The sequence below is a fragment of the Macrosteles quadrilineatus genome, unplaced genomic scaffold (genome assembly GCF_028750875.1).
Source record: "Macrosteles quadrilineatus isolate MER2022 unplaced genomic scaffold, UCM_ALF_1.0 Scaffold_3__2_contigs__length_128488019, whole genome shotgun sequence".
Classification (NCBI taxonomy): Eukaryota; Metazoa; Arthropoda; class Insecta; order Hemiptera; family Cicadellidae; genus Macrosteles; species Macrosteles quadrilineatus.
This window is the reverse complement of record NW_026542596.1, coordinates 41126772-41270950: the sequence shown is the minus strand read 5'-3', so window position 1 is coordinate 41270950 and position 144179 is coordinate 41126772. Positions and strand designations below refer to the sequence as shown.

At 35.0% G+C, this 144179-nt stretch overlaps 6 protein-coding genes across 9 annotated transcripts in view; 4 read left to right on the top strand and 2 right to left on the bottom strand.

The window, feature by feature from the left end:
* The window catches only part of LOC128989845 (peptidyl-prolyl cis-trans isomerase NIMA-interacting 4), an 8277-nt gene extending 4946 nt beyond the window's left edge, over window positions 1-3331 (top strand). The window contains exons 3-4 of the mRNA XM_054411924.1: window positions 1616-1718; window positions 3046-3331. Of these exons, the coding sequence (XP_054267899.1) occupies window positions 1616-1718; window positions 3046-3204 (262 nt within the window). The 3' untranslated portion in view covers window positions 3205-3331. The remainder of the gene's footprint in view (window positions 1-1615; window positions 1719-3045) is intronic.
* A 73-nt stretch (window positions 3332-3404) lies between these two features.
* On the bottom strand, window positions 3405-6616 carry LOC128989844 (uncharacterized). Its single transcript, XM_054411923.1, has 4 exons — window positions 6486-6616; window positions 5381-5485; window positions 3942-3984; window positions 3405-3532 (listed from the first exon to the last, which is right to left on the bottom strand). The coding sequence occupies exons 1-4, from the start codon at window positions 6603-6605 to the stop codon at window positions 3450-3452; spliced, it is 351 nt and encodes a 116-aa protein (XP_054267898.1). The 5' UTR covers window positions 6606-6616; the 3' UTR covers window positions 3405-3449.
* Window positions 6617-13757: 7141 nt separating this feature from the next.
* LOC128990745 (gamma-aminobutyric acid receptor-associated protein) lies at window positions 13758-25873 on the top strand. The gene is made up of 3 exons (XM_054413293.1): window positions 13758-14000; window positions 23625-23822; window positions 25335-25873. Exons 1-3 carry the CDS (start codon window positions 13911-13913, stop codon window positions 25401-25403), a joined length of 357 nt encoding a protein of 118 aa, XP_054269268.1. The 5' UTR covers window positions 13758-13910; the 3' UTR covers window positions 25404-25873.
* Window positions 25874-32296: 6423 nt separating this feature from the next.
* Window positions 32297-87694, bottom strand: LOC128988582 (type-1 angiotensin II receptor-associated protein). Of its 2 annotated transcripts, none has more exons than XM_054409985.1 (7): window positions 87524-87694; window positions 69119-69172; window positions 66713-66747; window positions 56815-56926; window positions 52546-52615; window positions 50693-50836; window positions 32297-37135 (listed from the first exon to the last, which is right to left on the bottom strand). In XM_054409985.1, exons 2-7 carry the CDS (start codon window positions 69161-69163, stop codon window positions 37023-37025), a joined length of 519 nt encoding a protein of 172 aa, XP_054265960.1. In that variant the 5' UTR covers window positions 69164-69172; window positions 87524-87694; the 3' UTR covers window positions 32297-37022. The 2 variants fall into 2 exon arrangements, with proteins under 2 accessions (XP_054265960.1, XP_054265962.1); XM_054409987.1 differs by lacking the exon at window positions 32297-37135 and adding an exon at window positions 39530-39603.
* LOC128988581 (uncharacterized) lies at window positions 76418-77015 on the top strand. The gene has a single exon (XM_054409984.1). The coding sequence runs from the start codon at window positions 76460-76462 to the stop codon at window positions 77009-77011; it is 552 nt and encodes a 183-aa protein (XP_054265959.1). The 5' UTR covers window positions 76418-76459; the 3' UTR covers window positions 77012-77015.
* Window positions 87695-93922: 6228 nt separating the features above from the next.
* On the top strand, window positions 93923-138910 carry LOC128988972 (adenylate cyclase type 9). 3 transcript variants are annotated; one of them, XM_054410788.1, is made up of 17 exons: window positions 93923-94184; window positions 96499-96878; window positions 100387-100951; window positions 101546-101677; window positions 102024-102252; window positions 102948-103202; window positions 103592-103928; window positions 104649-104854; window positions 107255-107310; window positions 108850-108960; window positions 111591-111681; window positions 127531-127637; window positions 128938-129123; window positions 130414-131231; window positions 133168-133285; window positions 133790-134001; window positions 137772-138910. In XM_054410788.1, exons 2-17 carry the CDS (start codon window positions 96556-96558, stop codon window positions 138025-138027), a joined length of 4002 nt encoding a protein of 1333 aa, XP_054266763.1. In that variant the 5' UTR covers window positions 93923-94184; window positions 96499-96555; the 3' UTR covers window positions 138028-138910. The 3 variants fall into 3 exon arrangements, with proteins under 3 accessions (XP_054266763.1, XP_054266764.1, XP_054266765.1); XM_054410789.1 differs by having other exon boundaries at window positions 93923-94199; XM_054410790.1 differs by lacking the exon at window positions 108850-108960.
* The last annotated feature ends 5269 nt before the right edge of the window (window positions 138911-144179 follow it).

Genomic DNA, 144179 nt, shown 5'->3' with positions numbered 1-144179 from the left:
TAGGACTACAGCTTTACATAGGCATTATTTTTATAGGGCCTAAAATAGTAATAGGCTAAGCAACATGACAAGTGGATAACTCATTAAAGAAAAGATATTGTGTAAACTAATTTACTATTAAACTCAAAAACAGTAAATAACACACAAACATTGTTTATGGTATAATTATTAAGGACTGTAAAAAATGCATATCATGTCATACAGTAGTATAGACCTACTGCAAGAGTTTAAAATCCTAAAACAACTGATTTTGATAGCTAATGAATGAAAAGAATTAAAAATCCATAAAATAAAGCCAAACAATATCACAATTAATTAGGTACCCGAAAAGTAACTCTTAAATAATATTAAATCAAGAGATAAGAAAGTTAAATGCTAACTTCTAGTGCCCTTGGCAACACAGGTCAATGTTTTTAAACTACCCTCAATGTTTTTGGAACAGCAGGGTCTTTTTCTCTGAAGGAAGGGTAGTAGTTAGTAGTATGTCAACAAAAACAATGAACCACTCTCACCAGCCAGGCCCGACGATGTGTGCATTCAAGGTCATGACCCTCCCCCTCCCCTCTTACACAACCCGGTTGCTACCCAGTTGCTTCAATTGCTGACAAAATTCAAGTGATGAAACAAGGAAGTAGAGACAAAAAAATAAAAATATATTCCTTTATTCAAAAACACAAAACTGTTACAGATCATTTTCAAAGAAATTAATTCATTGTAATTTGTGAGTTGTAAATATTGTATTGGATCTTAGAAATATATTTTTTAAACCCCATCTAACCAAGATACAGATCTGTTCACTATATCAGATATTTCTTTTGTTTATAATTTATTATATAAAATACTAAAATATATTTTTTATTAGGTATGGAATAAACAATAAATGATTAAACTAGTATGTCTGGATAAATAGTCTTTCTATTCTTTTGACTTTGTTTTCTTTGCACTGTTAGTGTTGCGTCACGGCTTTTGTCTTGTCACTCTTGTCAGTACAGTAGACGACTAGACTGGCTCTGGCTAGTGGCAGTACGGCAATTGCTCCGTTGTGTCTTTATTCTTAAAGGTCGTGAGCCAACTTAATCTTTAATTCTCATTTGAACATTTTAATTCCTCTGTAATATTAGATATAATAATATAAGTGTGTTTCTTTGGAAATAAATTATTATTTTTTTTCTTTTGCCCGAACATTTGGGGACCGGCAGACCCCTAACAAAAATACCAAATGTATCAGTCTATAACATTAATTTTTCTAGTTAAGTATTAAGTAACAATTTTTCAGACTTATTTTAAAAATGATTTTGGAGTAACCTATCTTGTTTTGGCTAGGTTTACAGTAGTAAAATATTTTTCACACTGCTTACATCAAGACAAAAAAAGTTATATTTACTGCAAAGAATGTATTAAATAAGAACGCCTTCGTAAAGGAAATGCAACAGCAACGCGCTCCTGTATTGCGGGTATTGCATTGACTTTCTGCAGGCGTTTTTCGTATATGGATACTGACTCCCTCATGAATCGAATCGTTTTTTGACCACCACTGAATCGAATCGCGATTCGATGCATCGAATCGAATCGAATCGAAATTTCGATCCATTTTCGATGCATCGCACACCCCTAGTGAAAAACAGTCTAAGGCTTTAGAAGCATTAGAGAAAATAAAATCTGGAATGAAATTCAATGAAGTTGCTGCACAGTACAGTGAAGACAAAGCCAGACAAGGGGTAGGTTACTGATTAGACAGGTACAAGTAACAACCTTGATTGTTTCACTTATCGCCTTAGAAATATGGGAGTGCCCCTAAACGCCAGGTAAAATAAATATGTTCAGGAGCACTCCCATATTGCTAAATGTATGAGAGTGATAAGTAAGGGACGGTTTTGTGTTTAAAACGGTAGTTTGCTTGTATGCCGCAACGAGGCTCCTCACCACTTACTAGCATCACAAATAGTAGCCTCTGTTGCTTCCATGTACACTTTTCTGTGTGTTTTTATTTTATAACATTTTTTAAACCATCAAATCTCCTGCCTTGTCTGAGGTAAGGTCAGTAATATACGTTTGATTACAAGAAACATATCCGATGTTGACATTTATCGCCAGATGACTGGAGTTTATAACTTTGATGCAACTATACCACAGAAAATGCAGAAATAGATTAGGGAGTTTAAAAATGGCCGTGAAAATGTTCATTTCGGATGGAATTGTGTTTTTGATGGGTAGGGCCTACCCAGACACACAGAAGACCAAAAAGGTAAAAGGATTTAATTTTACACTCGCATCTATGGCCATTTTTACACATCACAACCCACTTCCGCACTGTACTCTCACTCATTGCATTAAGGCCAAAGCCTTCAGTCATCTGGCGATGAATGTCAGCATCGGATACGTTTCTTGTAAATGAAAAACGTATCACTGACCACTGACCTGGTTAAAAAATTTTTTTAAACACTGAAGAATACATAACAGGTACAAAGCTGCAATTTGTGTCATTCTGTTCACAAATAAATGTGGCCAGTATGTGGTGAGGAGCCTCGCTGGAACTTGACAAATGAACTACGGATTTAAATGCAAAACCTGCCCTTAAAAAAAAGCTGCCCTTGTATAATGTTAGTTCCACTAAACCAGTTATAAAATATCTACCACTATAACATGTAAAGTAGTAACATGTATGTTCTACTTTTAGTTGAAATGCAAAGCTATACACAATTTTAATCCGTTTCATATACTAGTGTAATATTGCTAGAATCAACATTGATGTCCCTACAGTAGCTACTTAAAAACAATTAAAATTAATTTTGGCTACGAATTTAATTTTTGTCTTGGATAATCCGAGGGCTCCCGGTAAATTTAGGTTTCCAAAGAAAATCACATGAAGTGATAAATTCAATACAATACCACAGAAGTATTTAAGTGGTTGCCTATTTTGTAACCCTGTAATCTCATACCTACGCTAGTATCATAAAAAAACTTTTACTAACAAAACACAAAATGAAAATATATAGGGCTACTAGGGTTAGTTGTTCTTGTTTAAAGTTGTGTTTAATGATGCAGGGAGACCTGGGCTGGATGACGAGAGGTTCAATGGTCGGGCCGTTCCAGGACGCTGCGTTTGATCTGCCAGTGTCATCCTTAGCGTCACCAGTCTACACAGATCCTCCAGTCAAAACAAAGTTCGGATATCACATTATAATGGTGGAAGGGAAGAAATGAAATATCTTAGTGTTTGTAAATAAAGTAATTTAATATCATGATTGTATTTTACAGATTCAAGGAGACAGTCCATTTATACCCTTAAAATATTTTAAATAAACTTTTTTCTAAATGTGGTTTTTAACAACTTTTGTTTCTGTATATCTTGAAACATCCACAGATAGTTTTACATTGTGTTTCCACGATATTCAGTTTTGAGTTCCTAGATAGTTGAAGGTTGATGATTTAAATTCTCTCTTCGAGTTTTAGTCCAAGGCCGGAGCAGTTTGTAAGGATGGATCTTTGTTCTTCTCGATTGGATTTTGCTTGTTCCGTTTTTGTTTTTTAGCTAAAAAAAATATCATAGGAAGAAATTTGAACTATCTGGATTTTTATAACTTGATGATTTTAAAAAGTAAAGCCAAATGAGTGGTTAGAAATTATTTTTAATATTTAATTCAGATAGCTTAACTGAGATTTTTTTAGTAAATGGGCTCATATATATAGATACATAAATAAAAGGTTCTTAATAAACCATTCTTATAAAAATATGATGCCTTGTATCAAAAATTGGTTTTATGTGTAGAATGTTTAGCCATAGAAAATTATTTCAGAAAGTAATTATAAACTAATTTGTACACAACCAACTAATATGATACATCTAATCTCACTGAGAGTTAAAATAATAGTGAGTTAGAGAAAAGCTTAATGTCCAAACAATCCTATACAATGTATCCACTTAAGCTAGGCCTACTAACCTTTTTCAAAATAAGCCCTCTTTATCAACTCCTCTTTTCTGTGCTGCAACAAAAAAATTATTGCTTAGAGTTTGTATTGCTAATAAGTCACTGGTAAGAAACAATTTGTGACTGACGAAAAAGGGTTAAAATGTGCAAATAAACACAAACAGATGCTTCAAAGCTACTAGTTCCCTCTTCAGTAGTGGAGTCTTTCTTTGTTCTTATCAAATAAAAGTCCAAGAACAAACAAAAACTAAAATTCTAGGTGTCCATGTGTTTATTCCCATCCTTTTTTGTTAGCAAGGTAAGCAAGCCTACTGTTAAACCAATCCACCATAGAATCCTTAAGCCATTACCAAAAACCGTTATAACCTTTTTTTGTCCTAGGACACTAGGCACGAGACCGCGATTGTTTTCACATTACTTCAGGCTAGACCTAGGGGTTGCGGCATGATCACTTAGATTAATATTATCAATTATGAATTATTTTAAGATGGGGATGCCACTAGGTGCGTATTTTAACCCAAATATGAGTGAAGAATGAGTGTAGGATGAATGGCGCCATTTTGTAGTCTTGTTAGTGAATAAGGCTGACATCTTCCTTAGGCAAAGTTGTTAATTAATAGCCCATACAACCAATGGCAACTAAGGGACCTACAGTTTATAGTGGAATCCGAAACACATTTTTGACCGTGTGTTTTGTTCGAGCAGGCCTGCATGTTTTAAAGCTTTACGTGTTGTAAATGTATATGTTCCGTGTCGTATTCGTGTTACGTGTTTATTTAATTGAACAATGACGAAACCATATGGTGAATAAAAACTTCACTAGTTAGTACTCAGCTGATGATGACAATGTGTCGAAACATGTACTGAAACATGAAGTGAAATTCACGATTCAATGAGCTATTGACGTAAGTAATCTAGTCTTACAATTATAGAGAACCTAATGCGGCTATGAGGGGGAAACATTTGTAGAAAACTCTAAAAAACAAGATCAGCTTTTGAAAAAAGATAAGATATTTACAAACAATTTTGATTATATCTAACTGTTGTGTACATCGTGAGTATTTCCATAATCTTTTGAGTCGACTTTTATAAAGTCATCGGAAATTATGACCGTTATTTGTTTTTAAATAACGCCTGTAATGCTTTCAATTGCTCGAATTCGAGCAACAGGTACACTAGTACCTTAATAAATTAAAATAGGCTAAAAAAATACACAAAAAGTTAATTTGAAATATGAAAAAATAACATGGGACTAATGGGTTGCCATGCTGGTGACGAAATAGTAACGAAATGTAAACAAAAAATCAAAACAAATGAAAGAAATTCTAAGCACATGTTTTATTTACAGCATGGGGTGAAAATAGAGAAGTACATTACATATTTTTGGTCGAGTTTTGAGTTTTCGACTACTGGACGACTTCTAGTAACTTAATATTGTATTACTTGATTACCTTTCTTTGGTAGTAAGCCTCAATGCTAGGATCCACAGTTACTCGAAGCCGTGGAAAAGGAGTCGTTCTACGAGTATAATACATAGCTAGGTCATCCACCTCCACCTGATAAAATAAAATGAACTTATTCAGAATTGAAACACAACATCCAAAAATTGCATTTAAGTGCACACAGTTTTCCATGGTTAGGACACGATAATGTTAATGATAATTGTCTGGATAGCCAATTAGAACTCTCCTTCAAATCTAAGGGTTGTGGGTTCAATCCCATACAGTTTGATTCTGGTCTAAGGCGTCATTGGACTATCGATTAATGATTCCAACAAAATGTTGATGTTGGATAGTAACAAGACTATTTTTGATTGCTCCCTTACAAAAAAGTACAAGATCCCAATAGTGTTAAATCACACAAAATAAAAAATTAATTTATTTTCATAAGTTCAGAAATGGGGCTTGCTTATTTTGCCAGCTTGGCTACCATAAAACAAAAGCAAAATATCACAATAAACAAAATCACCAAACAATATGAACCTATTTTAATATTTGTTCTATATTTTAAAACTTAAAGTGATTACTTTAAAGAAGTGAAGTGAAGTGATACTTTAAAGTGATTAAACAACCAAAATATTTAAGAATTAGAGTATTAAATCTTAGGTATTTTATAGTATATTTCCTTAGTATTTATTCCATTATAAGCTCACAAAGAATAAGAATATACAACACCTAAACGTGAAACTAGAGGGAAAAGTTTAAAATTTGCAGATCTGCATGCTTTTTACAATTCTAAACTAAGCATTCATAACTATATTTAACACCACATTATGGAAATAAATATAAGGAAATATCTTTATTTGCTTATCTGTGATCATTAAGTACTTTCTAAGAAAACAAATAAAAATGTTGTGAGTTTGAGGCTAAATAATAATTATTCTCATCAGAGACTATATCTTCACTGTTCCACATTAGAAGCTTAATCTGATTTAAATTTTTACATTACTTTTTGTTTTATTTATTCAAGTTATCAAATCTTAAGCTCTAGGCTAAACTGAAATTTATAATCACGCTCAAATTTTATATCCCTACTAAACACTTGTATCTTTGTTACCGTGTTGTTTTGCACATTCCGGAAGTTCTTACGTTTCCTAATTTTTCCAAATTGTCCTAGAAGAGCATTTGCTGTAAACAAAACTGAAATGATAAACACAAAATACACTTTGCCACTCATTGTTGCGTAACATTGTCCACATTGGGCTATCACCTCGATCTGATAACTAACACAATAGGCTTATGGACTTGGTTTATTCTTTTTTAAACCATCTTGTCTGTAAATTAATATACCCTGTGCTGCAGCAAACCAGCAGACTAAGTGAATTTTCATTAGCCAGATTGGGTTTTTACTCAAATATTTCCTTAAAAATGTCAGATTCATTACCTTTTAAATTAAATTAATTGAGTAATTAGGTCTGCAGCTACAGGGAATGTAATGAAGCACCGGCACGTGTTTTTGGTAAAATGTCAATAAACTTAGAAATCTATTCATACTACTAATTAGTATGAATAAAAAAAAAATCCAAATTTGATCTAAATTATATCCTCAAACAAGCAAAATACCGGTACAACAGTTGATATTTTACCCTCCATAAGAATAACCGGAATTGTAAATTTAAAGTTTTTTGGAATTTTCCCCATGACGATTCAACCTACAACAACGCTTCAATATTCTAAATTATTTGTTTATTACAACTTTTTTTAGAAATCAATTGCAAAGTTTTATGTTTTAAGGGTCAAAAGGGAAATATTCATTTTTACCTTAACACCCTGTTCCCGTTGTGCCCGTGATTCAATAATTGTACCAAATGTCATCAAAATCGGATAATTTTTACTTGAGTTGTGCTAGCAGACACATAAATAAATATATGAAATTGAACAGATTTAATGCCTCTGGGGACCTGAAAACGAAAAAATAAATTGGTCCTGTGGCTAGGGGGGATATAATACTAGTGAAATATCTTAATAACTTAAAAATAATGAATAAACGAGTACATTTACACAATTTTCTGCAGTATTTATGTTATTATGAAGTTTTGTCACAAGCTTCATTTACTAGACCAAAATGATAAGTGCTAGGTGATTAACTGTAGGGTATGGAATAGTTTACAACATAAGTATTTCCATTCCCTATACTGTATACCATTTCTCAGTTTATTGTAATCACATAAATAATGCATTTATAAGTCATCTTTAACAGATTAGACATACTTCTTGAGCTCCTTTTAATATTTGCTAGGTGTTATATTTATCTTCTCACAAATGCCAACCTTACAACCAAACACCAAATGAGCATTACAAGTTTCTAGTTGGCCTTTTTTTATATAAAAAAAAACTTCTAATTTGAATTTTAAGTTTAATTTTTCAATAAAAAATTTTTAAATATTCACTTTACTGTGGTGTCACTAATTTTCAAAATATTGTAGCCCCTTGAAATGCTTGTCAAACATCTACATAAACTACAATTTTAATTAAATAAATATTGTGTGCTCAGTACCGTAATAAAAAAATTTTTTTTGAATGCAGTATAAGTAATGTTTTTATTAGCGAATTTACCATGGGAAATAAGCAATTACCGTAGGTCTCATGGTAAGACCTGGACCCGGGGCCGATTTACTTGTTCGCTTTGATGTCTCCTGAGAGGCCAAAAATTCCATCCGTTTGATTCATATGTATATATGTGTCTGTTAGCACGATAACTAAAGCAAAAAACATCAGATTTTAATGAAACTTTGGTAAAAATGCTTAAAACCCACATATTTATTTAAACGAGTTTGCGAACCAGCATGATCGTACCATATAGGACCGAGGTATTGAGGGGGGTTTTATGTAGGGTAAAAAATTGGTTTTCTAATATACCCTCAAAACATAAACTTTTCTAATTTCTCTCTAAACTATTTTAAAGGGCTTGAAAAAACAAATAATTTAGTATGTTGAAGTGTATTTGTACGGTTATTGGTTACGGAGAAAATTCAAGAAAATTGATCATTTAAAATCCCAGTGTTATTCTTATGGAGATTAAACTGTTTTAGGTTGCTTGTTTTGGATATATTTAGATCAAACTTAGAAAATTAATTTAATTTACACTAAGCTATATTAATACTTTACTAAAAGGCAAACTTTATTACCTTCCCTGTAGCAGCAAACCTAGGCGTGACTGATACGCTATTATGGTTTCTCATGTTTCTCTACGCTATCTGGTGAGACAATACACCCTTTGCTACCCATCATATTATAAAACCACCTGTAGAAAAAAAAATCTTTTGTGTTTTTCTATTATAATGTGTTACATTTTCAAATAATTAAGGAACGCTAACACAGCTGCTGCAGTGTATATATACATGACGTGACAAAGTGGCTTTTTTACTCGTCTATAGCTCTGAAGAAACAAAAGCTATTAAAATAATTTTTCATCCACTGGATAGGAGCAATCATTCTTGGCAAAATAAAAAAAAGAATTTAAAAAAAGGTTGTGTTTGAGCCAAGAAAAACTAGTTTGAAAATTCACAAATTTTCCGTGTTCTCCTTCTTCTCCTTAAATGTTGACGGACCTACAGCCCAAACCACTGGCTCAATTTTAATGTTTTTTATGTTGTTTGAAAGCCCTTAGCGTGTAGATGTGCCTTTTGAGGGTCACAAGTCGGTGCGTTGACCCATAAACCCTTGGCAAGCCCTCAAAGTACGATTTTGGCCCATTTAAATAACATGGGATTAAAATCAAAACAAAAGAAGGATCAGCTGCGATTAAATCTCAATTAATTTAAAATGTTAGAGAAATTCATAGGATCAGCTGAAAAATTATTTTAAAACTTTTATAAAGTATTTTTTTCAGGTATACCGAATGATTTGAGCTACTTACTATATAAAATTACTTAGAGCAGTGATATTCCCCGATACTTTCCATTGAAAAATGCAGTGTACCGATGGTACACTGGTACAGCAGCTCGTCATTTTTAACAGTTTAATACTACTTATCAAAACATATGAAACCTAGGAACTTGAAACTTAGTACTAGTACTAAGGTTAGTTTTAACATTGTTTCTTCATAATATTGCCAAAATTTATTTAACTAAATAAGGTTAGTTTTATGTTTTGATACACTAAAACAAATAAAACAATCGGGAAAATCCGTCTACGTATGTTAAACAAGCAAAAAAGTGAATGTAAAAAGTGATATGTAAATTTAGGATAAAAATGAGTTTTTCAATATTTGTTTTGCCTTATGCTATTTCTAACAAACCTAATCTGTTTGATTACATTTTTACTTCTCTAATAAGGGCTCAATTTACACTAGTCTTTAGATATACGGGTTTAATTATCGGAACACTTATGTAACACCAATGCATTTTATGTGTAGTTGTGCCCTGGTCTATATATAAGAGAAAAGAGGATTTTTATTTTAACTGTTAATTTTCTACAAAAATAAATACAATCTAACAAAAAACCACTAAGTGGTAACACTTCCCCCGCCAAGTCAGCAACCCAAAAAAGACAATAAATCACCACTTTTCCGCCAAGTAAAACAATGTAATGTATGTAAGTTTGGCCACTTGGCGGCAGACTTTTGCTTGATCACTTTAAAAAATACCATAAAATTAGTTTCATTGAGCAAGTATCTCTCCCAATAGTACATTGCTAGATGAGAGCTTATTTTACAAAATTTGACCTTATTTGTGTCACATTTCATAAAATCATAATAGTGATGGTTTTATATTTACTGATTACCTCGAAATTATTATACTTAGTTGGACTAATTAATTAGAGAAGTTGATTTGTGAAATTATCCACCAACGTAACTTTAATGAAAAAAAAAACAAGCAAAAGTCTGCCGCCAAGTTGCCAAACTTACATACATTACATTGTTTTACTTGGCGGAAAAGTGGTGATTTATTGTCTTTTTTGGGTTGCTGACTTGGCGGGGGAAGTGTTACCACTTAGTGGTTTTTTGTTAGATAAGTAAATTAGTTCAGTTGAATCAAACTTATACTTTAATGTAAACAGAAAAACTAATACAAACAAAACAAATGCAAAATAACAGGTGATCATTAATTCACATACACATATGGTCTTAAGTCAGTACATCAGTTAAACACATCAATTCTCCCCTCTTAAATGTTTTGGTAACGTTATTTCGCATTTGAGTAGTTGGTCAACATGACGCCTCCAGACAGTTCCATCGTCCATTTGTACTTTATACAGAAGGTTGCTTTCCCTCTCCAATATTCTTCCAAAACTCCACTTGTCTTTTGAGTTTGAATAATTTCTCGCTTGTACTCTGTCTCCTCTTCCTTAAAATATCTTGTTGCTTGCTTCACATGTTCAGTTTCTTGTTTACGTGTAGGATGTAAAAGAGCTATGTGTGTTCAAATCTTCCTGCCAAACATCAAGGAGTATGCATCACAGCCAGATAAATTTGAGGTTTGACGTAACTGCATAAGCATTCTGTAGAGTTTGATGTCTAGTCTCCCTCCCTCGTCTTCCATTGCTCTTAGGGACTTCTTCGCACAGTCTGAACATAACGCTCAACCTGCCCGTTTGACGAAGGGTGGTGCAGGGCTACCGCCAGAACAGAGCCAAATAACACGTAATGTCACGACCAAAGTTTCACGACAATCGCGGGTTTTTTCACGACCAATCCAGCCTTATGGATTATACTGTGTTTGGTCATGACAATAACTTAAATATCATTGTAAATTGAACAGTTTAATTCAATTGAAACACATATTTTTATTATAACTAACAGTATAATTGAAGGACTGTTTAGAAATATTTAGATTATTCCAGACAATTCACGACCGTACCGCTTGTCCCTGACCATCAAGTTGATGATTTCTATCATAAAAATTTAAAAAATTAAAATATCATCATATTTAAATGTTTTATACACAAAAGAAGCACACCTCTATAAAAACATACCTAACGATTTTTTGGGTCTCAGATAAGTTTTTTCGTAGTTATACAAACTTAAAAGATTGTATTGGCTTTTATTCAATTTTTTTATTTTTTTCTAGAAAGACCAAATATACCAAAAGCTTAGTGAGCTGTTTATTGTATACATAAAGCTGTTTATAATGGCCATAAAAGTAAATTAATTTATAGCAAAACATAGTTATAAAAATTATATTAACTATTTTTAATATTCAGTTTTATGTCCGTGATGTACGTGACAAAAGTTTGTGTTTTTCCATCAAAGATGCTCTATTTATAAAAAATCACCAAAGATATTGCGTTACCATGGACATTTTATGAAACTTCAAATGTCAATGAAATAAAAAAGTTTCAAAAAACGGAACAAAAAATTTTAAATGATTTTCCTGAAAACGTACGTTTTTAAATTTTCACTCTGGCTGCCTGTAGTTGAAGCATGCTCAGTTGGGAACCGAGATAAAAAATCTACGTTAGCATGATCCGATGTTCTTCTGTATTTAATTTTGTAGTCTAATCCAGATAAAAAGTGTGTATAATTAAATAATCTAGTAGCAGATATTGATGGTAGTGTTTTTGTGGGGCTGAATATGGATACGAGTGGGTTGTGGACAGTAATCAGAGTAAATTTCCGTCCATAACAGTACGGGAAAAACTTCTTAAGCCCCCAGTAGATGCCAGTGGCTTCCTTGTTAATTTGGCTGTAGTGCTGTTCGCATTTTGTCAAACTGCGTGAGGCAAAACTTATCGGTCTCTCACTTCCATCACTGTAACGATGTGAAAGAATAGCACCAAGACCCACCGGAGAGGTATCCGTTGCTAGTACCAGATGCAAATCAGGATTATAATGTACAAGGACGCGATCACTTGCTAGTTCTGATTTGACCCTTTGAAAACTAATCTCGCATTTTGAGGTCCAATCGTGGCGTGCGTCTTTTTTGAGTAGTTGGTTGAGTGGGTGTAGGATTGTAGCTAAATCTTTTATGCATTTGTTGTAGTAGTTTATTAATCCAAGAAATTTGCCAAGTTCTGTTACGTTTTCTGGTCTTTTGCTGTTTAAGATGGAAGAGACATTTTCCTTTGTTTTATGAATACCTAGAGCATCAATTATATGTCCCAGATATTGTAGACTAGTTTGAAAAAACTTACACACTTTTCTATGTTCAATTTTAAGTTTTTACCTTTTAATCTTTCTAGAACAACCTTTCAATCTTTTCAAGAGTTCTTCAGATGTTCCCTTGTATGATAATGTCATGAAAAAAAGCATTGCACTCCGCAAATACCTTGTAAAGTTTTGTCCATGAACTGTTGCCAAAGTGAAGGATTAACTTTGACACCAAACATTAAACAGTTAACTTTGTACATACCTTTATGTGTACTCAATGTTTGCATGTGCTGTCCTCAACTTTTCCTCCGTTCATTTGAGAGTGGATTTCTTCAATTCTTGGAATAGTGAGGGTGGTTCTCATCTTTTATTACTCTGCTGTTCAGAGTTACTTTGTAATCGGCACAAATTCGCACTTGTCCGTTTGGCTTCACCACTGGTAACTGGTACTGGTACAATGGGAGCTAGTTCCCCAGTCAGTGGTTCCAGGCATAGGTCTTACCATGATGAATGTAATGATGCAGGCAGGGTAAGCTTAGAACTATAAAAATTCTAAGATCCAAAACCTATGGTGGAAGGAAAACCCCCAAACCAATTGTAATCTATATAAATATATAAAATCCAATGTATGTATGTATGTTTGTTTGTTTGTTTGTCCTTGTTTTTTTGGACTCCAAAACCGCTCGACAGATTGTTTTGAAACTTTCAGGCATTATTAAGCATTATTCAAGGATGGTTTTTGTGAAGTTTGGTGCAGATCCGTCAAAAGGGCTCCACCCCAGTGGCTCTGGAGTTTCCCATGTTAACCTTATATGTACTTATATTTAAATGGAATTAAAGAATCTTAACAGCTAGCTGGTTCAACTAAACAATTTGATTCAGTGATGTTCAATAGCATTAAAAAGTTAACAGGTTTACCAACAGGGTGCAGCACTATTATATAAAAAAAATGAAAACATCTAATTTGCACAAAAAACGTGAGTGAGCGTAGCGAACGAACTTCAAGCCTTAGGCGAGTTAGCGTAGCGAACGAGCTCCAACCTAATGTAAGTGAGCATAGCGAACGAAATTCAACCAGGAGCCATGCGAACGAGCTCATCCTGAAAATAAACGAGCATTTGATATAAATCCACATTAGGACAGGACGACGTCTGTCGGGCCAGCTAGTATTTTTATATAGTACTCGCCGTTGAAATGACAGTCAGCATTGAAAATCAACGCCAACAGCTGTTTGTGTGTGAAGAGCCATCTGATTACAGACAGAAACGAACAGAACAATCACAAAACTGCGCTGCGTCACTCAGTTGTTGTAACAAGAGGAGTCAGGGAACCAGTTATCGCAATTCCCAATATTAGTCAGCTCAGCTGCTGATTTAAGCTTTGTGTTTGTTGTAGGTCGTCATTGTGTCAGTCCAGTCAGTAATTTAGCTTTTCCCCAGCTTTATTGCAAAAATGAAGTTTCAGTACAAAGAAGAGCACCCCTTTGAGAAAAGGAAAGCCGAGGGCGAGAAAATTAGGAAGAAGTATCCAGACAGAGTACCAGTAAGAACAATTTCTATAGACATAAATCTGTCATTCTTATCAGCCATTGTTAAGAGTTATTTCAATTGTGCAATGTTTGGTTGAATTCTCATATTTCACTTGTTTATCTATCGCAGCAATTCACCACACACTTTTTGTATAGTTACTTCTTTCATTGGTTGAAAATAATAAGTAATCCTTCACTGCATTAGTTTAATAATCTATTTTTATTCAAGGCTACTGGCCAACCTAACAATAAACTTATTATTAGCCTTTGGACATATCTCCCTTTCATAATTGCATCGCTCTTAGGATTAGGATATTATAACATTGCAGTAGCATTAAAAGTTACTTCTGTTTAGCCCAAGAATTGCAAACTGTTTTGAAAAAAAAAATTTATTTCGCGTTATAATTACCTTAACTTAGACTAGGCCTAGGCTAAATTGAATGTTGATTAACTTATGTGGAAACCTTTGTAAGAAAAAGCATAGGCTTATGACTGCATTTCACTTGCAGCCTAGGTTTGGGTTGATATAAACTTGTCTAGCCTTGTTCTGCCTTAGGCCTACACACAACTTACATTAACTTAGGATAAGTTTAATGTTACTTAGGCTATCTCAGGCCTATTTTATCTCCTGAATCAAAAAATACCATTATTTTTCACTGCAAATGAATATTACAATTAATTTATTCTAGGGGGTACACTTCCGTATCTGTTGGTACAAACAACCGGAAATAAAAATATCGGTCGATAGGCTATACCTATCGAATTAAGTTAAACAATCGAATAATCAATATTACTGTGGGCCTACTCATTCGGTTGTTTGTTCCAACAGATAGTGTACCCATTCTAGGTGATATTACCATTCAATTATAGGCCTACACCATTTGAATAAACAAGGTAGAACGGTTGACATTTTACTAGTGGAATGAACTGTGGGTGAAATAACTTATAGCTTACCTACTTAAGTTTACTTACAGCTGGTTGTTATCAACCATACACTTACTTAAAGCAAATTGAAGTAGGCCTAGCCTAACAACTTCATTACTCTAACTTAACTCTGATTGGGCAATTTGAAAATCATCTTAAATTACACTTTTCACTAGCCTAAGTTAATTAACACGTTCGCTACTGAGCGTCGCATATATGCGACGCCACGGTCATTGCCACAGACCGAGGTATACATTTGAATCTTACACACAGACCGGCTGTCCAGGGGCAACAAATTTAAAAAAGTTAGATGCACATAACGTATTTTGGAAAGTTATGTATAACCACGAATACTACTTCTATTATTCGTGTGTGTAACTGAATGTTAAATATTACGTTGTATGCCTTTATTGAACAAATACATATTATTTGATACCAATCACCCAATCACTTTATAATTTGCAATGTTTTCCAAATTAAATATCAATATAGTATTGAATTAAATTTAGTAATAATAGCCTAAACAATCAACTCCACTGTGGAGTTGAAAGCTCTGTCCCAACTTAATTATCTTAATAATTGCAATGTCTTAATTATCTTAATATTGCAAAGTCGCGGTGTTGCTCTGTACACGTAGCTGCCGTATTCTATTTTTAATACACCCGACCCGCCGACGGTCGACCTTGGGAACCACCCCTACCCCAATCACTCCTTTCTCCTACGGCAGTCTCAGCTGAGCTGCCAGCTTAGTTTGATGAGAGTTATTTACACTTAATGTTTAGGATCTCAATATCTAAATGTGATAACGTGGGTTTCTTTTATTCTGTATAAAAATTCTATTCAGAGTAGGTTTGTATTGAGGTTTTGCATAATTGCATTAATTTCAATTTGCTCTGTATTAATTAATAACATATTCAGTATAGTACTTTTTATACATTTTAACATTTTCTTACATTAGTTGGGATTTGGTTATCATCAATTAAAACAGATTTTCATACAAAATTAAAGTAATTTATCCCTAATAATCAATCCCAGATTCCTGACTCTAGTATTTTTGTAAGGTGATTCAATCCCTTTAGGTGTCTGTTTTTGGGGATTAAAACAAATATAGCGACATGATCACTCATTCTGTGTTGGGGGGGGGGGGCCTGGCAACATCCCGCCCCGGGCGCCAAAAAACCACGCGACGGCCCTGCGGCTGTCACTTGGATATAAAAGCACACACAGACCACGGGCGTAAACCTGTAAAACAGTGATCATTTACATTGTAATACGCTACAATCGTGTTTGTAAATAATGTATTCTTGTTTTTTTGTATTATTAATAACCTTTTGTAATGTCGCATATTGCGACGCCCGGTCTACAGCTAAGACAATAGTGAAATTATCATAGTTTTCTTGAAATAGACCAAACGTCGCATATATGCGACAGTTCATTTTTTGTGTTTTGAGGTGAAAGTAAGTAAAATAAAAAAAACAGATTGATCAAGAACAGTTTATAACTGAACAAATATAAAAGCTACATAGGATAATTCAGCATACATACTGCATATACATACAAACAGTGATGCAGAAAAGTAAAGACCAGTTTTTCCAACTATCATATGACGTCACCAAATCATCATATCCACAGACCAAGCGACGCAGTTGTGCGTCAGACAACTCTGTAGACCACTGCAGGGAATTCAGTGCCTTCAAATAGACCGTTACAAAGATATAAGCATTTTAATAACATTAGAACCCCGACGCAAATATGCGACGGCAGTCTATTTTAATGTGACTATCCGACGCATATATGCGACGGCAGTCTATGGGTGGAACCCGGCCGACGCATATGTGCGTCGCTAGTTCACATGAATGAAAAATTTCGTACTATTGCAGTAGCGAACGTGTTAAAACGTAATCCATAAATAAATTAAGTTAGCCTATCAGTCTTAAGTTATGTGATGTGCATATTAAGTTAATGAGTCGAACAGTTAGGCCTAGTGGTTCCTTTTCTTGCCTTTTGTAAATTCGGCAGCTAGGCCTATTTTTATGTTATCTCCTTGTACTACGCCAAGCACCGCCCTTTAAAATATTTTATATTAAAGACCAATAAAACCATTCATAAATTAGGCGTAGGCCTATACATAATAAGATGGCCATGGGAATCTAGTAACTTATATATCACCAAAAACTAGATTTTTAGCTAAAAATAATGGTGCAAAAATTGCAGCGCAACAGATTACCTCTTTTTCTGAAAGATAAAAATATTGTCATAAATAAGTACAAATCACTTATTTATTGTCCTTAAATGCCAGACTATGGTTAGGAGCAGATAAAAGGTTTACCAGATGTTTGTTTAGTTTACATTTTCATTAATTTATTACGACTTGTGCAATAAAAAACCATTAGAAGCTCAAACCCATTAATATTTTATCACCACAATCAAGTGTCAAGTCAAGTACTTCCAAGAACCATTGTGAAAGTAGCTTAGGTCATAAATGTTTTATCACTTTTATTCCTTTACAACTTATTTACTTACTTATAACCATTATTTATTACTTGGGTAATTATTATGAGATCCCAAACCTATTTATTCATGGAAATAATAGTTTTATTATAATGCCTTAAATTTCACTTCTTACTTCCACTTTTATCTTCTTGAACATTGAAATTGCCATTGCCTGTATGTCATAAAACTGTTTATGGTTTCATATTGAACTTGTAACTAATCAACAGTATTATTTTGTAAGTTAAAATGTTTTTTATGGATACACTTGTTCTCAAATCATGTCATAATTTTGGCTGTTCAGGTTTCAATGTTTTTGTTTCCCATATTTATTTATTGTGTTTTATGCTTTAAGCAATCTAACGCCTCTTTCACACGACACGGCGCGCGCCTGCCGGATCCGGCATAGGGCTATGGGAGTATAATAGTCCTTTCACACTATGTCCGGCAACACAAATTAGAGTTACCGCCGGATGCACCTTCAGCCGGACAACAGCGCCGCGCGGCGTCCACGCCGGACAACTCAGTGAAGGGCTATTGGTTCTTGTGGGAGCTTTCACACGGTGCGGCACGCGCCGCACGGCCCAACCCCTACGCTGTCTCAATTTAGGCAAACTACCTGACCAAGAGGGTGCAACAGTTATTAAGAAATTATTATATTGTTGTATCAGAAAATAATATATTTAAAGTTATCACAAAACATATATTTTTTTGTTGATCCCATGCAAATCGGTCAACTTAAAGTATGAAAACAAACTTTTTGAGGAGAATATTAAATTACTAATTTACACGTAAGTTTAATGAAACTTTTTTTTACTTCTAGAATACAATATTTTTTTGATATGACGAATTAATTATATTTTAAATTAGCCTATTCATTTTATTTGTACTTTTTTTTAAGTCTTCACTGGCGTGGTTAATGAGATTTACTCGGAGCGTTGGTAAGTTGGGTTCGTATGTCGTAATAGACATACGAAAATAAGAAAAGAATCTTTCTTCGTCGTTGCGTAAAGAATCAAATAACACCCCGAATGCTCCAAACTCGTGCCGATTTATTAAGTATTGGGTGAACCCAAATTGCCTATTATTTCTTCTTCTTTTTCTTCGCCTCCATAAAACCTTCTTTTGCCATGGTGTTAACATCGAAACTATTGAGTGTAACTCGGTTTTATTATTGGTAGTGCCACAACTGAACAGAAAATAATAAATACTCAGGAGTGTCGTACGGCGCGCGCCGGACAAAACTGTACTATTGTGAAGACACACGCTTTCAAAGAATAAAAATACCAAGGCCTGGACCTAATTATTTAGGGGGGCCTATATCAACTGAGTAGGCCTAATAAATAATGAGGTTATAGTAGCAGCAAAGTCACTATCATTATTCTAGTTCATAAGATTAACGCCTCTTTCACACGATGCGCCGGACAATAGACAATTTCTTTATTACAATTTCATCAAGAAATGTTACAGCGTCAAATTTTACAGATATAAAGTGAAATGGAAAAGCCTCTTCAGTGTTGTGTGTGGTCTTGCCATGCAAAGAACTCATTTAGGGTGTAGAAAGCTTTGTCTACCAGCCATCTCCGTAGCTTCCTCTTCATCAGCAACGGGCCTCCAAGTGGTCTGGTAATTTGTTAAGCATCTTCACTCCTGCATACAGTGGTTTCTTTTCAAACATTGCTGTTCTGTGGCCAGGCAGCACGTAGTTTCCTGCATATCTGGTGTTGTATTCATGTATATCTCTTTGTTTAGGCGGGTCTTTGGTTACGCAGTAAAAAACAGTTCTAGGATGTAGATGGAAGTCACCGTCAGAATGTTCAGGTTTTTGAAGGCATCTCTACAGCTTTGTTCTTTACTTATGCCTGCTATTATTCTGATAGCCCTTTTTTGCATAACCAGGACCCGGTTAAGATTGTCCATAGTGTATCCACCCCTGACAGTGATACCATAGCGTATATGGCTTTCAAACAATGTATGGTATGCAGTCCTCGTTGCCTCAGGGGTACTAGTCTCTTTGATTCGTTTTATGGCAAAGCGAGCTGGCCCGAGTTTTTGGCAAAGACAAGCTACATGACGATCCCAGGATAAATTTTCATCAATTATTACACCTAGATGTTTAATTTCTTCAGCTGCTGTCAGGTTGGGCATTTCAGATACTGTACTTTTTATTTCCAAAAGTAATTTGCTTGGTCTTACTTTCATTGAGGACTAAGTCATTTTTCATACAGTAGTCCTGTGTCATATTGAAAGCTATATAGGTGTTTACTTCTAGTTGATCTATGTTTCTGTTTGCTGTAAGCAGCACAGTGTCGTCTGCATACATGACCATCTTGCTGTACTCCTCAAGGTGTTCTGGGAAGTCATAAATAAACAGGCCAAACAGAACTGGCCCTAGGACAGAGCCCTGGGGAACTCCTCTGTTAGTCGGTAGCAATTCAGATCTGACAGTATCTGTAACCCCTTTTGTTGTGTGTTTTATTACTACCATTTTTGGCTTCGCCCTTTTAGATAACTTGCAAACCATTTCAGAGCTGTTCGCTGGATTCCTAAATTTCGAAGTTTATTTAGAATAAGATCATGTCCCAAGGAATCAAAAGCCTTGCTTAAGTCAAGATGCAGGCTGGTGATAGTGTTGCCATTTTCTATGTTCTCAATGATATATTCAACAAGGTCTATCAGAGCAGTTGTGGTTGATTTTCCAGGAACAAACCCATGTTGGCTGTTTGTCAATGCTTGGTTTTGACTAAGATGCTCCTGGATTCTTACTTTTATAATCTTCTCTATGAGTTTGGAGACAGATGAGAGCAGCGAGATAGGTCTGTAGTTAGAGATGTTTTGTAGGTCCCCTTGTTTGTGTTTAGGAAAAACCAAGGCTGTTTTCAAGTTGGTTGAAAAAGTCCCCTCTGCCATCGACATGTTTACAATCTTCATTAGCGGCATTATTAATTCATCTGCACATGTTTTAAGGATTTTTGAAGAGATTTCATCAATGCCTGATGATGTAGAGTTCTTTAATGATTTTTTTTGGTCCTGCCTCTCTCGTCAGGTGTTGTTGGACGGAAGGAAGAGAGAGTGTTTAATGTGGTAGCTGGAGGATTTTGAGCTATTGGTGGTGTGTTGTATCTGCTGTTTTGTTTTAATGTCTCCTCAGCTATGTTTACAAAATAATAATTAAAGCGGTTTGCTACATCTTTAGGGTCAGTAAGTTTCTTTCCATTGTCATTTAGTTCTATTGTAGAATTGTTGTCAAGCTCTTTCCTCCCTTTCCTCTCACTATTGATGGTGTTCCATATGGCTTTGGCTTTGTTTTCTGCTTGTCCAATGTATGCAGCACTTGTTTCTTGCCTTGCCTTTTTTAATTTTTGGTCGTAAGATTTCTTCTTGTCTGTAGCTATCTTCTTGTCATCAGGATGACCAGTTAGGAGAAATTTGTCTTGTGCTATTAAAAATCCTTATTAAGTGTCATAGTTTCTTCGTCATACATCAGTCGTTTACCCCTTTTTTGTGTAGTACAAAATCTTTTTTTCGGACATGCATTATTAATTGCAAGCTGGAGCGTTTGTTTGAAATTAAAGTAGGCCTCTTCCACATTATTTGTTCTCAAAACAGGTTCCCACGTTACAGTGGAGAGCTCATTTTTTAAGATCAGCAGATTGTTGTGGTTAAGGTTCCGTCTTGATGTATATGTTGTTGCTGCTTTTGTTTTTGGAAGGTCCAGTGTGCAGTATTGTCCTGTGTGGTCTGATAGACCTGTGTGAGAGACCACAACTTTAATCATGTTGTGGATATTTGAACACACCATGTCAATTGAGGATGCTGAGGTCTTTGAGATTCTTGTGGCTGGGAGCTCTAGTCTTCTTATGTTATACCCATCCAATAGCGAATTTAGTGTAACAGATTCTCTAGAAGCCTCATCCAAACTGTCAATGTTAATGTCCCCCATGATAAGTGTGTCAGTTCTCTGAGTAGGAAGGCTGTCTAGTGCATCTGACAGAACTTGTAGTGACGTATCAAGGTCAACACAAGGTGGTCGATAGACTACAAGGAGAAAAAGGCTCTTCTTCCTGTTTATGTGTATTTTTATTGCTGTTATTTCACATACTATTTCCAAGCTGTATCCTTCTATCTCTAGACTTTCGGTTTTGTTGGTTATATTGTTATGCTTGTAAATAACAACCCCTCCTTTGATATGTTCTTTCCTTCCATATGCACTGATAAGTGTGTAGTCAGCCAATTTAGCATGGTGTATTGCATTACTTTTTAGTCCATGTTCTGTAAGAATTACAAAGTCCGGGTTAGTGCTGTGTAGAAGGTGTTCAAGTCTTTCAATTTTGTTTGTCATCCTGTCCATGTTTTGGTGAAAGAAGGTAAGTTGATTTGTATTTTTACTTATTGATTTTATTTGAACTTGCTGTCTTCTTTGTAGGTTAGCCCGTTTGCTGGGTGCATCGAGTTTACAAAGATTCTGGTTTTGAAATTTTGTTTGAATTTGCTTGTTTTTCTTGGGTAAAGGCCTAAAAAATTCTTGTTTTGGTGTGTTTGGCCATCCCTCTTTTGTTTTGAGGTGAATAGGCCTAGTCAATTGGGAAATGGACCTGTGCTTGTGTTATTATGTAATGACTATTATTGTGCGTAGGGGTGAAGAATGGTTGGTGGAGAAGGTTGGCTGGGTGGATTTACGTAGAGATCTTGTGGGTTGGTCTTGTGATGGTTTGGACGGTCTTGTGAAGGTTTTTGTGCCGGGGTTTGGCTGGCTCCCCCAGTATGCTTCACGAGAAAGTCATCCAAAGTTTCCTGGTCGTTTCGTATCCTTGCTGTCGTAGGTGGAAGCCTCTCTTTTTGAGTCAGTTTTTTAGAAGGAGTTTGGCTGTTTCTCCTTGTCATATCCGTGTTCAGTTTTTTAGAAGGAGTTTGGCTGTTTCTCCTGGTCATATCCGGGTTCAGTTTTTTGAAAGGAGTTTGGCTGTCTCTCCTTGTAGTTTCATGTCTCAAGATGTCAGCGTCGCATTTCTGTTCTACACCATCTACCTGTAAGCCTATTTCTACATTGGCAGGTTCTTCAAGCCGAGCTTTGTTTTTGGCAACTTGGAGAGATACACTGAAATGGTTCCTTTCCTTCCCAATTGGTTTTTTGCTCTTGCTTAGGTTGTGGTTTTTAGAACGAGGAAAAATCTCTTTAGTGGGTGTACTTTGTGTGACTGCTGATGGTGTAGCAGGGTTCGTTAGTTCACCTTGTTTGTGCAGTTCTTTTTGCCTAGTTTCCACAGAGCGTTCTAGTTGGTCTTGTCGAGTTTTCAGCTGAGCCAGCTCAGTAATTAAAGAGGCGCAGTAGTTGGGAACATAAAAATCTGAGTGATTTGTTTGTGTTTCTGAAGAGCCAGTAGGTTTTTGTGCCCGAGGTAGGTCCGTTTTGTCATCTTGGTTTAGTTTCAGCTTGTTTATCATTCCACCTAGTTGCTTAATCTCATTTGCTGAGTCGAGTATTTTATTTATTAGGCCTACTCAGTTGATATAGGCCGCCCTAAATAATTAGGTCTAGGCCTTGGTATTTTTATTCTTTGAAAGAGCTGTACTAAGAAAATGTAATTGATCCCAATATCTTTTCAAATGAAAAGGCAATAATCTTACTCTGTGCTTACTGGTAGCCGCCTACCATACCGATTTTGTATCGAGAACCGATATAATTAACTCTTGTCAATTATTATCGTACTTACTTTTCTCTCTGGTACAACAACAGTGAAGAACAAGATAAATACAGTTTGACAAATCAGGAAAATATATTCGGTACCGTAATCACACCGACAAAGGTTACGACAAAGTGTTCTTAAATGTACGGGAATTGTCCATGAATTTTTTACCCAGAATGTAGTAGACACCCTGATTCATTTACCTTACCTTTGATGTCTTCGCCACAATCCATAGATCGGGGAATCTTCATTGATCATCTGACGATAGGGATGGACCTACTAGCAGTTTTTAAAGATTTATTTTGGCAGTAAAACTTAATCCAACACTATAAACATTGATTTCCGTATCAGTTAGATAAGTTTTTATAGGCCTACAGGTTTAATTAATCCTATTCTTAAAGTTAGATTTAGATTAACCAATCTGTTTTATCAATGTAGATTTGATTTGATCTTAAGTGCACGGTTGGCCTAGTAAATAAAGCATAAGACTTCAGTTGTGTTTATAAAAGACAGAACTAACTTTGGCCTCTTTTTTAGGTGATTGTGGAAAAGGCCCCTAAGGCAAGGATTGGTGATCTGGACAAGAAGAAGTACTTGGTGCCATCAGACTTAACCGTTGGCCAGTTCTACTTCTTGATTCGCAAGCGAGTTCACCTCAGACCGGAAGATGCACTCTTTTTCTTCGTCAACAATGTTATTCCTCCAACCAGTGCCACTATGGGATCACTCTACCAGGTAAGTTCCTTTTGCTTTTTGATTATCTAAACAATTAAGCTACCTAGCATGTTGATTAATTACACTTGGAGCCGTCCTCGTTTGAAATTCTTATAATTATTTGATGATATGTTGGTTATAATCTGTTGTAAGAAAAATGAAACAGCTACGCAAATTGTACCTACCAAATTCAATAAGTCTTATTGGTAGCGACAGTAGAACCCCTCATATCTGACCTTGGAATAACCGACTCCTCGGGATATTCGACCTAGTGTCCGACTGTACTTGTTTCCTGTCTGGGGGAATTAACGCCAAATGCGATCGGTTAGCCGAAAGGCCGATCGCGGATGTTGCTGTAATCGTGGCAGACGATCACCACTTACTCCGATAACGGGTGTCGCCGCTGTCACGGGAGACGATTGCTGAAGTCGCTTTGACTGCAAGTTATGCTCATGGCTGTTGCCGCGGTCGCGGAAGAAGATTACTGATGTCGTGGGGACAGGTTTTGCTCCTCACAATATCCAACCTTTTCGCCTTCCCCACTATGCCCCGGTCCCGTCATGGTCGGATATGGCTCTACTCTACTGCACTCTGTATTTATTTTTTTCACTTGTAGTTTTTTGTTTTATACCCTTCAAATTCCAAAATACTGCTTGAATATTTTTAAATGTCACAATAATCATAATTGTATTTGTAGGCCTACCTAGTATTGTGATCAGCTATACATTCAAATAATATTTTGTATGTTACCGGTAAATAGTTTAATATCTAGGGTCTACGACAATAATCATAATTGTATTTGTAACTTGTATGGGTCAGCTATACATTCAAATAATATTTTGTATGTTACTGGCGCTGCCAGTCTGCTGTGCAAACAAACAGTTCAAACATGGTCTACGAACCATGAAAACAAAGAGGACCAAATATGAGCAATCCAAAAAGAATTCCATAGATTATAAAGCAATACTTATGTCATTACATTTTAGATTTTTTAGTGTGCTGCCAACTACTTTGTTTTAAGTTAAAGTGCCTGCCACAAACCGCCGTAGAAATATAGTACGGTATATTAAGAAAACTCTGTCAAAAAAAAGAGGAAAAAAATGTAAACTATTTGTTTGTTAGCCTTATATTGTATCAATTGGACCTCACCGACAAGTTTTTTAAACTTGGTGAGGCCAAGGGTTGTAATAAATGTATTTGAATTTGAATCTAGGGTCTACGTTTGACATTAATTGGATTACGAACTTAAACCTTGTAACAAGAGAAAATTTAACAAGTTACTTTTCACAAATTATGGTAGGCCTACCAATTTAGATGTCATATTTCAAATTGATGTCAAATGACAATAAAGAGATTCTGATTCTGTAAACTTAGTGGGTGGTGTCTAACAAATTAATTACTGTAACTTATTGTAGTTTTCCATCCATGATCATTTAGTTAGCTTTATTTCATTGGCTGTAGGAATATATGTTAAGGTTTGCAGACTGTTTTTATCACAGTATCCAATTTATTTAACAATGTTTCATGTTTCAGGAGCACCACGAAGAGGATTTCTTCCTGTACATTGCGTACAGTGATGAAAACGTCTACGGCGATGCCTAAACCCTCTCTGCAAGTTTGTGTTATCACGTGAGAAAATTATCAGTGTTTTGACAGAGATTTGATTTCACCATTGTAATCAAATGCATTTTTTATAGAAAATCCCTCTGTAAAATATTCTGTTCATTAAACTAGTTAATCTCTGTGATAATTTTGTTTCTTTTGAATCAGATTTTGATTATAGTTAGTTTACGATTATATAGTTCTTGTACAGGGATACAGTAAAATGCTGTGTTACTCAATCACATTTTAGGTTTAGTTTTTGTTTTATTATTAACCTTAGTATTTTACTGTCTTTTATTTGGCACATAACTTAGCTTTTAAATAAAAAAAAAAAAAACGTGTGATGATTGTTGTTGCACATCTTAAATCATTTTGGCACATTATTTTGTAGGTGTTTAGCTAACAGGTTTTTGGTTCTGGCAAATTTATATTATTTTAAAGTATTTCCAATAAAATTGTTAAAAAAAGTAGCCAGCTAGTTTATGTCAATAATCACTTATTCACCCTCATTCATTGTTGACTTATTTGTAAATGGTGTTTCAATTATATGTTTACTACAGACAAATTACTCACAAAACAAAGTTGTTCACTGTGATTGAACAACCACAATCACTTTTCTTAATATTTACTGTGCTCGAAGAAAAATGTTTTAATCACAACAATTTACTGAGTTTGGTTCGGTAAAAATCAATAAGTAAGGTGTGTTGTAGCTGGGTTGCTGTGTATTAAAAGTAGTTTGCCTTTTTAGTTTTTAATTAATTAATTACCTCTTATAAGAGAGAATAGTTTAACCTTTTGAAGGTTCAAAATTGGAAATAGGTCTTTTGTCTTTGGGTTGTTTAACCTCAAGGATTATTGAGGGATGTAATCATGTCTCCAATTGCACGTAAAGCAAGTTACAGGTGGACACTTAATAGGTACAAAGTAGCAAAATGCTTTGGAAAAAGTAATGCACAGAGGATACTAATGGCACTTGAGTGGTGTCTAGCACAAGTGCTGGTGTCGAGGGCAAAGCCCAACACCAACCCCCCCCCCCCTCGTCTTCTTGTACTAGTGGTGGAATATTCTAATGGTTTCCATAACTAAATAACCGGTCAGTTAGTTTTAGCGTTAATCGGTGAATTTGGTTGAACGAATCACCAAATAAATTTGAGCCATTCACTGTCCCAAACCACAACTAATTTTAACTTGTGAAAAACACTGATTAGACATTCACTGTTCCAAACAACTAATTTTACCTGATGAGAAACCAAATAACATTTAGTGAATAGGCTTACCCACCTCTTTAAACTGTTTTCTGAAAAAAGGCAAAAAAAGAGCGTAAAATAAATTTAACTGTAAACTTTTCTTATTGACATCAAACAAAAGAGCAAATTGCTAGGCTCCTCCTCCTTATTCTTCACATTACAAGACAAAATTTCATTTGTATAAGCAAATCACCGAATAGCTCCGTAAGACTAGTTTAACCGAACTGAATTGGTCTGTTGGCAACAATAACCGATTCATTCGGTTATTTTCATTCGGTGATTCCCACCACTATCATATACTTTAACTCTCCTGGGGAAGGAAGACCCTGTGCCCTGTGTGATGGAATTTCCGCACAGTGCTCGCCGCTCAGGCCCTTCCTTACTCCGTCACAAGTATATTCCCGGTACAACGTACTACAGATGTCATCCCATGTTCCCAGCAAGATCCTCCCATAAGCGAGTTTCCTCTGTACCTTACTTCTCTGAGTTACAACTCAAAAAGGATCCACCCTTCCTGTCCATTTTCACCTGGGTCATAAATTGTAGATGGGCCTCTCCCACCAACCCTGCATGTGGTATGACGGACATGACCAAGACCAACCTAATAGTACTATCAGAGTGTGAAGCGTAAAAGTTAGTAAATTAACCCTTCCTAGACGGCCTATCATATATAACGACAGCACATTAATTTCATTTAAATAGAAACTAAAAAATATCTTTTAGCGAATTTCCCTATAGGGAAGTAGCTATCTATGCTATTACCGTTGGTGGCATGGTAAGACCTAGGCCCGGGGCCGATTTACTTTTTAATTTTGATGTCCCCAGAGGCCAAAAACACGATTCGTTTAGATTTGTAAATATGTATCAGGCCCCCAAGTGGTTTTTGACCTCAAAAAAGTAGGAAAAGTAGGAGTTTTTCAGGAAAAAGTAGGACTTTTTACTGAAAAGTAGGACTTAATTTTACATACAAATCGAACTTTTTTGCTGATACAATATATATTAAATACCCCCGTCGCAGCAAACCTGCATACTAAGCGAATTTCCATTTACCCGGCTTGATTTCTACTAAAATATTCCCTATAAATTTTAAGATTTATTTCCTATTTAAATAACATTAATTTTAGTGAGTAGTTAGGTTTGCTGCTACGGGGAAGATGTTGAGATGTGTTTTTTCTATTGAAATATTGATAGCTTAGTATGAAATAAGCCAAATTGCCAAATTTGATTAAAATATATCCATAGACAAGCAAACTAGAACAGTTTATTTATTCTCCATAAGAATAACATGGGAATTTTACAATTTTTTTAATTTTCTCTGTAGTCAATGAACATTCAAAAAAACTTCAATATACTAAATTATTTGTTTTTTTAAGCTCTTCAAAATGGTCTAGAGAGAAATTTAGAAATTTCAAGTTTTTAGGGACAAAAATGAGAAAAATCCATTATTACCCCATAAAACCCCCCATAAACCCCTGATCCCATGGTCCGATTATGCTGGTTTGCGAACTCGTTCGAATAAATGTAGGTTTACACGTTTGTACCAAATTTCATCAAAATCGGATCAATTTTGCTCGAGTTATCGCGCTAACGGACACATATATAAATATATATATATATATATATGAATTTGAACGGATGGTGTTTTTGGCCTCTGGGGACCTCAAAACGAAAAAGTAAATCGGTCCCGAGTCTAGGTCTTACCATGAGACCTACGGTAATAGCTTATTCCCTATATGGGAAATTCGCTAAAACCAAATAATACTAGCATACACAATAGTTTATAAAATAGAATAGTGTATATAAATATACAGGGTGTTTCCAAATTGTCTGGACATATTTTGTGGACTTGTTTCTGGGGCTAAGACAAACATAAAATTCCATATAAGTATGCATGGGTCTAAAATGCCTAAATTTTTGTTGGTCGGTCTATTTGTGACATTTAAAAATTATTTTATATCTTGGGCATTTTTCAAGATAGAACTTTTAAAATGGTTATAAATGTGTATTTTAGAAGGTGAAAAGAGCTTGCAAAGTTTCGATCCAATATCTCAAGCCGTTTCAATATGGCAGCCATTTAAAATCTTTAATGCCAAATTTCATGAAGAAAACCGTAAATATTTAGAAAATGGTTTCCAGGATCAAAAAGATAGAGAATTCAAATCTAAATCAAATGAGACCTTATTTGTAAAATCGGATGACAAACAACCATAAATAAGTTTTTTTTCAACATTCGGTTACCGTACGCAATTTAATAGCACTACCATACTGTATTCTTATTTGTTATTTTTCAGAGCAGTATGGGTAGTCCTATTAAATTGCGTAAACAAATTTAGAAAAAACTGATTGGTTGATTGTCATCAGATTTTAAAAAACAAGATCTCATTTGATTTGTATTTGAATTCTCTATCTTTTTGATCCAGGAAACTATATTCTAAATATTTACGGTTTCAAATTAAATTTGGCATTAAATATTTTAAATGGCTGCCATATTGAAACGGCTTGAGATATTGGATCGAAACTTTGCAAGCTCTTATCACCTTCTAAAATACAGGTCCGCTCTCCGCGTTCCTCTCTCTGCTCTCCGCTTCCGCGCCTAGGAAAACCCGGCTTTAGCCCAAGAAAGAAGTCCACAAAATATGTCCAGACAATTTGGAAACATAACTAAAATAATTCTATATATAAATTTTAAAATTAATATCAATAATTAATTATTTTTATTTAAAAAGTCTTCAACTAAAAGGCCGGATAAAGTTTTAGCTGAGATTGTACACCAAATGTTCAGAAGTAACGTACAAGAGAAATTAAAATGTTAAGGAGTCATTATCTACAGTCATCACGAAAAAATATTTAGGACAAGCAGCATTAAATAAAGGATAAAAATAAATATGTTTCCTTAACGTTACCAACCAGCCCTAATTTGTGTTTAAAATGGTGCTGTAAATAAGAAATTTGTTCTTTTTTTATATTATTTAATATTTCAGAACTAAAATTAATATAAAAGTAAAATTAATTTTTTTGGGTGGAAAACAGAAGCATGAATAGTTATTTAAGTAGGCCTATAAAGTACGGAACTAGCCTATATATAATATAAAATTCTAAAAATATGTTCCAAAAGTATTTTGAATTAGTTAGATTAGAGCTATCTTAAAAGTAGTAGGAATGTTTGAATTGTAATGAGTAAAAACTATTTGAGCCAGTGAGACTTGGACATTTAAACTTGAACTTAAGCCTTAATTTATTTTGAATACAGTTATGTCAAAAAATCATGTTTAGGCTAATCAGGGAAACACTGGACCGATAAGTGCTAAGTTAACTACTTTTGAACTAGTATCCCAGGGCTCCCCAGGAGCATTGATTTCCCCTCAGTTTACTTCATTGGGGAATCTAAAAGACATGTCAGAATAGTAAGCACTGATAATAATCACAATTTTTATTTTCTATCACAATAGTATTGCCATGTCTTTGAAAAAAAAAAAAAAATGTTTTCACCCAATAACAATGTTGATAAGATTAACCATACAGATACTACCAGTACTGGAACTTATAAATTAAAATTTAAAATCATTTAACAGATTGTTTTATAAAAAATATATCTCAGTCAGTCATATTTTTTAGGAAAAAACTTCTCATTGGGAAATATTGATAAGTAAACATTAATAATAAGTGTAATAAAATATCGCAAAATCGACATAATTTTTATAAAAAAGTAGGAAAGTAGGACAAATGTGTAAAAAGTAGGACTTTTCCTACTTTCCTACTAAAAAGTAGGAAAAGTAGGACGACTTGGAGGCCTGATGTATATATATATATAGATTTATATATATGTGTGTCCATAACTAACTTGAGTAATCTTTGTCCAATTTTGATGAAATTTGGTTTGAAGGTGTAAGGCGGGATATTCTTGAACGAGTTCGCGAACCAGCATGATCGGACCATGGGAACGGGGTTTTATGGGATAAAAATTGGTTTTTCTAATTTTTGACCCACAAAACACAACATTTTCCAATTTCTCTCCAGACCATTTTAAAGAGCTTAAAAAACAAATAATTTACTATATTAAAGTGTTTTTGTACAATTATTGGCTACGGAGAAAATTCAACAAAATTTTATTTTAAAATTACCATGTTATTCTTATGGAGAATATTGTAAAATGTTGTAGTTTGCTTGTTTATGGATATAATTTGATCAAACTTGGTAAATTTATTTATTTTATACTAAGTTATTATTATTTTACTAAAAAACACACTTATTTACCCTCCCCGTAGCAGCAAGCCTAGGTACTCATAAAACCTAATGTTAATTACAGTAAATACATTCAATTGAAAATCAATTCAGGGAAATGGAAATTCGCTTAGTCGGCAGGTTTGCTGCGGCGGGGGTATTTTATATCTATAATTTATAGAATTTTGTAACATAGTTGACCTAAGCAGCACTTTTGTCCAAGATAAAATGTTGTAAACTTTTAACTTTTTTTTAAATTAACCCTCCAAGTGTCCATAGTTTAGGCCTTAATGTCCACCTATTTTTGGCGCATTTGCAAGGTTTTATTAAAACGGATCTGAGAAGCTTAAAACAATGTTAATTCTAATGTTCTATATACCATTTTGTTCGGAAAATCATGGGCTTCAATATTATATATAAAACATAAGGAACATTTAAAAAAAAAAAAAATTTTAGGTACCGTAAAAGAAAATATAATTTCGAAAATTTTCAAAAAAAAAAAAGTTTGCGCTCAATGAAATTGTATAAATTATAGGCCTATAAATATTTGAAAATAGCCACTTTGTTCTAAATTTTATGAGGATTACAAATATATAATAATATAAGGAAGTAGATTTGCAAATAAATAAGTTATGGGCAAAAAACAGATTTCAGTACATAGCGTTTAGCTAAGAATGCATAGCCTAACCCTAGCTAGGAATCTGGCTGATAATTTACATCAATATCACTACCTACTTCTTCAGGATCATCAACTAGCACTTCAAAACCACTTAAATCTTCTTATAATGCAACACGTATATCACTTCTTTTGATTTTTAACACTAAAACAATGATAAACGTAATAAAACACATCAGTCATCGGTCCGGATAACCTAGCTGTTTACAAATACACGCACGTCAGCTGTCTGCTACAATTACGATCGGCTCAGAGAACGTACAGCGCTGAGACAGACCTCTGGAGAAAGCTTAGAATATTACGGAAAGAACGATACCTAACTCGATCCAGTTCAATCCGATTCAGTCAGTCATAGAGCCTTCGCCGTAAACGATGTCTGCGTGTCGAAAAATCGACAAGTAACACTACACAAAGTGTGCTGCTTGTCGAATTTTCGTCAAGTAACACTGGGAGGGTTAAATTTCTTATTTTTCTAGAAAACATTCCTAGTACATCGGTTAAAGATTAATAATGTTATAAACAATCAACTATAACAATAACTGTCGTAATAATCGGCCTATATATCTGCCTACCAACCGCAGAGCAGAGCCCAAAAAGATAGACCGTCCGCTATGCTCAAAATACAAGCCGGAATGCAAAATAATAGTTTGGGAAGGATTAAGAAAAATTGTTTTGATCAAGTCTAATAATGTTTCCACTTACAGTTTGCTGTGCGATAAATTTAGTATAAGGGAGTAAAGACTAGTGAAAACTGTTAAAACATGTTTATTGTGAAAAATACAAAGTTGCAAGAGAGTAGTAAAAATATAACATATAAAACTATAGACTAGAAATGATTTTATCAAATATACAACACAACTAATGTTTCTTTTGACAGGCTCATATTTACACTTAGGCTTCAGTATCAAATATAGGCAACAATGTTTGGGATCACCCATAACAGTGTAGATCAATTTTCTAATTGATATTTTCATTTTGTCATACTGCACTGCAGCTAAAATAGCTGTTTCCAATACGCTTGCAGGTCTTAAAGTGGCGTTTCTCATCTCTAGCCTAAAAGAATGGTCATTGTTTTACCATTGTGTATCCCCATAGCCTCTTATAATACAAGGTTGGTGTGTGGCATTATCACAGCAGCCTTATTGCCATGATAAAAAAAGTGTACACGTAAATTATTGAGCAGAAGCTCCTTTATGAATTGATGCAACAGCTGTTTTGATAGCCTGGGACCGCAGCGTTACCACTTTTGTTTACCCGCAGCCTTGTAATAAAGGAGGCCATGGTATATTACACTGTATATTTTACTTGCAATAAATACTCCTTTATGGATTTAATTTCAACTAACAATTGTAAAAGTATTTGAATTATTAAATAATTAAAATTACTAATCTAATCTCTTTAGTTATCTTGGCTATTATTTCTTTGACAACTAAAACTTTGAATTTTTTCATAGCTGATACATGTAACTTTCTTCAGATTGCTAAAACCCAGCCAAATAGTTTATTGTATTCGTAACAGCTGCCTTTTGATACAGCTAATCCTGATTGCAGCTTTTTACTTGGGAAAATCACTACAGTAGACTCCCTCTTATCCGGACACCTTTTAACCGGACATCGGTTTAACCGGACTTACTCGGCGGAAATGATATCTCTTTAAACGGACAATTTTTATCAGCACATTGGTTTAACCGGACTATATCGGCAGTAAGTGGGCAGTACTGAAACGTCTGTTCTCGTGGGAAAGATTTGAGACCAGTGATCACGTGTCTTAATACAATGCTCTCCTAAATTTAAGTTGAATATCACAGTAAACAGTCCTTTTTAACGAGTTTTTGGGGACGTCGGTTTAACCGGAATACCCGTTATCCGGACTGGCCTCGGTCCCGAGGAGTCCGGATAAGAGGGAGTCTACTGTTACAAAAACAAACAATGTGCTACATTTTTGATTGATGAATTGGCTAAAATAATGCTGCAATGTGATAAAAAATGTAGTTCATCCCACAGAACAAAGTGTATTTGGAGTACAAATTCATTCATCTCAACTTCATCTGTCTCTTGATGGTTATGCTTGATTTGAATAGAGTCCCTTTAGGCTCTATTAGTGGAATAGGCCTACTTTAGTTAGTCATCTAAGACAGAGCAATAAAATAAATGCCTTTGCAAAGTAACATTGAATGAAAAAAAATCACAGTATTCTGTTCTACAGAGAATGAGTAAATTTCTCCATTTAACTAAAACAACAGTATAGTTTATGTCTTGAGATTTATTGTTGGCACTGGTGGTAATATGACAAATTAGCTAAATCCATTGACTTTGGATGGGTACTAAAAAATACACTACCTCCTACTTTACGTGGACCAACCTAAAATAATTACACACTTATTTTTTAAACTCAAATAAAACATTGTTAAATGAGCCTCACAGAGTTTGCAGATGTTGAAGTCTTACTTTCTCTTACAATTTTCACACAATGTTAATTCATAAGAATGCTTTATACAACACTGGGTTTTGCTTGGCGTGATTAAAAAGTTTGTAAAGAACAGTAAAGAATTGGTACTTTACAATGGCACAATGATGGTGGATCAGTTATTTTATTTCTAAAAATTACTTGTGATGTGGGAATTAAAATGTTTAAGGGTATATTCAGTCTTTCGTTCTGCAACTAATTTAAATCAACTCATAGATTTGTATAAATATTTAAGGGAACAATTTTCACAACAATGACTACTAACTATTAACCTATCGTTTAAAAAAATAAATATATTTTCCCTCGTAGACTATGCATTTTGGTTATATCTTGGACCACTTTTTTTACCAGTTTAAAAAATACTAAAAGAGTTTTTCGTATTGAGGAAATACCTCTTAAGTACTTCATGTTACCCTGAAGTACTGCATAGATTCATAGACCCTCTAAAAAATATATCTCAATATCATATTGAAACACAGAAGGTTTTATGTTAAAATTATTTTATGTTCAGCAAAAAATTAAATACGTTTATCACATTTAGTATGTTAGTATGATGTGTTTTTAAGTAAGCCAGGTAACAAAAATGGTATTCAAGGCAGGACTGCTTGGAAAGGCAAAATTATGTTATAAGGGGGACAGGGTTTGTAAAAAACTGTAGAACAGTAGAACTCCAATTATCCGAACTCCAATTAACCGAATCTCCGATTATCAGAATCGCTTACTTCAACAATTTTAAAAACGTAAAGCTACAGTTATAAGTTTTGCAAAATATCAAAGAATTGTTATTTAACACATTTAGCCAGTGTGTAATTTTGGACTTTGATGGAACACCAAAATTACACACTGGCTAAACTATTAACTTAAGAACATGTATAGAACACTTGTACTAAGAGCATTGTAAACTGTAAAAATGTTCTGATTTCATTTATTATTAATTAAAAGTTCACTTAGTACCAAAAATTAGGATTTATCTTTAAAATTCCCGGAATTCCGGTAAAACTCCGACTATCCGAATGGGGTCTGGTCCCTATTGATTCGGATAATCGGAGTTCTACTATAAGGATGGGATTTTTTCAAGGGGGGAAATTACACTAGTTTTTTAGTGCAACGTCTTAGAAAAAAAACGCATTAAACCTAGTTTTTAAGGACTTATTTTCCATTTTCCAATATTTTCTGGTTGAGGCCCCCAAACCCCCCTTTTCCCAGGACATACCCTGTACTATTTTCTGGCAGTGCCCTTCCCAGATCAGATATCACAGTTTGCCAGTAGAACAGGGTGATTCAAATAAACATAAAACAACTCAATAAATACTAAATGATCAAAATCCAATAAACTTGAGAGTAGATAAGATAAGTAAGTACATAAGAATATTACTTATTGTTTTATGAAAAGAAAATAATTTGTGGATACTATTAATAGCCCCATTATAACAATTTAAAACCTCTTGCAATTAATTTGTTTAAACTGAGGAATATTTGTAATCATTGCAACATGGCAGTCTTTTTTATTGATAACCTTCAAGTGTCTTTCAATATAAAATTTATTTTTATATAGCTACTTATCCTGATTAGTCAGTTAAAAAAATTGCAAAATGAGGTTTAAATCCGTTAGCTGCCCCCATCTCCTTTAAATGTAAAATTGGGTCAGGCTCAATGCATGTTTTATTTTTAGCACCGTCAGAAAAACTTCACAGGTAAATGCTGACACCTTATCATCAAACATGTAAAAATTTTGCTGATATTAAGCAACAGTAGAGTCCCTATAGTCTGAAATGGTTGTGACCGGACCAATTTCGGATTACCAAATATTTCAAATCAAAAGTTTTTTGTTTTTAATTTTTTGTCCTAGGACGCTAGGCACGAGCCTGGGATTGTTTTTAACATTGCTGTAGGCTAGACCTAGGGGTTGCGGCATTATCACTTAGATAAAATCCATTGGTGATTTGGTGGGATTGGAACCCGGAAAGAAAATAGAAACTGTTTATAAAAAAAATTGCCAAATTATTTCTAATATACTCTATACGACAAGTCTATCTCGCCCGGCCGCTACAGAATACTTCGACAAGGTACAACCATAGGAGTATGTTTTATCTATGGTACAACTAACTGTCGTTACACAACAGTTTCGGCTTTTCCCAAAGGGTGACAACACGTATGTGGGTCATCACTTTTTGTGTCAACAATAAACTGCATTAATGTTGTCACTCAACGGTGCTAGTAATTTCAACTTTCCCAGATAAGTGACAGCACTTACTGGATAACAACAGTTTTTTTAAATAAAAAAAAAATTATAATTGGACTAAGCGGACTTTTGGATTATTGGGACTCCAATGTATACCGACGAAATAGTTCCATAAGTAATCTAATCATACTTAGGTTAGGAAAGTTATTTCATTTGATAGCCTACATGTATTTTAAAAAGGAGATTTTTTATTATGAATAACTTGGCGAGGCCATGCTTGTAATATCCTAAATAAATATATTTGAATTTTGAAAATGAAATTACTATTCTTGACTTAACTTGGCCCAACTTGCATTAAAAAAGTATTTGATTAATTCCTCCCACTAACCAATACTAGAAACAAGAATTAAGTTACCTTATTTAGTAGCCTATGTTCTCCCCCGTGAAGATGGTGATAAACTCAACAACATTGTGCCCGTGCCGCTATGTATAAATAGTGTACATAATGTAAATAGAACATCTTACAATATCCCTGAAGATGACACACATTGTGGCATAACATATTGGAGAGGAAACAACAACATCTGCAAGAACTAATGCTAATAAAGAAAATAAATTAAATTATCCGATATTGTAACAAAGAGTTGGGAGGCAGCTAGCAAATTTTGCAAAACAAAGTTTATTAATGAAAGCCCATTAAATTTTTATAATTGGGAAAAATAGAAAACGTATTCTACAAGTGGGCCTTACAAAAGTTCAATTCACTGCACAAAACGCATTGATTGCACACCGTGGCATTACAGGCAACAAGGTGCTAGTTGATGAGACTAGTGATAGGTGGGAGTAAAGTCTGCTGTCTCGGTGCTCGGGATGTTCTGATGTGTCCTGCTCGCACCTGATCCTCTCTCTATGTCTTCGTACGGGCCTCTGGTTTCTCTTTCTGCAACAAAACCATCGATTCGCTAAAGAAACATGATTATTTAGTGGAAATTAATGTGTCATATTTTAAACCAGAAGGGTGTGTACTAGTTCTTTTAAATGAAATTTGTGCTTTTTCAGTAATGACCTGTAGAATTATGTAGGCCACATAGTTTTATACAGCATTAATATATAGTCACGCCATTTCAGTTAATTATATGCCTAAAAACTTTAACACTATGTTCTGCCCAAAAAGTAAGTCCTGCTCACAAGTAATTACTCATTAATGTATTTTTAGTGAATTTCCAATTTAGTGAAATACCTTAAGTGACCATCCAATTAGGTATGGGATTGGAATAGTCTGCAGGTTAGCTGCGGCGGGGGTATTTGTAATAAAATTAATGATTTGAATTCTTGGTTAAAAAATCAAAATAATTCTTTAATCTTGCAAAACCATTAAAGGACATAAATATAAAGTGTTTAGAATAAAACATCAAACTTATTTGACTAAACATTGTGTCCAATTTTAAAACTATGATAGGCCTTCTGTAGTGATTAGGATGTGCATTACTAGCTTATAAGGCAGGCATTGTACATGTGACAATGATTGGTATACTTAAACAACAAAAAGCCTTTCCATCGAACAGGTATTTCACATATAATCTAAAAATTGTAAGCTAGTAAGTCTTAAAATGGCCTAACAAGTAACATACTTAATATTGCATCTTTTTTGCTCCTGTCGTCATTTGATTTTTAAATTTGTATCGAGCCTGATAGTGATGCATGCAACAGCCAACAACAATTATTTAAGTGCAGACAACATAATAATTATTGTAATTTGGAATAGGTAGTGATTAGTTAAAAAAAAACATGTTTGAAACAAAAGCTTCACAAATAATTATTTCCAAACAAAATTCAGTTTCCTTACAAATAACTTGTGGTACTGTACATAAAGAAAGTGTTCAGATCAAAGTGCATTCTTTTGAAAACACTCGTACGCCATTAGTGAAGTGATTAGTACTGTCAAGGTTTTAATCAGGTTGGGACGACCTTGGATGAAACCATGACAGTTTAGGCTGGGTACACATGAGTAACAGTTGAAGCAACAATTGTAGCACCGCTCGATCAACCCGTACAAGTTGGTGACAAACGCAGCATGTCACCACACAGCATTTGGTTCTTTCTGGGAATTTCAACTCATCCTGATTTACTGATAATTTCTTTGGCATGTTTCAACTATGGACACAAACACGTTTTTTCACCGTATGGAAACACATTATACGCCTATCTGTCCAGAAATAGAACCCTTGTCAGACACGTAAAACTGTATTCCATGCCAGGGAAGGCATTCTAACCGTGTTGTTCTACCAGGTTTAGCAGCGCTGGTGTATCAGAGATGTTCAGTTCTCCTTTAGCACTCTCCTGGAAAAGGCAAAAAAGAAACAAAACAGATTTCCACGATTCAGGACTGGTCAGATGAACAAGCGTGTCTCGTAATGGTGAGTTTAGGCCAACACACAAGAAAGTATGCAAGACATAATCGTAATTGGAGTCACCGTACTGATATTGCATACTTTAACATCTTTGTGAAGGCAAGCCCCTAAATCAACCTTGACCGGTGAGGGGCTTGGTAAGATAGAAATTTACCTTTTCTTGCTCTCGCTCTAACGACCTTCGCCTTTGGAGATACCCAATGAGTCTAACCGCCCATCTTCCTTATTCATCCCCTTTGAGCAATGTCGCCAATCCCTAATGTAGGTTCTTGGGCTTCAGTACAGCTTAAAGCACTATTTTTGTAAAAATACGCTTCTGCTCAAAGCAAGAAGATCAATGGGAATCACCTCGACGTTCGCTTATTCAGCTTCTAAACATTTATACAAAAGTATTGGACCCATACTCTCATGCTTATCAAAAGTTTCATTTTCCACAACTGAAATTTGTAATTACCAATGAGTATACGTTTCAAAAAATTGGCTGATTAATTTAAAGACCATTAAAAAAAACACACACCACTATTTGTCTAGCAGTTAAATTTACTCTTTTATTATAAACGATTGTCTGCAAAATCAAAATTTCGATTCCCAGCTATCTCTAACCTTACTTATTATGATCGAAGTCTCTACTTGGTTTCAAGTTTCGGATCTGAAATGAAATGAAATCTTTGAGGACTATTACGAGAAATTAGGAATACCTAATGAGTTAACACCTTGCTGATGCCTACGGTATGGCTAGGCTGCCTGACTGGAAACTATCACTGTGGTGAATCAGACCCTGGCAAGTGTCCACCGCAATACACCAGTTTGTACTGTTCTTTACGCTTCATTGGTTTGCTTTGCTGTAATGCCTCCGCTGCAACTGTCGCTCATGTGTACTCTTGAACATTCCGTGAACCTAGCAATGTCGTAAGTTGGTGTACGAGTGTCAGACTTACTCAGGCTACAGTGGCCACTGTATTGTTGGGAGCTGGAGGGGTTTGCTGCTTACAGCACCCTAAACACCAATAAACAGTCTGTTTAGTACCACGGAGTTGACAATCTGTTGTTCATGTCAACATCCAAGTGACTAAACAAAACTCTGGTACAGTCAAACCACCCTAAGTAGGAACTTGGCAGGTAGGATGAAAACACTGTACTATCCTCAAATGAAAAGTAAACATCGAGTCTTCCTTACTCAACCACTCACCTAATTAACTTAGTGAGACTGTGCGCACAGAAAGTTTCTGTCAGGTGTGTAGTTCAAGTACAACCAAGACTTGAAACCTTATATTGGACACTATTTTTTAGAACAATTCCTAACTTTAAAAAATCTGAAGACATTCTTACTTGACCTATGGATGTATGTAACTTACACTCTTACAGTATAGAAGATTTTAGTAATTTCAATTTTAAATTATGTATAGTATTTTTTAATGTATAGTAAATGTTTCTTATTGCTAAGACTTGACACTATTCATGTCTATCAATTGTGTACTATATAAGGAATAGACTTTTTAAATCTTGAGGAGGGCATGTCTCAGGAACCTAGCGATTCGGTTACAAAACCAATGTTTTTGGAAAATCATTATTTTCTGCCATAATCAACCCTTTTCTCTATCGCTCCACACCGGGCACATGCCTTCTTAGAGTTATTTGACTGTATCACTACAGAATAATTTGATTTAAAATCACCTTATAAAATACACCAACTTGGAATTCCCACAGTTCAGCTATGAGGTCTCCTGCCTTCCATGTTTAGGTAATGAAGCTACCAGTTTGTATGAACTGAGGTAAAATATGATAAATTACGTTTTAAAATATTAAATCAAGGCATGGTGAAAGTTTAAGTTTACCATATATTAAAGCCAATAACTGCACGGACGTTGAAGAAGTCTGTCATCTCTTTAATGATTACTATACAATGATGGTTGAAAATGACATATTGCCCAAACTAATATCTTCTACTGGTTCGAAAAATATTATTACACCCTCCCAAAAATTGATATCAAAATTCAGTCTTTCACCAATTACTTATGAAGAGCTGGATAACATTATAACTTCTTTTGATAATAAATTTTCCACTGGCTGGGATGAAATACCAATGCCAATAATTAAACAGGCTTGTCTATATATATTATTACCATTACTACATGTTATAAACTCTTCTTTTATCTCTGGAATTTTCCCCAAAAAATTAAAAAAATCAAAAATTAAACCTTGTTATAAAAATGGTAACCCAGAAGAAGTGTGTAATTACAGACCTATCTCATTGTTAAGCTCATTTTCAAAAATTTTTGAGCGAGTTGTGCATATACAACTTTCAAAATACTTAGAGGAAAATAATTTATTAGATAAGGAACAATATGGTTTTAGAGAAGGAAGGTCCGTGATTGACGCAGGAGTTGATTTCTGTGAATCTATAATTAATTCAATTGATTCAAAGGAAAAAGTAGTGGGAATATTCTTAGACTTAACAAAAGCCTTTGATAGTGTCTCACATGATTTACTTCTTGAAAAACTTAAATATAACGGTGTAAAAGGGAGAGCTTGGCGTTGGTTTGAATCTTATCTTACAGGCAGGCAGCAGTATGTCACAATTGATCACATAAATAGCCATAATCAATTAATTACTTACACTTCCTCAACGAAAATTGTTAAGTATGGTGTCCCTCAAGGATCAATATTGGGGCCCTTATTATTCTTAATTTACTTAACTGACTTCCCCTCATTGATAGAATCTCCCAATCGTGTTTGTTTATTTGCTGATGACATCAATATAAAAATATCCGGAAATTCAAATGCTGATGTGGAAGTCTCTTCTTTTGTTGAGCTTACCAAATGTAACCAATATTTAAATGAAATCAATTTATTACCGAATACAATAAAAACTAATTATATAAATTTTTCTTCAACAAGCAAAAATTTACCTGAGTTTAATATTTTTATGGATACAATTTTACTAAATGATGTTAAAACAATAAAATTTCTTGGATTGCATATAGATGATAAATTCAACTGGGACAGTCATGTTGAAAACGTTTGTAATAAAGTCAACTCAGGCATACATGCATTAAGACAGATGTCAAAATTTAGTAGTTTAAAAACCTTAAAAATAGTATATCATTCCTTAATTGAATCACATATTTCTTTTGGGTTGTGTCTTTATGGGGGCACATCAAATTTTAACCTAAATAGCATTCTGGAACTTAAAAAAAAAGCAATTCGCATTATGTTAAAACTAAAGTAAAAAACATCCGCAAAAGAGCAGTTTAAAGAAATAGGAATTATGACTGTTTTTAGCTTATACATTTATCAAATAGCCCTTTATATTAAATCAAACCATGAAAGATTGCCAAAATTGAACTATTTTCATACATATTCAACCAGAAAAGGTAATGAATTGGCGTTCAACAGACATAATTTATCGGTTTATGAAAAAATTCCATCTTATAGTGGTGTTAAATATTTCAATAGCTTACCTGACAATATAAAAAACATAAGTAATTTTAATTCATTTAAAAAACGTTTGAAATTATTTCTCACCAACAGACCCTTGTATAAATTAGAAGATTTTTTCCAACTTCCTGAAATTTGATTTTTTTTTATGATAACAATGTTCTTTGTAAGTAGTCTTAAGTTTAATATTGTGTTTTTATAACTGACTCCATTCTGTACAAAATGTGCAATCTATAATATTAAATTGAAACAGTGTTTTTTTATTTCACGATTCTGAATCAACCACTCAACGGATTTTCATGATTTTTGTGTTGAAAGAAAGATAATTTTGAGAACTAGGGAATGTCGAAGCCATAATTTTAGTTTAGGGTCCCAGTTATTTAGAAATTACGTTTTAATTTTTGAAAAGTCTAGCAGCCGACGCTAAGATTCTAAACTAGCTTTTGGTATAATAGTCCAGTAAATCTGTCAGAAAATATGGGGTTGCTGTGCAAAAGGTCGGGTAGTTCTGATTTTTGGATATGTTGTTAGTATTTGGCCCATAACATAAAATCCAAGTTATCCACCTCGAGATACTGCCGCTCGCCGCGGGGCGCGCCACTTGTTATCGAAATATAAAAATATGGCAATTCCTATTGTTTTTCACTCAATCTCGCGAACCGTTGATTTTACCAAAAATGTTATACTATTACATTAAAGAAGAATAAATTTGTGACAGTTTAAGCCCAACAGCAAGTATGTAGCGTAAATAATAGTCTAAATACAGACCATCAAAATAAATAAATTTTCCAAAAACGTATAAAAATTGTGGTTTTTTCAATATTTCCACAATATAGTTGTTTGAAGCAAACACCGTATTGATTTAGAGAGTATGCCAGTTTATTTGCTATTAATAGAAAATAAATGAAATAGGGGTGTGCGATGCATCGAAAATGGATCGAAATTTCGATTCGATTCGATTCGATGCATCGAATCGCGATTCGATTCAGTGGTGGTCAAAAAACGATTCGATTCATGAGGGAGTCAGTATCCATATACGAAAAACGCCTGCAGAAAGTCAATGCAATACCCGCAATACAGGAGCGCGTTGCTGTTGCATTTCCTTTACGAAGGCGTTCTTATTTAATACATTCTTTGCAGTAAATATAACTTTTTTTGTCTTGATGTAAGCAGTGTGAAAAATATTTTACTACTGTAAACCTAGCCAAAACAAGATAGGTTACTCCAAAATCATTTTTAAAATAAGTCTGAAAAATTGTTACTTAATACTTAACTAGAAAAATTAATGTTATAGACTGATACATTTGGTATTTTTGTTAGGGGTCTGCCGGTCCCCAAATGTTCGGGCAAAAGAAAAAAAATAATAATTTATTTCCAAAGAAACACACTTATATTATTATATCTAATATTACAGAGGAATTAAAATGTTCAAATGAGAATTAAAGATTAAGTTGGCTCACGACCTTTAAGAATAAAGACACAACGGAGCAATTGCCGTACTGCCACTAGCCAGAGCCAGTCTAGTCGTCTACTGTACTGACAAGAGTGACAAGACAAAAGCCGTGACGCAACACTAACAGTGCAAAGAAAACAAAGTCAAAAGAATAGAAAGACTATTTATCCAGACATACTAGTTTAATCATTTATTGTTTATTCCATACCTAATAAAAAATATATTTTAGTATTTTATATAATAAATTATAAACAAAAGAAATATCTGATATAGTGAACAGATCTGTATCTTGGTTAGATGGGGTTTAAAAAATATATTTCTAAGATCCAATACAATATTTACAACTCACAAATTACAATGAATTAATTTCTTTGAAAATGATCTGTAACAGTTTTGTGTTTTTGAATAAAGGAATATATTTTTATTTTTTTGTCTCTACTTCCTTGTTTCATCACTTGAATTTTGTCAGCAATTGAAGCAACTGGGTAGCAACCGGGTTGTGTAAGAGGGGAGGGGGAGGGTCATGACCTTGAATGCACACATCGTCGGGCCTGGCTGGTGAGAGTGGTTCATTGTTTTTGTTGACATACTACTAACTACTACCCTTCCTTCAGAGAAAAAGACCCTGCTGTTCCAAAAACATTGAGGGTAGTTTAAAAACATTGACCTGTGTTGCCAAGGGCACTAGAAGTTAGCATTTAACTTTCTTATCTCTTGATTTAATATTATTTAAGAGTTACTTTTCGGGTACCTAATTAATTGTGATATTGTTTGGCTTTATTTTATGGATTTTTAATTCTTTTCATTCATTAGCTATCAAAATCAGTTGTTTTAGGATTTTAAACTCTTGCAGTAGGTCTATACTACTGTATGACATGATATGCATTTTTTACAGTCCTTAATAATTATACCATAAACAATGTTTGTGTGTTATTTACTGTTTTTGAGTTTAATAGTAAATTAGTTTACACAATATCTTTTCTTTAATGAGTTATCCACTTGTCATGTTGCTTAGCCTATTACTATTTTAGGCCCTATAAAAATAATGCCTATGTAAAGCTGTAGTCCTACTGATGCCAATAATAGATAATTCTTTATTTATGATGATGTAACAAATAATGTAAGTGTGAGGTTATTATACTAAGGAAGTTAGGAGGTAGGGAATGAATGATACATATTGCATGGTGGAAACATATTATTTTTATTTTCTTCTTGCTTGCAGTCCTGAAGCCGGTCCACAGGCCCTAAACTTGTGATATGTAAATTTATTTCTTAATGGTCTTTTTATATTAAGTTCCATTCAAATTTGTTGTAATTTAGCTACCGGTACTATTTAGTTATATAAACAGTTATTAAAATGAGAATGAATGTCTTGATAAAAAAAATATTTTCTTCTTTCTTGCAGTTGAGCCAATTCCAAGTAAAAATTATGAAATAGGCAAGTAAAGCAGCTCACTGGTATTTCCAGCAATACAGGTTATTCTAATCCCTATGATTGAAAATAAATATTCTTTTTCGCCTAAAATTCATATGTTAAGTATGTATAGGCCTACCACATCAACAAAAATCTGTATTACACAAATGTGGTAAATTTTAATTATTGTTAATCCACTCAATTGACAATTATGAATAGAAAAATACCGTATTGCTTCGAATCGAGTTGCATCGAATCGAATCGAAAATCTTTTGAATCGAATCGTTGCTTCGAATCGAAAATTTTTTGCTGCTTCGCACACCCCTAAAATGAAAGTATGAATAAAAATACCCCCACCTCAGCAAACCTGCAGACTAAGTGAATTTCCATTTGCTTGATTTGATACAGAGAGGGTTATATATGTAGTATAAAATAGTAATAGTATGATAAGAAACAAATAAATGTAACCAGTTTTATAAAAATGTGTCTATAAATAAGGAAAAAACTATAATTAAAATTCTTTGCTATTGGAATAACTTGAGATTTTTTAATTTACATTTTTTAATTTTCTCCGTAACCAATAACTGTAAAAAACATTTTCATGTACTAAATTATTTGTTTTTAAGCTCTACAAAATGGTTTAGAGATACATTGTAAAATTGTATGTTTTCAGGGTCAAAAATACGAAAAACCCGTTCTTAACACAAGACCCTATAAAGCAACCGTTCCCATGGCCTGATCATGCTTCGCGAACTCGTTTTAATATATGTAGGTTTCTGGTTTACATGCCAAAAAAAGACCTTCAAAATATACCTTCAACGGCAAAACTATTCTTCCCAAAGCTGTCAAATGTTTATACACAAACATTTAAGCTAAGCTTTGGGAACAATACTTTCACATGAAAACAAAATAAAACAGTTTAACATAGTTAACAGTTTAACATAGTTAACAGTTTATCGAGGTTGAAAGATCAGGCAAGTAGGATCTTCCAATTACAATCACTCTACAGATCTTCCATGCAGCGGGTAATTTTTCCACGCCAAGTGCGCCCATCTATACAGGACATGCTGAATATGAATTTAAATACAGGATTGAAATTGAAGAACACAAAATATTCGTACAAGACGTACAGACAAGTTCTGGTGTGGAATTTGGTCTGATTAGGCCATCGAACAGGCCCTCATAAAGACAATGAAAAGCTCTGGTGGATTGACTCGAGGACGAGGGATAACAGACAAAATGTTGTAACTTGATGGGCGCTTGGGATGATCCGTCCTCATCAAATCTGTAGGAAATTGAGAAATATTATAAAAAATGACGTCAGTTGAACATTAACAGTGAGCAACATGTTGACGTGCGCCATTCTCGCATTGCTCGAGACAACGAAATTGATGAAAGATTAACTATACGTTGGCATGTAAACCAGAAACCTACATATATTAAAACGAGTTCGCGAAGCATGATCAGGCCATGGGAACGGTTGCTTTATAGGGTCTTGTGTTAAGAACGGGTTTTAATAAATAGTGGTTTCATCAACACACACCATTCAATATAAATGATATGCTGATTATTAGCAAATTTCCCTTATAGGGAATATGCCATTACAGTAGGTCTCATGGTAAGACCTAGACCCGGGACTGATTTACTTTTTCATTTTGGTATTCCTAGAGACCAAAAATACTGTTGGTTCTAATTGTTCTAACATATATAAATATATATGTATATATATATTTATAGGCCTATACCGGGTGTCCGAAAAAGACTCCATAGTTTTAAAAATACCTCACGATACTATTTTTCAAATGGATGAGTATTGATCATTTCGTGCTGTGTAGAGTATACTTACTTCAAAGTTTTAGTTTTGTATGTTGGCAATAAGTTGCGTTCACCTATTTGACCTTGAACATAGTTTTGGTAATAAATTATAATACAAATAATAAAATATTAATGATAAAAATGAGTAAAAATAGCTTGCATGTCTGCATGGCTACAAATGGTTCGCATATTGAGGTTTGATAGTGTTAAAATAACTTTTATTTTATTACCTTTCATTTAATGTATCAGCATAGCCTTCTCTATGGTATCAGTCGTTGAACAGTAGTTTGTATCTAGTACAATAAATAAATAAATTTTCAAACTAGGTAGGTGAGTTTTTAGAGACCCTGTACCCAAAAAAAAAAAAAAAAAAAAAAAAAAAAAAACTTAAGATTTTACTAAATTGTATTCAAAAAAGTTATTATCGTCCGTTAGCACGATGATTCCCAAAAATCGTCCGATTTAGTGGAATTTGGTACAAACATTACTTTTATTTGTGAATCAAGAGATGGACTATTTATCATTTACTTTGTATTGTATGTGACTTAGCCTATTGCTTTTGCTTAATGGCCTGAATAAATTATTGAATCATTGAATCATGTAAACGTACATTTATTTATTAAAACGAGTTCGCAAAGCATGATCGGCATGATACGGCCATAGGAACGGTTGCATTATAGGTATTTTGCCGGTAAGAATATTTTTTTTTATTTTTAACCCTCAAAAACTGCAATTTTACAATTGTATCATTAAAGAATTTTGTAGAGCTACTAAAAACAAATAATTTAGTACATTAAAATGGTTTTTTACTGTTATTGGTTACGGAGAAAATTAAAAAATGTAAATTAAAAAACCTCAAGTTATTCCAATAGCGAAGATTTTTAATTATTGTTTTTTCATTGTAGTTGTTAGCCTCCGGATTGCCAAATAATATTAGAAATGGTTTAAATACCTGCTATAAAGCAATCCAATTTTGTTGTTATCACAACTAGTTTCGGTGTCTGTGTGACACCATCATCAGGCTGCACAAGGACAGTTTTCTTTCTTCATACGAAGAGCGTCATATTTACACGAAAATAAATAAACATTTAAACACGACACAAACACGAATACGAGACATTTATATTTATTTATTTACATGTAAATATGACGCTCTTCGTATGAAGGAAGAAAACTGTCCTTGTGCAGCCTGATGATGGTGTCACACAGACACCGAAACTAGTTGTGATAACAACAAAATTGGATTGCTTTATAGCAGGTATTTAAACCTTTTCTAATATTGTTTTTTCCTTATTCATAGACACATTTTTATAAAATTGGGTAAATTTATTTGTTTCTTATCATACTATTATTATTTTATATACTATATAACCCTCCCTGTAGCAGCAAATGTAGGTACCAGTTAAACCTAATGGTATTTAAATAGGTTTGTGAAAATCAAATCAAGCAAATGGAAATTCGCTTAGTCTGCAGATTTGCTGAGGTGGGAGTATTTTTATTCATACTTTCATTTATTTTCTATTAATAGCAAATAAACTGGCATACACTCTAAATCAATACGGTGTTTGCTTCAAACAACTATATTGTGGAAATATTGAAAAAACCACAATTTTTATACGTTTTTGGAAAATTTATTTATTTTGATGGTCTGTATTTAGACTATTATTTACGCTACATACTTGCTGTTGGGCTTAAACTGTCACAAATTTATTCTTCTTTAATGTAATAGTATAAAATTTTCGGTAAAATCAACGGTTCGCGAGATTGAGTGAAAAACAATAGGAATTGCCATATTTTTATATTTCGATAACAAGTGGCGCGCCCCGCGGCGAGCGGCAGCATCTCGAGGTGGATAACTTGGATTTTATGTTATGGGCCCAATACTAACAACAAATCCAAAAATCAGAACTACCCGACCTTTTGCATACCAAAATGTCTTATTTTACTGGACTATAATATAATTTGTTTAACATAACAGCTGTAAACATTCAGCGTTTGTAACAAAAATTCAGTATTTGGATAAAATTAAAATACATACTAAGGGTTGACTTATTTATACTATGTGTAATGCTAATCATTTATACGTTCAATCTTGTGATAAGAGGATGACAGATTAATTAAATGTACATAGTAAAATACTATGTAAATCCTAAATATAGGAAAAATCCTAAATATAGGATGTTCAAAGGATTTTTTAAAATTAATCTTTGTAATCTTCGGTTTGTTTTAGTGCAATATAAATTTCTTTTAACGAACAGCTGGTTAAATACAAATGACCAGTAGAACTATGAGGTTATTTTATTTACTCTGATTTTGTCATTGATTATAGGAAATAAGTAAGATTAGTAGACCACCGAGATAAATAACACCATCGATGTATACAAGTCGAGGCTCTGTACAAGAGTCTTAAAAAAAGGATATGCAAATTATTTTACTGCTCAACTTTTTTAGGAAAGGGTAGGAAAATCCATTTTTACAAATTTTAATTCATTTTGGTAGCATTTTGTTTGCAATTAATGTTTTTGAATGCTTAAACTTTGTTTGGATTAGGCCCGGAAATATTGATGTCATAAAGAAGGAGATCAAGCATCCTCAGGAATACAATTTTAAATTACCACCACAACCCAGACGGGTTTTATCCAAAGATATACAGATATGAATGACATAGATTGAGCACAACGTCATTATTGACCTAGGATACTGAATTAGACTAACCATCCTTTTATGAAATAATCTAAAAAGTTGTTTGGCATGTGTTTAGTTGTGGTTACGTTTGGAGGCGCTGAATATTTTATAGTTTAAATAAATGAATACGGGGAATTACAGTGTATATTGATTCAATGAGGGTGGTTTAATTATTAAGGATATTAGAACTGATAACGGAATGGATAATAAACATATACAATTAATTACGTCACTAGCTTTACTAGCGTGTTTTACGGTTTAAATTCCTTCAACATGTGACCAGTTCTTTCGTTCAAATGAATATTATTTTATTTTTGACTCAGCTGTTTACCAAAACAAACTATATGTTGTTGGTTTTACTTTTCTTTGTTTACACTTATTTATTTAGCAATTGATGCAGTGAAATTGATATAAAGGATGTGTGTGGACGATTCGTTTAATGATGTCAGGACACCAACGTTATAATTATATGTACTGTGAATTTTATTGGATGTTTTCGTTTTATTTTAGGAATTTCTATTCAGACCTACTGGAAATTGTGTATAGTATGAGTAATTGTATTGTGTTGATATTGATTATGGAAGAGGCAGGTATGCGATGTAATTGGAAGGTGATATCGTTGACTAGGCCTATACACTTTCTCAATTGATAATTACTCTTTCTACTGTAGGCTGCTATAAAATTTGTCCTTATATGCGTAAGCTAGCTGTTCTGATTTATACACAGTTTTAACTGACTACTCCCGTACGTAGGACGGGCTAACATCTCGTATGAATAAAGTTATTTTGATTGATTGATTAAATTTACACAACAAATTATCACAGGTAAATTAGGTTTTTTAGTGACAATTATAAAATATGTTTATAAGTTTTTTGCTACAAGTAGGCCTATAAATGTATTTGAAGTAAGCATGAAATGTTTCAGCTTTTATGATTTAACAAATTTTTCCAAAATACAGTTTGTGGCCAAGATGTACTCCAACCAATAGTTTGGTCATAAGAAATATCCTTACAATAACCTTATAATGGTGTGTTTGGGAATTATTGTTTAAACCACCTTATGATTATGGGTTTGACGATCCTCTATAGAATAACTTTAAAATTAAATGTATTCACAATAAATTATTCTGGGAAACAAAAATCATTAAACCCCTAAGTCATATTGATTGTAATTTGTAAATTAAATTTGTTATCTTGAACCACATTTCTCATATGAACCTGAATCACATTTAAAACAAACATTATAAAGATCACTGAAGCATTTCAGCACTTCCAAACCTACCTCCAAACAGGTTGCCGAAGCGAGCTGGGAAGCCGTCATCTAGTCCCATCCGGTCGGCGCACACACGACCCAGCAGAACTACAGTTATCGGCCTCAGCGCCAGATTCAGTAGCGCCATAGCCACACTAAACTTCTCTCCCGCATCTACATATTGAATTACAAGTCTGTTAATAAATTATCGTATGATGTTTGTCCTTGGCAAAATGAGTACCTCAATACTAATTTTACTTTTGGGACACCTATCTTTTGTTTTTTTAGTACTAGATGAACCTACGGCTTACAGTAAGCTTCAAACCAATGGGTCATGGCATAATCAGATAGTTAAAGGCCATAGGTGATTTCCAAGATTTGATCCTACGCCACTAACATACACACGACCAACCCTAACAACTTACCTACATATTTACTTTACTTACGTTACTTTATTTGTTAATTTTGTAGGTTCAGTGCTATAGGCCTTAAGCATGGGTCACATTAGGCTGGCATCAGCGGCGAATTGAAAGAAGCTGCTACTGTCAGCGTAATGTGACCACAAAATTCGCAGCTGACACAGCCTGATTGGTCATGCTGGTGCCAGCTGCTGATCACCAGCGGCTGGCGAGCAGCCTAGTGTGACCTGTGCTTTACTTATGAGATCAGCCGTGCCTTTGTTTAATATTGTTGCTTGCACACACAATATTTAGCTTATGAAACTTTTTACTTTCTCCCCCTATACATAGAATACCGGTATGATGAATGTTTTGTTTTTGTCAACATTTTTTAGTTGAGTTTTGGGAGGAAATATCCGTTTTGGATCCCCTTGATCACAATAAATGATTTTTGAGGTGATTTCTGTGTGTATGTGTTTGTCTGTATGTATGTTGTGTGGATAAATAAATAGACAAATAAATTTTTATTGTCACCTAACGTTTACATAATATAGCTATGCTATAAAACAGATGACATTGTCAAAACACAAATACCTTAAGACTAAGGAGTTATAAAAGATTAAAATAAAATAAACTACTGTACAACTATAAAAATAAAAGTGGTTTAAACTAAATTTATCAGATGTGTACAGAGCTACAGACTTTAGCACATGTCTTCCGCTTTTAATGAAACTTGGTATGTGGTTACTAAATTCATGGTATCTCCAGGCATTCTTTTTATTTTCATTTCAATGATTTTAAAATGAAAACGCATAAAATAACATCGGATTTTCACAAAAACAGCTTGAACAATTTTTTATAAAAAATTAAGTATGTTATGGTCCTTTTAACTCCAAACAAATTGGGACAGCCACCAAACTCAATGCTGTCAATATTACAGTTCAAAAGTTATTGCGACTTAAGTGATGTTCTCAAAAGAATTTCTCCCACCACTTACCCATTATGGGTTGTTGACAAGCTAACAGGATAAATTATGGGTCAGTTTGCTTGGTACTGATAATTTACTTAGCCATAAAGCAGTGGAGGTGAAAATAAGTGTAATAGTACGTGAGTGTGTATATTAGAAAACAAGTGAATAAACAAAAGTCTTGAAGCAAGGCAGAGCAATTAAATTAAGCTCTAAGAACTGAAAATTAAAAGACTCTAATCATGTACAGTAATATAAGTTATCAATGTCAGAACGAAACAAATCTATGGAATATTTTACTTTCTTTAATGCTATTCTTGTATACTATTATTGTGATTTATAAACACATTCATTCTACAAAAAATTGCTATTTCACCCTATGTATTAAAACGTTGTAAGATGCACATAAACTTAGTTTTGCAAATTAAGTTTAATATTAAAAAACCAATCAAATACAAATTTATGAGATTAATTGCTAAATAAAATTTACCACTCTACTCTGAAGGGAGATTACTTACAAACAGACGGAGTGTTCATCCCGACAGCAAAAATATCCAGTAAAACTGAAACTCCATCAATAACCATCGCCTAAACGAGAAAGAAATTTAGCAATCCCTGTTTGATAAATTATAATAAGAACTAAAAAGCTAAAATCTGTGCAAAAAGCTCTTGTGAAAATTTATTTGCAAAAAAAACATAAAATGTGGGCTAAAACAGCAACAAGAAGTTTAACAAAAAAATTGTGTGCAACAATTAATTATCTGTTATTATTGCAGCTTTTGGGAATTAAATCATGAAGATTAATAAGCAAAAATAATATTGGTTTTATAACCAAAAACAAATCTGCTCAGAAGTACACAGTGATCTTATTATATGTTTGACTCTCGATCATTCGGCGAGACAACAATTATAGCAGCCGGAGGGTGTCCAGTGTCGGGTTACCGTAACTAAAACTAACCTATGAGCTTAGAAAAGTTTGCTTATGGTGTCTTATTACGGCCTTTTTGATTATTAGGGGCTCAAATCAATCAGCTTGGGCACTATTAGACAAAATAAGTTGTTTGAATTCCAAAGATGAATAGCACTTGTATGGAGCTATAGAAAGTATAATAATCTTAAGTAATAATTCGAGTCAAGCTTGTTATCTTCAGTGCTCGATTTGAGGGGGAACGCGGCAGAACGGAGTTTGACACCTCTCTCTCAGAAAGTTAAAAATATTGGCATAAATAGGCACTAATCACATAAAATAGGTTACAGTTCCGGCACCTTAATTTTTACAAATCGAGAACTGGATATCTTCATTCCTGTGTTACATAAGTTTAAAAATTTTTTTTGGGACATTATGGCCGATAAATCATACAATTAATTCTTCTAGGGAAAAATATCGAGCAAAGCTCCTTGTTCAGTGTACTATTAATTGATTAGGCTACTTTTTTAAAGGACAGCAGAACTGGACTTGAAAAACACAAATCTCCTGTCAAAACTAAAATCAAACTCTTATACTGGTTGATCCTGCATCCTAATTCGGTTTATGACCCATTCAGCACGTCAGATCACTGCGATTTCAGGCAGTCAAATGTCAGATTATCAAGTGCAAACTGTGAAACATATATCCAAGTTAAAGTAATTCTCACAAAAGACTTTTTGAGAGAACAGCTTACATTGCTTCTAAGTGCAAACATCAAACATATATGTGTAAAACGGGGACTCACCCCAGAACACAGCGATACTAATGACGTCCAACAATACTGATACTGCGTTGATGAAAACAGCCTATTATAAATAAATGTGTCACACAAACAAAATTGTTAGCTTCTGATGTAGGAACATATGTTGAAAATGGTCATAAAAGTTTGTATACTATACACAATTGCTGGACAATAAAAGTGAATGGTTAGATACAAGAACAAAATAAATAGACGTATTTTAGGTTAATGAAGTGATTGCTGTTTAAAGTTTCACATCCATATTGTGACGGAGAGAAGCAGAAGGCTTTCATGCACTCAGGTGTAATCAATAAAAATGTCCTAAAAAAGGTAATCACCAAAACATGTCATTATTTTTGGAACAGATTAAAATCCTAAAGTCTCTTACAGTATTACAGGTAAAAGCGAAGTCACTGTTGTACAAATCACAAAGGAGCTAAAGGCACAGATTTGAGCTTAACTACAGCTCTTGACGGCTTTAAAAATACAAAATTTTCTAGGGGAAGGACTTGAGATCCCCCCTACACATCCCCTTGACAAGGTCCTAGAACCGTCACTAAAATTATCCAAATTCTTCATTAATTCTTATACATAACCATATTGTACATTACCTTTAATATTACAAATTTTACATGGCCCTGTCAAAACAATAAAAACCGGAACCAGAGCCTCCTCTAATATAAGGCCACTCCCAACAATGTGACAACAACGCATTGGCTGCCATAATAACAATAAACATTAGCATTGCACAGATGCTCCATATATGAATTGGCTGTTTTGGTAGGTCGGGACTGCGGCGTGGCCACTTTTGTCTCATTGCAACTTGTATTAGAGGAGGCTATAACAGAACACATCAGAAGCTCACATTGTTAATTGACAGTTAGCATTAAAAATCAATTTGATCACAATTAATTGTGAAAATATTACATCCAAGACATTTATGTGCTCCAAATATTTATAACATAAAGATGAATTTACCTACCACAATTTGATTAGAATCATCACTTAAAATAGCATCGGCCACAGAGAAGCCTCAGCTAGTTATGTAAAATACATTTTCCTACAGTCACCCAACAAAGTTGGCTTCCTTGTACTGTTTATAGTACAGAAAGCTGCTAATTGCTGCATATTTATATTTTGTCGTACGGTTTATACTTTGTCGTACGGTTTATACTTTGGCGCATATCAGGATTCCAACGAAACAACACAAAACAGTGTGGTTCTATTATGCACGTAATCCGTGTACGCTTCGAAATAGGTTGGCAACACTTAAAGATAATAATACTATGAGCAGCTGATTGACTATTATAACTACGATTTAACCTGTCATTTAGTTTTTATAGTTTTAGTGTTTCTGAACTTTCTGGACTTTTCTTTTAAACGTTTTTAAAACATTCCTACGATCTTAATAAACAAGAAAATACCTATAACCCTCCGAGTGTTCCTCGTTTTGGCCTTAATGTCTGCCTATTTTTTGCTCATTTGCAAGGTTTCATTAAAACGGATCTGAGAAGCTTGAAAACAATGTTAATTATACTGTTCTATATACCATTTTGTTTGGAAAATCATGGGCTTCAATATTATACATAAAACATAAGGAACATTTGTTTCAAAAAAGTTTTTAGCTAAAAAAAAATATTTTGGAAAATTTTCAAAAAAAAAAAATAAGTTTGCGCTCAATGAAATTGTATAAATTATAGGCCTATAAATATTTGAAAATAGCCACTTTGTTCTAAATTTTATGAGGATTACAAATATATAATAATATAAGGAAGTAGATTTGCAAATAAATAAGTTATGGGCAAAAAACGGATTTCAGTACATAGCGTTTAGCTAAGAATGCATAGCCTAACCATAGCTAGGAATCTGGCTGATAATTTACATCAATATCACTACCTACTTCTTCAGGATCATCAACCAGCCATTCAAAATCACTTAAATCTTCTTATAATGCACCACGTATATCACTACTTTTGATTTTTAACACTAAAACAATGATAAACGTAATAAAACACATCAGTCATCGGTTCAAGGTTAACCAAGCTGTTTACAAATACGCACGTCAGCTGTCTGCTACAATATGTTCGGAACTAAAATGAAAAGCGCTTAGAGACAGACCTCCGGAGAAAGCTCTGAATCTGTAAAATAAAACGATACCTAACTCGATCCAGTTCAATCCGATTTTGTCAGTCATAGAGCCTTCGCCGTAAACAGTGTTTGTGAGTCGCTGCAGCGACACAAAACACTACACAAAGTGTGTTATGTGTCGCTGAAGCGACAAATAACACTCGGAGGGTTAAAGCTTTTTTTAGGCGCGGAAACCACTTCAAATTACAAAAACATATGGAACTATTTTCTCAAGTCGCGGAGCACATTGCTTGCCGAGGAAAAAATAGCGGAGTGATACGGACCGGTAACTACTTTCTCTAGGGCACCTATTTGTGTTGCCAGTTGAACCTAAAAACGTGTTGTATAGTGTTTGAAAGACTAATTATTTATAGGCTTTACAGTGACTGTAGGAAAAATATAATGTGTAACACGAGTGCAAAAGGCTTTTCCTGCACTCAAGATGATTCCGCACGAGCCACAGGCGAGTGCGTAAACATTGCTCTCGTGTGCAGCAAAGTGCCACTTTACCCACTAGTTACACAAATAACTATTTCATAAACTGTTTCATCTCTTGTTTACAATCTGACTGTGGTTAAACATTCAACTGACAAACCAGCTGATATTAATTACAATAATTCAAAATTGCAACCCTTGTAAAGAAAGTTGATCAGCATCACTTATCTTCAAAAGTGAATTCTAGAAATAAATCAAACGCTAGGGGGCGATGCCATATATGAAATTACCCTTTTTGGTATACCATTTGTCACTCCAATAGATAATAAGCTTTCAATTGACACATAAATCATAAAAATCGGCTAAGTAGGACAGGCGGAAAAGAGCGTAACAGAGAAAAACCATTATGTATAATGAAGATAGATTTGGAAGCTAAAAACATTTTTTGAAGTGAGATTCTAGAAAAAAAAAATCTATTTTGTATGATTGGTGCTAAAACCTGATTTGCTGATTACTCACAATCTGTATAGGTTCAGCCTTATCCTTGCAGTGGATCCCCCAGAGGAGTGTTAGGATAAACACCAGGTTGTAGAAGAAGTAGGAGTCTGGGCTCCAATGTCCCTGGATACCCCTGCGTAACATCGGTCAGTTAAACTGATTATAAATAACATACAAGTGAGTGTAGGACAGTCTGCAAAGAGTGATTCTGAGAAACCAACCCTCCACGATAAACAATATGGCACATGGATAGCTCTGAGTCTGTTCTCCCCAAAAAAATTCCCTATAGGTCTTTTAAAAGGTTTTCTGGGTAAGAGGGAAGTAGGGAAGGGTGTGCAGCACAGCTAGCTTCAACGCAAAGATAAACCCAACAAAATTAATGTTGAAACATTGGTACGGTATTTTAATCAATCAGAACTATGTTATTCGGCAAAATGAACTGACGAATATTAACAAAAATGTACAGAGGACAAAATTTCCTCGACTTTAAGCCCTGACTATTTTTACTTTAGGGTATTTGAATTGTGATTTTATAAAAAATTGAGTTCGATAAGTCGAATGATCTGTTTTTATGATATTTTTAAAAGTATCTTTCTCTTAGTTAATATTGTCATAGTCCAGTATCCAATCTTTCACAAATACACAAATACCATTAGCTGCTTCCAAACAAAACAGCTGTTACAACACCACTTGCGACGTTGCCGTTTCGAAGGCTGCGGCCTGGAGTTAAAGGCGGCCGTGAGGTATGTCGATATCATTAAAACTTTATCTAAACTTAAAATTCAATATCGAGAACCGATATCAACAAAATTCTTCCGATATCACGATATTATCGAAACAACAATATCGGAAATATCGAAACGAATATCGATATGCATTGATATCGATAATATCGCAATATCCCTACTTATGCCTAGTGTCCTAGGAAAAAAAGTACAATTAGCTATCAACGTTAGTTTTTTTTTAGAAAACACTATCAAATGTTGTATTAAAATAAGCATAACACCTAGCAAAGTTGTATATGTAGAGATTTCCATATTTTTTAAACTTGAATTTTAAAACTAAAAGAGGTTTATTTTGGGCGGATATTCCCAACCCCTTGTGACTTCCTGAGTCGTAAATGCTAAAGATTAGAGTAGTCTTCTAGAAATACTGTATGTATATCTTAGAAGGTTTGGCTTCAATGTTATTGCTCCTGATTCCTGCATCAACGACCTTGTATAAGTGACCATCCCACGAGTATTTCTGGGGGATTCCTGGGATTTATTGGGTAAAGCAAAAGCTGAGGTCAGGTACTTGCATCCTAGAAACCTACCCTCCACAAAAAACAATAGGAGGAAGCGTTGGCGAGTGTCCACTTACAGCTCGTGACACCTAAGCTGGCACTTGGCCTAGCGCGGGCAGTGTAGGTGGGAGGAGGGTGGAGGTAGGAAAAAGACCGGACTGGAAACATTTCCGCTGCCTCACGGGGTTGACTCCCCTTGTATTGTACTTGAGCGCCTTCATAAGGGTCGCGAGGACAGTTGATGCAACCTGCACGACGGGACATGTTTTTTAAATAGGTACTAGTAGCGATCGGCCAAGTGCCAGCTTTGATGTCAAGAGCTGTACAAGTTTACAATAACAGGGGTTTCACTTATATACTTTGAAAATCAGTGACACACTTGGTGTAAATAATTTTAACTGACATGGGTGAAATAACAGACCCTACCCTAGTGGTAGGCCTAATACAAAAAAAGTAAAATTAAGTTGGTAAAGTTGTCCTAGCTAGACTTTAATACCTAGGTATTGAAGAGGAAATAGTCTTACTTTGGAGAGCATTAAAAGAACAATCTACTACTACAACTATGAGTCGGTGATCATGGAGAAAAGGCCGGACATACAAACATACTAACATACACTCTCCTTTATTTATATCTTACTTTTTTATTGTTGGTAACTATACGCTTACCAATAAATATTTATAATTGATAGTTGTTAGCTAAAAACTTCACTGTGCTATTCAAATAAATGCTTTCAGTGTGTTCTTGGCACAAAATTGACAAGTTAATAGCTTGGAATGACAAATAGCAGTTTGCAAGTAGGCTAAGTATCCTTTTACTTATGAAATATTAATACCGCCTATATCAGTATGCTTACCCCTAATTCACTTTCTCTGTGCATTTTTGCGTCTAACACCAACTGCTAAATACATCTTAATTTATCATACTAGACAATTAGTTCAAATCAGATTTTTGAATGAATCCGATTTTATTCCGAAAAAAAAAACAATTTAATAAATAGTTGGAAGGAGTTGGAAATTATTAAAAATATTTGTATGTTTGTAAATATTTTTTAAATTTACTTTTGTAGATTTCCCTGCTGCTAGACAACTTTCAAAATACATAACTCCATACTCATTTATCTATTTTATTTATTACGTGGATCGATTTTATAAGATTAAATTATATACACAATTTCTCTTGCTTTTAAAAATGTAAAACTAAAGGGGAGAGCATATTAAATGTGGAATTGACTCTAAAACTCGTGAATATCAAATTAAATTTAGAAATATGGTTATATTCTTTAGTCTCTGATATACATGTTCCTCCCAGAATGACGATTTCCTACGCAATATATATACATATATTTTTTTGTCTATTAGATCAGTTTAAGTTTGATGATGATATTGGTGCTAACGAAATGTCAAAAGATAAATTTACAGAATTAGGTATTTTAACCCTTTATAGACCGTATCTTGGATACATTTATTATTGCAAAAGATCATTTATTTGAGCTATAGCAGTCTCAAAAACTGGAATTTTAACCTTTGTTGTTATTGCCAGAGTTCTTGAGTAAGTAAGGTGTTCACGCCGTCCCCAACACTATCCAAGAACTTGGGGCAACAACAACAAAGGTAAATCTATAAAAATAAAATTAGAGTTTTGTCTGTACATTGCTTAGAATCAAGCAGTTTTTGGTTATTTTTACGTTTTATAGCCTAAGAAAGCCGAAACGAGTCTTATCTCAATTTCTGTCTGTATGTCTGTTTGTCCATTCTGTGACTCCGTCTGTAACGCAAAAATGTCATTTTACGCGGCCTACTCCTAGAAAACTAGGGTACCGATCAAGGTTCTAATCATTTTTCTGTATTTACTGGATTGGTGAGAGTGTCTTGGGCTATAAAAACATGGCCTCGCTTCTTTGAAAACAAAATAACGAACCATCAAAAACCCAATTTTGTTTGATTTTTGTCAAATTTTCTCCCAATGTTTCCTATTACATTTTATGAAATAACGATCAGCTGTTTGGATTAGTTCTCACTTCTAGCTGTCACTGATATGCTTACATTAAAAGTTGTTTACAAATACCGCAACCATTTCCGATCAAGTTTTGTTAGGACATCCAAACCAAGTGAGATTAAAAACGTTGTGCCTTACTTAACCGGTTTAATGAATCGCAAGTGCAACGATTGTTCTTGAGTTATGATAACCGGGGAAAATGCCGTGAATCAGTGTTGTATTAGTGCTGGGAAACTTACCTACATTTTTTTAATCATCGTCATGAATAACTTACAAAAAGGTTTTCACTTATTGACGAAGTTTCAAGGACAGAGTTGTAAAGTGCAAAGTAAAAAATCACAAATGCAGTGGGTGATCGTGGATGTTGCTGAAATCTTGGAAGATCTATCTGATTTCGCTGTGATCGTAACAGAAGTTTAAATTACAGATGTAGTTAAACTCGCTTTTCCAATGTGTTGTTCACTTTTGGTTTCTACTTACATTTCAACAACGATATTGGTACTTTTCCTATCTAGGAAGTAAAACTAAAAACGTCCAAAACCCCAGATTTGTGCGTTTTTGTAACATTTCCTCCGAATGTTTGCTAGATATATGTACCGATTATCGTTTAGAGATTACGTAATCTTTTAAATAAGAAACCTTTGTTTGGATAAAGGTGGTTTCTTCAAACTGTCATTAATATGTTAACATTAAAAGTTGCTTACAAATAATGCTATTAATGGGAAATAACTTTGATTTTTGAAAACTTAAAAAGAAAATAAAAACCAAGGGAGATTAATAACTTCGGAACTGCACCACATCAAGTGAAAGTTTTTTTTTTTAACAAACCATAGTGAGTTTTTAAAGCTTTACGTTGTTAACGTTACATGTTACATGTTTTGTGGCCTGTGTATTTATTTATTTATATATTTGCCAACGGATTAACACCTATAATACATTTTGATTAGATGGACAGTTTGAATTGGTCGTAAGTACTAGGCCTATAGTTATTTTCTTAAATGTAAACGTTGGTTTTTGGTACTGCTACTTTTCCTTAGAACCGGGGGTAGCAGTAAGAATCATTTTTATGTACAAGCACATTACTATTTACAACTAGCCATTTGATGACACTATAAAAACTTTCAAATAATTGTTTTATTTGCAATTAAAGCGTAGGTAATCCCCTAATTCAATTCTGTATTTGTGTGTGTATGCTGTCTGTTGATAACGCATTAATGTCCTTATTTCTCAGTGTTTCGTGGAAAAGACAAGATGTTTTAAGCATTAACATTAAGCACCTTTGTCAATGAAAATTTCAACCCGAATAAAGTGTGCAGTAGTGAGGTTGAGGTAGTATTTTAACTACTTTTAACCAGTGTGAAAAGTAACTTTCAATTACAGGCCTACCTTAGGACTATGCCTCATAGATCTATAAAGCAATTCCTTTTATCATTAGATATAAAATATGGGCTAACACAATCGGGTGACAATCAGGGTGGCTAGTGAAATCACATTGAAAAATTCCCTGACTTTTCCCTGACAATTCCATGATTTTTTTAAACTTTCCCTGATTGACAAATTCAAAATTACAATTGTAATACTAACTAATTCTTCAAAAGGACTAATCTTTATCTGAAGAATATCTTATGTTTGTTTATATGAGAAACATACATAACACCTAGATACAGGCTAGCTTATATTCAAACTTTGAAACTTACCTTAATAAAATTAAACTGAGTTTGATAAGATGATACACAGTTTATAACAAAATTTAATTTGTACAAAAACACAAAATTTATTTGCACATTCATATTTCTTAGCTTTTACCCACACGGCAAACGTACTCTTACCAGATAGACCTTTCCTAACAATTATTATAATTATTTTAAACCTTTTACAATTTTCCCTGACTTATGACAAAATTCCCTGACTTTTCCAGATCTATATAATTAATACGCTACATGAAACTTTGTCGGTTGAACTCCTCCGCCATTTCTACACCGATTTTATCCATTGACGTCTCATTGGAAAGAGCGTGTCGCGTAGATTTGCAAACTGGCCTTACATTTTTGAAAAAGTCCCTTGGGCTATGCCCCAGTGGCTTTGAAAGTTCCCATGTTGTCCATATGGAAAACATAATTTTTTACATTTTGATCAGCTGTATAATTTAATTGCTGTTATTTATTTTTCAATTCAATGAAACGCATTGAGTACATTTATTTACTATTTTGAGTTTGTGTAAACATAACCCCAAGACAGATCGTGTTAGTATGGTTGTATCTCAGATATGTGTATTTATCGTTGTTTTGTGTAGCTATGACGGATCGTGTTAGCATGATTGTAACTTAAATTTGTTATTTGTTGTTTTTTTTTTTTTTAAATGCCTCCGACGCGACGACAAGGAAACAAAGACAGGAGGCGTAATCGTGATAACGACCGCAGCTCAATCTCAACTATTAGGTTACAAATGCGCCCTAACACTACCCCAAAACGACTTTTCGTTCTCAATTGGCCCTCTATCAATGACCTGTGTTGCCTGTACAGCGAAGCATTTTGAGGAGGAAAAACCGGCCGGAATGCTTTAGGTTTAACAATAACGAAGATAAACCCATGTAATACAAACTTAAGGTTTTAAGGTGGTAGAATCTCTTAAGGTTTTTGTCCATATGGCTATAAGTCAGGAAATGTTTGTAGAAAACATTAAAAAAACAATACCGTACCAGAGGTTATGAAATGATACAATATTTACAGGAAATGTTGATTACCGTTTTATATACATCGTGAGTATCTTCATGAGCTACACACCGGTTATCTTTGAATTGTCTCTTTTAAACACATTGTAAATAACACTATTACCTATTCGTTTTGAAATAACTCCTGTAATACTTTGCAATTGCTCAAATTCGAGCAACATGTACCCTAGTATTTAATATTCCCTGACATTTCCAGGTTTTCCAGGTCACTAGCCACCCTGATAATTGTGAAGCATTCGTTTTGGCTTTGAAACTGTCAGATATTGTTTTTGCGAAGGTTTATATGTATTCCTATACAGTAATAGTTTTGCCAGCATATCAGGAAATATTCATATGCAAACCAACTCCTGTTCTGAAAATAAGAAGGTTTCAACTTACTACAAGATTCCCGTACGTAGAACGGGCAAACAGCTAGTCTGATATAAATATTTATTTTAAAAAACTCCGACTTTAAAAACTACCCATACAATATACAAGATCAAGGGCGGTCCCAGGGGGGGGGTCAGGGGGGTCATGACCCCTCCCAAAATATTTTATATATAGATAAAATATTATACCAGGGGAACTTTAATAATTTTTATTGCAAATCGTTCTACCAAATTGAATTCATTGTAGTCTTACACTTGTGGCGAACGAAAGGACTAATCACAAACTCACCCAAACCTCGGGATCGTTCGAGTCTATTTTTTGTACGTTATGAAAAGTAGGGAAGATCGGCAGACGACGGACGCTTTCAGCCATATACGGCAACGGCAGTGTCCGATGCTGGCGTTCGACGTTCGGCCGCATTCTTCTTATTTAATTTTTCGGCATTTAATGTTACCATTAATTTTAACCTAGTTGGTTGAAAACTTGAATTGGGTATTGGATAAAGAAAAGAAGTTGTATTAATAGTCCAAGCTTGAAGGGTAGTTGAATATTAATTTATCTAAATTCAGCGATAGGAATTTGTTATTATAGTAATGTAACTCAATGATTACTGTAGAAAATTTTAAAACTTTCAATATTAAATCATTCATATTTAGAGCACCTGATATCATATTTAATAATAACACTACCCAATTGGTATGTTGCTAGCCACAAAATAACAACAAAATGGTAGTGTCTCAGACTTAAATGCGGAAGGGACTAATTTAATTCCCGGCACAACCACTCACAACCACAAAAAAGTTGCACAAAAACTTTATTGACCCCTTGTAAAATGCCACTGGCGTAGAACAAAATTAGAACACTGAGAACCAACTCTTCAGGCGGTAGCAGTGACGGGAGACGGGACGCCGACGGCATCGTTAGTTGTGGAGTGTACTTTGTGTAGGTTAACTGTTGCTTGCTAGGCAGGTATAATGCAGTCGTGTTGGGTGCTAGTTCTTAAACACTTCTTAGATCAAATAAGTTCTCTGGTTCAAAATCATGGTCTGATTTTGGACAATTTCTGTTTAGCATGCACATTGGCACCAGTTGAAAGGGTGTTTTTGTAAATCAAACATGCTTGAATGTGTTGTAATGTTGCGGTATTCCTTTGATATTAAAACCCCAAGTCTCAATAATAAAAAATAAAAAAAACTTGACATTATACGAGTACAAGTTTATTTTTTAACATTTTTTTGGCCTTTAAAAAATAAACTGGGAAGCTTGAACACATTAATTTAGGTCCTCAAAATAGCTTAAAAAATACTAATTTTAGTACGTTATTTCCAAATTTTTCCCGGGGGGGGACCCCCGGACCCCCCTTCTTTGCTGGGGGGTATTCCATACCCTCCAGGCTCTCCGGTGACCCCCCCCCAAAATATATGTCTAGGACCGCCCTTGTACAAGATATAAGTAAACGGTATCAGCAAACTAACATACTTTCTCCCATTATCTTGTCAAAAACTATTATAATGGATATGCGGTGGGAGTAACTACTATGATATTTTATGGGTGAGATCACAAAAATGGCAATAACTCGTTAACCTTAATTTTTACAGCTTTGGGGGTTGTTCCATTTTGTTAGGAGTTGAAAAGACCATAAAATACTAATTTGATCTAGATGATGGCTTTCACGTTCACAGCGGATTGTCAAATCTTTGTGTGATGATTGTGTCGTTAAATAAGACACTCCCATTACTTCAGGAGACTAAAGTCAAGACAAACTATATGTCTAAGTCCTTTTCAATAAAATTGTTCTTTTAGTACTGGGTTTACAAATAAAATTGATCAAGTACCAGTAATTAAAATTTAAAACCTCCTAGTAGCTGGATTACAGGACGACGCCACCCGTCCCAGTATGATTATTTGTTTGTATTATTATATTGTTGTGTTATTCTGTTTTGTTTATTTCTTCAGCTTAACTTAACCAATCAATAGTTTTATTAATACTTATGAAGTCAAACGGGGTGAAGCTCGCGGGTCAGCTAATATAAATAATTAGTCTTTCAAACACTGTAAAACACTTTTTTAGGTTAGGTTAAATCCAAACATTGAACGCAATGGGAAACGCTGCACCAGCTGATCATAGTCGTAATATCTTTAAGTGTTGCCAACTTATTTTCAAGCGTACACGGATTATGTGCATAATAAAAGCACACTGCTTTTTGTGCTGTTTGGTTGGAATACTGGTGTGCGCCAAAGTAAGGTTTTTTGTACTCTAATCTGTGCAAGGAAACCCACTTTGACGGGTGACTGTAGGAAAATATAAATTGTTGAACTGTATTATTAACCCCCCCCCCCCTAAACTACAGTGTTATCATCACCCTTCACCATAATTAATTACAAGGTAAATTTGATGTATTTCTCAGTGGCAAGAACTAGAATATTTCATTATTGAACTATTGTTATCTTTGCCTTTGTTCTTGCAGAAAGATTATATTCCTCCAATAAATCCAGTAAATATACAAACGATTTGGCAACCCCGCAATAGTGGAAGTTCCCTACCGCAACGAAACATAGACTCTCAACCTGCATAACCAACCCTTCTCGGTAGAAGGTCAGTGAACAAAGACAGTGCTAGTGTGATTCCCTACAGGTGTCCGTCGCGAAGTGGCCACGACGTAAACGTACCAAGTTGTGATGTGTGTATACAATGATGTGTATAAACTGTATATAATGTGTAAATAGTACTTCTCATCTCCCTGAAGATTCCACACAACGTAGTGAAATATATTGGAGGATCATAACATCTTTCTGCAAGAACAAAGGCTAAGGTAACAATAGTTCAATAATTTAAAAAAAAGTAAATTTGTGGTGTAAAAATTTAGATAAAAAAGAGTTAAAATAAATTGTTAAAGACAACATGCAATAATCTATTTCTCTGATCACTTGTACATTAAAAGTAGAAACAATTTCAATAATGGCTTTTCTAGACATTGCAAACACACACAATTAATTCTTACTAAAGAGAAAGATAGTATAGTCCAGTAAAAAGGTATTTTGAGGTGAAAAATGTATAGGTACCTAATTGTTTTTTAAGGCTTACCCCTACTTCATATTTTTGGGGGTGCTGAGCACGAGCCTGCAGCTGTCCAACAAAATTTTATTCGGCAAATATGAGAAAAAAAATACAAGAAAACGTTTTATGGCTTTATTTTGTAGTGTTTAGTGTGCAGAGTGACATACTAAAAATTTGCCAAAATCGGTGCACGGGAAACCCCTAAAATCACAAATAAAAATGGCGGCTTTTCCCAACATTGGACAAATTTAAAAAAATTACCACATGGAATTTTTATGTACATTTTTTTAGAAATTGAAATGAGACCACCGCCGATATTTATTGGGTGATTAGTACTTACTAGTGATACTACTTTTTTTTACCAAACATATTAGCTGTTAACAAAGTGCAAAACAGTGATATAAGTTTCAAACAATAATTTTGTTATTCGACCTTACATAATTGCCACAACCAGGTGCAATATAGAATTGTTTACATACCATGTTATTAATATAAAGTGAACTCCAAATATAATCTGGAAAAAGAAAACACGTGTCAATATCAAAAAATATTTATTACAAACTCATACATATGTAGACAAAAATTAACGGTAAAAAATCAAAGAAAATGTGTTTTAGGTGGGTTTAGGAAGCTGGTCGTGGTTGCGGGTTGTAGCCGATGCGCTCATGTATAATCTGCTGTAACTCCTGTTTAGTTTTAGTGCCGCCGGAGGGTAACCACGTCTTCTGTTCCGCAGCACGCAGATCCCTAGCAGCCTCATACTCACGTCTCACCGGGAGAAACTCCGCGACATCGTCCAGCTTGAGCTCGATACGCGTCGGGCTCCTTCGGATCATTTTGTAGTCTTATATCTGAAATTTCACCAAACCAAAATACAATGCTTAGCCACCAGTATACTATTTTTATTTAAATGTCACACAAATTTTGTAATCATTCCATAACACTTAAGGAAAATCTTATTCAAATACAAGAGTAGTAGGCCTAAGCTTTGTATTTTTCTTTTAGTCCCACCTTTATAACCTAGCACACTATGCTCCTGGACTGGAACTTTTCTGTATAATAAGTTTACTTCAGGCTAGTACTCTAGGGTCACGACTTCATTACATAGAAAAAAATCCGTTGGTGATTGGCCGGATTTAAACCTGGGACATCAAGGACCAAACCCTGTGTTCTACCACCAGATCGGCTTCCTCCCATAATAAATAAATTTTATTATAGCCTAAATAGAATATATAAGTAATGATTTCTAAAAAAAAAAAAAAAAACTGATATTTCACAACTAGTTTGGACATATCAGATATTTTTCGTGTGAAGCCTCAAGCCTGCAAATATCAATACTTTTTAACCATATCCAAGTTGTATGTACAGTAAAATTTAATAATTTAGTACATTTCATAATCCGGTAGAGCAGGAATCTCCAACCTTATTTCCTTCAACATTAATTATTAATCTTTTGATTATAATGTCTTTAAAAAAAGTCAAAATACAGGAAATGCAATAAGTGTAAAAGCGTAAAAAGAACAATATTTTTTTGCTGGAAATATTTAATTTTTCCACTTTGATGTCAGCTAATTTAGGGTTGCAATTTTAAGTTCTGATAATAAGGATTGATTGATTCCCTATTGAGAAGAAAATGGCAAGTGAGAGACATACTATACGCATATTTAAACATCGTAACCAGCCGAACGGTAGAGACCAGCAATTGTATGTAAAATTTGTTGGACGGGAAAAAGACAGGGAATTTTACTTGAATCAGGTATGGCCCGAGAGTTCCATCAATTCCTATAGCAGAGCCTCCATTCATTGACGACGTTCTATTGGTTCTCTTTTAATGCCGTAAGGAAATCTTTATCACTGGTCACAAGTGTTGCCGCAATTGTAGGAGACGATCACGGCACCCTTAAGACCACCAGAACACAAATTGATCGTGGGAGAAGATCATCAGTGTTTGATGAACAAAATGTGCATTTTTAGTGTAAGGTTATGTTCAACCAACAAACGAACAAACAAGACTCAAGCTTGTCAAGCAACTCTTTTTTTCTCTCGACACTCACTCGCTCCACTGCCACCACCACACGACAAACTCACAAATCCAAAGACAACAAAATATTGCAATCTAGGTGAATGCCGTTGGTTATATGAGCTTTCACTCCTACCTTTTATTTATTGTTTATTCGTTACACTTATTTTTAATGCTTTTAGAATTAAGTTTAGCTGCCAAAACACTCTTGTTATTAATAAGTGCCTGCCACAAACCGCCTTAGAACTAGTTTTTCATAATTAATTCATTGTACTCAGAAAACAAAACAAAAGTAAAAGAGAAAAATCTGTAAACTTTGTTTGTCATTTTTTTTTTATCTATTGGTCCTCGCCGACAAGTTTTGTAAACTTGGCGAGGCCATGCTTGTAACATCCTAAATAAATATATTTGAATTTGAATATCAAAAAGATTTCTATCATTATTAGCCTATGCTGGCTTTCTGCGGGCCTGAAAAAAAAATCTGCTTGCAGGCCGGATGTAGCTCAAGGGCCTTAGGAAGGCTAGCAAAAACACTGCATACAGACGACAGTCACCAAGCCTGCATCCCATAGCTAACTCTTGGTGGCATTACAAAATAATCTCTTTAGCTCTTATAAACGTACTCTGACGAACGTACTCAGAAACGAACTCTGATAAACGTAGGCATTCGTTTAGTATACCCCTTAAATGTACAAATTTTAACTTTTTTACAATTTAATTTCTTTAGCCATTAAAAAATTGTTTCATTATCCCCTTTATTGCTGTGAGTAATTACTTAGAAATCTTTTTCGAGGTTTAAAACACTAATAATGTGTGTGTTTAAATAAATAGATCAATCCGTGAGGATATTATTGAACATACTTACTTTCAAATTGATGCTTGGAACAGAATTGAGATCAACATCTACCATTTCCACAACCTGAAACATGTTTTAAAGTATAATTCATTGGGCTGTTATTAAATGGTTGGTCATTATGGAATGAAGAACCAGCTGAACAAAACTATCATCTCATCCATTCAACACAGTTCACCTTTCAAATACAACCTACCCCCCTACATACCTACAATATACCCTACATACTTACAATATACTATTCATTTGAACGGTATGGCCTAAGTTTGGTGGTCTTATCTTGTAAACAATATTAGGCCTACTTACAAAATCACCACTAAGATTTAAGTTTATGCCAACTCAATGTCAATTGATTTTAATTTATTGGTGTCCACAAGGGTGATATTTTGTATGTCATGTTCAAATACAATACAATACAATACAATATTCTTTATTGTTCATTCATTAAGAATTACAATAGTATCAATACAATAGTGAATTGTATGTGCTAATTTCCATAATTTTCGTAAAGTTCCTTTATTGTGTAGAAGGGTCTTGCAATTAGCCACTTCTTCAACTCCTGGTGTAGCTTGTTGCCAGTCAGGTCTCTCAGGTAGTCAGGTAGATGGTTCCTCAGTTTGCAGCCGGTGTAGGAAGGTTTTTTCCCCCAAAGAGTTGTTCGGTGAACTGGTAGGGAAAATTTGGAGCCATGACGGGTGTTGTAGTGGTGCAGGTCTTGGTTTCTTGGGGGGGTTTATTTCATCCACATACTTTATGGTTTCAAGTATGTAGAGAGACACCACTGTGAGGATTCCTAAGTTTGCGAATGCTAGTCTGCAAGTCTGTGGTGGGACAAGGTTGGCGAGGGCTCTTATGGCTTTCTTCTGAGGAACAAGGATTCGATTCATATTTTTTGTTGAAGTTCCTCCCCACACTGTCAAGCCATATCTAATATGCGACTCTACCAGTGCAAAGTAAGCTGTTTTGGCCACAGAGAGTCCGCCTATGTAGTTTATTCTTCTGACGACATATATTCCGGCACTGATTTTTTTTTGCTTAGGTGGTTGATGTGCTCTTCCCATGTTAGTTTGTTATCAAGGATAACACCGAGAAATTTTGTATGGTTTTCTATTGTTAAATCCTCTAATTGAGGGACTATGTCTTTTTTAAAACGTTTTTATTAGCTCGCTTTCTTGTCCGGTACAAATTTTGCAATCAATTTTATACTAACTTCCCGATGAGCTAGAGACTTGAAACTTGAAACATAGCTCACAAATGGAAGACAACGCAATATTATATCATTAAATTTTCATATTTCCCTTGGGCTATGCCCCATGGGCTTGTTTTTTCTTACTGAAATTCAGAGTTGTAGTTTTTGTGGGGTTTATTGCTAAGTCATTGTTCTTTTAGTAGAGGATGGCTTTATTTAGGATCAATTTTGAATTAAGGTACAGGCTTTGGGCTGTGTTGTCCTTGATCAAAATGGTTGTGTCATCTGCATACATGATTGCAACAGCATTTTCACTCTCAATTTGTTTGGGGAAGTCACAGGATGAATAGAATCGGGCCTAATACAGAGCCTTGTGGAACTCCTCTTGTCAGCTTGCTTTTTGAAGATTTGAAACTTGCTGTGACTTCATTTGATGAGTTTTTCAGTTCCACGACTTGTGAACGTCCTGTTAGGTAGCTTTTGAACCATTCTAGCGCTGAGTTTCTTATACCGAATCTTTTGAGTTTCTTGCATATCAGGTCAAGGCCCAGGCAGTCAAAAGCCTTACTGTAGTCAAGGAAGATGGCGGAAATGTATTGTTCATTTTCTATCTGGTCTAGGACGCACTCAATTAGGGCTATTATAGCTGAGGAGGTGAATTTATTCTTCCGAAAGCCATGTTGGTTGTCAGTTAAGAGTTTGTTATGATTAAGATGTGCCATTAATCTAGCCAGAGCTATTTTTTCTATGATTTTAGAGAAACTGGAGATGAGAGAGATGGGTCTGTAGTTTTGAGCATTTTCAGTTGGTCCTTTTTTATGTTTGGGATATATTTTACTGACTTTTATGGTGGATGGGAATTTGCCTTCTTTAAATGATTTATTTATAAGATAAACCAGAGGAGAGATGAGTTCTTGGGAGCAGTGCTTTATCATCTTAGAGGAAAACTCATCTAATCCACTTGATATTTTGGATTTTAGGGAGTTTATTATCGTTTCAACTTCTTTATAGGATGTTGTAGTTAAGGTAAGGTGTATTGGACAGACTGGTTCCTCTCCATTCAGCACTGTTTCAGGGTCTATAACGATTGCTTTGTTTTGGTCAAGGGTATTTTCTGCTATATTTGAGAAGAATGTGTTAAAGTGTTCGGCCATTTCTTTTGTGTCGTTTGTGAGTTTGCCATTTATTTCTAATTCTGTAAGGGTTTTCTCTTCACATTTTCCTTTCCTTTCCTTGTTTATAACTTGCCATAGTGCTTTTGGTTTGCTGTCAGCTTGTTCTATGAAGCTATCTGTTGAGGACATTTTTAGGTTTCTTTGTTTCATTTCGTATATCCTTTTTCTATTAATCATTTCTACTTTGTCTTCATTTCTGTTTGTTAATTCAAACTTTTGCATAGCTTTCAAAAAGTTCTCTTTAAGGTATTTTGCTTCGGGATCGTAGTACTTCATATGTATTTTGTTTGTACTAATTTTAGTTTTCTTTAATGGGCATGTATAATCTAGTGCTGTTTGGAGAATATTATGAAATTTGTTGTAGGAGGTTTCAAGATTGGGTGAAGAGTAAACATGTTCCCAGTTTTGTAGATGGAGGTGAGCCTTCAGTTTGTTTAGGTTTGTGTTGTTTAGGCTTCTTTTCATTACAAATCTTTGGAAAGTGTCTTCTTGGTGTGTTTTCAACAGGCACAGCTGCGCAGTGTGGTCAGATAGACCAGTATGCATAACTTGTCCAGTAATATACGCATATGGTATGTTTGAGCATATACAGTCTATGGAAATGGCTGTGTCATGGGTTATTCTGGTGGCCTGTAGAGGAAATCTCCAGATGTTTTGTGTGGTTAACTCTTCTTCCAGCATGGTGTTTTTTGAATTTTGGGTGAGCCTGTCAATATTTATGTCACCGATGAGTATGAGGTTTTTCTTGTGTACTTCTTGTAGTTCTAGCGTGTCTGACAGGAGATCAAGGGCAATTCTTGCATTTTCTATTGGTGGTCTATAGATTCCCAGAATGTAGATACAGTAGACCCTCTCTTAACCGACCTCGTATTAACCGATAATCGGATTATCCGCCTTCCATCATAAAATATCACAGTTTGTTTTAACCGACCTTGCTTTGAGAGCAGTTCGGCTTAACCGCCGCTTTCTAGGAATCTCGGCATTTCCGGTCCCACGCTGGGCGATGAGAACCGAACCATACGCTTATCTCCACAGGATGTGACTAAGAATAAATTATTTTGCATTGATCACAAAAATATAGCATATTGTCAGTTTGTCATCATCGTTTATAGTGCGGGCACATCCTGATCTGATTTGTTATCTGTGCAGCAAATTTATAAAATCGTAAAGTGCGTTACGATTTTGAGAACTGATTATCTTATCGCTAGAGTAAACAAACAATGCAACTTGTAGGGAGGGCAGGGAAGGGGGGTTAGAAGTAGAACTAAAGTTATTAAAATAGGAATTTGTATTGACTCTTGCCTAGTACTATAATCTATTCCACTTAAAGTAGGCCTATTTGACTTAACGGTGTTTAGTGTTTATTTATGACTTTTCTATCAATAGGAAAAAAAAGGAGATAAGAGTAGCTTATTTTATAAATAATAGAAGTATGACTTCAAAATAATGATTATATAATTCAAAATTTATAACACTTAATTATGTTATGATTTTAGGGATTGCCCGTTTTAACCGACCTTTTGAGTTTTCCGACCTAGGTCCGGTCCCATTAGGGTCGGTTAAGAGGGGGTCTACTGTATCCTTTTTATTTGTTGTCTGCATGCGAATCATTGCTGCCTCGAAAATTAACTCCAGGCATGTGTTTGATATGTCAATAGCTGATACTGTATCAGCAAGGGTTTCCTTGGAATATATTGCTACACCTCCAAGTTTATGTTCTTCTCTACTAAAGTGGGTAATTAAAGAGTAGCCGGTAATTTTGGTAGCTTCTAGTTCTGTTTTTTTCAGTCCGTGTTCAGCCAAGACTAGAATGCTTGGTTTTGTGTCATTGGGAATATGGTGTAGTCTGTCCGTCTTTGTAGCAAGTCCTCTAATATTTTGGTGCATTATTGCTACACAAGAATTATTTGGAGATTTGCTGATATTTCTTTTGCTTTTTTCAGGCTGTTTGTTTCTAAAAAAAGAGGTTATAGTGTGGGGCACTGTAGAGTGATTGGATTGTTGACTTGAGTTGGGTTCTTGCAGCTGTTTGTGTTTCTGTTCTCCTTGGTAAGAGAGGCAGTCCATCTCGGTCATGTTTAGTCGCTTGGTGTGTGACAGAGTATTCTTTTTATATAGGTCTATATTTTTCCAAAAGAAGTCTTCAATGGTCTCTCCCGGCTTAAGAAGCTTGGCAGAGATCGGGGGTTTTCCTGTGTTCTTTGGTTTAGTTGATTCGATTGGGGGAGATATAGTGCCCTTGAAAGTAGAGCAAACTCCTTTTGGGACTTTGGCGGCCTTGGGTTTTTTAATGTTTTGATTTTGTGTTTGTTGTGGTTGACTTTGGTGTTCTGGTGCTTCTTTCCTCAACTTGCTTTTTGCTATTTGCAAGGAAACACTGAAATGGGTTTTCTCAGTAGTTGCCAATTTGTTTTTATTATATGAAACTCGTCTTGATGTGTTAATTGGCTTGAAAGGAGTCTCCTTTTTCTCAGTTATTAGGCGCTGGGAATCTTCTACTGTTATTTTATCTTCTAATTTCTTCATTTTTGACTCCATATTATTCTGTTTTTCTTTTAGGGCCTTTAGTTCAAGTAGAATTAGTGTTTCTGTGTTTGATACTTCTGGCTTTTTGTTGTCTGAAACTGTGGTTTTGTTTGTGAGGTCCTTCGCCTCTGTAGTGGTTGTCTGTGTGCTTGTCTCTCTGAATGATTTTGTAGATTCTTCTCAGGTGTTTATTCTGCTGCATGTATTTTTTTGCCTAAGGCATTTAATTTCATTCTCCATGTCCTTTATTTTTGTGTTGAAGCTATTAAAAGTTTCTTCCCGGTCTTTGACATAATCTTCAAATGTTTTTTGAGAGTGTTTCTTAGGCTTACTTCCTTTTCCAATTGGTGTTCTAGTTCAGTTATTGTTTCGATTAAGTTGTTGTTTCTAATTAGAATAGTATTTTTCTCATCTTCTAGTTGTTCAATTTGAGTGTGGTAGTTCATGATGTCGATGGTTTGTATGTTTGTTAGTTTCTGGGCCAGTTTTGTTGAGTCAGGTTGAGTACTTCTTCTTCTTATCTTAGTTAGCTATTTTGTGCTAGATGTGTTTCCAACTTCTGCTGCAAGTGTTAGAGAAGTTTCTAAATCGGGATCTTCTGAGTTTTCTAGTTCTAGAATTTTGTTTTTTACCTCGCCCATTTTGTTACCCTGACTTTCAGAGGATATTTGATTTGGGGGTGTGGGAGTTTGGTCTTCTTTTAGTTGTAACGCTGGCTTTCCAGAGGTGAGGGAAAGGTCACTACAATTGTTACACCTCCATAGGAAAATGTCTTCTTTAGAAAGGTTTTTTAATTGTTTTTCTGTGATATTGACACACCCACCTTGAAACCAGGAGTTGCAGGGACCAGTACATTTTATACTGGAGTATTTTACACCAATGTTGCAGTCACCACAGGGATATTTTGAAACTTTTGTTTTGTTCTTCGGCATAGTTCAGGTGTAAAATTGTATCAGTTTTGAAAAGTTTGGCTGGTTCTTTATGTCAGGGGTCTTGAAGTTCAGGTGTAAAATTATATCAGTTTTGAAAAGTTTGGCTGGTTCTTTATGTCAGGAATCTTGAGGTTCAGGTTAAAAATTTTATCAGTTTTGAAAAGTTTGGCTGGTTCTTTATGTCAGGGGTCTTGAAGTTCAGGTGTAAAATTGTATCAGTTTTTAAAAGTTTGGCTGGTTCTTTATGTAAGGAATCTTGAGGTTCAGGTTAAAAATTGTATCAGTTTTGAAAAGTTTGGCTGGTTCTTTATGTCAGGAATCTTGAGGTTAAGGTTAAAAATTATATCAGTTTAGAAAAGTTTGGCTGGTTATTTATTTCAGGATTAGAACTATTTAAATTAATAAATAAATTTATTTCTGTTGTCAAAAATTTGTGTAGAGTAATGAAGAATACAGTGTTGCACTGTATTACTGGTTGGTAGTAGGTTGTAGACACTGTTAGAAGTGGCAGTGTCTGTGGTCAGTTTGCTGAGCGTCCAGTCAGCAACTCTCAGTTCAAACACTCCCAGGCAGCAGGTGTCGTGTTGGAAGTGATGAATGTGTAAAGCTGTGAGTTGGCTGTGACGTCACTGCTTGGTTGTCAGTTTGATATATTTGCAGAGTTTAATTAAAAGAATTTGGGCACTTGTATGTAAAATTGAAACTTTTGAACTATGCAATGTTTACAAGATAACCATCTGCTCTGTGAATTTTTGAGGTAAATGTTATTTTTGGTATTAAACTTGTATTAATAACTTACAGCCATGTTCAGTTTGTCATATTGGCTTTTCATGAGATTTTCTTGAGGGTCACTTAAAATCTTGATTGTCTTAAAATCACTTGATAAAGTTGTTGTTTGTATGTTTGTTGTTTAATTAGTAATTTTGTTGTTTTTTACCACTAAACTACACTTTAGATATGGGAGCACTTTGCAGGTGATGCTAGATGTCCGCCATCTTGGTTTTGATCCACAAACATGTTTAATGGAAAATGGTCCAACCCCTTGAATGTTAACCGGTAAATAAACTTGTCTCCCCCCACCAAAACCTGAGATGCTAACCACTAGGCTAGCAACACACCCAAAAGTTGGTGTTTAAAATATGTTTTTTGGGTTCATTACTCAAACATCTGAGGATAGGGCCTATGATTTTATTGGGCTACCTACATAGCATTTATTGACTGAATTGAACCAAATCACTAGTTCTGTATCCTACAAAAGTTTGCTAGTTGATATTTCCAAACAATAAAATTGTGTAATCGGCCAAAATACACCTACCACTAAAGATTAAACAAGATTTGTTTAGCCTGTCAGATCTTCAACAATAGTATTCAATTATAATGTATTCAACAACTCGGTAACTTCTTAGACCTTAAAAGATTAACAGAAAAAATTATAGGCTTATTTATGATTCCTAGGCAACTATATCTACTGGGAATTCAAATTAAATTAGGGTATGTAAATTCATATGTAGGCCTATAATAAAATATAACAATGACTAAAGCGGTTTTTTATATACTAAATTGTATTACGCCGTCCAAGACAAGTGGTCTTTTAGACTGGCTGTTTACACTGGCCAAGTTTCCTTGTTTCTGCGGTACATATATTTTCCCTCCCCATGCGTTTGTTATATTCTTGGCTCTGCTTGGAGTTATTGTCACGCTGGCTCAAATAAGTTGTGTGCTGGTTGATGGGGAAACCCTATCAGATCGATTTCTTCCTCTACGGCCCGAAACAGAAACTCCATTAAAGGAAACAACAGTCAGGGACTTCAAGCTGGTACTGACTGTATTAGAGCTTGCGATTTACGTCTGTCTCATGGCTGGCTCTTATCTGCACTCAAGCATGTTGCTGATGCCTTGGCTACTCAACAAACTGATCCTTGTTACAGTAACAATGCTGCTAACATTCTTCAAGTTCTTCACTCAGAAGCCTATGACTTTGTCCACCTTAAGAATCATTAGCTATTTGACAGAGATTCACAACTACTTGTATGTCCTGTGTCTCTTTCACGAGATAGTTAAACACTCAGGAGAATCAGTTTGAAATATAGAACACAATTTTAATTCTTGAGGATCTCTTTATCTACTAATCAGTTAACCTTTGCAGATCCGACCAATCCAACCTCATTGTGGTATCCAACACATAGGCTACATTTGTTAAGAATTTGTATAGGCCTACATTTGTACTTAAATGAATTTTTAATAAATGTGGACACTTCCGGTTAGAAATGTTATAGGCTAGCCTAACCTATTCATATTCAGGCTACTGTTAGGCCTACTCAACTGACCAATATTTAAACATTTGCCAAGCGCAAATGGCCTTCCTTAAGAAGGAAGGCCATTTAACTTTTGGTACTTTCTTGTTAAAGGGATCATTCATTATTATCGATGGATGAGTTTTTTTGAATATATCGATATTTTTGTTTTCCTTTATGATTTAACTTATAGCCTATTCCTTCTGTTTTAATAAGTTAGTTTCAAACGCATTTAAATTACAAATTGACAACTGATCTTGTTAAAGCAAAAATGATAGGTATAGGCCTAATACATGGATACCACCAGTTGTAAATATTAGTTATTATAGTTATTCCAGTTTATTTTTTATTTTTTAAATGAAGTCTTTTATAAATACATAAAAGACACTGACGCAATCTACCCGACAAACGTCAGTCAAGGATCAAGAATATCAATTGAAACTATCGAATTGAAAATATCGATTGATGATCGATATTTTTAACTAGGTATACCAATTATAAAATGAAACTGTCATAACTTAACCTAAATAGGCCTAACCAAACTTGCTGGTAATGAAAAATTCGAATGAAGGTTCACTAATCGAATCGATAGTTTCAATCAATATTAGCATAGGCTAAGTCAGCCCAGTTAAGAAACTGTACCCCTTACTTATTGTAAGTTATGTTAGTTGTCGGCTAATAGGTTTCAATTCGTTAATATCAATATATCGGGACTGTTCTGGGACGGTTTTTTTCTCAAATTTTAATGATTGTTTTCCTTTGGTGAAGAAGAAGGTGTTTAAAAATAGAACTCGCAATTTGAAAACAAAAGCTTAACTGGTACACCCCAGAGCTGGAAAAAATTAATACTGTTTTATCAAGATGTGTATAAAATGTATGGTAATGAAGACATTCTTTTTTTATCCAAAAATCTAAAGGGCAAGTATCGGACTGCTATCCGAGAAGCTAAGAAGAGAAAAACGAAGAACGCATCGAGAGGTCTACCAATAAGTGCAAGACTGCTTGGTCGGTAATTAACTCAGCTGCTGGGAGGTCCACGCAGAAAAAAATGTCAGCGCTATCCCCTGATGACTACAGCTCCTACTTCTCCACGGCGGTGGAAGAAATCTGTGAGAAAGTGAATGTGTCAAAAAGCAATGCTCATCAAATGGTGGCAAAAAGTGCTCAACCTGTGTGTGATTTTAAATTCAAAATGGTATCAAAATTAGATGTTTTAAATGTGATTGTGTCGTTAAAAAATTCTGATACCAGAGATGCGTATGGGTTAACGAGTAATTTATTGAAGTCCTTTCACTTATTGTATAAATCGCTGTCTCATAGAGGGTGTTTTTCCATCTTTTATGAAATTGTCAAGGGTTGTCCCGGTGTACAAAAAAGGGTACAAAAATTTGCCTAGCAGTTACCGACCCATTTCATGTATTTCTACAATGGCTAAAATTATGGAAAAAATAGTCAAAAACCAAGTATGTAATTTTTTTTAACATAGTAATCTGTTTAGTAACTGTCAATTTGCTTATAGGTTAGGTCTTTCATCAACTTTAGCAGTGGATCATGTTGTAAATAATCTTTTTAACGCTTTAGAGGATAGGTGCTTTGCTCAGATCACCTTATGTGATCTGAGCAAAGCGTTTGACTGTGTTAATCATCCCATTCTTGTAGACAAATTAGCTCATTATGGTTTTCAAGGCTGTGAATTAGATTTATTTGTGTCATATCTTAGTAATCGTAGGCAAATGGTTGAGGTCAATGGTATTACATCGCAAGTCACTCATGTTAATTTTGGAGTTCCGCAAGGTTCAATTTTGGGCCCCATCTTATTTTTTATACTTATGACTGATCTATCTGTTAATGTTTCTTGTAGTGATGTCACAATCTATGCGGACGACACAACACTGTTTTGTAGCCACAGTGACTTAGGGCAGTTGCACTGCCTATCAGAAAAGGCCTTAGGTGAATCGAAAGATTGGTTCTCTGCAAATGGCTTGCTTTTAATGTTGACAAAACTGACAATTTATTGGTTTCAACCCATGACATCTGTGATTTTAGTTCTGTTAAGCTTTTAGGTATATTGACAATAGGCTGTCTTGGCAGCATCATATTGATTTTCTCTGTACAAGGTTATCCAGAGTCAAATGTTTATTAAGCAGTTTAAGGAATCATGTCACTAATAGCTATTTGAAATTAGCCTATTTTGCATTTTTTGAGAGCATCATAAGATTTGGTATTGTGATTTGGGGTAATGGAGTAGTGGTAAGGTGTTATTGATACAGAAAAAAGTCATTAGAATTGTTACTGGTGCCAAAAGATTAGACCATTGTAAATCTCTATTCATAGAATCTAGTATATTAACTGTTGTAAATCTGTATATGTATGAAGTCTCCATTTTTGTGAAAAAGAACTCAAACAAACATGTTTTAAGAGGAAATGTCCATAGCCACTTAACTAGGAATAGAAATTTTATTGATGTAAGTAGAGTAAGACTGTCTAGATCTCAAAACTATCATACCCACTAGGGGATCAAAATATTTAACATGTTTCCAGTTGATTTTCGTGCATTGCCCTTAAATGAATTTTCAAAAAATCTGCTCTCTTGGTGTAAAGCTAATTCTATGTAGCCTACAAATTAAGTGATTTCTTCAATTTACAATTTGTAAACAAAGATTTAAATTTTATAGTTGTTTATAAATAATGTTTCTATTGTTTAGATTGACGATGTCTATTGTAATTCTTGTGAATTAATTAATGACTAATAAACTTGTCTATTGTCTATTGTCGGATCAAAAGATAAAATATCTATAGGCCTACGTAGCTATATAAAAAAAATCATTGATAATAAAAAATGTTCCCTTTACAGGAAAGTAAGTTAAGTTAGACCTTAACTTGCCTAATTTGGCAAATATTTGATACTAGCAGAGTACCCGTCCTTCGTACGGGGTTGGCATATAAGTATAATGCTTATTGCAGCTATACTCAAGCTTTGCGTTTGCAATGAGGGAGAACACAGTTTGATAAAATTTACTTTTTTAAATTTACAGTTTTCTATAGTATTACACATCTACCATAGCCATAATGTTCTACCACTTCACCTAAACAATAGAAAAACAATTATCAAAAATTCGCAAAATATCACAAATTATTCATGAAAAAACATAAACATAACTGTAAACAATCCTCCTTTGACAGTTAGTTCTCATTGCGTATCAAATTTTTTGTTGCTGCCTAGTTCAAATTAGCTGTTTTCATAAATGCAAAAAAACATAGTGCTGCACCCTATTGGTAAATCTTATAACTTTTTAATGCTTTTGCAAATATAGAACCAACTTTTTAGTTGAAACAGCTGACTAAATTCTTCAACTCCCTTTAAATATGAATACTCATAAGGTTAACATGGGGAACTACAGAGCCACTGGGGCGGAGCGCGAAAGGATTTTTGAGAAAAGAATATGCCTATATGTTAACAGGGAATATGAGCTATCATCATGCCAAATTTCAGCCAAATCCGTCCAGTAGTTAATGCGTGATTGAACTTCAAACAAACAAACAAACAAACAAACAAACACACAAACTTTCACATTTATAATATTAGTAAGATATCTACAACGCGATATCCTGTAATTTTTAGATGTCTACTTACAGTTTTTTTCACGCTGAATCCAAAAATGCAATCAGTTTTTGTCGGATAGATTCCTAAGTGGCCGTAAAACGAAGGTTAAAATTACAAATCTAAGGTTCATTGAGCGGTACTGATGGTAATATGGCGTGGTCTGGACGGGTCCGTATGTGGACTGGGGACTGAGTGAGGAGGAGAGCAAACAGCTTTTTATACTCGACTTAATGTGGAATGCAATCAATTCATTTTGAAAACAAATATTCAGTTCTTATTAATCAGTTTGTGTGTTTATTAATATTTGTTTGTTTTTAATATTTATCAGTCTTATCTATCAGTTCTTCCAGACTGTTTTCGCACAATTAAATAGTGGGTCTAATTGTGCAAAATCAGTCTGGAAGTAACTTAGCATAAATTAATGAGCCGGTTCATTATAACCTAACCTTAACCTTCCTAATCTAACCTCACTTCAAAACACTTGATACAAACACGAATCTGCGTAAAACCCGACCTACCTTCCTCACATGCCTTTTCTGACATAAAATGCAAATTAAAGATTAATATTAAGGTTGGGTTGGGTTAAATGTTAGATTATATTAAGTTAGATTAGCTGAGCTTGATGTAATATAAAAGGGTTTCAATAATAACTTCTTTACTGCAGTATGTCTTAGGGCTAAAGAAAATATTGTTACCAAGCATGGAATCCCTCATTGTTGGGGTTTCCTTATTACACATGTTGGTTGCTGAATACATGAAATTATGCACTGTGGCACGTTTTCACTTTTACGCACAATGGGATTATGCACTATGCTACGTCCATTAACAGATGACGATGAGGGTTGGAATGAGGACGATCAAGTCGGCAGCTTCTATTTCTGGAATTTTACGAGAGTAAATTCAATTTTTTTATAATTTATGATGATGTGATTCATAATTCATGTTACGCAGTTGATTTATTGTATTTTGTAAACGGCAGGTACACTTCCATATCCGTTGGCACAAACAACCGAATGAAAACATCGATCGATATATCGATTATTCGATATATCATTTGGTTAGTTATGTAAGGTTAACCAATTAATTACCAAATTGTTTACCAAATTGTACCAAATTGTTGTTGGTTAACCAATTGAATTAAACAATCGAATAATCAATATTACTCATTCGGTTGTTTGTGCCAACAGATATGGAAGTGTACCCTAAACGGCACCAAAGGCCAGCTGTTTCCACTCCACAAACCTTCCTCCCCTTTCAGTGTTAGTCGCCACTAGAACTTGGACTCGTCCAAACCACAAATAGGCCTATGTGAATAACTCAACAAAACTGAAGCTTAATATTAGTCTAATTATTTAACTGTACCGCCACTTAGGAATCTCTACGACAACTTTACTTTAGCTCCTAATCTCATTCGAATGAAAATTTCGCTTATTCGATTGTTTCATTCGATATATCGTTTGGTTAGTTAGGTTAGGTTAACCTTACCTAACTAACCAAATGATATATCAAATGAAACAATCAATTAATCCATATCGATCGATATTTTCATTCAAATGAGTGTAGGACCTAAAGTAAAGTGCAGCCTTTTTGGATTCAGCGGAAAAAATACTGTACGGTAAGTAGACATCTAAATATTAGGCTACATGATATCGCATTGTAGACATAAGTTATCAAAGAATTATGTTAACCCTACTTTTTTACAAATAAGTTACCTATTCTGAAACAAATAAACCTTAATAATCAGTAAATGTAATGAATTTGCCTTGAGCTTCTATGATTGTTGAGCGGAGCGAGCGAAGCTCTTTGAGATCGGACCTTATGCAAACTATGTAATCAATTAACTCAATAACGGCTGAACATATTGAATCCAAACTTACCAGGGGTATTTCGACAAATATTTTTGATGTTTCGAAACAAACAAATTTTAATTTGATGATACCTGTACAATTTAAGACTGACATAAAATTTGCAATGTTTAACATGAGTCTTATGAGTTGCCAGGATGGTTACGAGATAACAACGTAGATGTAAACAAAAACAAAGAATCGTAGCGTATGCGACTCGAAATTCTGTACCCACGGGCACCTCAGCTTGCACATGCACATATGGCCTAAAGACAGTACAAAAGAAAAGGAGTCCGATGAATACCATTAAGCGTTGATTAACAATACACCGATTCGCATAATTTCTGGCGGCCTTACTGAATTATTCCAAGCAGATTATTTCTTTTAATTGTTGTTATTAGTTTTGTGGTAAATATTAGTCCGGAGTGTGGTAACTGTTTATGACGATTAGATTATGGTATCTGTTATCCTAAAATGCTATGGGAAGGGAGGGAAACAGGTCCGCGACGTAGTAAGTCGTGGAGGAAGCAGTAAAGGTGAGCGGTCCGGACTGTGGGAACTGTTTATGACGATGATTAGATTAAGGTCTACAATCCTAAAATGCTATGGGAAGGGAGGGAAACATGGTCCGCGACGAAGGAAGTGGTGAAGGAAGTAGTAAAGGTGAGTAGTCCGGAGTGTGGGAACTGTTTATGACGATTATATTAAGGTATCTACAATTCTAAAATGCTATGGGAAGGGAGGGAAATAGGTCCGCGGCGTAGGAAGTGGCGAAGGAAGTAGTAAAGGCGAGTAGTTCGGAGTGTGGGAACTGTTATGACGATTAGATTAAGGTATCTACAATTCTAAAATGCTATGGGAAGGGAGGTAAACAGGTCCGCGGCGTAGGAAGTGGTGAAGGAAGTAGTAAAGGCGAGTAGTCCGGAGTGTGGGAACTGTTAATGACGATTAGATTAAGGTATCCACAATCTTAAAATGCTATGGGAAGGGAGGGAAATAGGTCCGCGGCATAGGAAGTGGCGAAGAAAGTAGTAAAGGCGAGTAGTCCGGAGTGTGGGAACTGTTAATGACGATTAGATTAAGGTATCTACAATCTTAAAATGTTATGGGAAGGGAGGAAAACAGATCCGAAACGTAGGAAGTGGTAAAGGAAGTAGTCAAGGTGAGCAGTCCGGAGTGTGGGAACTGTTTATAAGGATTAGTTTAAGGTATCTGCAATCTTAAAATGCAATGGGAAGGGAGGGAAACACGTCCGCGACGTAGGAAGAGGTGAAGGAAGTAGGAAAGGCGAGCACTGTGGAGTCTGGGAACTGGAAACCAATTGTAACAGTTCGATTTCTGTATTTGAAATTGAAATACTGAAATGCTATGAGATGGGATGGAAAGATGTCCAAGACATAGGAAATGGTTAAAGCATTAGTAAATGCTAGCAGTGCGGAGTGTGGGAAATGTTGTTGGCAATTAGATTAATGCATTTAAAATACTAAAATGCAATGGAAAGAGATGAAAACATGTCCAGGACGTAGGAAGTAGTAAAGTTTAGCATCGCAGAGAGTGGGAACCTTTTGTGGCAGTTAGATTAATGCATCTGTAATACTTAAATGCTATGAGAAGGGAAGGAAACAAATACGTAGGAAATGGTGAAGGAAGTAGTAAATGCTGGCATCGCAGAGAGGGGGAATGATTTTCTCCGAGCAAAGCTCGGTCTCCAGGTAGGTACTTAGTTTATAAACAGTAAAAGAGAGTATTCAAATTGAAAACTATAGAAACTGTATTTCCGAAGCAGGAATTCAGTATTTTCAAATATTATTATCGGTAGCCTATCCTAAATAAATACAGTGATTTGCGCTGGGCTTGCACACTAAAGTCCAGTTGCGACTACAATAAAAAAATAATCACCTAGGATTTTATTAAGTCCACTTTAACTAAGGCGTGTAAATAATTGGTTAGGCTTGTACAGTTACGATTACGATGCGTAGGCCTAATGCCTAGACTGCTAGGCCTATACAGAAGTTCACTTGTAGCTATTTATTATAATTAAATATTTAACTAAACTTGTTAACTTGAGTTGTCCAATTTATAACTTATAAGTGTGGAAATAATTTTCTCTGTGCAGATATACAGACACAGTTACAATTACACGTGCCAATGTTGTAAATATATATTCAGTAATTTATGTCTGTTTGTTTAAATGTATATATTTTTTATTTGAAAGTCTGACGCCATCAATCCCTTTTGGGTAAAAGATGAAGATAATAAGGTAATAATTACAAAAAGTAGAGCCTAGACTGCTTGGCCTGTACGGGAGTCCAGTTATAAAATAAGCGTGATATAATATTCCTATTTTTTCCCGTAATACTATAAGATGAATTATTACAGCTAACAGAACAGCATGTTGGCATTTTTATGACAGGTTGAACATTTAGTACAACCCAATAAATAGGCTTTACATCAACACAGTGCAGGTTCTCAAATTAAATTGCCATAGCCTAATACAAAAACGTCTTTTATATTTGATTTTAATAATTTTGTTGTACAGTAGTTTATTATGCATATACAGTAGGCTATTTTACTTAATCATGCTGTAATTTAGCATGAGGAATAAATATACTCTTGTTTAATTCATCAATTCTCTATCCAGTGCCGTCTTTAAAATCTAATCTATTTATTGAGTACAGTAGGCCTAGGCCTATTTTGGCAATGGGGCGGAGCTAGCGCAAACGTCACCAATTCAGTGACACTAGCGTCGCGGCAACCACCATCTTTTTCAGGGTATCATCAGCTCGTGAAATTAGCCACGCCTTATTTCCTGTGGTGAACATTGACTATGGTATTGCTATATATAGTCACTATCTTCTGTCATTCTGTTCGCTGAGCAAAGTTTACTAATTGGCTAAATATTTTAGTTGGAGAAAATGAGAAGGAAGCCTATAGGCCTATTACATAAATGGGAGCTAAACAAACATTAGGATATTGACAAAATAATACCGTACTTATCTTCATGCTATTACAAACACACAGTTTTACTATTACTCATATATACAAGTAAAAATAAATGACCTAATAGAAACAGCTGACTGGATTCATATTTCCTTCAACTCTTCCAACCAACCACGATAATTCAATTGGATTGTTGTTATGGTGACGTCATCATATATTCAATTTGAATCATGAAAACAAATGGTAAATATGCATTTTAGGGTTTGCACGCGATTTTTGAAATTTTTTTTTTCATTCTACTCGAAATTTAACGCTGATTCCGAAAATGACGTTCTTTTTCCGCGGAAAACGACCATAACGCGGAAAAACGACCAAAACGACCAAAAACTCTTTTTTTACCAAAACACGTCATGTGGGTACTCAAATTAACCGTAATATTAAGCAGATCACGACTATGCAAGAATTTTTTGGATCCGAGGTCAAATAAGCGAGATTTTCACGTAAATATGCGATGCTATTTTGGATTTTTTGCTCTAACTTTTGTCTGTGTTATCTGGTGTTTATGTTTTAATTTAACAGGTAAAAGGGATGATACTATGCATAACCTAACTTAACCTAACCTACCCTAACCTAACCAACCTAACCAAACCTAACCTAACCAACCTAACCTAACCTAACCAACCTAACCTAACCTAACCAACCTAACCTAACCAAACTGACCTAACCTAACCTAACCTAATCAACCTAACCTAACCTAACCAACCTAACCTAACCTAACCTAATCAATCTAACCTAACCTAACCTAATCAATCTAACCTAACCTAACCTAACCAACCTAACCTAACCAACCTAACCTAACCTAACCAAAATAACCTAACCAACCTAACCTAACCTAACCTAACCAACCTAACCTAACCTAACCTAACCAACCTAACCAAACCTAACCTAACCAACCTAACCAACCTAACCTAACCTAACCAACCTAACCTAACCTAACGAGCAACATGGCAGTGCTACTACAACCAATGAATAGGTTGGTACTGAAAAATTTCCCAATTTCAAGCATATCTCCCATAATTCTCCCGACTAACTACCCATTATTTTTTACACATTAAATTACAACGATAAACCACGTTAGATGTCTCCCCCACCCAAAACCCCGAATTCCCACCTGTCCCCTAGTGAGTTGGAGTTATTGCTGGTAGTATCACGTTTTCGTGAATATCTCGCTTATTTGACCTCGGATCCAAAAAATTCTTGCATAGTCGTGATCTGCTAAATATTCCGGTTAATTTGAGTACCCACATGACGTGTTTTGGTAAAAAAAGAGTTTTTGGTCGTTTTGGTCGTTTTTCCGCGTTATGGTCGTTTTCCGCGGAAAAAGAACGTCATTTTCGGAATCAGCGTTAAATTTCGAGTAGAATGAAAAAAAAAAATTCAAAAATCGCGTGCAAACCCTAAAATGCATATTAACCAAACAAATTAAAGTTATTTGTTTATATCAAAGCTTGCTTACTCCGCTCAATTGGCGGACCTGAGGCCGCATGCCTAGTATAACTTAGGCTAATTTGAATTTTTGGGCTAAGCTCACCTAGGCCCTAGGCTTTCATATGCAGTCTCATTTTATAAGTTTGATTCAGTAAGTTAAGTAGGCCTACAGGCATTGCTAATAAAATAAAAATTGTAACTTAATGTTCATTACTACCCTAGAATCCTAGCCTATATTAGCAAATAAATTAGGTTAATGGTCATAACGCGATTAAAACAATGAATTATTAGAAACAAAATTACATAACATAAGTTAGGCTAGGGCCATATGAAAAAAGACACTTGGGCTTAGGCGCAAATCTTGATACAGCCTAAGTTACTAAAACTAAAATGGTGAAAAGGCATGTTCAACATTTTTTACTTACCTCCAAGAAAAGTTTAAAATTTAGCTCAACTTCCCAGATCAAATACACAACACGACAACACCCAACTTGTGTGTGGTGGATTTAGAGGATTTGATTTTGATTTAATTAATAATATTTTGAATTCCACACCCAGACTTCAATATCACTGCTGCTAGTGGTAGTGCTAGAATAGAACTAGACTAGAACTTGCTTGGATAAGCATCTAGAGACTGCCAGTGCCAGTGCAACTCCGAGGAACGAGGATCAGATCGGAAAACCCCCCACCACCGCTCAGTGCCGATGGCGTGACGTCAACGTCGTCAACCATTACCGCAATTGCAATTATACGGAACTGAGTCATGAGCCTTGGTGGTGTTGTGGATAGCGTGTCGGGCTGATTATCGGAAGGTGCCGGGTTCGAATCCCACTAATAGCACTAACTTTTTGTCAACAATTTTTTTTCATATCAGCAAGTTTGGTTGGTTTGGTTAGGTTATGACAGTTTAATTTTATAATTTAAAAATTATAAAATTGAATTTGAGACATTTATTTTATAATTAGAACAGAACTATTTTTTCGATTAGTAAACCTTCATCCGAGTTTTTCATTATCAGCAAGTTTGGTTCGTTTGGTTAGGTTATGACAGTTTAATTATATTTAATTTAAATTTGACCTACAAATGATACGTTTTGACAGCAACAGTGATAGAGATAACAATTTTAGCGTCTCTGATCCTCGTTCCTCGGAGTTGCACTGGCAGTCTAGACGCTAGTCTAGCTTAGCTAGAAGTGCCAGTGCCGCTAGTGGATCTCTGCTGATGTCTGCTGAAGTGCTGAGTTGAGTGCTGAGGTGCTGAGCTGAGTGCTGATCCGATCCGCTGGTCCATTCCACTGACTGATACTACTGATAGTGAGTGACTCGGTGACTCTGGCTGGACTGGACTGGATAGTGCTGGCGCTGGCTGAAGCTGAAAGAAAGTGCTGAGGCACGCTGAGCTGAGCCGCTGAGCTGAACTGCTGCTGAGTGCTGATGACTCAGACTCAGCTGTGGGCTGTGGTGGGTGGAGTGGTGTGGTGTGATATGGGATGGAATTTTGGAACTGGGATGGAAGGAAAATGGAAATCTGAGTCTGAGCAGGTAGACCACAGACCCATCAGTGCCCCCCAGTGCCAGCGAGAGACGACCAAAAATCAGAATCAGGCCCAAACGGAAAAGCCGAAAAATGCAGGAACAAAAATCTTTTTTGCAGTGAGAACAGTGCAGCAGCAGGCGTGATTTTGAATTTTGCTTTTTTTAAGAGTACAATGAAATGATATTTATTCATCTATAAACAATATTATATAAACGCATGATACAAAGTAAAATTATACAAAAACATGCTGGTAGAAGCACAAGTCAAGTTCAGTCAACTAAAAGTAAACAATTAGTGTACAAGGTTTTTTTAGGACACCTAAACTTACACTTCATACAAATGAATAATGGTAAAAGCAAAAGAAAAAAACATCAATCTTGAACAGGGGGTTTCTGACAAGCCGTTCATAAATATTGCATTCTTAAAACTATTGTAAGGGAGTTGAATTATTCTTGGCGATAGTTTGTTCCACAACTTTTTACCAATAATAATATATGGCTTCTTTTAATCTTTTCCAGTCTTGTTAAAGAGATGTCAAGGTTTTCTCCTTTTCCTAGTGTCTAGGCAATGAAAATCACCCCTTTAGAGCAAATTGGTGTCATGCAACTTAAAACTAGATAACAATACATTATAAATATAATGGTTTATCACAGACAAAGCGTTAAAGCATTAATATATAATAATTTCATCGTTTAAATCATGTACAATGTCTGTCGAATATCTGTCGATGCAATGGCATTTTGGTGATAAGGGACCTCGCTGGTTGGGCGAAAACATAGATTAAACATACTTGAGGAGTATGTTTAATCTATGGCGGAAACCACCAGATGATATTAGCAAGTAAAACGGAGTGGTGGAGTTAAAGGCGGCCGTGGGTAAAACCATAGATAAAACATACTCCCTTGAGGAGTATGTTTTATCTATGATTAAACATACTCCTTTCCCCTGTGTTTTATCATAGATTAAACATAGGAGTATGTTTAATCTATAAAAAAACACTGGGAAAATACCGATAAAAATAATTATGCAATTATGCATGTAACGTCCACATCTTTACTTATGGAACTTGTGATAGATGTTGATAGTTTTGAGGGAAACTAATAAGTTAAATTGATGAAATAAGTTGTATTTTGTATTCTATATATTTTTTATTGCTTTATTAAAAACCATGAAACGTGATCGCTCCGCTCAACTGGCTTTCACTGCTATATCAAAGCATCATTGTATTAGTAGGCTAGTTTATATTATTTAGTTTTTCGTAAATTCTTTAACAACTGTCACTGGTAAACTGTCACTATACTACCTACTACCAAAGATCACGCTTTTGCTTAGCATTTGTAATATTTGCTACTACAGTATTAACTCACTTCTCTTCTCTAATACTTCCACTACTATAGCGCTGGGGAGTGAGCTGGCGGGAGAGCGAGCTGGCGTAGTGGTTAGAGCGCGGGACTTCAGTCCCTGGGGTCCCGAGTTCGACAGATTGGAACCTCGAGAAAGGGGTGGTGCCAATCTGTCGTGGTGCCAAGCTGACGGCGGCCACAGAGGTGCCAATCAGTCGTAACAGTACACGACAGATTGGAACCTCGAGAACGGGGTGGTGCCAATCTGTCATGGTGCCAAGCTGACGGCGGCCGCAGGGGTGTCAATCAGTCGTAACAGTATACGACAGATTGGCACCCTTGCCCTCAATAGGCCCTCCTTTTCGTTTTACTTACTAGTCTGATGTTTTAAAACAGAAACGTGTCAATAGTTGACATTAACTTTAACAGCACAAACCGCTTCGTAAATGGTCCATCTAATCAAAGTTACAGTTCCTCAAGGATTTTAATATTATGCCATTTAAATCAAGTTTAAAATTTGGAAAACGTCTGATACCTAAGTAATTAAGTTGTTGGCACAATTGAATGAAACCTTGCAGTCATGTTTTGGGAGGGGGGTAACCTGGTTAAAAAAGGTTTATTAATTCAGAAGTTACAGCTTGTTAAAGATATGACAATTTACCATTCAGTTTACTAATATTATTTCAATAAAATTGTATTTTTCATGCATTATGGAGTAATAAATTATTATACAGGGTGTCCCGGAACTCTACCAATATTTTAGGGAATTGTTCCTGGGTATCATATTTAAATTGTCCGGAAGTCTTTAGTTACTCACATAGCCGCCATTTTGTTTTTTTCACTTATTAATTTATTTCTGAAAAGTGGTTAAACATACGAAATTGAAACTTTGCAAAAACGTTTATGACAACTAGACAAAGCTACACACAAATTATGAAAATTTTTAAAATTCATAAAACAAAATGGCGGCTATTTATAATTTTGTTTCTTAAATAACTCGAAAACCCTTGATTTTACCAAAATTTTACAAGCATAACTTTTTTAAGGCATTTCAATTACAAATCGAGTGACACCTTAATCTTTAAGATTGGACGAATATTAACTGAGATATGGCAGCTTTAGTGATATGTAGCCGCTGGAGGTTAGTTGCAGTGCGTGAAGAGCATGGTCACTTTTATTGGTATTATTGGTAGAGAGTTCCGGGACACCCTGTATATTTGAGATGCTGTAATTTATAACTTAATTTAATTTTTTGTTTTTGTAACCAGGATTGTGGTTGCGCGCAAGTAGGCTTGCGTTAATTAATTACAGTACTTCCTTCGTGGACCAAAACTCTAAAATCAGGTAGGCTAATAACTCGAGGTATGGTTACACTTAAGAATTTCAATACTTCCACCGTGGAACGTGCTTGGTGATGTAAATGAATGTGAACTACGCAAAATCATCCCTAATTTTCGTAGATACACAACTGTGAAGTTTATTTTTTAACTGTATATTATTTTGTAAATATTTTGTATTCCATACTTTTGTCTAACCCTGCATTTCTTTATGTCAAAGCTTTTTAAAACAGCTTTTGTTAAAACATCAACGTATCCGTTTTATAAGTAATACTTTAGCGGTTACCTACGGCTTCACACGATTTGAGAATAAAATTTTACGAGTACCAAAATTTGCATATTTCAGCGCGCACTCAAATTTTAAGTAGCCGGAAAATCAGTTTCGGTACAAGGCACAAGGTATTACTTACTGCAATACTTTTCATCACTACGCCACAAATAATCACCTAACAGAACAACAGAACACAGTAAATGTACATAAGTCTGCAAATTATGCTTTTATGCTTCGTAAATGGTTTATTAAGCTATACAATTCTCTGAATATGCAAATTTTCTGAAATGGGGTTATTTAGGCGTAAAATTTACGTGGATTAAAATATATAAAGCTATGGAAATTGAAAGTGGTCGCCATTATGGATTTTATTCTGCCTCATATCAGGACTTTAAGAGAAAATACTTTTAAATACTGTACTTTCTTAGTACACATCTAGATATAGGCTACAGACCATGATAAGCATATGTATTTATATATATATAACAAAGTCGTTTTAGTTAAACAGTTTAACTCGAGACCAACTGGATCGATTTTAATGATTTCTGATTTTTTGTATTTGTATTTAACCCGATTAACACATGCATCTTCAGTTCAGTATATAAATTTAGGGCTAAGCCCCACATATGTATGTTATGCATATGAAGAAAAATATGATGCATTTTGACCATATCCATACATTAATTTAAATATTTTCGAAACAAATGATTATAAAGTTGACAAATAATCATTTTCAGCTGTTTCATGTTGCCGGTGATTGTTTTGAAAAAGCTTATAAAGGTTGCCGGTTGATTTGTTTTTTTTCTTTTTTACTGTTATGGGGTACAAAGTTCGCTGGATCATCTCGTTTGTAATGTACAGTTCGCTCAACGTTTCTGTGAACATAAGAAACAATCAAATTATACTTATTATTTTTCGTGTTAACATTAACATTTAGCAAACTAGTTTCAAATTTAAAAATCAAAAGCTCGGCCGATAAGATTTAACTTTGGAATATAAATTACAAGTAAACCAGCTGGGGGTAATCAAAGTTCTGTGACAAAGCCATATGGCATATGGCTCTATGACACATGACATATACATTGTACGAGTATAACTATCGGGATTATGGATTTTTTACTGATGTGGAGATTGCCCTGCAATGCAATTTGTAACATGTCGCTGATTTTCATGTGAATTTGCATGTATTTATGGAATCCTGATCAACAGGAATAACAAAAACTAGCAAAATGAAAATACTACTATAAGCAAAGCTTTGTCCCAACAGTACTTTACAAATATTATGAATGAGAAACAGATGGTGTGTTGTAGTTAACTGAACTGTCATTAATAAAAAACGACTCCAAAATGCCTCAAGGGTCACAGCACTGACGCTAATTTTGTTTTATGGCCTTTTCCTATTTCTAAAAAGGATTATCTTATAAAAGGTGCTTGAAAAAATGTTTGAAACCCTCCCAGTGTGGAGTTTTCTGGCTTTCTCAAATTAATTCTCTGTAGGTCCGCTCGTTTATCAATGTCAATGTCGATGTTGAAGACAAAATTGACCCGGGCGCAGGCCGAAAGCCACGAATGTTTATCTCTATAAGCTGGGGGGACGTAAGCCACGGCAATTAGGGAGGGTTTGAGAAATTATAATCCTGGGGACGAAAGCCAAAGCCACGACGGCGGGCCAGGTAGTTGGGAGGGGCGAGGGAGAAACGGGCATCTCTCACATGAACATGACAATTATAATATACAAAGATGGACGCAACTATTTTACTAAAGCTGTTTGATGATATTTCAATTAATTTTCAAATAAAGTTGTAAGAGCTAAAAATAACGAAGGAGCAGACAAATGAACCCCTAATAACATGTATCATGTACCATGTATATTATGACTGTTAATAACTTAGTTAATTCTTTTGCTGTTTTAGTCTCTTTTCCTGTTGAATCAATATCAATTATTTAAATTGAAAGATTAATTAAAAATTATATAATTGGTTTTAAAACATTTATAATTTTATTTTATGAACAGAACTATTTTTGTTATTAGTAAACCTTCATTCGATATTTTGATTATCAGCAAGTTTGGCTAGGTTATGACAGTTAAATTAATTTAAATTTAACCTACAAACGACACGTTTTGACAGCGACAGTGATAGAGATAACAATTTCCCACGAACAGTTCGGATGCATTGCACGGTATGATGCGTTCTGCACGGCGCGGTGGTGGGCGGTGGCGGTCTGTCGGTAACGTCTTGTCAACACTAACACTTCAAACAAACAAAAAAACAAAACAACTGTCAATTGTCAAGTCGAAGTCAATCAAAGAAGATTGTGTTGAAGGTCTTGAATTTCAATAGAACTTTATTTGTTGTGATTTAGATATGTTTACATAATTTTATTCTTAGCAATCCGCTAGAATTAACAAGCAAGATAGAATATTACTACATTTTTATTTTATCTCTTGCTTTAAGTCCTAATCAATGTCACTAACAAATTAAAATTTATTTGAGGTTATGTTTAATCTTTATTTACAACTGTTGATTTAAGGATCTCTCTAATTGCTTTATTACTGTTTAACAAGAAGGCTTCTAGAGATTTGGACAAGATCTCAAAGGTAAAAAATTAAGGTGTAAGTTGAAACTTTAAAATTTATATTTTAAATAGGCCTATCCAAACACTTTTGTTCCTGTAGCTGAGAATACCTACAAACATAATTGAACTTGGGCATGAGCCAGGCTGGTAAATAGCTCAAGTGTAATTGAACCACATTATCACATCTAATTTTTTTTAGTCACATTTATGTTTTTTTTAATGAAATTCTAAATTTTCTAGTAGGCCTACATGTAGGTGATGAGTTGTTAATCTAGGAAGAAAACAGAGTACCATAGGCCAATAATTGTTAAGAGTAACTTAAGTTAAATGCTTTCTAACTTCTAAGCTCAATTGATAACACTTTGACCTACTACTTTCTTCATCGTATTGTAATTGTGCTAGATTTATAATCTTTAGGCTACTTAGTTTAATTTGCAATAGGCCCAGGCCCTTATTTAATATTTAAGATAAATAACTTCCTTGCTTCAAAGATTAACCCTAAACAATAGACAATAGACCATTTATTTATTGTTCAGTAATTTACAAAATTAGGCTACAATGGATTTTGTAAAAAATTGTATTTTCCTGTAAAGGGTAGGCCTACATTCATTATTATCGAATGTTCCCTTTAACAGGAAAGTAGATACAGTGGAACCTTGATAAGAAGACCCTCGATAACAAGTCACCCTTGATAATGAGTGTCATTTTCAAATCCCCTTGAATTTATTTTACCCCTAATCACATGTTATTGCAAACCTCAATAAGGAGTCGACCTTGATAACAAGTCTCATTTAATAATCCTCTTGAGAGTCTTGTTAAATCAAGGTTCTACTGTACCAGTAAGTTACAAAAAAATATATATAGCCTATAGTACAAAGGCTAATTTTTAAAATCTATATAATTGTTTATGAATTTAACAGCAAAGAAATCATTTAGGCTTATATTGTAAATTGAATTGATTTTACACCTCTTTAACAGTTTGTTCTAAACACAACTAACTAATCTGGAAATTTGAAATGAAATGAAATGTCTTTATTGCTTTAAACATCATATAACATGCATTGCAATCGTCAAAATACTTAGATTATAAAATAAGTAGCATATATCATACAGTGCAAACCATGCAAAAACACTCAAACTTAAGTTAGAAAGAACAAAACCATGCTTTTTACTCTAAAATAAAACAATCCTGTTGAGGCAAACAAACCAATCTACTTACACAATAGGCATTTAACCCTTTGCGGTCTGTATTGGTGTCTCTTTAATGTCCTTTCAGGTATATTAGACCACTCGTGGTGCCCAGAACCATTCCTCAGTCAATTATTGGCGTTTATCCCCACGTCCCTCAGATACATTAGGCCAGTCAGTGTGCCCACTAGCGATATGCTTGAACAGTCTCTAGGCCACTCATAGTGCCCAAGTTAGTTTATTTGTCTCTAAAGACATTATCATTCTGTAGTTCCCAGAAAGATGCTGCACTCTGCTCAACGTTTAAATTGACTAAGCTATATTACAAAAATGTGTCTGGCCGTCTGTTTTTGGAATTACACTCAATGGGCACTACGTAGTGTTATATAGTCAATGGCAGCGGTTCTCATTGGGTCCAACTTATACTATCTTAAATATTATCATGTTCTTGCAGTCAGAATATTGTGTGTTTAGTTTGATTTTTATATGAGTTGTGAAGTTAATTTATAATTGAAATATGAATTCTGACTATAAAAGGGATTTACTGGATGACGTTTTGGGATTCCATATCAAGTACTTTTTTGTGTTTTAAACTTTTTCAGTTAGATGAACATACATCTTATTTTAAATGTAATAAACTGAAATGTTTATTCAATCTTTACTTTAATCGCAGGTTTTATATGTTTACTTTACTTAGTCAAACGAGTTTCCAGAAACAGCTATACTTATACTGAGGACAGCTGTTCAATATGGCATCACACCTGACGCCAAAACAACAGTGGGCATTCTAAGTGGCCTAGCGTACCTGTGAATACAACAGGGTTAATTTCGATGCCATATCTAGCTTGAAATAGTCAGTGGGCACTAAAAGTGGCATATAGACCGCAAAGGGTTTAGGTCTTACAAAGTAAATCTGCAGGCTAGCCAGGCATAACTTACATCAATATGGAACAGTACGTAACAAAATAACTTGCTCAGTAAATTAATAGGTAGCCTACTAAAGAGAAACTAACTTATTTTACACGTATCTTGAAATATTGTCCTGGAACCCAGTGACAAGAATTGCAGCCAAAGAAGTTGTAAAAATCCATACTTAGTGGTAGGTGAATTGGACAGCTTTGTTTCTAATCAAGCTACTATTTTTTCAGATATAGTAGGCCTATAAATACAACAAAACGAGTGATAATGATTGTTTATGAAAAAACATGGATACCTCGAGTATTGATGTTACAAGTTTAAAGCAAGAACCAAGACTTAACCCAGCGGTTAGTTTCTCAAATGAATGCAATGAAGTGAAAATTGACGAGGAAGATTTAGAAGAGGAAGATGACATTCAAATCTCTTTGGCACCGTACATTCAGGTGTATCTTGCTCACAGCAGCCAACGAGTGCAATGTTGTGGCTTGTCCTTTCCAATACCCTTCGAGCGTGCTTCGGCCCGATCCTGGTGGGATCCAAGATTTGACTCAGAAATACTAGAAAAGCAGTATAAACTCAGTGCTTTCCCACAAATCAGACTCAGATTCAGGTAGATAAATTTTGTTTGGCATTATATTTTTACACACTTATTTTAGTTTTAAATCTGTTCTCTTATAATTGAATATCTAGATTTTAACCTTTTTAGCCTACTCTGTTTAATGCAAAACCCTTTGCTCACCTAAGGATTGACGTACGATGAATAATCATTTATAAAGAAAACACCTCAATATAGTTTTCTTATTTGTTTGCCGAAAGACTGTTTCCTGATATACATAAATAAACAGTCATATGTTTTTCAATTGTTTTTGGTTAAAAACAAATGATAGGCTAGTTTAAGTGTGTTGTTTTGATGAATGAAATAAAGAAGATGGTTTTTTTGTTAAAAGTAAAGTAAGTAAGTAAAGTAAGTCGCGCCTTACTTTTTCACACAAGTAGTCGCGTGGGGTCTAGTTGACCCCAAGTGAAATCATACTAATATTATAAAGCTGTTATTATATATATACATATTATATATTAGGCCTATATAATATATTATATATACATATTATATATTAATATATTATATACATATTATATATTATATAATATATTATATACATATTACCGTATATATTTTATATATAATTATAGTTTGTCAAAGCAATATTTCTTCAAGTAAGTAACTTCTAGAAAGTAACAATGAATGGTAAATAAAACCGGAAATAAGGAAACTATTATTTATTTTACATTTTCAAAAATGATGTCCTACAAGTTTGAGCGTGAAAAGGATATTTTATGACAATGATAAAGAACAAAATATTGTTGAGCTGTTACCTAGGTCCTTCTTCACTCTGAGTCGTCTGACAGAAGAATCATCACTGAGCATTGCTCACATGATGTTTTCATGTGCGATAGACACATTGCTTCTTGGCACTTTTCACATCTATACTTTGTTTTGTTGTCCTTATTTCTGGGACAAACAGTACATCACACTCTTGCATTTGGCGCTGCAACTGTAGCTGGGGGAGGTTGGACTCGTGCAACTTTGCAGACTGAAGCTCGTAGAGTTTTAAGCAGAGATGAAGTGGAGGCTCGTTTTGCTACCTGATGCTTGATCAGTGACAACCCCAGTTCTTTCAAAAACAAGAAGATTAGGTTCTGTTTTACCCTCTGTTTGATTGGTCAAGTAAATTACTTGAGCGTTTATACACCCTATGTCCAAAAGTCGGTAGAAAAGAACCAAAGGCCATCACAAGCACCTCCTTGAAGTCGAGTATGTTCCACATTTCTCATCGATCACATCAACTCCAGATTTAGTCTGATTATAAAATACTATAATCTCTGGTTTTTTTTGGTCTCCTGTGTCTTCATCAATCACAGCGTCGTGATGCATGCTGGAAATGAGAACACACCAGTTCTTTTTTGGGGCATATGACACAATTGTCATGTTTTCTTTGAATCCAAAAATACTGGTATTTTCATCTCTTTTCTTGGAAACCATCTCTGGTGGAAGCTCTTGTTTGTCTTTCCTTACTGTTCCAACGTAAGTTACCTTTTTCTTTAGCAGTTCAGTAACCAGCGGTATGCTGGTAAACCAATTATCAGCAGTGATATTTCTACCTGACTCATGAATTGATTTTGAAATTCGCAGGACAACATCAAAAGGCGTATTAGACTGTTTATAGGGACTGTCATCAGGCTGGGTCCCTACGTAGATTTCCATAGCCTTTACATAAAACATTTTAGCATCAGTCAAAGTAAAAATCTTTATACCTTATTTAGCGGGTTTGCTTTTCATTAACTGGCGGAATGGGCATTGCCCTCTGAATGCAACAAGTTGTTCGTCTATAGTTGTAATACAATAAAAGGTTAAATTACCTGTGTTCGCCAGTCGATCCTTATGTGCTGTGTCCTATTACAGGAGTGTCCTGTAATAGGACACAGACTTAACCTTTTATTGTATGTCATACCGATCCGGAACAACAACAAACAACATAAAAATGAATATAGTTGTAAATTCACTGAGTGAATAGTTCTTCTCACAGTTATTATTAAATAAAGAAAATACCTCCCTGAAAGGAGCCAATTTGTCCATTGCTCTTCTTTCAGCCCGGTCATGGATGTTATCGAATCTTATGGTTCGGAGCAGAAATAAGAAGCGTCTCAAACTCATAGTGGATTAAAATACTTCTAATCCAAACCCATCTCGTGCCCAAAGATCTTGAAAATTTCGATGACCATCTCGTGAACATCCTGCCAATATTAGAAGACCAAAGAATGATTTCATTTCGACTATGTTAGTTGGCAGACAATCCCTCTCACGAGTAAACTTAGTAGAAACACTTCTTATAAAAACATTGGTACTTTCCACAATTATTTCAACTATTTGATCGTCAATCATCAAGTTAAAACATTCTGAAGGAGTCTTAGCGCATTTTGCTTGGTTGATTGGGCCTGGTAAGTGTTTTACAATATTTACTGCTAGAGATCGACTATTTGGACGAACGTAAGGGTCTCTCATCCAAATAGTTGATTCGTCTTTTCCAATCAAGTCTTGATCATTGTCATTAGGCATTTCCCCAGCACCTTGTACTACAGATTCAATTATGGCATCAAGGGAATCATTGTAAGGTAGGTAATCAAGGTCATTTAGCTCACCTGCTCCTCGCACTACTGACTCAATAGTATCGTCCAAATTACAAGCACGTACATTGTTGTGTAAATCTTCTTCAATACTCTCATCATCATCATCATCTTCACCACTTGGAGAGTAATCCGGGTCGTCGTCAGTGTCGTCTCCGAAGCCGATGCTAAAGTCTGAGTCTGTATTGTGTTTAGATTCACTCACATGGTCAATTCCGTCATGACCAATTTCGTCATGATCAGATTGCTGGGTTTCATAAAATAAATAATCATCATTACGCTCTGATGAAAGTTCTTCCAGCAGAAAAAAACGTATTCTTTCTTCTTGTTTCTCACGAGATTCCATTTGTACTTTCACTACTCAAAATCAGCGATGATATATGTATGTATATACAGTATTCACATAAACTGACAGCATTTATCCACACAACATTTTAAATTACACAACCACTCGCGTGGGGGTATGGCTGACCCAAGCAATACAAATCTAATAAAAACACAAGTAATCGCGCGGGGGCCTACTTGACCCTAAAATGTAACTTGACACCACTCCACAAGGAAGAGTCGCAGGCTACTGGTGAGTGTCATAGGATATGAGTCACACTTTGGTTGAAAGGTACTGAGCAGGTGAACAGGGTGGCCAACCCCCAGCTAGAGAAAAAACTTAATATCCCTACTAGGGGTCAGGTAGGCCCCCGCGCGACTACTTAAGGGTTAACATTTATTTTGTCATTTCTAATGTTTAATCGTCCGTGATATCAAATTAATTGAATCACGCACAGTGACGACAACAGGCTTAAGTAGAATCACCATTCAAAGTTTTAGGTGTAGGCAATACATTTTGCTCTTATAAGATTTAACAGTGATAATTGAGTGAATATATGCGCATATACATTTTGTTGTAAACTGTATCTACAAGCAAATTTATTTTTCAGATATTCCTTGCTGTACGTCTTTGTCGTTTCGTTGTTCTGGTGTGTGTACTTGGCGGTCAAAGCCGTTTATGAAGAGGGGAGAACAGAGTCATTCACAGTTGCTCTTATTTTCGGATCCTTCTCGGTATTTACATTATTTATTCTTCTTCTGACGAGGTCCACCCTGTATGCGAGGTTTCACCTGCCAGTCTCCATTATGACAGCCATTGTCATGTTTGCTCTTTCTTTACTATCAGTCGGCACCACTTCAGTTCTAACACCTGTTGGAGATTTTTCTTTATGTATCGAAATATTAATGATAATTTATACCGTAATCCCCCTTCCTCTTTACATTTGTGTCATATTAGGCATATCTTATTCTGTATTGTTTGAAATTTTTATCAGTTCCATATTTTCCATGCCTGTCAGAATTCTGTGTCATATATGTGTTCATCTGATTGGTATCCATATTTTGGTCATGACTAATGTGCGTATGCGAGGGACTTTCATGAAAGTGGGCCAGTCACTTCTGGTTCGTAGACAACTAGAGATGGAGAAACAACTCAAAGAGAAAATGATCCATTCAGTAAGTACCGGAATCTAAATATTTAAAGCAATGATTTAAATAAGTCATTAGACTACGACTGATGTTTTGGGGGCTCGCACAAATACATCCTTTCTAACAATTTTTTTTTCTGTCTGAAAAACAACTAAGTGAATATAATATCTAAACTATTAGAAGGGGATTCAATTATTAAAGAGACCAATTATTCGTCTGGGAGAAAAAATAAGAGACCTTCAAACACTTTCTGCTGAGGGATACGATTATGTCACTTGCATGTTATAGTTTAGAGTCAATGTTTTGTCCAATTTGTTATTGATTGTCAACTATGCGCTATGACTACACTACATGTGATACATATCACCATTGTTTTTTTCCTCTGTGAGAAGTAATAATTTTCAACGGAGTCTCCATTTGCCAACTATTTTAATTAGGCTAACAATGCTTTCTAAGAACAGTTCAATTTTAATTCTAACAAGACCCTTGATTCAATTTGACTGTCAAAAATAAATTACAAGTTTGTATACAAATAATCTGTAGTAGTGTCACTGGCGTTATGAACCCAAAATATAATATAATTCCTCCTTTTTGGTTCAACAAATGAAATTGAAATTTCAGGTCATGCCGCCAAAGGTTGCAGACTGGTTGATGTCTGAGGGTGTTAAGAGTGGCAATGAAGACGAAATGCAAAATGTCAGGGAGGGAGACATAAAATCAATATTTCGCCCGTTCAACATGCACAGAATGGAGGTATGTTTTCCATCAAAAGTTTTAAAACAAATTTTAAGTGACAGCAAAACACATCTGATAAGTCATGCACTGGTGGGACGAAGACAGGATGTCAAAAGCAACGAGTTGAAAAAGTGGGTCATCATTTTAATTCTATTACAGTAAAGTCTCGATTACCGTATCGAAGCTTTGCTCCAACCTTCGGTGTTATCCGACCCTCTCTGTAGATCTGTAGATATAAATTAGTCTAGTCTTTTAGTGCTTCAAAACTATGTTGAAATTACTTTGACAGATATTACCACTGTTCAACAATTATTTTACCATTCTGAAACTATGTTGTTACGTTGACTTTGTGCATGGGTTTCAGGATGTCAGCATTCTCTTTGCAGATATAGTCGGGTTTACGAAGATGAGTTCGACAAAGACTGCTGAACAGTTGGTGGCCATCTTGAACGATCTGTTTGAGCGGTTTGACGAGCTCTGTACAGCTAACGGATGCGAGAAGATCTCTACGCTGGGAGACTGTTACTACTGTGTGTCTGGTTGTCCAGAGCCGAGAGACGACCATGCACAGTGCTGTGTGGAGATGGGCCTGGGTGAGTATCATTGGGGTACCGCAAGCAGAGTTGGTAGTGCGGGGCGCTTTGCAAACATTCAGTGCGCAATACTTTTAATTTGTTTTGTCCAAAGCGACCCAACGGTGCGGGCCCTTTTCGGCCGCACCTTTCACACATGCCTAAGGCTGGCTCTTCCCAAAAGTAGACTTCTCTTATCCAATTTTAGAACCTGAAGTCTGTTTTTCAGTTCCTAAGTCTGTTGTATTTTCTATAGACACAATCCCTTCTAAAGGAAAATGGTGCTAAACACCCAAGGGTTTATGGGTAATCTAGGGATTGAATCTGTCTCTTTGCACAAAAGTCAGAAATACTAAACATTTATGAACAGTTAAATTAAATTTGAGTGCACTGATATCAATTAAATGTCTTCCCTTATTTCAAGTCTAATTTTGCATCAAAATCTCAGAATGGTAGCGGTAAAAGCCAAAAAGTTATATAGCCTCCCCGTAACTTACATATAACTCACAGTAATCTCTATGGTAGAGAGCACTAAGATTTTTTGTGATCAGGGCACATCTTAACAAATATGTTAAAGCAGCTATTTGTTTTCTTAATTTAGAGTATAAATGTTAAAAAGTCCAAGAAATAAAAATAAAAAACATCCTAGGCCTCAAGACTTGCTTGTTCAGGAAAGGTTAAATCATTTTCCCTCATTTTGTTCTATTTTGTCACAGGTATGATAGAGGCCATTGGTCAGTTTGAAGAGAAGAGTAGAGAGGGTGTCAACATGCGCGTGGGTGTCCACACTGGCACTGTGCTCTGTGGCATCGTAGGCACCAAGAGGGTGAAGTTTGACGTGTGGTCTAATGACGTGACCCTAGCCAACAAGATGGAGTCTACTGGCAAGCCAGGCATGGTACACCTCTCCGCCAAGACCAAGGAGTACCTCAGTGACAAGTACATCCTGGAAGAGGGCGATGTTTACCAAGGTTTGTAGCAATCTTGTTTATCAACAACTATTGAATCTGTATGTTTGGGAGATTATAGTTGTTGAACTTGTGAAAATACTGGCTGAAGTTTCGGATGCTCAAGCTACAATTCGAAGCCCTGAAGTTGTTTGCACCAACTACCCAAAAAAGTCTCTTTTAGTAATTTAACCAACCACCAAAATAAGTCTACCAGTATTTTAACTAATCACCAAAATAAGTCTACCAGTATTTTAACCAATAAATTTATGGCTCACTTCCTGAGGACCAAGATTTTTTAAGTCTATAGTCATGTTCTGTAGAAGACAGTGACTTTTGAAAACCAAAAAGTACGTTGGTGTGCAATAATTAACTACAAAGAAACGTAAACTTGATATTTGTATATTTTTCAGGACTTAACACATACTTTGTAAAAGGGCGAAAGTTCAAGAAAGAGACAGTTAAAAGCCTGACAGTGCCTTCTATACAGACTAATCACTCATCCCCTGGTCAGCCACGGAGATCTTCTATCTCTCTCGCCACCGCCATCTCAATCCACATCAATCAGACAGCAGCTCTAGAGGAGGCGTTGGCTGGATCTCAGACTCTCTCTCTTCGCACGCCCTCCCCTCCCTCGCCTCTCCCCTCCCCTACAGATCAGTACACAGTGTTCCCCTTCCCCTGTGGCAAACACAGCTTGTCTCCTCCCGCCGAATTAGTCGCTGGATCGTTTCCTTCACCAATATCAAGGTAAATTTTGTTCAAGAAAGGCTTTAGGCCAGGATTTTCAATTGTAGGATAAAGGGTATATTAGCTAATTTACCTTAGAAGTACAGGCAGGTCATAGAACACTCAGAAGACACAATAAACACACAATATTTTGTCAGAGTTAACAAAATGGTTGCTCTCATGGCTGTTGCCAAATAACTGCAGTGTTTCCACTTAACTTATCACTAGTTTATTCACAACCATGTACAACTTATATTTATATTCACATATATACGCTAGGCCTATTATGAACTTTGTTAGCTGCTTTGGAAAGGTTAACCTTATTTTGATGGTCTGTCTTTCTTTTTCATTAATATTGAATTTTAGCCTCCTGACGGCGTTTGAATACAATAAATTGGTATAAAATACCTGCATCTAGGTGACTATGTGTTGCGGTATGGCAACTAGTCTCGAATCACTTGACTCATCCTCAGGCCAGTATTAAGATATCTTCTTGCTTCTTTGAAGTCAATTAATAATAAATAAAATACACAGGTGTACACAGATGTAAAACACGGACATTTAGGTATAATACTGAACTTTCCTTTTCCTCTGTGTCTTTCCTAGCACCATTAGTCAGTTTGAGATATTTTGGGGAAACCATTAAATAAGAGTAACAAGACATCGCTTTGAATGTATTTTTCCCCTGAAATTTTTTTTTTACTTTTATTTTTATTATTCTCATTTTCATTTCCATTGCAGGTCACGATCCCCGATCCTGCGTGTGCTGCACCCGTGGAAGGCCACATCTCTGCCCAGTATCCTGGATACAGAAGGGGCTGACCATCCGGACGTGGTGCCCACCCGGGAACAGTACTCCATCACCCGGAGAGGCCCCTCGTTGCAGGGCAGAAGGAAGCCGAGCCCTAAGTGGATGTACAATAAAGTGCCAACCTCCGTATCTCAAGGTAGGGGACAGTGTACAGTGTATGTCTAGTATGAGGCTCATGCGTACAACAAGCTTCCGCTTCCACACACACACACACACACATTTTTTTACATTCATACCCTTTTCTTGATACTTAATACACATCAGAAAGCCAGTGTCTTAGTAGGTATTGTGACAGAGTCTCAAACCAAGGTTGCGTTGTGGTTTTTATCCCAGTTAATTCGTGATAGATTAAAATTTACATCCCAATTAATTCTTGTACTGCCAAGAACAAGAATAAATTGGGTTTTTCTTACCCCTTCCAATACTTTCCAATGCTTGATACGTTCCCCCTACAGGCTTTCAAGGCTTGTGTAGTCAGGCAATTCAAAGGTTAGGAAGATTCTGCTTCTGTCAATGGCAATGGATTGTCAAGTTAGGCCTCCCACGGATATCTAGATATAAATTAGTTTAATTCACGATGAGAGCTTTTGAAAGCTTTTGAGCTTGTTGCTGCTTAGTTCAAATTAGCTGTTATAACTTTTTAATGCTTTTCCATATCATAGAACCAACTTTTTTAGTTGAAACAGCTGACTAAATTCTTTAATTCCCTTTAAATATGAATACTTATAAGGTTAACATGGGGAATTACAGAGCCACTGGGGCCGAACCCAAAAGGATTTTTGAGATAAGAATATGCCTATATGTTAATCTGGAATGTAAGCTATCATCATGCCAAATTTCAGCCTAATCCGTCCAGTGGTTTATGCGTGATTGAACTTCAAACACACAAACAAACAAACAAACACACAAACTTTCACATTTATAATATTAGTAAGATAAGATTATTTCGTCACCAGCATGGCAATCCATAAGGCCCATGTTATTAAAAAAAAAATTTAAATTCATCTTTTCTGTTTATTTTTTTGCCTATTTTAATTTATAAAGGGATTCTGCACACCTACAGAAAAATATCTTTCTTAGAGCCCTTTCACATTAGGTCGCTGCGACCAGGTGGCAGCCACCCGTCGGCCACCTGACCTGTTGAAAACGCATTGATCCTTATGGAGCCTTTCACATTAGTGCGTCGCAGCGACCCACCTTGGTGACAGCGACTCGGTCACCAGAGAACTGTGTCACCGGGCGGTGGCAGGGATCCTGCTTTTTAGCGATCCAAGTCACTAGCGGGGCATTGAAACATACAGAGCCTTTCACACTCGGTGACTGCAACCACGTTTTCGGAATGTGCGCGCAGCTTGTTTCTGTCGACTGTCTGCCTCCTTTCCTGTGTCTGTCATTTGCAGTCGACTCGTTTTGCTGATCCCACTGTTTTGAGGGTATCTTATTCGTATCCGTGTTGTTTAGTGTTTATTGTGCCTTTTATTTAATTTGATTCTACTTTAAAATGGATTATGAGAACTACACATTAGTTGCAAACAATGAAAGTCTGTTGTTACAAATAGACAGATCTCCTGAAATAGAGGTAGAGAGGTTACCACTGTTAAACCTGTTGTTGATAAACGAAAGAAGAAAGATAATTTGTGCAATGAAACAAAAAGTAAAAAAGAAGAAGTTTTGTTTCAAACGTGCAACAAAAGCAGAAGCATCAGGTCCTCGTCCTCATCACTTGATTCCATCTTGATGAATGAATGTATTTGTTTGTCGAGATAGCGACAGTGAATGGCAGAAGCAGATACACGTGGCAGGCAGACGACAAAAACAAGCTGCACGCGCATCGTGAGAACTCGGTCGCAGCCACCGTATATGTGAAAGGACAAGCGTGGCTGCCATCCGGTCGCAGCGACCTAATGTGAAAGGGCTCTTACAGTATGCATAGATTGTCCCTACGATGCATTCGAGCTGAGAAAAAAAGGATTTAAAGAAACATGCTTGCCTATTAATATATAGATAAATAGATAATTTTTAAGTTAATGTTTTTTAAATTGTCAGTTAAAATTTTGTTGTGCAAATGTTTATTTTTATGTATGCATTTTTACAGAAGTAAGCGTTTTAATACCACCATCCATATTGTTTTGTTTCTTATTTAAGCTTAGTTTTCACTTAACAAACCCCATTATACAACGTAAATGTCCATTTTTAAATCAGACCTATACCCCGTGATTTGTTTTGGTTTTGTTCAAAAGTGTTGACATCCAATTTGAAAAATAATTGCTTTTTTTAGTTAATGAAAACATTACATACAGTATCTACAGTGTTCTTTTCTGATATTATTTTCACAAAGCTCAAACCCCAGGCTCAAACCCTGCCAATCATAAATTTCCTTTGGCTGTGTGAATGCCTTGATTTGGTGATTTAGCCAAACTTTAAACTAATCCAGTTATCCAGAAAACAAAACGAGTTGGTCTTTTAGAAGAACTATTGCTATACCAAAGGGCTCCCTCTGTTAAAAGCTGTATGATAATTTAATTTTTCCTTTTAGATGGCCAAGACACAAGTCAGGAACCACTGCCGGAGTCGCCAAAACCAATGGATAAAGTAAGTTAATTCTGGCTTAAAGTTAGCGAACATGTATTTTACCCTAAAAGTGATACTTTAATTTAATTCACATTAAGTAACTGATTTCAATTTCAAACATGATCATAACATTCTTTGTTTGAAGTTCATTGTTGGTGATGGTGAGTTAATGTTGTTCACCTTATAAAGACTAACCTTTTATAAAGACACCTTTTATAGACTACCTTTTATATAGACACCTTTTATAGAGACTATAGTGTTTTGTGATTTGTTAGTATTTGCATGTTATTGTATCATGACTTCACTGCTATAGAGTGCATATTTTTTTGACTGCTACTCTCTGTAGTGTATTCCAACTTAGGTTGGGCGTTTGTGTATTGTTAGTTATAATGTGTTGGTTTTTTCACCTGAGGACGGGATCAGATTTCAGATACCGAAACGTTGTGTATTATTTTTAACCATCGAGATGGAAAATGTCCGCAATAAACCTTTGAACATGATCATAACAGTTTTAATTCCTTTTGAGAAAGCTGCTTCTCTTTTATATGATAAAGACATTTTATTTTACAAAAGAAAAAAATGGTAATAGACGAGCCAATAAAGAAGACCTTGGGGATTTTTAACGACACAACTGCGAACTCTTTCATAACCTACGCCATTAACCTTTAATTTCCAGCATCAAAGATGTACCGTAAACCCTCTTTTGGCTGATTCCAGGTCATAGTCATCTGCATTAATGAAAATCCAGATAATTTGAAACATTACAACCATCCGAATCAATTGGGACTATAACCCATTTGGATATTCAAAAATGTAGATGACTAGATTTTTATTTAAGTATAGGGTAGGTTTTTAACAGAAAATAGGCAGAGTCAAGCCAAACTTTAATGGTTAAGATTGCAGAACACGTCTGTGAAGATTTTGCAAACGAAAAACTCATGCTTTGGCCGTGATCATGGAAAACGTTGACAATGTTTCCGTGGATTTTGGATGTTGACGCGATCATGGTTTTGCCTTCTTTAACAACAATTCTTATTACTGTGGTTTGAAATTTTTTAATTTTCTCAGTAAGTAAGGATTGTTGGTGTTCGGATAAATGGAGTTCTACTGTAAACTCAAAATGAAAGGCAGCGCTACCCTTGAATAATGTATTTTGTATTTTTAAAACAGTAAGTGTGAACTGTGCAAGAAATATGTCTTTCTTTGACTGGGTTTGGGTAGCCTACTAATCTAGGTTTTATGTACTTTCTCATTTGCTGTAATGTTGTGAAAACTTTGATTTTACTAATCATAATAGACAACACCTCCAACAGTCCTAAGATAACAATATGTAGTTAACAGAGGTACATTCCTAAATTTTTTATTGACTGCTATCACATGGCTGTCCATATTAAGAAATGCATAAATCCAGAATATGAAGATTTACCTTGCCAAATCTGTTTTAAAAACCTATTTGGAAAATCTTTTGCTTAATTAAGTTTTAAAGCTTTCAAATCAATGTCTTATATATTGTTGTGTGAGTTATGTTGGATTGTCAGATGGTTAAAGTTTAATGTTCAGATCCACTCTGTGATCGGAAGAGATGACCAGACCAGTATTTGCTACTCAGTGAACAGCCGTAAGGACTCTGGGATCCGTAGTAACAGTCGGAAAAGCAGCATTCAGCAAATGGTAATATCTGTTGCTATACATCCTAGCCCCTAGCTATTAAGAAATATCCTTTTTATTTTTCATTCCACACTACGTTTTTATAACATCTCACCTATAGGTAGATAATTCAATGTCCTTTAAAATTTTAGTCGAAGCATTAGGCCTACCTTTGGATCGTGAAGTAGAACCTAAGGCTAGTATTTAGCTTTAAAGATAGTATGTAATTTGCTTGATTTGATAGAAAGTACCTGGGGACCGAGCTTTGCTCGGGGAAAATCATTCCCCCACTCTGCGATGCCAGCCTTTACTACTTCCTTCACCATTTCCTACGTCATGGACATGCTTCCATCCCTTCTCATAGCATTTCAGTATTTCAATTGCAGATACATAAATCTAACTGTTACAATTGGTTTCCAGTTCCCAGACTCCACACTGCTCGCCTTTACTACTTCCTTCACCTCTTCCTACGTCGCGGACCTGTTTCCCTCCCTTCCCATTGCATTTTAAGATTGCAGATACCTTAATCTAATCCTCATAAACAGTTCCCACATTCCGGAATGCTCGCATTGACTACTTCCTTCACCACTTCCTATGTCTCGGACCTGTTTTCCTCCCTTCCCATAGCATTTTAAGATTGTAGATACCTTAATCTAATCCTCATAAACAGTTCCCACACTCCAGACTGCTCGCCTTGACTACTTCCTTCACCACTTCCTACGTCTCGGACCTGTTTTCCTCCCTTCCCATAGCATTTTAAGATTGTAGATACCTTAATCTAATCGTCATAAACAGTTCCCACACTCCGGACCACTTACCTTTACTACAGTATTTCCTTTACCACTTTCACGGACCTGTTTCCTTACCTTCCCATAGCATTTTAGAATCCCAATACTTTAATCTAATCATCATAAACAGTTCCCGCACTCAGGATAGCTCGCATTGACGACTACCTTCACCACTTCCTACGTCGCGGACCTGTTTCCTTACCTTCCCATAGCATTTTAGGATTGCAGATACCTTACCATCCTTATGGAACAGCTGAAGCCACTTTTATTGTTAGTTCTGTCTGGTTTTCTGTAGATGTCGTGTTTTGTTTACAATTTGTTTCTATTATTTTAGGGTTGGTTTCTCATTATTTGTGTCTCACTGTTTGGTTATATAGCCAACGATAGTAATATAGTAATATAGTACGGTAATATAGTGAACGAGTTATCGTTTATGATTAAATAGTATTATTTGGTTAAACGAGGTTTTAAATGACTGAAATAACAAGAAACAAATTGTAAACAAAGCACGACATCTACAGAAAACCGGACAGAACTAACAATAAAATTTGCTTCAGCTGTTCTATAAGGATGGGAAATCTACCTTTTTCTAATCGTCATAACAAATCCCACACTCCACACTGCTGGCCTTTGGCTACAATGTATCGAGTAAGCTTCAGTATAATCATTGCTCAATAGTAACAAGTGATGTTTTTGCTTTTGTACTGTATTTTGTAATTTCTAGTATACTGTGGGTAGATGCCTTTATGAACACATAAGTTACAACTTACAAGTCTTTTGTTTACTTTTTCCTTGATATTTAATTCAACCAACATGGTTACTTAGACATAAGACTAATGTTAAAAAAATGTGACTTTCAGTTTTATTTTCCTACGTAATTAGATTTTTGTTGGCAGTTCTAACTGCAGTAAACTTATTTTTAGGCCAAGAATAAACTATTTACATTTGAAGAAAATCATCGGAGCCGTTGTCGAGATCTTTGTGCAAGCAAGCATACAAGCAAACATTGCTTATATTAGAATATAGGATAGTTTTTACACCATAGACAAATTTTAAAACTGTGATGCTAAGCCGATTTATCTTTTTTTAAACTGCGTCATGTTAAAAGTTGAACTAAACTGCTCATATGGACAACAAACAGTAATATCTTCACACAGTTTGACCCTTAAGTGCTTCCCAAAATGGTTGTGTCCAGTTAAGAGCAGTTGTGTAAAGTTTCCAGTGTGGGAATGCTCACCAATGTCGCGGGAAAATACTGGTCGCTTACTGCTATATAGGTTCTTTAGAAAAAACAGTGTGAAAACACCGTTCTAAACCGTTCCCGTCCCACTTCACCACTGTTTAAGAGTGCTACAGCAAACCTTATCTCATTCTTCATGAGAATGGCTGATGATTTTGATAGGGTTTAGCTGTGCTCAGAGTTTAAACTTTAATTTGTAAAAAAAAGTCAACTACAGTAGACTCCCAAGAATCCGGACACCTTTTAACCGGACCACACTCAGTAGAAGTGACATCTCTTTATCCGGATAATTTTTATCAGCACATCGGTTCAACCGGACTAGATCGGCAGGAAGTGGGCGGTACTGAAACGACTGTTCTCGTAGGAAAGATTTGAGACCAGTGATCACGTGTCTAAATACAATGCTCTCCTAATTTTAAGTCAAATACTGTACAGAGTATGCATTTAAACGGTCCGTTTTAATAAGATTTTGGGAACGTCGGTTTAACCGGAAAACCCGTTATCCGGACTGGCCTCGGTACCGAGGAGTCCGGATAAGAGGGAGTCTACTGTACAGTTGCCCTATGTCTACTAGCTGAATCAATTTTTTTTTTTAAGTTAAGCGTAATGTAAAACGTATGTTTCAGTTTACATCAACCAACGGAGCAACGCAGAATGACTTGCTTGCTCACAGGGTCAGCGGATATTACACTTCTAGTCAGTCATCGGTTAACGAAGGTCAGTGCATTTGAATTAATACCTTTGAGGTTTATTTAAATAACCTTTAATACATATAATATATATATTAATATATTTAATAACCTTTACCATATAGATTACTTTTAATGGTACTTTCATATTATACGAAAGCCACTTCTTTTACAGTGCGATGCGGTGGTTAGGTTAAACATATTTATGATGGGTTATCATAAATATGTTTGTAGGTCTTTCCTCGTTTCGTTATATCGAACGATACCAGATGAGTCATGAAAAATTTATGATAAGCCAACCTAACCTAACCGCCGCAGCGTGCTGTATAAGGGTGACCTCCGTATTTAATAGGAAAGTACCCTTTTAATTCTGTTAGAGGTACAACTGCTCAACCAAACGCAGCCCCTACCAAACGCCTGGCCTATGATGCTACATAGGATATAAGGTCCTAAATTTTAAGTAATATTGTAGGAAATTATTAATATGACAGATTCCTAAATTTTAAGGGATATTGTTTTAGCAACAGTAGGCTTACGTAAAAGGAAATAGTTCAGCTTGGTACAATAAATGCAACAACTTTACACTATATTTAAACAATTTGTTTACTGTCATTGGTAAAATATTTAACCAAGGAAGGTTTGAGATGGATAAGAGATGTTTAAAAAAAGTCCCTTTTTAAAACGTTTTTATTAGCTCGCTTTCTTGTCCGGTACAAATTTTGCAATCAATTTTATACTAACTTCCCGATGAGCTAGAGACTTGAAACTTGAAACATAGCTCACAAATGGAAGACAATGCAATATTATATCACTTAATTTTAGGGATGGACGAGATTGGATTTTGAGTTCGAGACGAGACGAGACGAGATTTTTTATTTCTCATAAAATTTCGAGACGAGATCGAGACGGGATTTCCCTTCTCATACACAACGGGAAATGCACGTTCGGAATTTTTATTTGATTTTGTAACATTGTTAGATTACTGTTTAAATAGAAAAATAATGATAATAGGCAAGAATATTTACAATCTTTTATTAAAAAACATCAGCATAACACATTTTTATTAATCACGCCTAAATTATTAAAAATGCCTACGATGAGAAACATAGTGATATCAGTTAGGATAGAACTGAAGACCAGACCTTATCCTAAAATAAAATAAATCATAAAATAAAATATTAATTTTTATAAAATAGTTACTTGTTTTGACTTTTTTTATAGTAATAAAACATTCCTCACACTGCTAACACTTAACAAAACTTCTCAAATGTTATTAAAATAATTAAAGTAATATTTACATTTGAAGAATTAATTAAATAAGAACTCCTTCACAAAGAAAACGCAACTACAACACGCTCCTGTATTGCGGGTATTGCATTGACTTTCTGCAGGCGTTTTTAATTTTTTTTTTTTTTTTTTTTTTTATTCTCGTCTCGATAAAAATCTCGGCCAAAAAAAATCTCGTCTCGTGTAACGAGATTTAAAATTTCCCGAAAATTTCCCGAAATTTCGATACTTGACCATCCCTACTTAATTTTCATATTTCCCTTGGGCTACGCCCCACGGGCTTGTTTTTATTAACTCCCTTTCTTGAAAATTTTGATACTTCCCGATGAGCTAGAGACTTGAAACTTGAAACGTAGCTCACAAATGCATACCAATGCAATATTATATCATTTAATTTTCATATTTCCCTTGGGCTACGCCCCATGGGATTGTTTTTATTAGCTCACTTTCCTACAAATTTTGATATCAATTTTAAACGAAGTTCCCGATGAGCTAGAGACTTTAAATTTGAAACATAGCTCACAAGTGGATGACAATGCAATATTATAGCATTTAGTTTTCATATTTCCCTTGGGCTACGCCCCACTGGCTTCCAAATTTTTCATGTTTACATTTTTAAAGAATGTAAATATATCAATTAGCCTAATTAAAGTCAGCTGTAAATACTTAAATTTGACAGTTCAAAAAGCAGAGGTTAAGAGGTACAGGTTCTGCTCCCAAGAGATTCTTTATACAAACAAACATTTCAAAATAAAGATATACAATCTGATTGCAGATATAAAGGTGTTTGTTAATAATGCCATTTGTTATTTATTAATATTCTATAAAGTAAACAATAAATTAAATAGATTGATATATTTATAGTTAGTAGGTAGGCCATACATTCAATCTAATACATAATTATACGAAAATAAATTCAAATAAACCTTAGATTTCCCACATGCCTCTGTCCTAATCTGATATAGATGCATGAAATAGATTTAACATCCACACACATTAAAAACTAAAAAGTAGAAAATAATTTATATATAAAAAACTTTTTTAAAACAAAACGTTTTTAAATGCACTAAAAAGTAGAAAATAATTTATAAATATGTGGAGAGTTTAAATACTTGTAAGATTTAAAACGAAAAACGTGGGGTGCACGTAATTGATAATAATACATTAGTTCAATAGGTGAAGGTAATTGTAAATTATCTATTGCATGCACCCCACGTTTTTCGTTTTAAATCTTACAAGTATTTATACTCTCCACATATTTATAAATTATTTTCTACTTTTTAGTGCATTTAAAAACGTTTTGTTTTAAAAAAGTTTTTTATATATAAATTATTTCCTCTTTTGTGGTTGAGTTTAGTGTGCCAGGATGGACTCATTCATTCTGAAAGCATGTTATCCCAACAAAAATCTTTTACTTTAAGGCCAAGGATGTTTGTTTAGGCAAAGGAAAAGGACAAAATGTGCTTATTATTTGAAATAAACCCCCAATTTGAAACAGAATTTGAGACCTTAAAAAATTGTACACATGACCTTATTTTATCTGGTCCTGGACCTAAAACTTGCTTTAAAGCCCAGCCCTTCACACTCAACTAATACTTTGTGCCCCCCCGAAAAAAAAAAAAAAAACACAACTATCAACACCACTTTTTAGCCACTGACTCCCTAATAAAATAATAATTGATTGCTTAACAATGCTTTTAGCTAATAAAAACAACACTGCCAAACACAATTTCAAGCCTAACACTCGGGAAATCCCAAAATTCCATTTTAAAAGAAACCAACACTGGTATTTTGTCCTAGTTTCTAAGAAACTAAACAACTTTTAAATATCTGCTGTTAGGCAATTCATTCAAATTGCAAACGTAAATTGTTTCAGCTTCTAAATCAAGCCATCTTTTCTTTTCGAAAGAAGAATCTCTGTATGAATATTGTCAAATTAAAATCACACAAACGTAAACATTTAAAAAGGATAAAACATGCACAAGATACATTTATGGATCAGTAACAAACGCCGCTAACCCGACGGAGTTTGAGCCCAGACTGCATGTGGTCCGTTAACTTTTCACTACAGGAATTGTGTTCCTCTCTATGATGCTTCCCCTCTCCAGTACAATGAAGAAACTAAAATATTTTTAGTTTTAACTCAGTGCCTTTGACTAATAGGATTATTTATATCTTAAAAATATATTCTTTAAGATGAATCACAATGTTGACCCTCAGCCGAGTACATGGGCATAGATTTTTATCAAGAGTACAGGACCCATCAGAATCAGTGAAAATATATTCCTCTGAACTCCAAAAATATATAACAGTGGTCTCCCCCTAACAATGGTCTCCCCTCAAACTTTCGTACGCAACATTTGATCGATGTGGCGTCTCCAAATTTGTCCATCGCACTGTTATATATTTTGCTATTTTGCTTCTGTACTTTTTATTTCTTTCCAGTCCAACTCTACTTCCCGTAGCCAGTCTCGACCGAAAATAGGATCCAAGTGACCGTCTACAATATAGAGTTTACCCATAAAACTCTGGCTTTTGTATGAACATTGAACAAACACTACGCCAAAGATTACATATGCTACGCAAAATAGATATTGCAGCCAAGCCATTTTTGTGATATAAATTTCCATGCGAAGCCTAGCGAATGTCTTCACAACCTAAGACTTCATTGCCGACATGACCAGCTGTTATTTACGAATTTTTTTGTTGTTGTTTATTGTTATGGTTAACCTATATTTGTGGTTGTTTGCTTATGTAAGTAACAGCAGGAGGTTTATTAGAAGATGGATTAGCAAGAGTGAAGAAGTGTTAGTATTATGTGTAGTGAATTACAATTAATTGTATTATGATGTGGATATTTTAATGAACAATACCAGATATTAAGACGAGTGTATGAGATAAATGGCAAACACGGCAATCAAAAAACGGAAAGGTCTTCCCATCAGTGCTTTACCATCCACTTCCACACATCCACTTCGTTTAGTGTGTGAACTGCATTTTGAACCTAACTGTTTTATAAATAATATGAGAAGTAAAAAGGAAGCTTTCCCGACATGACTAGTTATGTACTAACAAACTATGGATGTACACCAGTTGTCACTCCAGTCTGCACTCATTAACTGCACTGCCTCTACAGACGATCACCACCGTCTCGCGGCAGCCCCTTCACCACATAGCAATAAATTCACCAGTATTTCTACTGTTAATGTCTCATTATCTTTAGAGTCTGCCTAAAAACAGTTATGATAGAGTTCCGAAATATATTATTAACTACCTTCATCATACTATTATGCAATAATTTGTAATTTATTGTCAATTGAAAATAGACGTACGTTGAACGTTGTAGTTTAAGTGTTTATCAACGAAGACCACTAGAGGGAAATAAAGTATCCTAGGCTATATATTTATGGGGTTCAATTTTGGAGAGGGTGGTTAGGCAATTTCTGCTCCAGGGCGCTCCAATCCAAACCTGGCTACGCCAACACAACAGGAACTTACCATAGCTATACTGGGAAGGCGAACGAAATGCCTGTTGTAAAATGTAGTTACAGGCTTCCGGTACAAAATATTCGACCTATTGTTTAATATAATGTTTAAAACAGGCCATAATAGTAAATTGGGATGTCGGGTCACTCGGGTTAGTTCACTTTCGTGTGATTGAGAGAGTGTAACTGACCTCCAATTTCCAACCTAAATATCGTTTTTACGTGGTAAAGATAACCTCTTTAATTTATGTACAACTAAGATTCCACTGTTGTTAAAACTATGCGTTCTTAAATTTATTTTATATAGTCGTCAGTTGAAAGATTTGTTATGAAATGAATGAAATGAAATGAAATGAAAAAGTGCTTTATTAACACAAAAATAAACTGCATAAATACATATGAACTTATAACTAAACATAATCTTCTGCATAACAACAACAAAATTACTAAAAACAGCACATTACAGCAATGGTCATAAGACCGTCTGCCGGGTTGACAACATTTTATTTTATACTAATTTCACATGTTTATTTTATAACTAAACATGTGAAATATTTGTAATAAGCTATAATATGTATATTGTTTTGCTGCTAGACATTGAATTCTAAAACCAAATCCCACCTATACTTCCAAGCCTCTTTAAGAAAATTTGCCAGCGAACGCCAATCCTTACCATTAAGAAAATCTATAAACTCTGAGCGAGTTAAAATAGGTTTCAATAGCCATTTATTTCTAATTTGTGTTAAAATTGGACAACGAGCAACAAAATGATAAGTGTCCTCATTCTCATTTAGATTACACAAAGAGCATATAAAATTAGCGTCTGTCATCCAAGGTTTAAAATTTAAGGAAATAGTCTCTGTCCTTACTTTGAATACCCATCGTCTAACAATATCAGGAACGTTATCTGATAGATATCCATTATCTCCAAGGTCAAGATTCAGTGAAGCATAAGTTGTGTGGTATCGTGAGGCCAATGCCGCCTGGACTAACCCCCGCCTGCTCTCCCCCCTTACTGCCTCTACTACTGATAACAGGTGTCGCTGGGTATCCTCAATGGAATTCACATCAAAGGATAATTCAATTCCATGTTTACTTCCAAGACCCTTCCAATCTCTGCTCCAATAAATATTTTCGCTGATTATTTTCTTTGCTAATTTATTTGGTAGACGGTTCGGCGGCAGTGACAGAGCATGTATGATGTAACGAGCATGCATGCTGAGTGTATAAATGTACTCTTTTTCTAGTCCAGTTTCGAGATACAATGCATAGTTGGGAGTATTTTTTGCCAATCCTAAAATTTTCTTTACAAAATAACAAAGAGTCCCATCTACATAATCACTTTCCCATAAACCCCATATTTGACACCCATAACAAAGAGTTGATCTGACAATTGAAAAATAAATAGTGAATTTTTTACTTAAAGGTACATTTTTGTTATTTAGAAATGTATTCCAAATACTGTTAATTGCTAATTTTGAAGAGCTGCACTTGTGTTTTAAATGCAAACCCCAGGATAGTTTAGAATTTAAGTTTATTCCCAAATATTTATAATCATTAACCACATCGATTCTTTCACCTCGAAAATACCATTTGTCATTTTTCCTCAGTTTCCCTCCTTTCCTAAAAACCATAATCTTTGACTTACTTAAATTCACAGTCAAGTTCCATTGTTGACAATATCTCTCAAGGTCATTTATCATTAACTGCAGACTGGTTCCCGTCGGAGCCATCAACACAATGTCGTCAGCATATAACAAAGCCTTAATTTGAACATCTCCAAAAATGCAGCCTCCACTTAATGAATCTATAATGTCATTTACAAATAAGTTAAAACATAAAGGACTCAAAACATCTCCTTGTTTTAGACCGAGGCCTGTTTCAAAGTAGTCTGTTATTCCATCTTTACACCAGACAGCTGACGAAGTACCATTATATAAATCCATTAAAACGCGTACGGTAACATATGCGTAGAAATACCAAGACATGATAACTTATAAAACAAAGCATTTCTATCTATTGTATCGAAAGCTGAAGTAAAATCTACAAAAAAAGTATATAATTTACCCTTTTTTTTACTGAGACACAATTTTGCAGCATTTGAAAGAATAAAAACATTATCAATTGTCGAATAGCCACTCCTGAAACCAGCCTGATATTCACACAGCTTATCATGATCTGTTATCCAAAGATTTAATCTGTTGTGCAGTAAACTTGTGTATAACTTAGCTACGCAATCTATAAATGATAAACCCCTATAATTTTGTGCAATGTTTTTATCACCTTTCTTAAACAGAGGATAGATAATTGATTGTTTAAAACTTTTCGGTACTTTATTAGTTTTGAAAATATTGTTATAAAAATTCAGCAACTTAACTAAAAATGACTCTGAACCATTTTTAAAAAACTCGTAGGGTATTCCGTCAGCTCCTGGTGCCTTACCATTCTTTACTTTCAATAAAACTGTTTTTAATTCGTTCAAATTAAATTCTTTATCTAGAAAGTCGTCTTGAATAAGAGGAAGCGCATAACAGACATTGGCTGACAGCAGGGGCGGGTTCAAGAGACTCTTAAAGTGTTCTAACCATTCGTTTGGGCTGACTTGACCACCTGTATTAGGACTTTGAATCTTAAAACTATTTATAAGTTTCCATAAACATTTACTGTCTTTAGCCTGAGTCAAAGATAAATACATATTGTCAAAGTAAGCAGTTTTTTTTGCTTTAAGTAAATTTTTTAATGATCTGTTGGCCTCAATATATTCATTTTTTATCTCAATTTCATCGCTTTTTCTGTACTTTCTCAATAGTTTAAACACATTGTGCCTAGCTTTAGCGCACTGTAAGTCAAACCATGGCTGTTTCCTTGCAAACTTGAAAGAGTTATTTGTATTTGACTTTACTTGTTTAACATGAGCTGACTCTGTAATGCATTGAATGAGACTCTTAACATTTCTTTCCTCGTCTATGTCCAATTGCAAATTTAAAGCAGCAGTGTGTATTCTTTCCTTAAAATTAAAATCATCAAAATTGGTCCACTTTAATCTTGGAAGTAAAGATAAAACTTGTCCCTCGACTCTGGAATCTAATTCTTTCCTTATCTTAAGAGTTAATTGTATTGGCAAGTGATCTGACCCAATGTACTCTATTATCTTAAAATCACTAACTATTTGTAAACAATGAATTGAAACAAGTGCTAAGTCTATCACTGACGCTCCCAATTTATTTACAAAAGTAAATTCGCCCTTAGAATCACACTTTGTTCTCCCATTCAATACAAGTAATCCAAAATCATCACACATTTCTAAAATTTTTTTCCCATTTACATTTAAAACTGTATCTTTTGACTTTCGATCATAATTTAGGCATGCATTGGTCAGTATATTAGTATCTTCAGCAATGTTTTGCTCACTAGAAATTCGACTGTTTAGATCTCCAATTACGATTAAATTTTTACCATTGTTACCATGGATTATTTCATACAAATTTTCGAAATCATTTTCCCAAGTGCTATAATTCAAATAAATTGGCAAAATAATAAATTCTCTATTATAGTTTTCTTCCAGTAACTTAAAAGCAGTTATATTTCTAAAATATTCAAACTTAATATTATTGAAGAATTTTGACTGTTTATTTATTCCTAAAACTATACCACCTGACTGTCTACCTAGTGCTGCATTTCTTACTGCAAATTTAAAATCTATCTTAAAGTTAACTAGTCTTTTTAAAACTAAATCATGTTGCTCGTGATTAATAAATGTTTCTTGTAAAAAAATTAAATCATACTCATTGACAAAATCTATAAATAAATTATCCTCTAGCTTATTTTTAAGTCCACAAACATTGTATGCTAATATACTAAGTTCCTTGTTCGCTCTGAAAGTAGTGACACTTACAGGATCGGCGTTCACTCCCTAGACCTTGGCACCTGGAGATGAAGCCATGGACCCCACCGGCGATACTGTCGGTGTCGGTTTGGTCATACCCGCCGCCGTCGACACGTGCTGCTGCTCCATCGCCACTTTCGTCACCTCCGCGTACGTTGTTCTCACACCTGGGTTGCGGTCTGTCCTCTTCCCAGGGCCCTTCTCAGCGAGATTCTTAAGAAAATCCGTGAAGTCCTTGCCGAGGATGTGTAGTAGCTTCTGCCCTCCGTCTTCTCTCCCAGCCATCAATTTATTCTCCTCCCAGGTGAAGCGAGTGTTCTCCACCTTCAGATGGTCGTGGACGATCGGCATTCTGAGCTTCCCGGAGACTTTCTCAATTTCCGTACGGACTTCGGCTAGATAGGCGCGTTTCGTTCTAACCTCCCGAGTCAAATCTCGATGGACCACGTACCTGGTGCCTTTAAGGTCCCTCACATGAGCCATTATGTATTCAAGGTCATAGTCGTCCGGAAAATGCGCTATAATGGCTTTACCGTCCCTCCCCAAGGGGTGTGCGCGATTGACCCATAACTTAGACTTATCAGTTCCAAAATGCTCCGAACAGAAGTCCCTTATAATTTGACAAAAATCCGGTGTACCACTCCACTTTAGTCCTCTAAACACGAGATTATTTCGCCGCGAACGACTCTCTAGGTCATTTATTCTAGCAATCAACCTCGAGTTCTGGGTCTTTAATGAGTCTATGTCTTCATTTATTTTATCACATCCCTTACTAAGGTTACTAACCTCCATCGATAAGGTGACTAAATCCTGCTTGGAAGCTAGATTAGCGAGTTTTTGGTCTAGTAGTCTACTTATGTTATCATTTAGTCCCTCTAACAATTGACCCATAGTCAAACTGCTTACCGCTACACTATCCATATCGCACGTCAATCTAGCACGCCTGTCAGGGTTTGTGTTCGATTCCAACTCTGGTGAACTAGAGTATCTATGTCGTTTAAATCTACGAGGAGTAAAATAATCACTGATTTTGCGGTCGGACATATAACCTCAAAATGTCTGTCACCACGTGGTGTCCTCACTGCTCCACTCGCCCGCACAGACCCGCTCGGCCGCACCACCACAACGCACCACAATATGTCGATTATTTACCTCGGCACACGATTAGCTTCGGGCTGATAGCTAATTAATCTTATGCGGACACTAAATAATCTTTTAAACACAAAATTAAGTCTTCTAACGTCAATAAATCCACTAAAACTGCTAGAAATGTGGGAGCTGTCGTACCAGTAGTCTTAATCACATGCAGTCAGTGCTGCCAACCCTGAAAGATTTGTTATATAAAACAATCCAAATCTAAAATCTATATTTTATATCTTATGCTCTACATTTTCTTCAAATCTCAGTTGCAAAAGGTACTTACAAAACACCAATAATTTGACGAGATAATACGTAGTTTGAAAACAAATGCCGATCTGTGAGATAAATGTTCTTCCTACAAACTATGTGTATATTGCTATGTTTAAAAAGGTCAAGTAGCCAGTGAATGGTTAGGTACCGTAGTTGACTAACCATACATTCCTCATCTTGCGAGTTAGTAGCAAGATACCGGTATTTTTGCGTGAGTCTAGAAATCCGGAAGCAAACTTAGTGGAAGCAAATTCCGAAAACAGAAAAGTCGACGAACTCACAAATAGTCACTAAATATTAAAACTTGTAAGATTTATAAATTTTTAAATTGTTAAGGGTTCTCTAAATGTACGTTAAAATTTCACTCACTCACACTCACTCTCACTCCCATGGCCATTTATGCCCAAGGCGGGATTTGGCCGCACCAACAACTGCTTTCCATCTCTCTCGATCTTCTGCCTCTTCCACTTCTGCCCCCACTTCTCTGACGTCCCTGGAAACACTATCCCACCATCTCTTCTTGGGCCTTCCTAATGGTCGTTTCCCTTCTGGCTTTCCTATACTTGCTTCTTTTAGTAGTGAACCTCGTTCTCTCCGTAGTGCGTGTCCTGCCCACCTTATTCTCCTTGCTTTCACGTGTGCTACTACATCATAATCATTGTACATATTCCTTATCTCCCTATTATGCCTTTTTCTCCATTCCCCATTTTCTTGTATTGGTCCATATACCATTCTTAAAATTTTGTTTTCAAAAACAATCATTTTGTTTTCTTCTTTTTTATTTAAAATCCAAGTTTCAGCTCCATATGTTAATACTGGTCGAATTATACTATGATATATTTTTATTTTCGTTTTATGTGAGAGAATCTTTGAAGTCAACAATTTCTTACAAGAATACATACATTTATTGGCCTGAGCAATCCTATAATTTATTTCCATTTCTTCACTATTGCTGCTTGATATAATTACCCCTAGATATTTAAATTGTTCAACAACTTCAAAAGTATGTCCATCTATACTAATTTCATTTGTCCTCACTTCATTTGGCTGTCTCGTGAAGTGTATATATTTTGTCTTCTCATCATTAATCTTTAGGCCCATTTTTTCTGATTTTTTTATGAACAGTCTGGTTAGCTCCTCTAGGTCATTTCTGTTTTTGGACAGAATTACTACATCGTCCGCAAAAGCTAGGATGTTTATTTTTGTTCCCATTTCTAAACCTATATTTGTTTGTCTTACTTGTTGGAGGGCCTCTTCTAATGCTATGTTAAATAGTATAGGTGACATTCCATCACCTTGCCTTACGCCTGTTCTTACTTCAAAGCTTTCTGATAACTCTCCATCTACTTTTACTTTGCATTTTGATTCATTCAAGGACATTTCTACTAGTTTTATTAGTTTTCTGGGGATCCCAAACTTTTCCATCTGCTGATATATTCTTCCCCTGTCAAGGCTATCATAGGCCTTCGAAAAATCAATGAAAAGCCCATGTACTTCTTTATTGTATTCCCAGTGCTTACTAATAACTTGTTTAAGTATGTGAATCTGGTCCATTGTAGATCTCCCTTTTACAAATCCTGCCTGGTGATCCTCTATTATACTACTTGTGTATTCCTCGAGTCGCTTTTGAATAATCTTTGATAAAACTTTATATCCATGACTGAGCAAAGATATTCCTCTGTAATTTCCACATATTCCTTTGTCTCCTTTTTTATATATTGGCACTATTATAGATTCTTTCCATGTTTTTGGCATTTTTTCTTCGTTCCATACTCTACATATTATATCATGGAGTTTTTCTAGTGTAGTCCTGCCACCTTTTTTAAATAATTCTGCTACTATACCATCTTCTCCAGGAGATTTGTTATCCTTTAAGGAATTTAATGCTTGTTCTACTTCTTCAATACTTGGATTCTCAACAAGAGGTTGTACATCATGGTATATGGGGATTTCTTCATTATTGTCAATTTCTTCCCCATTTAGTAACTCCTCAAAGTGCTCTCTCCATCTGTTGGTCACTTCCTGTTTCTGTACTAAAATATTGCCCTCTTTGTCCTTAATGCCAAAACGTTAAAATTTAATGCAGAAAAATTAGTATAACATTGTAAGCTTATTATATCACTGTGACCGCAATTTTTGAGGATTTTTATTAATTCATGTTTATATCAGTAAACCTTTAGTATCCTTTAGCTCTTTGTTACTTGGTCACTTTAATTTTAAATTAAATAACTGCCATTTTTGTAAAAAGATAAAGTTATGGTACATTAATGACAGCTGTGCGCTTTCAAACTATAAGATACGATGACGACGGGTCGGCGAGCGCGTTGCGTACAGGCAAGTTAATCCCGAGCACGCGAACATTACCGAACTCACCCGAACTTGAATGGTAATGCAGATCGAGACTTGACACAACGCCTCTGTTGAGGGACCACCCAACTACGTGAAGGTGGCCCCGTCTAAAAACGACTTGGCACAAAATTGCCGTAAGGTGCAATATCTATTTTGCGTAGCATATGTAATCTTTGACTACGCCTTTGGGCTTGAATAATTCGCCTGTATAGGTTTTAAGTCGTAGCTGTGTATTAAAAAGTCTTCTGTTTGTATTAAGTTTCTTGAACATATTATATGGTAAGGTGCTAATGGCTGAACCTGTATCCAGCTCCATCTGGACTGGATTTCCCTCTAGCAAAACATCAATAAGTATTTTATCACTACTGCTATTGTTCAATTTGTAAATTTCATGAGTTTCTTTTTGACAATTATCGTTTCCATCTTCTTCAGTCTGATGAACTTTGGTTTCCTTTGCTTGCATACAGACATTGGCAATGTGACCCTGTTTTTTGCATTTGTGACACGTTTCAGAAGCAAACTTGCAGTTGTTGGCTCTATGTTCCCGTGAACCGCAACGGTAGCATCTTCCTCTCAGTTTGTCAAAGGATGAAGGCTGAGATTTCTTGGATACATAGTTCAATTTTGTGTTTCCAATCTTGTGAACAGTATTTTTTTGTAAAATCTGTTGATGTTTTGACCAAGGAGCTTTCATCTTTGGCTAGTTCCATTGCTGTTGCCAGGTTCTTGATAAATCTGTTATAATAGTTGACAAGACCTAAGAAGGTTCGCAGTTCACTAACATTCTGGGGTCTTCTTGCTTGTCTGATAGCCTTAACTTTATCTTCTGATTTGTGGATTCCGTGGGCATCTATAGTGTGACCTAAGTACTCAATTTGTTTGTGTAGAAACTTGCATTTATCTCTGTTCAACCTTAGTCTGTTCATTTTTATTCTTTGAAGTACCATTTCCAACCTAGTGAGCAACTCTTCTTCTGATTTTCCTTGGATGATTATGTCATCGAAGAAGCATTGAGTGCCTTCTATACCTGATAAGACCTTGTCCATGATTCTTTGCCAAATTCCAGGAGCTACTTTAACGCCAAACATGAGTCGATTAACTCTGAACTGTTATATATTTTGCTATTTTGCTTCTGTACTTTTTATATTAATCCATGTGTTAATTATTTACAATTTTCATATCATAATATTTACTATTCAGTTATGAATAAATAGTTATGCAAGTTACAAGTGCTTGTATTTATTACCTATCTTAACCACAAAAAACCCCATATGAAATCAAACTTATGGCTAACCAAACTACTATCATAGAAATGGGATGAATTTACATTGGTAAGTAACTATGTATAAGTGATTTGATTATAATACTAAGCAAGAAATTTGACTCTATCTCTATCAATTAGGTATCAATTATTTAAGATGGGGACGCCACTATGTGCATATTTTAACCCAAATATGAGTGTAGGATGAGTGGCGCAATCTTGTAGTCTTGTTAGTGACTAAGGCCGACATATTCTTTAGAATAGCCCAAACAGCTAATTGCAATTAAGGGACCTACAGTTTATAGTGGAATCTACATTCTTGCCTTGGTAGTAACGAATTGGTCTAATTATCAGGATAGTACTGCGGATAGTCGTAGTACTCACTAGTGAAGATGTTAATCCACAAAAGGGAGTATCGCAGCCACAGTGCATCTCTATAAATATCCACAATTCATGACCTAGGTACTAGTAGTTGGATTACAGGACAAAAAAATCTAAGTACACCTTCTCATAATTCATGCAAAGCTGATAAAACTTATATCTACATGTTTCTAATTTACAGTTTTACTCTTCAATTTCTTATTATATTACTCACGATACAGAGAGCTTGTGACTTGTTCAATGTTCATTTCAAATATGAATTTCGTTGCTAGGTAACTTAATTTATGAATCTTTGTTCAAAAGTTATCTGTTTCTGCTATGTTTTGTTGTAACCAAGGTGAAGTAAAATTTCTAACCAAGTCCTTTCTTGATCATTTTAACAAAGAATGTACATTTAAAAGATTAATAGGCTAGCAAGTTGTTCTGTAGGCTAAATAAAATTGAGTTATTTATTTTAAAAAATCAACAAGAAAGTTTGTAACAACATTAAAGTTAGTTTTCTTTCCCTAACATTCAATCACACACACACTGCTACAACTAGTATTCATATCTACCGTTATGCCACACCATAAAAATTTGTTTGATGGCGCTAATGTCAGTTGGGATTGGTTTTCTATGGATTTAATGGGATAAGGTACGGAGTTCCATAGGCGAAATAATTTGCTTCATGTTAGAACGCCCAGGATCGTTTTTCACGTTACTTCTGACTAGGCCTAGGGGTTGCGGCATAGATAAATCCATTAGTGATTGTTGAGATTTGAAACCTGGGATCTCAGGAACAAAAGCCCTTTGCTCTATCACTATACGTGGAATACTGTTACTACGTTTAACTAAAAAAACAGTTGTCTTACAAGGAATGCATAGTAAGGACGAGCCAGAACAAGTATTCCTTAAGTAACAATTTTAGTGCCATAGACTGTTGATTATCCTAACTTCGGCTTTCTAAACTTTTTAACGACTCTACCTGTAGACGATCAAGTGCCATAAAGTTGTGGAATATTAAGTGATATGACTGTACAAAGTAGGCCTAGAGGGTACGATGACAACCCTTTTGAAAGGTTTTTTTTGCATATGTGTCTGGGATGTTCGTGGTGTTGTCTGTGTATGGAAGATACACACCAGGCCTTAAGTTTCTACGTTTGAATTATTCTTTATTAGCAGTCTGAATTTTACACAGTTTGTCAACCCAGGGCAGTCTTTAGAATCTATGAGGCCCCCTGCAACTCACATCAGACCCTTGGTTCTGATTCTTCTGTGGCTGGAGCGTAGAGGGTTGAGAATACAGGCGATTTGTTTCAACTCGATGAACTGCACTCATTGTTTCCGACAATCGGACTGGACAATAGACCTTAGAGGCTAAGAGACTAGCTAATAAATATCAAAATAGGGTTGCTTTAGAAAGTTAGTATTGATGGGCATTGATTTAAAAAATATTACAGTAATTGTTATACTATGATCGGTTTAAACAACTTCTATAATCTCAACAAAATCGTAAACACAAAATAAATTGAGAATGAACTAAATTGTCCTCAGTCATAACAAAATCAAAGCCAACACTTGACAAAGGAAATAGTGATTTACTTCTGTCTTTGCAGGGACGTCATTTTCTTCTCCCGTAGTTACAATCAAAAACATCACACGACAAAATTGTAGACATCTTCTGCTACTGTAAATGTCCCTTACGTTCACGGAAAAATAGTGAACTTTCATAACTTTTCATTTTAGGTTGAGACTCTACTCTGCAACCTAAATAAATCCCATACAAAAACACTTTTTGATTGATGATATGGATGAATGTTGATTTTATGAATATTACAGATCCTTTGAAAAGTGGTAGACTGCTGAGTCCGGTCGGAGATCAGTATGGACTTTGTTTCCAGAAACTGAGAAAACAGTCAGACCTTCAGCTAATAAGATGTGTTCAGGTAAAATCTATGTGCAGACAATTTGTAAAACAACTTAGTTGCTCAGATTAAAAACATTTTAAAACTCAAATAAATGAGCTACACAAAACCAGTCAATATATTTACTTAGAGTCTTAAAATGTAACATAGAGCACAAAGGCCTACGTTTTAAGGATTTTTGTTAGGATAGCAGGATTACCTGGATATGAAATCGCTCACTTTAGCACAAGAAACACATAAGCTTTTCACAATCTCCCAAAACAAGAACATTGCATTGTCACCGATAGCATTTTTAGCAAAGGAAGGTTTGAATCAGTTATTTACTATCTCATAAAAATGTAGTAGCATAGACTAAACCAACACAAGTAGACTTCTCATCCCATCGTTAATTTTGAACCTCGTTTTTCGTGTCTAGTTCCTGTACTGGGTGCTAGTGTCGACGAAATTTTGTTCCTTTTATTTTAGGGTTAATATCTTGATTTTTCGTTTACGGTTTGGTTATATAACTAGGGTACAAGTTATTGTTTATGATTAGATCTTATTATTTGATTAAACGAGGTTTTAAATTACTGAAATAACAAGAAACAAATCGTAAACAAAACATCACCTCTGTAGTACACCGCACAGAACTAACAATAAAATTGTCTTCAGCTTTATGTTGTGTTATGTTCTTCAGGTATGAGAAATCTACTTAGGGAGTATGTTTTATCCATGGTAGTACCTTTTATGTTTCATTTGGAACAAAGAGTTAAATTAAAAGTACTCAACAATAACTATGACTATAAAATTTGGATCATGAGGGAACTCCTTTTGCAAAGAGAGTTCAGCTTAGTGAAAATTAGAGTTTTAGAGCTTACAGAGATTTGCACAAAAAATAACACTCCAAACAACACTGCTGCTGTATATTGTTTTTTGAAACATCGTGAGGGAATAGATTGTAATGAGGAACTCTCATTAATTTTCGGATATTTATAAGATGAGAACCATCATTTTTTTAAATTTTCCCATCTGCAAATTAAGGTGATGTAGCCTAAATAAGGTTAAATTATTAAGTTTGGTTAGGTTAAGAAAGGGCTGACTCTAGGTCTTAACACGTCAACCACAACTTAATGTCCATGATTTTGTGAAGGGGTTCTGGTAAGATTAGATTTTCCCTTCCATGTAAGTAAACAATCCATTTCTTTTTATTCCACTTATACATGGATCCATTTCTCATTTACATTGGGCAAATCAAAAAAGTAATAGCAAACCTCTGAAAATTGTAAGAAAAATGCTAAAAGCCTAATTTTTTCATATTTTAAGATAACAATGATTGTATCAGGATAACACGACATCCCAACGCAGCTACTTCGTGAAGCCTCCACTGCACAGCGTAACTCTGTTCTTCCGTCAGCAAGACATGGAGGCTGAGTATAGGCTGAAGGCTCACCGCTCGTGTGAAGAGGAGGCGTCGACACTCGCCACCGCACGCTTTAACACTCACCTCGACATTGCCATTGCTATTCTAGTAAGTCATTTCAACATCCTGGTGAAATTTATGCTAATCTAAATCTTATGATTTTTCTAGGTAATATTTTTGAAGAAAAGTATTACTACTACACTAGAGCTCGCCCCGTGGTCGAAAACACAATTTATTCAGGACAACATAAATTATAATATTTTTATATTACAGAAAATAAAATAGGCCATTTCAGTTAGCTGTTTATTTCATCAGCTGACTAAGTAAGTGAACGGTAAAAGTACATAATGTTACTTTTCTGTGTTTAGGCACGGTAAAGGGCAACTTTCCAGCCTATCAATACGGATGGAAAAGTACCCGTTTCTGTGTAGTATGATTTGAAATTTAATTTCCATTTTTGACCCAATTAACATAAATATTTTCAAAATATAAATATCACCTGCACATATAGGACCTATAACCTTTTAGTACAATCCGCGTGTAATTCAGTCCAGTAGTATGGTGAGGCTAGCTGTCATAAGTTTTGCAAAATATATAAGATTAATTATAACTACTCTGAACAATCCGACACTTATTATAATAACACGTTTATTTATCACTCAGCATTATTTATTTTTTATTTATTAATATGATACAGAGAAATATTTTGTTACTGATTATATAATATTTGTCAAAACTTCTTGTAAGGTATTCTGTGCAAGTAAGATAGCTTATTCAAAAAAGCTTTGTACTCTTAATTTCATTATAGCTCATTCATTGTTTTCTGGTTATGCGACAGAGGGTTTTGGATTACTGAAAATAATAAACAATTTAATTTATAAGCTTAGAAAAGTCAACTTAAGATGCCATATTATGCACTCCTTGACTAAGCTGATCAGTCTAAGTAATATTTCAAACAAATCAATGAACTAATATTTGATATAGCCTAGCTTAAAATTCTTGTCTACAGACTTTTCCCATAACTGAAGTATCAAAAAGTATAACCTATATTTCAAGTATAGGTGAACCTGTTTTACATTGTTTGGGTGCTAAAAACTGTTACTTGCCATCAGGTAACAAATATTAAATAAATCACACTTCTCTACTTACCAAATTAAATTATCACTTTGAGACTATTGTCACGACAGGAATCAAATTCCAGGGTTGTCAGTATTGTATCGATATAGACAATTGATTAATTCACTGCAGTATCAGATTGAGGGTGATGGACTAAAGTGTCGAATTCAAATGTAGAGATTCAGCCAATCAATTATTTATTTTTAAGGTTTTCCACCATAAAACAGAATTAACTTTTGATACAAATTTTTGCCTGTCTGATGACGATTGTGTTGTTTTCAGGTGTTTCTGCTGTTAACAATATCATGCCTCTCTTTGTTTGAAATGCCAACAACGTTGTTCCCTTTTTTCCTTCTTCTCACCGGCATTCAGAGTTTAGCCTTAATCTTGTGCCTGCGTTCAGTATTTTGGCCTGAGCTCAACTCGGGCCTGGATCGTTTTTCAGACTGGTATTCGTGGCACATCATCGGAGGTGTGTTAGTCAGTCTGCCGATGATTGTAATTTTCATTTGTACAAACGAGGGTTTGAGGAGTATAGAAAGCATTTATTACTTCACGTCGTTATTTTTCATCGGTATCATTCACTTTTGTAACTTTACCCAACTCAACTGTTGGATGAAAAGCTCAATAGCAACAATAGCAGGGTTAAGTTATTTAATAGTCATTTCATTACATTTACAATCGGCTTATGACGGTGAGGTCGTGGCCGATGTTACTAGTCAGAATAGTAGTTCTGTGCCTTTTCCGAATTTGAAGGATCTCATGTCGTATACCTCCAAGGTCTCGTTTAGTAATAATTCTTCGCCAGTGCCATATCTCAATCTTAACGACACACTCGATGCGTTCAACGCCTCTTCACAGAATAGGGCAGATGAACAGAACGTAATCAACTATGAGATATATTTGGACGTGTTGCTAATCCTTCTGCTAGTCTGGTTTTTAAACCGAGAGTTTGAAATCAGCTACAGGCTTAGTTTCCACGGCAACATGGTAGCTGCCCGAGACAAGGCCAAGGTGCAGACGATGAAGGACCAGGCGGAGATGCTGTTGCACAACATCATACCTGAACATGTGGCTGAACATCTCAAGACCACGGCCAAGTTAGTATGTAAAATTAATTTGTGTACTAGAACGATAAATTATTTTGGTAAACTTTAGGTGTTATGAACAACATTTATTTGTATGAACAAAAAAACGTTAGCAGCAATCTTACACATATTTTCTCCAAACACGAATACATGAAAAACTTTCATGCAACCCGCACATGACGCATGACGGTCTTGTGTAACCGAACACGAACACATGATGAACTTACGTGCAACCTGCGCATGACACATTAACTCGCACAAAATAACACTGGAAAACTTCACATTTACGACATTCCAGCCCTTCGAACCCCCAAATAAACTGATTAAAAACTGCACCAAAGTAGTGATTACAAATAATAAAAAAATATATTAAAAAACCAAATTTGTCAACACTACTAGAACCCCAAAAATTAAAGGCAATTTTTTTTGTACCAGGATCGAAGTTTTGTAAAAAATTACGCTTCCATCACCTGTAACGGTAGGTCCCTCTACTTGAGGTACCACTGTTACTTTGAGTGACATAGCTCAGGAATGAAACTTAGCTCTTGCTTGTAAAACCCAACTTTATTAAAACCCAAAATGATACAAATAACACAAAGATAAATATCAAACTAAAAGGTAGAGTAGACTGGAACTGTATAAATCATTAAGTTAGAAACTGAGACCCCAATTTGGAAAAGACTCTAAACCCCAATTTTGAAAACCCTTAACATTGTATTACCTGGCTTGTGCTCCAGCTCCCCCAACAGGACCCTGTCCTCCGGTGCACCACACAATCACTCAACACCAAAACTCCTCCTGATCAAGTGCACTGGCCTACTTAAAGCAACAGCCTTTTGTAGGTCAGCACAACATGTTACTTTTTGACAACACTCCCAGTCTACTCACAAAACATTGCCAAACACTTCCTGCCTACAATATTTGACCCCACCCATTACATCTGTTTTAAAATGGGTTTTTATGTAAAAACCACCATTAAAAATCAAACTTTCCAAAAGAAGGAAAATAACTGAAGAGATCCCATGGATTAGTACCCACATACAGAATTCCACACAGACTTCACTTTGAAAACCACTTTTTTGGTTCAGGGAAACCCAAAACATATATTGCCATCCTAAACTTGAACACGAAAATGTTGACGAAAATAATACTTTCTCCATACATTGTAATGGGGCAGAGGGGATTAAAAACTAAAGGAAAAACTTGTGTCAGAATACACGAGTATTAGGTGTGTGTGCCAAACCCAGTGGTTCTGAGCCCACCTTCAGATGTAGGTCTACATATCTAGGCATAAAAATAGGTGTCTCATGGATGGTGAACTTTCTCTGTTTATAAAAACTCTCCCTTCTAAAAGTCATACTATGATAAAAATAATAGTTTATTTTTTAAACTAGCCGGGCCAGTTCAGTTCTTAGAATTGAAGTTGTTTTACTTAACAACACGAGTAACGGACCAATGAGGTTCAATGATTGAGAGAAAAGAAGTAAAATTTTAAATTTTAATACTTCAAACGTCAACTTATCAAATGTTAACCAATTTAATTTACTAAACAACGAGTGAGTGTTTGAGACAATAAGTCGTAGCATCACAATCAGTGGCTATGAAAGATATAAACAAACCTCTCTTGAAAGTTATGAGTAGTGATTTATAGAATAAAAAACGGTCGTAGGTCAAGTAGTGTACGCAACTCGCGTAGTTAGCGTTAACAACAATCGTAAGTTGTAAAGTCACTCACCAAGGCTCGTACCTTTAATTTTCTACTCATTAAGTAAACTACTACTAAACCAGTGTGAATTGTCAAGTCTCACCTCATGTTTTATGTGAAACATGAATGTAATTTTGACATTAGGACAGAAAGTCCAGCTTAACGAAGATAAATTAGCTATGTGAATGAGGTTTTAGTGTGTTTGTTTATGTAGAAAACAATAAACATATTTTGCTTGCACAGATACTCTGAGAACGTTCACAACGCTGGCATTATCTTTGCAAGCATAATCAACTTCTCAGAAATGTATGACGAGTCTTATCTGGGTGGACGTGAATGTCTCCGAGTTCTAAATGAACTTGTAAGTATTTTACTTAATTTTTGTTATTAGGCATTGAAACTTTTTGTACTTAGGTGTGTCAAAAACACAAACCCAAGAAGCCCAAGAAGAAGGTTTTTGGCCTCACCAACAAGATGCCTCTACTCCTAGCGGCAGATTGGCTGCAGTGGAGGCATCTTGTTGGCGAGGCAAAAAACCTTCTTAGGTTTGAGTGGCCAAGGAGGTAAGGTAATTTATGTTTTTGTGGTATGTAGCAAAGTAAACAATCGGAAAGTGTAGTAAAATGCAGCTGCCGAAAGCTCTAGACATATAAGATCTTTGAAGCACAAACTGGTCAGTTGAAGGGGTTGTTTAGATGTACCCGCTACAGTGTGCTGTAAACCATGTGAAATTAAGCTTTCAGTTTCGTTATACTCTATGGTTCTGAGGAAGGGTTGAATAACACAAAAGGTCAGATAATCGAAGATCGGATAATGAATACTGTACTTTACTTGTGAAGAATGATTCGACATTTTCTCTCCGCAGATGAGTGACTTTGATGAGTTGCTTGGACAGCCAGAGTTTGCGTCGGTTGAGAAGATCAAGACTATCGGCAGCACATACATGGCTGCCTCAGGACTCAACCCTAGTCTGTCCGACCCCTCACATCTTCACACCCTCGTGGAGTTTGCCCTGCGCCTACAGGCCGTGGTGGACGCATTCAACAAAGATCTGCTCGAGTTTAATCTCATCCTCAGGTTAGACTAGCAACTAGTTTAAAAATTTAATTTTTATAGTAACAATATGGTTTTCCTACAGTTACATAACAATGTACATGTTCTCTCACTGATTTGAGAAAGCAAAGTGGCCAATTCGCTCATCAGTGAGACAATGTTAACATTGTCTCACTCTAATTACTTTGTCTCACTCCAGATTTGCAACGTGAAGGCACGAAATAGTGAGCACGTAACATGCAGGCAACGTCGTATGCGCGCGAAATACGTTGGCAGCACTGGCTGTAAATCAGCTGGTCAGCTGTTGTACTGTTGTATTTGTCACTTCACATTAAATGTTATATTAAAAGTTCACTGTGCAAAAATAGGTTATGTTTCTTCATAAATTATGGTAACAAATTATGGTTTTATGGTAACTGTAGGAAAAGTATAATGTGCAACTCGAGTTCAAAGTACAATTGCCTCACTTGAGAAACCATTCCTCACTCGCCTACGGCTCGTGAGTAAGGATTTCTCTCGAGTGAGTCAATTGCTCACTTTTCTCACTAGTTGCACAAATAACTATTTGCTACATTGTGAAGGAATCATGACGTTTTTGGTTGTTATGTTTCATTCTTAAGGAAGCTGAAACGAGTCTTATCTCAATTTTAGTTTATGTGTTTGGAGATCCTCAGGTAGCATAATTTATGCTGACTAATCTGGGAAAAACTAGATGACCATTCAAGATTTAACCTTTTTTCCTGTCTTTTAATAAATGTTTTAGAATGTCTTTGGATATAAAACCAGATTTAACTTATGAGTGAATAAAATACTGTAACATAAAAACCCAGTTTTGTGCAGTTGGTTATATCTTTCTGCCAACTGTAACTTAAACTTTGTTGTTGTTTGACTAAGTTGTTGTAGATGTGGTTTGATTGTTATTTTCTTTATGTTAATTGCATTTTTCCATCAAGACCTCAGACCTGTAAAATTAAATGAAAGTTGACTATAATTATCATTTAAAATCTGAGCTACCCCTAAGGGTAAGAATTTTAAAACTGACCATCATTATTGTAGCCCCTCATATCTAAAAAGGTTGCCATAACCCGATTTTAAATATCTCAAATTTAGGGGTGTGCGATGCATCGAAAATGCATCGAAATTTCGATTCGATTCGATTCGATGCATCGAATCGCGATTCGATTCAGTGGTGGTCAAAAAACGATTCGATTCATGAGGGAGTCAGTATCCATATACGAAAAACGCCTGCAGAAAGTCAATGCAATACCCGCAATACAGGAGCGCGTTGCTGTTGCGTTTCCTTTACGAAGGTGTTCTTATTTAATACATTCTTTGCATTAAATATAGCTTTAATTGTTTTATATTTTTTTGTTTTGACATTGCAAATGATTAGAGGTTTTGTTTTTTGTCTTGATGTAAGCAGTGTGTGAAATATTTTACTACTGTGAACCTAGCCAAAACAAGGTAGGTTACTCCAAAATCATTTTAAAAATAAGTCTGAAAAATTGTTACTTAATACTTAACTAGTAAGATCAATGTTATAGACTGATACATTTGGTATTTTTGTTAGGTGTCTGTCGGTCCCCGTCCCCGAATTTTTGTTGGGGCAAAAGAAAAAAAAGAATAATTTATTTCCAAAGAAACACTCTTATATTATTATATCTATTACAGAGGAATTAAAATGTTCAAATGAGAATTAAAAATTAAGTTGGCTCACGACCTTTAAGAATAAAGACACAACAGAGCAATTGCCGCACTGCCACTAGCCAGAGCCAGGTCTAGTCGTCTACTGATAAGAGTAACAAGACAAAAGCCGTGACGCAACACTAACAGTGCAAAGAAAACAAAGTCAAAAGAATAGAAAGACTATTTATCCAGACATACTAGTATAATCATTTATTGTTCATTCAATACCTAATTAAAAATATATTTTAGTATTTTACATAATAAATTATAAACAAAAGAAATATCTGATATAGTGAACAGATCTGTATCTTGGTTAAATAGGGTTAAAAAAATATATTTCTAAGATCCAATACAATATTTACAACTCACAAATTACATTGAATTAATTTCTTTGAAAATAATCTCTAACAGTTTTGTGTTTTTGAATAAAGAAATATATTTCTTTGTCTCTACTTCCTTGTTTCATCACTTGCATTTTGTCAGCAATTGAAGCAACTGGGTAGCAACCGGGTGGTGTAAGAGGGGAGGGGGAGGGTCTATGACCTTGAATTCACACATCGTTGCCCGGGCCTGGCTGGTGAGACTGATTCATTGTTTTTGTTGACATACTACTACCCTTCCTTAAGAGAAAAAGGCCCTGCTGTTCCAAAAACATTGAGGGTAGTTTAAAAACATTGACCTGTGTTGCCAAGGGCACTAGAAGATAGCATTTAACTTTCTTGTCTCTTGATTTAATATTATTTTAATCTTCTATATATTATTTAAGAGTTACTTTTCGGGTACCTAATTAGTTGTGATATTGTTTAGCTTCATTTTATGGATTTTTAATTCTTTTCATTCATTAGCTATCAAAATCAGTTGTTTTAGGATTTTAATCTCTTGCAGTACCGGTAGGTCTATACTACTGTATGACATGATATGCATTTTTTAGTCCTTATTAATTATACCATAAACAATGTTTGTATGTTATTTACTGTTTTTGAGTTTTATAGGAAATTAGTTTACACAATATCTTTTCTTCAATGAGTTCTCCACTTGACATGTTGCTTCTAGCCTATTACTATTTTAGGCCCTATAAAAATAATGCCTATGTAAAGCTGTAGGCCTACTGATGCCAATAATAATTCTTTATTTATGATGATGTAACAAATAATGTAAGGAGGTTAGGAGGCAGGGAATGAATGATACATGTTGCATGGTGGAAACATATTATTTTTATTTTCTTCTTGCTTGCAGTCCTGAAGCCGGTCCACAGGCCCTAAACTTGTGATATGTAAATTTATTTCTTAATGGTCTTTTTATATTAAGTTCCATTCAAATTTGTTGTAATTTAGCTACCGGTACCTATTTAGTTATTTAAACAGTTATTAAAATGAGAATGAATGTCTTGATAAAAAAAATATTTTCTTCTTTCTTGCAGTTGAGCCAGTTCCAAGTAAAAATTATGAAATAGGCAAGTAAAGCAGCTCACTGGTATTTCCAGCAGTTATTCTAATACATATGATTGAAAATAAATATTTTTTCATCTAAAATTCATATGTAAGTATGAATAGGCCTAATACCACATCAACAAAAATTTGTATTACACAAATGTGATAAATTTTAATTATTGTTAATCCACTCAATTGACAATTATGAATAGAAAAATATCGTATTGCTTCGAATCGAGTTGCATCGAATCGAATCGAAAATCTTTTGAATCGAATCGTTGCTTCGAATCGAAAATTTTTTGCTGCTTCGCACACCCCTACTCAAATTGTTAAAAGTTAAGGGGGTGCCTAGTTACTTTTCAGCCACAATGTATGTGTATACTATAAGGTTAGGATTTTTAAAGGGATGATATTGAGCCTTTTTATGGAAAGGTCTGATTATCGAGCTTTTACTGTACGGTATTCCTATAATCACAAACTGTTTTGGAGTACAAGTAGAGCTATTAATAAAACGGAAAAAAAACACATCATATATAATTTTACTTGTAGCTTTATTTAGGCTTTGCTACAGGGTATGAGCACAGATAGTAAACGGTAGTAACTTGAAGCTACTTCCTGCAAATTCATAGGCTACTAAGACTTCATCTCCAACTATTCTCAATAGATTTACCTTCCTAGGATCGGCTACAGTTTTGGAGACATAACAGCTGGAGTTATCGGAACCACAAAGCTGTACTATGACATCTGGGGCGACGCGGTGAACATCGCAAGTCGCATGGACTCAACCGGTGTACCGGGCCGGATACAGCTGCCGGCTCACTGTGTGCCGACACTGCAGGACCGGTACGAGTTTGAGAAGCGAGGACAAATCTACGTCAAGGGAAAGGATGACATGGTAGTGTATTTGCTGGTCAACAAGAAGTCTGTCGGCTGAGGATTATCAGGGTATTGTAAACATAAATACCACATTCTCCGTGCAGTACGGAGGGCCCATAAGCCATGATTTTCAAATGGTAGTTTCGGCAAAACTAGGAGATCGAAAAACATCAAAACCTTCTAAACACTCCTTTACTTTTATCTTACCTTAAGCAAATTCCCCATATAAAGAATAAGCTTTTACTGTAAGTCTCGTGGTAAGACCTGGACCAGGGACCAAATTTTTTGTTGCCCCCAGAGGCCAAAAACACCATCCATTCAAATTCATATACATACATATATATATTTTTAGCATTTACACCAATGAGGGCTACTTTAAATGTTGATAAGTAAATTAAAATACCAATGTATCCTGAAAACATTTTATTTCTAACACTTTCGTGTGATTCGGCCATTCATGCCGTGATCACAGTGAAAAGTACTTAACCTAATAAATTATAGGTATTATTTACAAACAGGGGCCTGTTTCATAACAAACTACAAACTAACAATATTATTAGTAAATCAGCTGATCACCCAACGCAATTCTAATAAAAACTAGCTGTTACCCACAGGCTTCACCCTTTTTGACTTCATAAGTATTAATGAAACTATTAATTGGTTAAGTTAAGCTGAAATAAATACCGTACAACAGAATACAGTAGGAATGGGCATATGGGAGGGACAATGGCTAAAGGTGTGGTGACGTCATATCTATAGTGGCTAATGTCTTCTCTTGAGGCAACACGATTACCGTAACGAGACGATGTGATTCCAACGGCGTTCGTGGCTTAATTGATAGCGTAACGGACTAGTGTTCAGGAGGTCTCGAGTTTGAAACCCGTGGGGGACACTAACTTTTTGTCAAAGATTTTGCTTTATTTGATTTTTATCTTATATCTTTTTTAACATTGCTTTAACAAAAAGTGTGCCTTCTACATTGATTCTTCTGTAAATCCTGTTATTAAACATGCAAAGACTGTAGCTGACAAACTCAATGAATATCTTGAGCTTGAGTGTTTGGACTTTACTCACATTCCGTTTCCAATTCAGTTAAACAACTATGACTGTGGCATATATTCAATTATAGCGATTGAAAGCTTGATCCTAGATATTGTGGAGCACAGCTCTGACCTGGACACTGAAACCCTTGGTAAATTGCAAATTTCTGAAATTGATCTTATTAGAAAACGATCATATATTGCATACGTCCTGAATAATCAATTGACAACGGAAAAGAATACCTTGCTGTCAATGATGAGGGAGATCAAAGTTAAAGGAAACATCACATCTCTTAATAAACAGATGCAGGATCTAGAACAGGAAAACATTAATTTGAAGACACAATTGACATCTTCTCATAGAAAGAAAGAAGCCGGTGTAAAAGTGTTTGTTCCCTCGTCTTTAAAATCCCCAATTACACCTTTGACTAGTCCCCCGGACACTAGAAATAAAATTCTAATTGTAGCAGACAGCCATGGAAGGCATGTAGTTTCTGAACTTAACAGTGTCTGGCCCAAAAGTGATTTAAATATCAGCTGCATTTTTAAACCAAATGCCATCCTTTCAGAAGTTGTCAGGGATATCAAAGGACTAACGAAGCACTTTACCAAGTCTGATACTTTGATTATGCTTGGTGGATCTAATGACGAGATAAGTCAGGCTGAAAAAAATCATCAAGCTATGATTGAGAAAGTTCTTAATCAAACTTCGCACACAAAAATAATTGTTGCAGGTCTACCTTACAGACACCATAATCCTGCTGTAAATAATCGAATAAGCTACCTCAACATGGACATTAAAAATTTAGTAGACAAATTCAATCATGCAGCCTTCTTGCCAATAAATGAATTATCGCGTGATCATTATACTAGGCATGGCCTTCATTTTAATAGGTCTGGGAAAAAAAAGATAGCTTGCATGATTAGAGATGTACTTAATCCAACACCCAGTGAGAAACCACCAACTGTTACACATATAAGGCCACTCAACATCAATGTCATGAAAACCAGCATGGGGAATATGTTCAGTAAATTTGAAAATGACTCAACGGTGGCATTTGCCCACACCATTTCAGGCGATCTTCACTGCAACAGAAATATGTCGGCTGGTGTAGCTGTAGCTTTCAAAAATAAGTTTGGGAGACCTAAAGAAACAGACTACATTAATACAAGATTAACCTTGCAAGTTGTGGAGAGCGGCGCCAATATCTACAGTCTAGTTACCAAAAATGATTATAATGGGAAACCATCAAGTCAAGAATATGATGAGGCCTTTGAACAACTAAAGGAAGATTTTAAAAACAAAAATCTGAAGACCCTCATCTGTTCGGCAATGGGATGTGTTCGTGACTGTATAGAAATAGAACACTTTGTGAAGAATATTGTACATTTTCAACAAAGTACAAAGGCAACAGTCTACATCATATCGCATGAACAGCCAGCTGCAAGGAGAAGACTGTGGAGGGGGCTTTCCCACTCTGACTTCTTCGAGAAGCTGCAATCATCTATTGCTGCAGAGTACAGTGATGCCACTCAACCCTCATGTTCGCTTTCCCAGGAGACTACGGATGTACACCTCTCAACCCTGAAGAAAAATCTACAAGAAGGAAAGAATTGTTCCAGCCCAGCCCTACAACAGAATCTCCTTAACCATGGAGTTGCTCCAGATCATCTAGAGTCCAGCTGTGAGGAATCAAGATCAAGCTCATCAGTGAAAGTGATGAATGTAGCAGAGCAGTGCAATGTTTTACCTTACCCAGATGCAAGTGTCTGTGCTATGGCTTCTGTTGTGAGTGCTGATGTTGGTCAAAATCAGAATGAGGTGCCCTCATCTTTAAACTCAAAAATCAGCCAATTATTGGATCCAATGTAAATAGTAATGCAACTCACTGTTTTCAGACATCTATTGTAAATAATATTTTTTGTAGTAGGGTAGAAAGTACTTTTAACAATGAGAATTCTTTATTGAAACTCCAGAGATCAGTTCATGATATGTTTATGCATATGAACATTCAAGGCTTAAATCCAGGTAAAGTGGCTGATTTAAATATGTTTCTATCACAGTTTGGACGTAAAATTAAGATTTTTGCACTAAATGAGCATTGGATCAATGAGGACTCATTTAATATTTTTAACACCTTTGATAATTTTAATTTGGGAAATGTGTTTATAAGAAAAAATAATAAAAAAAGAGGAGGTTCTTGTATATTAGTGCATAAAGAATTTAACTTTAAAACAAGAGCAGACCTGGAAGTATTAAATGAGGATTTCATTTTTGAAGGTTCATTTGTTGAAATTGTGGAAATGAATTTACTAGTGGTATCAATTTATACAGTTCCAGAATATAACATAAGAAAGCTTTTCCTCACTAAACTAGAACTTTTAATGAATCAATTAAAAAATGAAAACAAAACTAAATCTATCATACTGGCCTCTGATTTCAATATAGATATTCTCAAAAGTAACAACTTAATTTCAAAATTCTATGATATTATTGAATGTAATGGATTTAATCTAAACTTCAATGAACCAACAAGAATATCAGGTAACTCTCGCACTTGCATTGATAACATTGCGACTCAAACAAAACTCAAGGTTATCTGTAAATATAATATTGGTCTTTGTGTATCTGACCATAATGCACTGTTTATAAATCTACCTAACAAATTGATAAATGACAACAACAAAAAGGTTTTTTATAAAAGAACTTTTAGTGAAAATGCTATGAACGAATATGTAAAAACTTTTGAAATTGACAAAAGTCAATTATGTTTGGATAATTGTAATGTTAATGATAGTTACAACCATTTTTTGAGTTATTTTATAGGGCAGTTGAATCATTATTTCCCACTAAAGGCTGTAAAAAAGAAATCTAAGATAAAAACTGTTATATTGGATTGGGTAACAACAGGTATCAAGGTTTCTAGCAAAAGAAAGCGTGAGTTGCATTGGCAAGCCAAAACCAGTACAGACCCAATTTTTCTTAACTATGTAAAGTCTTATAAAAAGATATTTCGTAAAGTTGTAAACAGTTCTAAAAAAAGGTCTAACAGCAAATACATAAATAATGCATTAAATAAACCAAAAGCTATGTGGAAAGTTGTAAATAACGAATTAGGCATTAGAAAAGAGGATAGTTGTGGCAATCATATTTCATTAAAAGTCTCTAATAATGAATTAATTGAAGACCAAAATGTTGTTGCCAAAACTTTTAATTCTTTTTTTTTAAATGTTGTTAATAGCTTAAACTTGCCAAATCCTATTGTAAAGGGTGTCCATCCAAATATGAAAATATCTGTGGATATAAAGGGGTGTTCACTGTACAACTTTGAACCAACCAACAAAAATGAAATTTTAAAAATAATATTTTCTTTGAAAAATAAGACATCGGTGGGTTGGGATGAAGTTCCCATTTCACTCATCAAAGCAGTAGCAAATAAAATTGCTGAACCCCTCTCAGATATAATTAATAAATGTTTTGAATGTGGTATTTTCCCGGAAAAATTGAAATACTCTCATATTACTCCAATATACAAAAAAGGGGCTAGAACCGATATAAATAACTACCGCCCAATATCTGTTTTAAGTAATTTTTCAAAGATATTTGAAAAAGTTATCAATTTCCGGCTAGTAAACTATTTTAACAGCAATGATTTGTTTTATGAAAAACAGTTTGGGTTTAGAAAGACATTCAGCACCAATAGTGCACTGATTGAATTTATCAATGATGTTACAGGGGCTTTGGACAGGTCTGAAACTACTGCTGGTGTTTTCTGTGACCTGTCTAAAGCCTTTGACTGTGTGGATCATTCAATTTTGCTTTCTAAATTAAAAGACTACGGTATAAAGGGTAAAAGTTTTTCTTTATTAGACTCTTATTTACAGAACAGAAAGTATAGAACAATAGTGACCAAAAACGGTGTGAAACATATGTCAAACTGGAATTTATCTAATTATGGTGTACCTCAAGGGTCAATATTGGGCCCTCTGTTTTTCCTGATCTTTATTAATGACCTTCCAAAAGCTATTGGCAGAGATTTAATCTTATTTGCTGATGATACAACAGCAATCATAAGAGAGGATTCAGTAAATAACTTAATTGTATCAATAGAAAACACTTTGGATTGTATGAAAAATTGGTTTACAGATAATGGTTTAAAGCTGAATATTGACAAAACTCATATAATTAAATTTTCTTTAAAAAACAATGTAATTCTCGATAAAATTCCAAATTTAGTAGAATCTCATAGATTTTTGGGTGTATTGCTTGATACTCATATTAATTGGAAGATTCACATAGATAAGATGAAAGGCAAACTAAGATCTATTTCTTTTGCTTTCTTTCACCTGATAAACTGTGTACCTCAGGATACATGTATCACAGTTTACTATGGATACGTTGAATCCATCTTGAGGTATGGAATCATACTGTGGGGAGTGTCAACAGAAGTGAAATCCCTACTAATTTTACAGAAAAAAATTATTAGAATCTTAACCAAATCAAGAAGGAGAAAATCATGTAAAAACCTGTTTAAAAATCTTAGAATTCACACCATTTTTGGATTATACATAAATGAAATTCTAAATTGGATACATAACACTAAGGAAAATTTGTCAGATGCAGTCAAATTTACACATAATTATAATACAAGGAATAAATATAATTTCAGATTACCACATCACAAATTGACGACTTTTAGGAACAGCCCTCAATATATGGGACTTAGATTGTACAATGAATTACCCCTGTATCTTAAAAATTTAAATGCTACTCAATTCAAAGATAAAATAAAAGATAAAATAATTGAGAAAGCCTACTATTCACTTGACGAATTTTTGGAGAACCCTATAATGTAGATAAAAATTGTCTGATATCCTACATGAGTTTATTTTAATTATTTTAACTATTAATTTTACTATATAATACATCACTATGACGAAACACCTGTTCTTATGTATGAAATGTACTTTATAAAGAACGTATTGTGTAAATAAAATATGTCTTATGTCTTATGTCTTATGTCTTTTATGTTATCAGCAAGTTTGGTTGGTTAGGTTAGGTTATGACATTTTAATTTTATAAAAAGTTAATTTTATAACTAAAATTTATAAAATTAACTTAATTTAAATTTTTCAACTTAGCGGTTCTAGCGGCGAACGCTGACACTAT

What these genes read in the sequence shown, in the direction of transcription:
- LOC128989844 (XM_054411923.1), bottom strand. Translation starts at nt 6,605, where the DNA reads ATGAGTGGCAAAGTGTATTTTGTGTTTATCATTTCAGTTTTGTTTACA. An exon ending in GGAATGTGCAAAACAACACG is followed by an intron (nt 5,486 to 6,485) that starts GTAACAAAGATA and finishes TTATTTTATCAG; the next exon opens with GTGGAGGTGGATGACCTAGC. An exon ending in AGGCTTACTACCAAAGAAAG is followed by an intron (nt 3,985 to 5,380) that starts GTAATCAAGTAA and finishes TTTTTGTTGCAG; the next exon opens with CACAGAAAAGAGGAGTTGAT.
- LOC128990745 (XM_054413293.1), top strand. Translation starts at nt 13,911, where the DNA reads ATGAAGTTTCAGTACAAAGAAGAGCACCCCTTTGAGAAAAGGAAAGCC. An exon ending in AGTATCCAGACAGAGTACCA is followed by an intron (nt 14,001 to 23,624) that starts GTAAGAACAATT and finishes CCTCTTTTTTAG; the next exon opens with GTGATTGTGGAAAAGGCCCC. An exon ending in CTATGGGATCACTCTACCAG is followed by an intron (nt 23,823 to 25,334) that starts GTAAGTTCCTTT and finishes TTCATGTTTCAG; the next exon opens with GAGCACCACGAAGAGGATTT.
- LOC128988582 (XM_054409985.1), bottom strand. Translation starts at nt 69,163, where the DNA reads ATGGTAGATGTTGATCTCAATTCTGTTCCAAGCATCAATTTGAAA. An exon ending in TTCCAAGCATCAATTTGAAA is followed by an intron (nt 66,748 to 69,118) that starts GTAAGTATGTTC and finishes TTCTTTTTCCAG; the next exon opens with ATTATATTTGGAGTTCACTT. An exon ending in GATGAACACTCCGTCTGTTT is followed by an intron (nt 50,837 to 52,545) that starts GTAAGTAATCTC and finishes TTCAATATGTAG; the next exon opens with ATGCGGGAGAGAAGTTTAGT.
- LOC128988581 (XM_054409984.1), top strand. Translation starts at nt 76,460, where the DNA reads ATGACTAAAGCGGTTTTTTATATACTAAATTGTATTACGCCGTCCAAG.
- LOC128988972 (XM_054410788.1), top strand. Translation starts at nt 96,556, where the DNA reads ATGGATACCTCGAGTATTGATGTTACAAGTTTAAAGCAAGAACCAAGA. An exon ending in AAGAGAAAATGATCCATTCA is followed by an intron (nt 100,952 to 101,545) that starts GTAAGTACCGGA and finishes TTGAAATTTCAG; the next exon opens with GTCATGCCGCCAAAGGTTGC. An exon ending in CTGTGTGGAGATGGGCCTGG is followed by an intron (nt 102,253 to 102,947) that starts GTGAGTATCATT and finishes ATTTTGTCACAG; the next exon opens with GTATGATAGAGGCCATTGGT.